The sequence below is a fragment of the Jaculus jaculus genome, chromosome 5 (assembly GCF_020740685.1).
Source record: "Jaculus jaculus isolate mJacJac1 chromosome 5, mJacJac1.mat.Y.cur, whole genome shotgun sequence".
NCBI lineage: Eukaryota > Metazoa > Chordata > Mammalia > Rodentia > Dipodidae > Jaculus > Jaculus jaculus.
Genome location: NC_059106.1, coordinates 35,168,505 through 35,312,683, shown reverse-complemented (window position 1 = coordinate 35,312,683; position 144,179 = coordinate 35,168,505). Strand labels below are relative to the sequence as shown.

Below are 144,179 nucleotides of genomic sequence, written 5' to 3'. Positions count from 1 at the left end.
TTATTGAACATGTATTGACTTTTTTTTCTTAATTTTCCTGAACAATACAGTTCAACAACTGTTTGTGTAGTATTTCTATCATAGGTATGATAAGTAGTTTAGAAAGGATTTGAAGCATGCAAGAGTAAGAGTACAGATTACATACACATATTAATGCATTATCTATCACAACTGTGAGCCTCTGTGAAGCTTGGTATTGTAGGGGTTCCTGAGAAAAGTTCCTACAGATACTGCATTAAGAGAAAGTTTGTGGAATGAAAGGTTGCACCCAATATGAAAGAACCTGGAACACACACACACACACACACACACACACACACACACACACACGTATGTATGTATTGCATATGTGTAGAAAGTCCATACCAGTAATTTTACTTGGTACCCAATGTTTTAATCAGGGATGTCTTAACCCATCCCTGTGATAGATGAACTGTTACCTTCAACTTGAATTGTCAGTCTTTTCCTAAACAATGACATCACATAGGTTTTGATGTTAGAAATGAGTCTCCATAATATAAACATTATTAATTTTCAAGTAAATTCTCCTTGACATTTTAAAGATGATTCATTTTTTCATTCACTATTTTATATATTCATTTAATTTGCTATTTTACATTGCCAATGAATCCTGAAAAATCAAAATAAAATTTGAAATGCTAATGTTATTCTGTGTTCCTGATTAAGTAAACCAGAATAATTTTGTATTTATTTGTAATTTATGACAAAAATCTGTATTCATTTTTGCCACTCAGTATTCAGTATAGTTGGTAAACATTCCTATCAATATTGCAGACAAGATGGGACACCTGATTAATCCTAACACCTAAACATAGTTTGCCTGATTTTACATAATTTATCTTGCATGGAAAAAATCAAAAGTAGTTAAGGAATCTGCATACAAAATGTTACCCACCATCTTGTAAATGTCAACCATGTGGGGAGGCATTATTATGTGTGAAAAGTTTGCTTGATTTAAATTTCCCAGTATAATTGAAATGTTTTAATAAGCCTCACATATTAAAAATAATCTGGTTGCGGGAGGACAAGAAAAATTGAATTCATTTGGTAGCATTCTCATTTAAATACTCAGCATAGAGCTTGCACTCAAGTATTTTACCAACTTCTCCAAATCTGCAGTAAAAAAATGAAATTGTGTGGGAAATATTATAATAAAAAGTAGACAACAAATATATATTCTGCATTATAACTAGAGCAAGTCAATAACAAGAGAATGGATAATTTTTTAATAATTTAATGTTACAATTTCAAACTGCTTATGCTGCAGCTATATAAATTTAAGGCTTTGTAACAAGACAAGTATGTTATAGAATGTATCCCTTGCTACCCTTTAAAGGCACAGAATATCAAATGATTTAGTGTAGTTTAATTAAAGAAAAGATAATCTCAATGGAAAACATGGATTCAATATAATTCCCATTCTTCCTATTGTTGCTCCTCATGAGGTATGTAATAATATTTTCATTCTGTCTCACTTTACCACATAATAACATGTAACACATGGTCTAGAACACAAACTTCAAGGAGCCCCTGACTGGTGACATATGAATAAACAATGAGTAAGTGAAGAACTGAAGTTGATAACCATTTCCTTATAGGAAGCTGTTAAAATCTTTTTTAGTGTCTTGTGAGTTGATGTTAGATTACTAACAGTAAATGACAATTCTCCTTAAGGCTTTGGACACAGAAGATTGGGGATGAATACTTGTCACTCAAATGGACAGATTTTCTTTTTTTTTAAATTTTTTTGGTTTATTTTACTTATTTATTTGAGAGTCACAGAGAGAGAAAGAGGCACATAGAGAGAGAATGGGTGCGCCAGGGCTTCCAGCCACTGCAAACGAACTCCAGACCCATGCGCCCCCTTGTGAGTCTGGCTAACGTGGGTCCTGGGGAATCAAGCCTCGAACCGGGGTCCTTAGGCTTCACAGACAAGCGCTTAGCTGCTAAGCCATCTCTCCAGCCCCCAGTGCAGACTTTCTTATGTGGCTTTGTGTAAGTAGACCCTTTGGTCATTTGGGATGCCTTCCAATCTCACCAATGCTGAGTGCCCACCTGCATCCCTCTTGGTTGTGCTGTGGACTCTGTTAGGCTGCTTGGTCACTGGATCTGGTGTTCCAATCATCTGTGCTGGATGCTGCGGCACAGGCAGTTGGGGGATGGGAGGCTGTGAGGGAGCCTGGAGTTGTACCAGAGCTGCTCAGCTGGTCCCATTTGTGTTCTTATGCAGTGGCTGCTCAGATGGTCCCCACTGTCTTCCCTTCAGGTTTCCTGACTTTTCAAGGAGGCTGATGTGAGTGGAAAATCGCTCACTTAGTTTCTGCTCCTACAGCTCTGGGATGGATAGGCCAGTGGGTGCCATGCAGATCAGGACTACTGGTGCCTCAGCAGAATTCTGGCCAGTCTCCTTCTTTCTAGAAGCTATGAGTCTCTCCTACCTCTTTGCTAAGGTTGAAAATAACTTATATACCTTCACTTCTCAGTAGAAGAGTGTATTTTACTGTTTTTCTGCTTATTTTCCTCCCTAGGCTGCTTTGGTGTGGCTACCATGCCACCACCTTACCCAGAAGTCTTATCCCCAATCTTGACACAGGCTAGACATATGATTTTCTTTGGCCAACAAGATGGAGAATGATGCATGAGATATTTTCTTTGGAGAGACACAGACCCATCTATTCAACACAGATAGGGCTCAGATCAACAGAGATTAGGAACAAGGTAGCCTTTTTTTGTAGATGGTTAGTTAGGGACACTGGCCAAAAGAACATGGCAAGACTAAAAGAATTCCAGTCTAAACCTAAATGTGAGTCATCAAGATTTTGATCAGGGACATCCCTGTTTTATTGTTTTCAATTATTATTATTATCATCATCTATTTTATTCACAAATTCCTTTTCTATGAGCCTTTTTTTGCCACCTGTGGGCTCTTTCTGAGTCTGTTCCAAATGCAGGGACTTACTATGAAAATATAATTAAGTTACAGGCACCGACCTGGGGTCATAGCTGAACTGGAGAATTCCTTGATTTTGAGAACCCACACATTTGGTTCAGAGGTGTTCTATGTAGGAAAATCACACAGTGAGGTAAGTGACCATGTGGTGAACATTTCACCATGGTGGACTGTATACATGATGCCCAGGCCTTTCATAGAGTGGTTCGAGTTCCTGTTCTGTAACTGAAATCTCATCTGTGACATGACTGACAATGCTGTCCATGTTACTACATAATTTTGAAAATAATGGGCAATGTGCATGTGAAAATCTTTTGAAGAAATAAGTTATTCTATCCAGGTAGGTTCTTGTGTCTCTCACATGAGGAAAGAGCAGCTCAGTTCTAATTGTTCCTGAGGAGTCACCAGAGCATAAACAGAGGAAAGAAAACATGTTCACACACACATCCTGAGTGGAAGAAAAGGAGAGTGAAGTAAATATGATTTAAACTGAATACTCCTAAATGCACATTTTGTAAGATCAAATAGAAAAATGACTCATGTAAATCCTTTGCTTCTTAAAATCTATAGCTGGAAATGTACCTATTATTTACTCTAACCCTTGCCCCTTTACACTCAAATTTACTCCATCATACGGGGACCAGGATTTTGACAGCTGTGGGAATAAAATATGAAAATGAACTATATAAAAAATGTGAGAAGAGTTCTTATGGACCTTCCAAATAACTTTTCTGAGAATATTGCCGTGACACTTTTCCTGCTAAATTCCTGTCTTATAACTTGACCTGAAGTTATTCATACAACCATGTGATCAGACTTTTTAGAGTAAAGTGACCAGACTTCCTCTGCCTTCATTTACCTTTGCTCACAACAGCACAGGTGATCATATATCACACATGCTCACATTATATGCATACAAACAAAAAATACCAAAAAAAAACTCCATGAAACTACACTCTGAAGACCCCCATCCAAATTTGAATGATGGTGAGGTGAGTTTAAGCCAAAGGAAGCTCTGGGAGTTGAAAGAGGTTGAGAAGTGCCTACAAATAAGTCCAATTCATATAAGTGAGTCCAGGGCCTCCAGCCACTGCAAATGAACTCCAGACACATGAGTCACCTTGTGCATCTGGCTTACATGGTTGCTGAGGATTTGAACCTGGGTCCTTACGCTTTGAAGGCAAGCATATTAGCTGCTAAGCCACCTCTCCAGGTCATCAGCATATTTTTTTTAAGACATAGAATTATGGATATCCCCCTATGTGACCAACACTGGTTCCCCTCTTGCTATTTGTTTGACTTTAGACAAGTTATATTGGTGATATGTAAAAAACACTGAAAACAGTTTCAAGCACATGTGAATATTCAGAGGCTAAGGGCCATTATGGTGTTTCATCAGAGTAGACACTTTCAGCCATGTGAATCAATATTGGGGGACACAAGGCTAAATGGGGATGGTCAGAAAGGGTAATCTGCTTAAGTATGTCCTGAGCAGAGTCACCAAGTGCTGCTGAACATACGCAGAAAAAGGAAACTGGGCTGGGTCTCTGCATCCATAGTGTATCTACCCACTTCTCTTTTATGAGGCAGAGTACTTCTGCCCTCATATCACACACATTTATGGACATGGCAAGTCTTGAACATGACTGATACCTAAAAAGTGTGTTAAATACTCTAGAATACATGTGTGGGCATTTTTGTTACAGGGCACAATCAACACACAGGCAGGACTTTCCCAGCTCCCACATCTGAGGCATGGACTCCATGAAGTTTTCCTCCTTCCATTTTCATCCTTAGTATTGCTTTCCATGCTGTTTCATACTCTGCTTATTCACTACACCAGTTCAATTTTTTGACTTCTTACAAGCCAACTGTATCTTACTAAATCAAGAGGCTACCTTCAGGCCTTAGATAAAATCTGTTTTCTCCAGAAGTACTCTGTTATGGCTGTTTTTATCCCCAGGATGATTTCTTTTTAATGTGATGCAAACATGTATGTAAATGGGTTCTTATTTCAGTTCTTGTGACTCACCACCTGATTCATATAGCATGATATCCTTCTTGTCATGCCAGGTTACTACAATGGCTGGTTCAAGGAGATGAATGAAGCCAAATCTCTCCTGTTTCTGAGGTAAGGCAACTGGACACTGCATTGATAAAACAACAGTAACCAGCTAGAGTCTAATTTCACATTTCAGCACTAGCTTGTTATACAACATGTATAATATGAAACCAGAGTCTCCTATCATTAGGAGATGGATGCCCCTCAAAACATTCCACAGGTGAATGCATCCGGACACCATAGTTGTGGCTCCCAAACCACAACCCAGGGCTCTCCTGCCTTGTAGTAGAAGCACCAATTCAATGTACGGTATCTTTTAGAGGGTCAAAGAATTGAGATTCACTCTTTAAAATTAAAACATATTTGATACCTAGAGATAGTTCAGTCAGTAAAGTGCTTGCCACATAAGCATGAGTGCCTGAAGTCAATTCCCAGAACCCACATGAGAAAGAGGTTGAATGTAATAGTGTGCACCTGTAATTCTGGCACTAGAGAGGCAGAGCAAGCAGATCCCTGGGACTACCCAGCCACAAACAGTATAATTTTAAGACATGTGTTCTGGATAACTTATTTCTCCTCGGTAATGGGGGATAGGAGTTAAGAAGGACTATGATGAGTCTCTGTCATAGGAAAGAAACAAGGATCCTCCAGTGGGGCTGCTTGCTTTGTGCAGCAGGTCACATCATGGTTTTCCCTGAGTATTCCTGATAGAAAACTTTCACATATTCTTAACAGAACAGGAAGAAATTTTTTTTTAAAATATGGTTGCAATCCAGGTGTGGTGGTGTATACCTTTAATCCCAGCACTTGGAAGGTAGAGGTAGGAGGATCGCTGTGAGTTCAAGGCCACCCTGAGGCTACATACTGAATTCCAAGTCAGCGTGGGCTAGAGTGAAACCTCACCTCAAAAAGGGGGGGGGCTGGAGAGATGGCTTAGTGATTAAGTGCTTGCCTGTGAAGCCTAAGGACCACAGTTCAAGGCTCGATTCCCCAGGACCCACGTTAGCCAGATGCACAAGGGGGCGCACACGTCTGGAGTTCATTTGCAGTGGCTGGAAGCCCTGGTGCACCCAATCTCTCGGTCTGCCTTCTTATTTCTGTATATCTCTCTCTCAAATAAATAAATAGAAACAAAATATTTTTTTTAAAAAAAATCTGGTGCAGGGCACACTCAAAGTAGTCATCTGCCATGTCATGCCTAGCCAATGTGATTAGCCAAATAGTTCTATTAATTAGAGTAAACATGTTCATAATGTTATGATTATTCATTAGTTAGGCAACCACTTACTTAATTAGATATTCATTGTAAATTTAAAACTCACTTAATATTAGCAGTTAAAACTGAGACCTCACTTCCAGATTGCAGTATCCCCATCAGCAAGCTAATAGAGTCCAGTCCCACATTTCATTTGACTGCTGATAGCTCTGGTTGGCACAGAACAAGAAAATAAAAGACTTATTTGACAGAGAGATCAAAGAGCTGAGCAGCCAATCCCAGGAGAAGTTACTGACATAAGAGGAGGGCCTTGGATCCCACAGAGCATGTGTCTAGAGAAAAGCATTTGTGAAAGAGTGGGAAGAGGTTCAGGTAGGTACCGGTCATAATGGGATCGGTTAGTTCAAAAGCCCAGCTAATGCCTAATTAGCATGTAGTGACATCACGGTTGAGCAGGAAAGGGTCACGAGGTCTAAGTAGTGGTGGAGAAAGGTTATAGGGTACGGGTCACATGGGGATTGGCTGCGCTAAGGCTGCTGGCTGATACCTCATTAACATACAGGGACTTACCGGGTAAGAGGTCACAAGGCTATGGAGAAAGTGACATTTAAGTCTTATCAGGATGTCCAGGTGTCCCGGGCTGGGGGAGGGAGCGACCTCACTCCTGCTGGCCTCCAGCCGGAGTTATGGGATCCAGGCTCTCTGCATCCTCAGAGAGGGAGAGGCCCCACTCCAGCCCTTGGGACCTGAAGTTATCGGAGTCTGGGCCAGCTGCGACCTCCTGTGGCCCAGGGTTCTTAGCTGTGCCTGGCAGCTTTAACCCTCAGTGGCCTGGGACCCTTACCTATGACCAACAATGAAGCAGCTTCAGGGCTAGAAGGATTATTTTGGCTTACAGTTCCCAGGGATATCATAACAAAGAACACATAGCATAGGGAGCAGTGGTAAGTTAGTTGCATTAGGTCCATAGTCAGGAAAATCAGCAGAGAGACTAACCAGGAAGTAGGACTGGGCTATTTAATCACAAAGACTTCCCTCAGTGATGTGCTTCCTTCAGCAAGGCTCTACTTCCTAAAGGCTCCACAACCTTTCCACACAGCACCACCAGCTGGGGAGCAAGTGTTCAAATTCATGATCATATGGGGACACTTCACATTTAAACCATAAGACTTCAATTACATAAAAGAAAATACCAAGCCTCTTCCAGCCAGGGGGCTGGAGATCCAAGTTAAAAGTTTTAATAAAACACCTGAGTCCATGGGAGTCACACATTCAAACCACCACAACCACAATTACACTGAGAGTAAAAAAGACAATAAAGGGGCTGGAGAGATGGCTTAGCAGTTAAGGCCTTTGCCTGCAAAGCCAAATGATCCCAGTTCAACTCTCCAGGACCCACGTTAATCCAGATGCATAAGGGGGCACATGCTTCTGGAGTTTGTTTGTGGTGGCTGTAGGCCATGGTGAGCCCTTTCTCTCCTCCCCCACCCCCCATCTGCCTCTTTCTCTCTCTCAAATAAATAAATAAAATATATTTTTTAAAAAAAAAGACAATAAAGGGCTGGGGAAATAGCTTAGCAGTTAAAGTGTTTGCCTGTGAAGCCTAAGGACCCCAGTTCAATTCCCCAGGACCCACATAAGCCAAATGCACAAGGGGGCACATGCATTTGGAATTTGTTTGCAGTGGCTGGAGGCCTTGGCACACCCATTCTCTTTCTCTCAGCCTCTTCCTCTCTCTCTTTCTCTCTCAAATAAATAAATAAAATACTTTTTAAAGGGGCAATAAAGGGACACAGCTTTAATAGATATTATAATATACTATGCTATGTATTATACTACAAATACTCAATAATTTTAAGATGTACTTGGCAAATGAAACCAAACAAGTGAAAAAAATTCTCTAGAAATAAGTCCAAATGTTATAAAACTTTACATAATGCATGAGGTATACCAAGCCATAACAGAAAATAATTTGACTACATATAAATGAACAGTTTTAGGTACATTTCCTACCAATATTTCAGTTTTACCCTGAGTAACACTTTTTTTTTATTTATTTTTATTTATTATTTGAGAGTTACAGAGAGAGAGAGAAAGAGGCAGAGAGAAAGAGAGAGAGAGGAGAGTGGGCGTGCCAGGGCATCCAGCCACTGCAAACAAACTCCAGACGCATACGCCCCCTTGTGCATCTGGCTAACGTGGATCCTGAGGAATCGAGCCTTGAACCGGGGTCCTTGGGCTTCACAGGCAAGTGCTTAACAGCTAAGCCACCTCTCCAGCCCCTGAGTAACATTTTTACCATTATATCAAATCGTCCTTGAGGCAATAAGTTGGATCTTGTTAGACTCGGCTCAATGCAAACAGTGGAATTTTATGCAGTAAGGGATTAATGTACCTAAATAGGAAGGTTTGTTGAATATTTTTTGTGTTTTCTAAATATAATGAATGTTTTATTTATCTGCCTATATTTATAAACTCTTTGGTTCTTTAATACTTTTTTCTTTTTATTGAGAATTTTCATATATAAATCATCATCCTCAATTACCTTCTTTTGTTTTTCTTACATCACCTCCATTCCAATGATCCCCTCATTCTTTTCAACTAGTTCTTCTATTTTGATGTCTTTTTACCACCCCATGTTAAAATATTGATGTGCTCAATACCGTACCTACTGTGAGGTCATGAATTCAATGATTACTTCATGTCTGCAGGATAGGGTCCCAAAGTACTCCTTCCCACCCACTGAATCTTACTTTCTTTCTACCCCTCTCATCAGCAGCGTTCCCTAAGCACCAGAGGGAGTGTTAGACATGTATCATGTAGCACTGAGCACTCAATAGCCTCCTATTCCAGCTGTTTAGCAAGTTTTGAGTCTCCCCACTGTGTACTGCCTTTTGCAATAAGGCTTTTTCCCTGACCAACAGTGAGAGGAACACTCCTCTATAGGCCTATCATAATATAAATCTTTAGGGGGTGCTTTGATGAGCTTGCCATATCCATTTAGTCAAACAAGGGTAGTAGCTTACTTCCACCACCCCACCTTCTCAGCCATAGGTGTTTAACTAAGTTTTCAGTACGAGGCATAGATTCCTTCCTGTGGGGTGCATCTCAAATTCAACCAGAGAGCTATTGGTTACCCAAATAAGAGTCATGCCACTATTGACCACACCTTACTGGTAACTTGCCTAACAACCCGGGAAGACCTATAGTTGGATAAGTCTGTTGATGATAATTTCAGCCTTTACAGCACTTTTTCATACCATAACAGCCAGTCAGCAGGGAGGAGGCTTCCAGCTCGTTTCCAGTTTGATTGTTCATTATCCTGCAGTGATACATGTGGTGTCTGCAACAATAGGCTTTTACTATTTCATTCTCATTGGCAACTGTATTAGTTAGGGTTCTCTGAAGAAATAAAACTGATGAAATCAATATACATTTTTAAAGGGGGGGGTGAATTTATTAAATCAGCTCACAAGATGCAGGCTGGGCAGTCCTACCACAGCTATCCACAGATTGGACAACTGAAAAACCTAGCATCTGCTCTGTCCACAAGTCTGGATGCAGACTGAAGAGTCACGGGACCTATAGCTAAACAGTCCCCGAGGCAGGGTGCAAGAGAGGTCAAAGAAATAAGCAGCTGCTCCTCAGTCCAGGAGGCGAATCATGTGGGGGGGGGGGGTACGTGGGGGGTCTCCTCTTGTCTCAGCCCAGCTGGGCTAAGATGAGAGAAGACTGGAACCTGGAAGTTCAGGAGCCAGCCAAGAGAGCTTGTCTTGCTAGTAAAAATCTATTTATAACCTTATCATGGCTTCACCTTCGGACTCAGGTAAGCCTGAGTAAGGGCTGATTGGTCCGGGCTAGAGGCTGGTTCAAAGGCCTCTTCAGAAAAGGGGTGGTAGGGGAGGGAAGTATGTGTTGTTTACACACTAAATATGTCCATATGTAATAAAAAAAATAAAAATAAAAGAAGAGGCCAGTCATGATTCCAAGCTTTGAGTTAACCCAACATAATGTCAGGATCAGGGTCATATTTAAGTTGTAGACAAGGGAAACTCCCTCCCAGGGAGAGGCTCAAATTGCTTATGGAAAAACAAACCTAGGGAACTCTTTTAGGAAGAGATAAGAAGAAACCAGATTCTTCTCTGTTTTCTAGCAACGTGGAGACTGCAAGGATAAGCTCAAAGACATTGCTGCCTCAGAAGCAAAGCCCTAGCCATTCTCCTGGAGCATCCTTATAAACAGCCCCCCAGCAGAAAGGCCTTCCCCTGGGGAGGAAGGACTTCCTCATTCAGTTATCCTTGCCTGCAAACGCCCTCACAGACTCTTCCTTACCTCATTCCTGATCTGATCAAGTGGACAAAATCAACCACCATAACAACAAAGAGGCTTAATTGAATGACCTAAGGTTGAGATCTGTACATATTTGGTGCTTTTGGATAAACAGTATCATATGGAAAGTTGTTTACATTTGCATAAATTAATAGTAGACAGCAACACCTTGCCTTTGTTCACTGCTGGGCTTTTTAGTACTGATCCTGTCTAGGTTTTCTGCCCTTAACTCCTGACAGTCATATTCATCCTTTCTGTCTCCCTCTCTATTTATATTTTTCTGGAGAAGCCCATAGTTTCTGTGGCTAACTGCTCTCCTCATCTTGCCCCAAACTTAATTTATTCTTATCACAAAATCTGTAATTGTCCATTTCCCCCAAATTGGCTTGAAAATGCAAAGATAGTTTGGTTCCTGTTGTGTTTCTTTCACTTACCAAAGCAAAAGAGAATAAGAGGTTAAATAAATTCAACTAAGGATTACTATACATTAGCAATACAATGTAAATCAATTATGAGCTTATGAAAAGCCACATCCTAGCATCCCTGTGGCAGAGGAGTGATCTAAAGGGTTACCTTAATGCTTCCATTCACTTCCTACATCATCCTTCCACAATAAATTAGCCATACTTGGCATATTTGCTGTTTGTTGTTTTTTGTAAAGATCTAATCTTGTTAAAGGAATGAGACCAGAGTTAATGTTTAGAAAAAGTACATTAAGACTGTCAAGATTTGCATATAAAATAACTGTTTTCCCTAACTAATGAAGTACTATGGAGTATACTCATTTAAAGTGAGAAAATAATGACCATTTATTAGGCAGAAGCAACATTCCAGGAACTTTGCCAACATTTTCCATAGGTTATCTGTCCAAATTAGAACACTGCTGCCAGAGAGAAAGAAAAAGAGTTTTCTAGTCAGAATAACAAGCTGGCTGACAGGTGAAGAATTTGTGTTTTTCTATTCTTCCAGTAAACAATCACTGTTCTGATTTATTTCCAACACAGCCATTGCTGTTTCTTAACTTGATTCATCTTAAACTCCAAGTGTGTCCTGCTGAAGTTTAAACCCTCAGAAGCCACCAAACTAGGAAAAGTTGATGATGGGAAATTAAAACTAATCTGATCCTGAATACACTCTAATTGCCTCGCCTGTATTAGTTAAATCAAAGTAGTTATAGGGATTCTAGACATTTTGTTCCTCCAGACTGTACTCCCAAGATTTAGAAACGACAGGAATATCAGTGTGCCTGCACCTTCAACATCATTACTGAAACAAATACGTAAATAAATAGGGCTGGGCAGGCGCTCAGTGGTGCAGCACTTCTCTAGCATTCAAGAAACCCTGAGTTTGATGTCCCGTGCCATCAAGTAATAATTGTACTGATACTTTTTATACTACTAATAATACTATTTCTCCAACCTGGACAGGTTCACCCCTCCTTAGGCAGCATGGTGGTCTTTGCTCCTGGAAGGTCACTGTATTGATGCCAGCTCAGTGAAGAGACCCAATTAGCACAGCACAAGATAACTCAGCACTCATGGACACAAGTGATTCTCCTGCTTCAGCCTCTTGAGTAGCTGGGACTACAGGTGTGTGTGTGCCACCATACCTGACAATAATACTATTTCTTTCTACCATAGCCCTCAGGTGGCACTGAATTAGGAATGGCTGCTGTTAATGGGTCATCCAGAGGGGTTTTTTTTTTGTAGTATTTCCTCTTATTTTTAGGCTTTTGAAATGCTTTACAAAGGTTTTTTTCTGGGCTGAAGAGATGGCTTAGCAGTTAAACGCTTGCCTGTGAAGCCTAAGGACCCCGGTTTGAGGCTCGATTCCCCAGGACCCAAGTTAGCCAGATTCATAAGGGGGCGCACACGTCTGGAGTTCGTTTGCAGTGGCTGGAGGCCCTGATGCACCTATTCTGTCTCTCTCTCTCTATTTGCCTCTTTCTCTCGCTGTCTGTCACTTTCAAATAAATAAAAATAAACAAACAAACAAAAAGAACAAATTGTTGTTGAGGTAGTAAAAGAAAATGTTTAAAAAAATTTAAAAAATAAAAATAAAAGTTTTTTCTATTTAGTTGTTTTAAGAGGTTCTCAACATCTGTGGCATAAATGACTGCAGAAGGTGTCTGTATTAGACTGGGCTGAAATCAGTTCTTATGGTCCATCTCATGTTCCCCAGGGGCCTCATAAGAACCACATCTCCTATTAGTATATGTTCAGGTCTTCTTTCATAAGAACAAAAATGGATTCCTCCTATGCCTTTGAATACAGCCTTAATCCATTTATTGAGACCTTTGGCTCAAAGCTAGTGATCATGTATATTACTGTGTCCTTCATATTACTCATGGTTTCTGTTTCCATCTCAATAGCTTACTTGCTGTGCACTTTGTTATACCAATGATGGTGCATAGATACTCCATTTGCTTCCTTAACTCTCCATTTATCCTTTATTTATTTATTGAGAGACAGAGAGTTACTAAATTGCCCAGGTGGGACTTTAACTAACTTCTCTCCTGCCTCAGGGAGTGCACAACCACACTCATACTAAGCTAGCTATTTTTTCTCAATTCTTTTGTCTTGTGTCCTTCATTATTTATTTCTCTTTTATGCATTCATGTTCTTTTAAATTCCTCAATATTGAGGTGTCTTTATTTACTATTTCTGGCATTTTGGTCAGGGTAATTATCTAATGTGGGTGGGTGTTTGGAGAGAAGTATGTCCTGATAGGAATTAGGACTAAATCAACACTATTTTATAGGTAGGTAGTCAGGGTAACAGGCCCCAAAAGAATATCACTAATGATAATTCCAGAGAACAGAGTCTCAGTGCTGAACTCCAAAAGAAGCTCTGACTCACCAAGGTGTTTGCTAACCACCAACCCTTGAGTCTTTGTTCCAGCTTTTAAAATTAAGAGTCCCCTCCCCCCATACACACTCAAAATAACCAATCTAGTCCACCCTGACTTGATGCTTAATTTTCAACCCCTAGGGTGGAACCATCATACACACTCAAAGTAAACAATCTAATCCATGCTGACCTGATGGATAATTTACATCCCTGAAGGTATAAGAATCCATTGTCCCAGTCACTAAGAAGGTACCTGCTTGAAGCCCCTCCCAGCTTGGAGCTTTCTGCTTTACTCTCTAAAATAAAACTGCTTAACTTGACATCTACTTTGCTTATACCTGTCAATTCTTTGCAGGTTGTAAGACAACAGACTGGAGAGAGCCACTGGCTTGCAGACCTCTACTAATTGCTGAGTGTCCAGTACTCTAATCCCTAAGTTTAGCCCAACCAGAGCTGGGAAAGGCTCCATCACTCTCAAATCCTGCAGCACTATATATTATAGGATAGTTAACAGCATTACTAGCCTCTAGATACCAGACACAAAGAGCACTTTCCAAGTTTTCCCTACAAGTGTGGCATCCAAAATTGTGTCCCAACGTTGATCTAAAAAAAAAAAAAAAAAAACCTATGGAGCTGAAAACACCATAAGAATGCAATTTGGGGCTGGAGAGATGGATTAGCGGTTAAGCGCTTGCCTGTGAAGCCTAAGGACCCCGGTTCAAGGCTCGGTTCCCCAGGTCCCACGTTAGCCAGATGCACAAGGGGGCGCACACGTCTGGAGTTCATTTGCAGAGGCTGGAAGCCCTGGCGCACCCATTCTCTCTCTCTCCCTCTATCTGTCTTTCTCTCTGTATCTGTCGCTCTCAAATAAATTTAAAAAAAAATTAAAAAAAAAAGAATGCAATTTGCATCAATTGTGCTGTCCTAGATATTTCACGTATTTCATGCATGCTTTTTTTTTTTTCTCCTTTGGTTTTGCTGTTTTTCTTTTCAGAGGTTCCATTATGCTATTACTATATTTGATTTTTGTGACTTTGTTCATATTTCGTATGACTTGAGTCCTGCTATAGTTCATGTGTTTTTCCCACTCAATGAGAATCATCTTGCCAAAAACTCTCAACATTAAAGATGTTGACTACAGATAGCATTACAGTTAGACAAGGGGCTACATCAGGACCAAAATGTATTTTCACAAACAGCAACTAAAGGAATGAACCTGGTGTGTGAGGTGAGGAAAAGATATAAATAGACAATGCTATGTTTCATGGACTTTCCTGTGATGGTGAGGGAAAACAATGGTGTCACTTCAAAAGACATTCTGAGAACTCCTAGGGAAAGATGTTTTAGACTACAGGACCTACAACTGCAGTTTCCCAGTACAACATCACTGAGAAATCCAGCATGTCTGAAAACAGCACAGCCAGCTGAAGACAGCCATGAAATGCCTGGTCACAAAGGCTATGTTCCTCCCTTAAGGCCCCTCTCCCCGCCTGGGAGGATCAGATGTGAGTTACACAGAAGGAACAAGTTGTGGAAGCTTTAGACTCCAGGCCTGTCTCAAAAGCCAACAAGAAAGAGGGTGGGAGGGAGGGATTGAAGAGTATTACCTGACAGGAATATGATCAGCAGGTAATATGTTCATAATAATAAAGATAATTGTCCTTTAAAAAGCCTACAAGGAGTCCCTAAGTAACAGCTAATAAAGCCCCATGTATCTATTTTCAAGCCTCCAGTCTGTTCTGTGATTAAGATGTCCTTTCACTGCTCCTTCCTAATGGAGTGGAAGAATGAGGAAAGACATCAGGAGACATCATAACATTTCCATAGGCGTAGAGCCCTGCCTATTGCACAAGGGTTAGCTTGGCTCATAACTGTCTCCCCAGGGTAAAGGGCATCTTACAAGCACAGGCTCTACATCCTGCTCACCTTGGAATCTGCCACCTGATAGATGCCCACTTTATGATGAATTGAAACATTTTCCTAATGTTCTGGCCAAAATTGAGACATCTGCGCTCTCTCTTTAGAATGCATGCTGAATGTTTTGACTGCTTTACCAGGAAGACACCACAACAATTCCAACATGTCAAAATGGCACAAAGGAGGCCCGAGGACTATGACATCTGGGGGTCAGGAAACTGCTTCACTAGCCTGTACCTAAGACATTTGATCTTTTTGAAAGAAGCATTAAGGTTTTTTTTTTTTTTTTTTTTTATCTTAAGTTAAAACTCATTGCAATTGGAAAGAATAAATTCCTATTCCTAAAGGCTGGGAGATGGTTCACTGGTTAACATGTCACTTGACATGAGAACCCAAGTTCAGTTCCCATCAACCACACAGAAGCTGGGCGTAGAAACATGTGCCTGTAACCCCAGCACTGTAGAGGTGGAAGCAAGAGTATTCCTAAGGGTTACTGAGTATCTACTATAGTGTGTGAGCTCTAGGTCCAACAAGAGACACTGTTTCAAAAATTAAAATAGAGACTGATTAGGAAAGACATCCAATATCTGTATCTGGCCTACAAACATATGTATATGCATATACACACACATGCATACACACACACACACACCAGAAAGAGAGAGAGAGAGTACGACTGACTAAAGTATAGTCCCCCAAAGGAAAAAGATAAACAAATTCTTTGAAGCAATCTACATGAAATAGTTGTGTTTTTTTTTTTTTTTTTTTGTCCATTCAGATTTCTTAGTTTACTTCTCATAATACAAAGGGTAGAGCAGAGATTACTCTCTCTTATCCTTCCCCTTGAATTGCTGGGGGAATTCCCCACTGCAATCCTTACTCTGGGTCCTGACCTTATCAGGTTCCAAAGCTGCTGCATCTGTGCGGTTATGTAACTGCTGAAAACAGACAGCTCAGGTTTCCAGAAGCTGCTATCACTCTGACAGCAAAGGCTATGTGGGTAGGGGAAACAAGGAACCTGCTCTTTAATGGAGATAAATAAATGGCCTCATTCCACAGGGTTGCAGAGTGAACTACAAATGAGAAGTGATTTTGAAAGGCCAGAAGGTATTTCCTGACCAAAACTCTCTCTTCTCCAAGCATCACAGGTGGCAAGCATCAGGGAGAATACAGATAGTCAGTGAAAAGACCTGTACATGCTTGGTAGCTCTACCATTTACTAGCTGTGTAACATGGGAAAATTCCATATGCTTTTGTGTGTTTATCTCCTTGACTATAAAAATAGAAGCAGTTAATAGCTATTTCAAGTGACTTGTAAAAATTCAGAGAATTTTAGAAAGACCAGTCTCAGAGAAGCCATCCATTGAGCTAGAGTCTTTGCCTTTGAGGATGCACTCAGACCCTTTCCTGAGGGATTCTCAACATAGAACTTTGTCAATGCTGCTGATAGACTCCCTAGGCACCGCTTACAGTTCAGATCTTTTGTATATGACATATAGTGTCTATATACTTTCATTTGTCACTCAAATTCACAAAAATGTGTGGAAGAGAAAAATTTCAGTAGTTACCTGGCAAATCAAGAGGGTCAATAGTTTCATGTCACTAGAATAATATATGTGCCAAGAGTGTGTGCTTTCATTATCATGTGTGTTTTCTTCTATTCAGAATTCCTTTGCAGTGCACTTGAAACCCAAGCTTTCAATTCTGTTCTTTATGACTAGACTCCAGAGGTCTGGGAATGTGGTTCAGTTGGTAGAATACTCCATTCACATATATGGAACCCTGGATTCAATCCACAGCACCACCTAAACCAGGTGTGGTGGCGCACATACCTGTTATCCTAGCATTAGAGAAATGTAGAGGCAGGAAAATCAGAAGTTCAAGGTCATATTTGTATACACAGATAGTTTGAAGCAAGCCTGAGGTACACAAGAGATGGCTAGACCCAACATTAGCTTCCAGTCTCTCTCTCTCTCTTTGTCACTCTCACATCTTCACCATCCCATCCTGTCACTTTGTAGAACTTTGTATTTGCTTTGCCCTATTTCTGGACAACTCTTTCCAGGACCTTCATAATTGCATCTTTCTCAGCATTCAGTGCCTGTCTTCAATTCCCACATCTTGATGACATCCCAAAACATCCAATTCACACTAAACCTGACTCTCCATCTTGGCATTGGTGAACACTTCTTGTTCGTTTGTTGTTTTATTTCTTTAGTTTCCGTCCTTTCTTTTACTTAAAAAGATTGGCATATTATGTTACAAGAACAAGGTAGTCTCTCAGAAAAAAAGGTATTTTATCATTAGCTCCAAATTTCCATGAACTTCTAACCTCACAAGACATATGAAAATATATTTGCTTAATATTCTATAGGAGGATGCTGGATATTGGAAGTATGAGAACAGTGAGAGAGTAGTAAAATAAGTATAAAGACAACTTTCTTATTCAGTAGTGTAAAGAACTGCAGTAGCAGAAAGTCACTAAAAATTATGGAGTGGGTGGGGGCTGGAGAGATGACTCAGCAGTTAAGGTGCTTGACTGAAAAGCCTAAGGACCCAGGTTTGATCTCCTAATACCCATGTAAAGCCAGATGCCCAAAGTGGTGCATGTATTTGGAGTTTGTTTGCAGTGGCTAGAGGCCCTAGAATAACCATTCTCATTCTCTCTCTAACTCTGCACAAATAAATAGAATTAAAAATCAATTATGGATTGTGTAAGGCAGAACAGATAATGAAAAGAGTACTATGGTTGCTCAGGTGGTAAAAAGTCACAAACATATAACTACAATATACGTGAGGAAGACAAACAAAAATCTCATTTTGAGCAAATGGGGGATGAAAATGAAACCTTCCATAGAACTTGGATGGCATCAAAAACAAGCATAGGAGGCCAGTGCAGGTGAGGCAATTACTCCCAAGCTGAGTCACAAGAGGCATTCTTTGCCTGGGGTGGGGAATAAAAAATGAAAACAATGGTAGATTCGCACATCCTACAGCTGTCCTTGGCTAACTAAATTCATTCTCACAGAGACAACTGACACCCCTTGGCTCTGGCTTTCTTTCATGTGTGTTTCCTGTAGGTGTTATTCAGAACCTCTACCTTTCTTGCTTGCTTTCTTTCTTTATTTCTTTCTTTTTTTTGTTTGTTTGCTTTGTTTTTGAGGTAGGATCTCACTCTAGCCCAGGCTGACCTGGAATTCACTATGTAGTCTCAGGGTGGCCTCGAACTCACAGCAATCCTCCTACCTCTGCTGGGATTAAAGGCATGTGCCACCACACCCGGCTACCTTTCTTTTCTTTGCTTCATTCTTTATTTGTTTATTTTGCCTTTTGTAGACAGTGTCTCATGGAGCCCAAGCTGACCTCAAACTTACTTTATATTGGAGGCTGGCCTTGAGCTCCTGATAACCCTGCCTCCACCTCCCAAGTGCAAAGATTATAATCATGTACTACGGCACTAGAACATCTCATCTGACTCAAAATGAGCACTCCAAGAGAGGGAAAATTGTTTCCACTGGATAAATGAAAACTGTTACCATTGCTCTAAGATAAAAGGAAGGTGGGAAAAAATATAATGAAGGAATATCCTAGGAAAATAAAACTTAAAGATGACAAGAAGCACTTAACTGTAAAGAAATTTATAAAATGTGAACAGCAGAACTAAGAAAAATATTTAAAGAATAATAAAACAATAAAGCCAGTGTAAAATAGAGATAATTTTTAAAACAGAGTAAGATTAAATAAATGCTACAAAAAATCAAATAGTGTTATATGGAGTATTGCTTTAAGCAAAAGTTAAAAACCTGTCTGAAGATTTCAGGATGAAATAATAGTATTATATGTTATTGATATAATAGTTCTAGAAGACAGACTCATTTAATGATTACTTCTGAAGAAAAGTCATTGCTTCTAGGTAGGATAAAAGAAATAAAGAAAAATAGAGTACAGTTCAATATTTCCCAGATAGAAAACTTGATTTTGGATATTGAAGAACAGATTGACTCCTGGGAAATAATTGACACTACCCTGAAACAAGTCTTAATAAGGTTACTGAATGTGACATCAAATAATCTCCCAAGAAAGCCTTTGAGCACATCTGGAAAACAGCAGGTGAAAGCCTAAGTTCCTAAATAAGCAAAAATGTTCCAAGAATGATATACTTGTCATAAAAGGATTGAAGAATGAAGATTACAGATAAACTTCAGTTAGAACTTTGAAGAGCAGATAAAGATGTTTCCAATGATACTTTCTGAAAGAAACTGATGTGATGAACTTGATACAAAGGAGAGAGGACTAAGAAACTTCTGAGAAGGGCTGATGCTATATATGAGTTGCATTTGACTCAAAAATAAAGGCTAAAGCAATAGTAGGTCTAGGATTTTAGACACTAATGGATGGGGAAATTGCTCAGCTGTTTAGGGGCACTCACTTGCTTTTGAGTTTGGATTCTGATAAAGAAGAGAACATGGCATAGGAGCTGTGCATGCAAAAGAAGTGACATGGTTTAAAATGTCTTCATGTTTCAGAGGGGGTCACAAGACCCCTGAGTGCTGGAGAGACAGCACAGTGGGTAAAACACTCTCCACACAATTGTGAGGACCTCTGTTTGGACCCCAGCACCCATGAAAAGACTGCAATAATGTGCATCTGTAATTCCAGCCCTGAGGATGTGGAGACAAGAGGTTCCCTGGGGCTTCCTGGCCAGCTAGTCAAGCTGAATCAGTAAACTCTAGGTTCAGTGAGAGAGCCTGTATGAAAAAAGGGGGATATGGCTGGAGATATGGCTCAGCCATTGGGGCACTAGCCTGAAAAGCCTATACCTGAGTTCAATTTCCCATGTAAAAGCCAGATGTACCAAGTGGCACATGTGTTTGGAGTTCATTTGCAGTGGCTTGAGGCCTTAGCATGCCCATTCTCCCCACCCCACCTCTCTGCTTGCAAATAAAAATAGTTGGTGAGCATTTGAAGTAGACATGTAACCTCAACCTCTGGCCTCCACACCCACAGGTATACGCATGCATAGAAACATGCCTACCACCATCAAGTACACACTCAAAATGAAGCTTTTGATGGAGACAAATGAATCTCCATTTTTTAAAGACACAAACTGTAATCATCTAAAATTTAAAGATGATAAAAAAGAATTAGCTGGCTGTGGTAAGAAGCACCTATGATCCTGGCATTAAGGAGGCTGAGGCAGGGAAATTGTGGGCTAGAAGCCAGCCTGGACTACATAAGGATTCCAAGGCCAATTGCAACAAGAGAGTTTAAGGAAAAATACCTGGCTTCACCAGCCCCAACAGACTAGACTCACCTGAATATGGCAAAGAAAGAGAAAAGGAATAGTGAAAAGCAGAGAAAAGAAATTTTTTCAATGTCTCCACATTGGGAACAGGAATGGATGAAGATGTCCAGCGGCCACAAGCCCATCTTCAAGGTGCTGACAGCAACTTTAGATTTAAGTAGAGAAAAAAAATGGGGTCAACAGGTGAGAGATATGCATAATTAAGCAGTCCTGGTCAAAACGTGGTTCAAAGAAAACTTTCTACTTGAGGGATGACTGAGTTCTCATAGATGATCACTTCTGCAGCAGGGTATAGCCTCATGACCACCGTAGATAACTGCTCTCCTCGAGGGAGGAAGACCATTGCCCTCTGAGGTTCTAGAGTACCAGGGCTCAAAGAAAAGGAGAGAGACGGGCACAAAATGAAGGCAGAGCTTGTCAGGCTTTCACCCTGCTTTTAGTTAGCCTGGGGACGCAAGTGAGGAGTCAGCGCTTTCCTTAGTGAAAGCAGGTCCCAGAGCCAGTTAGACAGCCCGAGCTACGTGGTCAGAGCCCGTCTCAAGAAAACCCAGAGATGTAACTCACAGGCCTGGCATGTGCAAGGTACTGGATTACATCACAGCCTTAAAAAAATGAGTGATATAGGCAGGCTACATGGAATCATGCATTTTCTACTATCTACAATGACAACATATTAGAAAAGGTTTATAGAAAGAGATAATATTCAACATAAACTTATTTTTGTAAACCTAGTAAGTACCTAGCTCAAAAATAGAAGAAACATGAGTAAAGCCTAGAGCCATCATGGACAGCACTGCGAAAAGTAAGGAAAAATAAAAGCTAGGTTATCAAAAAAAAAAAAAAAAAACCACTTTAGATAATATATATTGCAGTGAAGCTGATTTTAAAAGGGAAATGAAGGTCTGAGAGAGCATGGCTTGGTTGGCAATGCCCTGCTGCAAAAGCATGAGGACCTGAGTTGGGATGCCCCAGCACACACATAAAACTCAGGCTTGGTACACGCCTTCAATCTCAACACTCAGGAGGATCACTGTCAACTTCAGGCCAGACTGGAACTACAGAGTGAGTTCCAGATCAGCGTGGGCTGAATAAGACCCTATCTTGGGGCAAAAAGCAAACAAACAAAAAAAAACAAACTCAGGCTTGGTGACATATGGAAGTTGGCTTGCTAGGGTTTGCTGGCTAACTAGATTGGCAGGATTGTTGAGCTTCAAGTTTAGTGGCCAACTCTGCCTCAAAATAGGAGAAGGCGACTGAAAGGCACCCAATATCAACATCTAGCTTCTAACTACATGCACACATGTACCCACACAATTAGGAACATTATGCACACACCACACACATACACATATGCAAAAAAACAATGAAATTTATTTATAACCTGGAAATCAGACTAACAAACCAACAAAATTTCTTTTGTAAATGGCTTTCTCTTAGAAAAAAAAAATCAGTATTGAAAATCAATAAATATAGAAATCTATGGCTGTGACATAGGACACATCCATGTCATAGTACACTTCCAGGTCACAGTACACATCCAAAGCCTGTGAATTAGACTAATCAAAGTGATTACAAACAGAAACTATGTGTTAGTCTCAGAGATCCCTACCCAACCTTTCTCTCCCCTACCACGTAGCCAAAACTCAACAAGGATCTAGCCAACCTGGTTCCTTCCTTGAGTACCAGCCCACAGCTCCAGAGGTACCCCCCTCACTGAGGAGTCACCACTGCCCAAGGCATAAAGCCCCCAGGTGCCAGGCTCTCTCTCAAGTAAGGTATGTGTGTGTTCTCTATCTCTACCTATTCTATACCTCTGTATCTCTTCCCAACTTCTCATCTGCCTTTCCCCCTACACACACCTCTTTCTCTGCCTCCCTCCTCTTTCTGTCTCTTCTCAGTCTCTCTCCTCTCACTTACCTGCTCAGATCTGGCTGCCCCCTTCTTTCTTCCCCAGTCTACCACAGGATTTGCTGCACTTGCCCGCCCTGCGCAGCTGTGGTCAGAGTTTCTGCTCTCCCTCTCTCCTTGACCTGCCCTTCCCCTCTTGAAGCTCCGCTCTGAGCGCTAATAAATGAACTCTCTCTATTCTAAATCAAGGATACAGAGACCTCTAACATGTGGTGCTTTTGCGCAGTTATCAGAGGTATTTCTGGGATGGCATACTTCCTGGGCTGCTTCTCTCCATTCTTCGTTCCTGCGACTGCCAATACTTCTCACCCCATCATGTACACATGGTTCTCCCATAGCAAATAGGCAAGATCCTCCAGACACCTGTGCTCCTCTTATTCCTGAAAATCTCACTAGAGTCAGGTGATATTTTCCCACAGGTAAGGTCCAAGACCTCCTTGTCCAAAACCCTGGTGGCGTACAAAGATATTCAATCTGATCCCATTCATATGGCTCCTATGTGACTCAGGAACACAGTTTGGGGGCGGGTCTAAGTAATTTTGGGAATGCCCACTAGTCTTGTCTCTCATCTAGCTGACTTGTCATAGTGAATTCCCTCAGATATCTTTCCATACCAGGACCCTGGGACACTCCCCACACAATGCAATGGCAACATGGTGATCTCTCCCCGTTTCAAGCCCTCCTTACGGTCCCTGCTCACATTTCACAGCATTCTATTCCGAAGCAGACTACCCAGTTCAAAGCTAAAGCCTTTGCTCTGAGCTAGTGCCAAACTGATGCTGGGACACTCAGCTGCAAGCCACAGCCCACATCAAGACTGGCGGGTGAGTCGGCTGGTGGCAGCACATCTGCCCTGGCCACTTCCTCCCGCCAGGCTGTGGGCTGACCCAGGGGCAGATAAATAACCACTGCCTCACCCTATCGAAATAAATGAATGATAACTGGAGATTTAGCTCGACGTCCCATGGAGAAATGATCAGCAGCTTCTGCCCCCTACTGTCAGACTGCTAATGCCTGCTTGTAAAGCCACAAGAACTTAAAGAGCACGTGTATTTATTTACATTGGCCAATAACTGAGTACGCACGTCATTAATGATAGTAAAATTCCTTTCTATTTAAAATCAAGAATTTGGAATTCTGTCATTATGTAATATGCTCCATGCCCTATCCTGGTCACCTGTCCTTTGTCCTTCATGTTTATGGTCAAGGTGGCCAGCCGCCATGTTCATATTTGGTCTATAATCTTTTGTGTTTCCTGTTCAGGGGCCACTTGACTAAATCTGACCATTGGGTGTTCTGGTATTCGAGTATGCACCTAGATGTATTTTGAAGTACTACTTAGTTATAAGAGCAATTCTGCATTCCTTAAATTGCATTACAGATTTGATTAAAAGGTTGAGATTTTCAGATGTTTCCTAAAATGCGAATTTTTGGGCTTATTAATTGAACAATCTCAAATGCTTATTACTGAAGGGTTAATAGCCTTTCCTGAAAACTAAAGGGGACTAAAGAGTTAATAGCTATCCCTAACGCTTGCAGGCAATAAAGAAGTTTGGCACCCTTCCCTGATTGATATATTCCCGGTAGCCTAGATGGCCTTGAAGGATCAGAGACTATCTGAGTATCCTCTCTTACCCATTCCTGGCTGAAGAAGCCTATTCTGAACAAGGACACAAACAGCTACAATTTTCTTATCAACTGCACCTGGTCCAGTCTATTTTTCTTAGGATCCTCCTTATAAACTTACACCCTAGCCTGGCTCAATGCTTCAGCCTTCATTCCGTGGGAAAGCTGAGGCCCCTCACTGTTTTCTTTCAATAAAACAGTCTTGTGTGTAGAGATCAAATTTGTTCTCTTTTGCTTTTCTCTTACACTTTCCATGCAATTGCATAACAAACAATTTTAATTTAATAATTAGATGGGTTTTGAATGTCTTAATTTTTAATAGTTAATTTGTGTTATTAATGATACACAGGACACTTTTAAAAATATTTTTATTGACAACTTGCATACATATGGACATCATGATCATAGCCCCCTCCCACCAACCTCTCTTTTCCCTTCCCAAATCCAACCTCCACTGAATCCCTTCTTTCCAGCTAGTCTCTCAAATTTTGATGTCATCATTTCTTCCTCCTATTATGCAAGGCTTATGTAGGTAGTGTCAGTCACTGGGAGGTCATGAATACCATGTCCCTTTTGTGTCTGAATTATAAGCATTGCAAGTAGTCCTCCTCTTTCTTTGGCTCATACATTCTTTCTGGAACCTCTGCCTCAGTGGGCCCTGAGCCTTGTTGGGTATGATAGTATGGTAGAAAAGAAGCTAAAAGTTGAACTGATTCACTGTTTTGCTAAGGAGCCAAAACTTTTTTGTCAGCAGATGGAAAATGCCAAAGAAAGAATTGTCCAGAAAGGGCCCAAAGGGATGATAAGAAGGAAAGATGGTTTAGGCTAAAACAAAGTAAGATGGAGTTCATTTTTAGGCTGGCCTGGCTACAGAAATGATTGATATGTAAATTACCACATCTTGTTTGTTCATTTAACCCTCCCATTGGCTATGAAAACTATAAAATGGAAATAAAATGTCTGCTTGGAGCCAAATCTTCTTTGGAAGGTACCTCAACCTTTTTGGCCTCCAGGTAATAAACTCCTCTACTTTCTTTCATTCTGGTGTTGGAGTGATCTTTCCAGAGAATTTCTACAACAATAAGCATGTTTCATTAATGATAAACACTGTACTGTCACCCCTCACCAAAGGCACAAAGCACCCAGATGGCATTTTCTCCCCCCCCCCTTTTTTTAGTCCCATTACCTGAAGGAAGGTGTATGCTCTCCATCTCTGATTGTTCTTTCTCTCTCTCTACTTTGTCTTAGCCTCTCATCTGCCTCACCCCTGCACACATACTGCTTTCTGTCTCTTCTTTCTCTCTCTCCTCTCCCACTTCCTTGCTCAGACCCAGCCCCCTTCCCCTTCTCCTTTCCTCCCCAGCCCAAGGATTTGCTATACCTGCCCATGCTGCAGCAACAGGAATGGCAGTGACAGCCTCTCCCACACTATCCATAACCTGCTCCTACCCTTTTTAACCACATCATTCTGAGCCATCAAAATGAAGAAGGTTGTCAAAGGTACTTCTGTCAAAGAATAATCTAAGAAAAGCAAACAGGAGGGGTTTCACCAGCCTTTCACCAGTGGATGACTTTGACCTGCTAAGTTCTCAAGAATCTACTCTCCCAAAATAACCGACACAATCTGTGATAAAAAAGAAGCTAAAAGTTGAACTGATTCACTGAGTTACTGTAAGAGTTAAGTGCTGAGGAGTTAAACTCATCTTGGTTAGCAGATGGAAAATTCCCAAAGAGTTCTGTCCAGAAAGAACCCAAAGGGACAATAAGAAGGAAAGAAAGTTCAGGCTTAAACAAAGTAAAATGGAGTTCATTATTAGAGTGGCCTGACAACAGAAATGATTGATATGCAAACTGCTACATCTTGTCTTTTCACGTACCCCTTCCCTCAGCTATGAAAACTATAAAATGGAAATAAAATCTCACTGATGGCAAGAGCTTCTTTAGAGGGTACCTCAACCTCATTGCCCCTGGGTAAATAAACTCTACTTTCACTCATACTGGCACTGGAGTGATCTTTCCAGAGAATGTCTGTAACAATTCCAATGTGTTTATTTTCTTCTGTGGTGCCATGCTTACTTAGGAAATATTTTTTTCTAATAATTTTTGTGAGGTTGGCAAAATAATCACACCAAAATCTTCTTAGGTGTCATCATAAACAAACTTAGTCAATTTCCCATCTAAATTATAATTTTAAGAATCCTTAAAGAGGGCTGGAAAGACTGCTTAGCAGTTAAGGCACTTGCCTGCAACGCTAAAGGATCTCAGTTTGATTCCCTAGGACCTATGTAAGCCAGATGCAGAAGGTGGTATGTGCATCTGGAGTTTGTTTGCAGTGGCTTGAAGCCCTGGCATGCCCATTTTCTGTCTCTCTGTCTCTGTCTCTGTCTCTCTCTCTTTCTGTGTGCCTCTTTCCATCTCTCAAATAAAAAACAATTTAAATCCTTAAAGAAAATAGTTGCAAACTCTGATGCCTCACTTAAAACAAGTGTAAGATTGATCCATAAAAAGTGTGAAACACTACTAGAAAATATGTCTCCCAGATGTGACTATTGATCAAAAGGTAAAGCTATATTGAAAGCCTCAGCAAACCGCTGTCTTTTTATAGCACCATTCTCAATAACCAAGACTTGGAAATAACCTCAATGTCTATCAGGTGGTGAATGCTAAATAAAACATGGCATGCCATTGTGTAGTAGAGTCTTCAGAATTGAAAAGAGAAAAGAAGCTCTGGGGATTTAGAAGTCAAGTCTGGGAGACCCGAATCTTAAAGTTCACACAATCATTCCCCAAGGTTACGGTAGCTAGAATCTGAAACATCCCTTCTTGAGATGGAAGGCAAGAAGGAAATTTCAGAGACTCCAGAAGTTAACAAGTCTGGGAAAGGGTTACAAGTCCCCACCATAAGTCAACAGAAAGGGAACCAAGTGCGTGGGGAAGAGAACTCTCCCATGGGGCCATCTGCAAGTGTTGGAGAGTGCTTGAGACTCTGATGTGTTAGAGATTCTCCAGTGGAGCCGCCTGAAAGCAGTCCACTGTGCTTGAGACTCTTCCATGATGCTGCCTGCCAGTGATGTGTGCTCCGGAGATGTGGCTTCCGTGAGTCCTCACCTGTGGTGCCAGGTAGGCTTTCTGGTGATGCAGCGGTGGTTGATTTGAAGCAGCGATGGGGAGGTCATTGTCATCCAGAATGGCATGGAGGACACTTCTCATGTTGCGGTTGCATTAGAGTCATGTATTGCTCCTGTATGCAACCCTCATGCTCCTGTGTGCTTGCAGAACTCCAGGATAAATTTATTCCCATGAGATGTTCACACAGTGGAATACTGTTAAGCCACAGCAGGATAATTTTGTCACTTTCAACAATAGAGATGGTGAACTGATATGTTAAGTCAAGTAATTCAAGCAGAGAAAGTTAAATACTCCATGGCATTACTCATAAATGAAATCAGAAAAAAATGGTGTCATAGAAGGTGAGGCTGGAATTGTCATTACCACAGGCTAGGAAAAGAAGGGCAAAGGGAGGGATGAAGAATGTTGGGCCAATGTATATTTATTAACAGATGGGACATAGTCTAAGTGCTGTTGTTCCACTGCACAGTGGAGTATTTATAGATAATAAAAAGCATACTAAAAGTATATCAAACAAGCTAGAAGAAAGAATTCTGAACTCTTGCATCATGGAAAAATTCAAATGTATAAGGACTTGGAGTCTATTATAAAGACTACATAGTGGAAATGTGCACCAGGTGTTTACATGCCAGCTCCGTGTGTGTGTGTGTATCTATGTGTGTGTGTGTATGCACCCACATATGGGGGGGTGGCTTGCAAGTGTTCATGCGTGTGCATGTGGAGACCAGAGATCAGTATCTTTGTTCTTCCTCAGTTTGTTTCCACAGTATTCTTTGAGACAAGGTCTCTTACTGAACCCAGAGGTCACAGATTCAGATAACCAGATAGCCAGTGATTCCTAGGGATCCTCTATCTCACCTCTCCGGCACTAGGATTACAAGCAAGAACAAGCATGCCCTGTGGGTTCCGGAGATTTGAACTCAGGTCCTCATGCTCATGTAGCAAGCAAGCCTTTGACTGAACCATCTCCCCAGCCCCTTATTTGCAAATGTTAAAAGCTCAGCAAAAGCTTTTTATAAATATTAACACTCATACTTGAATGGAATATGCCTTAATATTGCTACATATTAGTGGCTTACCTATAGTGAGTTCAATATTCCGAGCACCATTCCAACTGCTTTGTGTATATAACTCAAACATTTATGGCTGCAATTTTACAGAGGAAGGAACATCTGGGTACCTACTGCATTTCAGCATATAAATCCATCATTGGAAAGAATTTATTATGAGCCAGGCTCCATTGTGAATGCTTTCTATACATCATGTAATTTAATCTTTGCCACAATCCATGAGGTGGGCATTACTATCCTATTTTACCCACATGCACATGAGTTGTCTAAACACACTTACTTATCAAATTTAAAAGCCCTCCCCAGGCTTCAGGAAAATGGCACAAAGTCTTCCCATTGGAAAGAGGAAGAAGACACGAGCTTCTATTATAACCACTATTATCTCACCTGCCAGTGTCATTCAGGCAAACAGTATCACACAAATAAATATGAAAATTGGGGCTAAAGAGATTATTCAGTGGTTGCCTACAAAGCCTAAAGGACCCAATTACTAAAGACCCCACATATTTGGGCTGCAAGGTCACTGGGAAATCCTGCCACAGCTGAGCTGAAAACCTCCTCCATGTAGACCAGCTGACAGAAAGCTGGAAAAAGCCATGCTGCATGCAGTTCAATGGAAGAGAGAAAAATCACCAGTGAAGATACTCAACAGTGGACACTGCAAGCTTTATAATTGGCCAGCCCAGCCAAATGAGCCAACAGGTGAAATAGTGGCACATCTGTTATGGGGGAAATCAACCGCCCTCTAATTTGACTGGAGGCCCACTCCGTGGAAGGGAATACATCCCTGATACTGAAAACTTACAACAGGGGTAGTCATGAGCCCCATGGGTATAACATCTGCTTCTATCTGGCTAAATGTATATACTATGCTCACAATCTGCCCAGTAAACACTTCTCTTAATGTTCATACCCACATATTAATGCTACTCTCACTTTTGGTTAGAGAACCTCTTTTCAGATGGTAGTGACCTTTGGATGACTCAGAAGGCACCATAGTGCTGAGAAGAAGTGGCAGAGGAGTGCTCAGCACTGAAGTATCTCAATCACACCTTCCATGGCTCAGGGTCCATTGCAGAAGAGGCGCGGAAGGGGATATGATGGAGAGTTGCATTTCAAAGGGGAAAGTGGGGGGTGGCAGGGAATTGCCATGAGATATTGTTTACAATAATGGAAGTTGCTAATTATAAAAAATTAAAAATTGGGGCTGGAGAGATGGCTTAGCAGTTAAGAGATTACCTGTGGAAGCCTAAGGACCCAGGTTTGAGGCTCGGTTCCCCAGGACCCATGTTAGCCAGATGTGCAAGGGGGCGCACGAATCTGGAGTATATTTGCAGTGGCTGGAAGCCCTGGTGCACCCATTCTCTCTCTCTTTCTCTCTCTCTCCCTCCCTTCCTCCCTTTTTCTCTCTGTCACTCTCAAATAAATAACAATGAACAAAAAAAATTTAATTAAAAATTTTTTAAAAAGGATGTAAGAGCCAAAGGAAGGGTAGGACTCCTTAAAATGTGTTCCTCCAGACACAAAATGGTCTGGATATTCATGACCTCACAGTGCCTTATACTATCTGCACAAGACCATCATAATAGGAAGAAAAGATTATCACATGAAAATAAAAGAGAGACTGATTGATAGGGGGAGGGGATATGATGAAGAGTATAGTTTCAAATGGGAAAGTGGAGAGAGGGAGGAAATTGCCATGGGATATTGTTTACAATTATGAAGTTGTCAATAAAAAAAAAGTCTAAAAGACCTGGATTCAATTTTCCAGTACCCATGCAAAGCCAGGTGCACAAGGTGATGCATGCTGTATGGAGTTCATTTGTAGTGGCTAGAGGCCCTAGCAGGCCAATTCTCTCTCTCTCTCTCTCTCTCTCTCTCCTCTTTCTCCTCCCTCTTTCTCTCAAAAACAAATAAAGAAGTATGACAATCAGGAAGGCTATTGCATTGAAATTATGTGATCTTATACATGAAATACAAGTTCAATTCAGTTGAGAAACAGTACCATAACCAAAGAGTACAGGAGCATCATATGCATTTATTATATGCAAATTAATAGCTTGGCTCTTAATTGGCTAGAAGAAATAATACAAGAGCACACCTGTGCTGCCACTAACACAGACAGAGAGCTTATGAGGAACTAGATATAAACTAGCTACAGATTGGGCTAGTTACTTTTCTATTGCTGTGATGATGATAATGATGATGATGATGATAATGATGATTATCACTATGTTCTCTGCATTGGGAGCCTGAATACATGCTCCTTAATAGGCAAAAGTTCAAGAATATTTGGACTAATGGTGAACCCTATGAAACTATAAATATCTATCTTAGTATCATTGCTATGGGAGAAAAATAATGAAAGCAATCTTCTCTAAAAGCCTCCACTTTTTATATGGGTATGCATGTGTGTTGCACATGCATGTGTATGTTTGTATGCATGTGGAGCATCACAGATGGTCGTTACCTTTCCCCTGTGGACTTTTCAACTTTAGGCTACTTAAACCACTGTGTACTTTCCTACATCTCATACACATACTGAAATTGAATTCTGAGTAAAATAGCCTTCCACAAAGAATGCTCTGGGGAGGAAGTAACAGAGAAAAGAGAACTATAGACCCATGTCTACCTGTATTATAGCCATCACTGTTATGCCCATTCTTATTCTAAAGAGTGCATTTTCACTTCTTTGCTTGCTAAAATTAAACTATGCTTGCTTTAATCACTAGGTCCCATTTAAATTCATTGCATTGGGAACACAAGAAACAAGAAGGCTGCTGGTGTTGTTGAGACTAGAGGAGACTGGAGAACTCCCTGATGAAGGTTTGAATACAAATATACGTCCCCTATAGTCCAAGGTATTTTTAAAAAAATATTTGATTTATTTGCAAGCAGAGAGAGAGAATGAATGAGCATGCCAGGGCCTCTAGCCACTTCAAGTAAACTCCAGACACATGTGCCACTTTGTGCAACTGGTCTTATGTATGGGCACTGGGGAATCGAACCCTGGTCATTAGGCTTTGTAGGCAAGTGTCATAACTGCTGAGCCATCTCTCCAGCCCCATTAGGGTTGTAACTTAAGACTCCAACAGCTTGCTAGAGGACGTGTCACTGGGGGGAGATCTTTTAGCCCAGCTCTAAGGTGTGTAGTAAGCCAGTTTGAGCTCTGGCTGATCACATTTGCTGGTTATTTTGTGGTGCATCTCTGCTATGGATATATGAAAGTGAGGATCCCATAAGCCTGAAATAAACTTTTTTCTCCCATAAATTCTGGCTGGTTGGATGTTTGTCCCAATGATGAGAAGCAACTGCAGCATCTTCTTTTCTCAGAATAATAACCTTCCCCTTCTAAGTTTCAATGGAGCCAATTTCAAAAGTAGTAGAAATGTGTCTAGAACTAGAGGTGGCCAGTTTAGTGGTTTTTACTGGGTCACCGGCTTGAGATTGATGGGAGATGATGTGTGAGCAAGAGTGAGTCAAGCAGTGGGTCCCCAAACACAGGTAAAGGAATGACTAAACTAAGAAGACTTCCTGCCACAAGTTCTTGTCTGGGTTCTCCAAGAAAATTAAAGACTTCAGACTAGAGGGCAGGGGTGAGGGAAAGCTATTTCAGTGAGTAAAGTGTTTGCTGTGCAATCATGAAGACCTGAGTTTAGAGTCTCAGCTCCGCAGCACCCATGTAAAATTCTGGGTGTATTGGCACATAGCTGTTATCTCCTGCACTGGGTAGGTGGGGACTGGAGGATCTCTGGCTCAGTGGCTAGCTAGCTTGGTTAAGCCAGTAATCTCTACTTTCAGTGAATATTCAGACAATATGGTGGAGAGTGTTTGAGGAAAATACCTCACATCAACCTCTGACCTCTACACATATGTATGCATGTACATGAGTACCCACACTCATACAGACACACAAATGTGTATACACTACCACACACACACATACATACACAAAAATAAGCTTCAAACTGACAGATTATCCACTCCTGGTTTGGTCAAAGGCTGAGCAATTTTAGGCACCTTTGGTCTCCTGGTCAGATTTGACTACTAGAGGGAGGTGGATTTGATTTTTTTTTTATTTAGTTAATTCATTTGTGTGTGAGAGTACATATTTGCCTCTGCAACTGTACATTAGATGCATACTCCATCTTGTGTCCAAATTTACACGAGTGCTGTGGAATCAAACTTAGAAAGGCTATCTTTACAAGCAAGTGTCTTTAACTACTTAGCCATCTTCCCAGTGCCAAGGCAAGTTTAAAAGATGTAAAACCTTACCTACATCTGTATAAGTGGGGTATGTTTTCACTTTGTGTGAGTCCTTGATCTGTATTCATGTCCTTGTTTGGGTTTGCTGTGAAAGCACAAAGCAGGTATGAGCCCTGTTTGCCCCTTCCTGACATCAGATCATCTCATCATATTTCTGGGTGGTCCCCAAGAGTTCCAAAAGCAGGCTGGTGATTAGATCAGGCCTGCAGGGGCTCCCCCAGGATCTAATTCTCATCTCAGGATCCTTGCCTTCTGTGTCCAAAACTCTTTGTCCAGGCAAAGTGATATGCTCACAGGGTTCCTGGTATTTAGGAGCCATTATGTAACCCCCCAAAGCAAACTGGATACTAGAGTTCAGGTTTTTCCTCTTTGTTCGAATTGTACTTGATAATGAAGGGGAAATATAATTAGATTAGCAACTGCTCTTTAATTGGATCCAGGAAGAAAAACTAAATAAGTACCACTTAATTTTATTTCAGCCTTACTGCCTGTGAGATGCTTGTTAAAATGTTAAAACAGGGGCTTGAAAGATGGCTTAATGGTTAAGGCACTTGCTGGCAAAGCCAAAGGACCCAAGTTTGATTACCTAGTACCCATGTAAAGCCAGATGCACGAGGTGGAGTTTATTTGCCTTGGCTAGAGGCCCTGGTGCACCCATTCCCAATCTCTGTCTCTCTCTCTCTCTCTCTCTGTCAAATAAATAAATATTTTTAAATTTTAAAATTAATATGGTGATTTGACAATTAAAATTTAGCCAAATAACATTAAAGGAAACAATGGCAGAAAGGCATTTTTTAATATGTACCTCAAACCATTATTCATTGATTTCAAAATACAACCACCTCAAATATAACCTTTTATTAAAATCCTTCATTCCATTTGTAACACACAGAAAGTAAAGTACAGTTAGCCATCCTTTGAATTGAAAAGTAGGGCCATGTTTTTATGCACATAATCCTATGGACTGTTTTTGTTGGTGGTGATGGTGGTTTTTTTTTTTTTTTTTTTGAGTTTGTAGGACAGAGATTTAAGAAGCACCAAAAGTGGTAAGTGCCCCCACAGAATGAGGAAAATGACTCACAAGGAGAAGTTCTGGGAACATAGGTGCACTTCCCAGCTTTGCCTAAGGCCATCCCTAAGGTTCTTTTTTTTTTTTTTTAATGGAAAACCAAAATGATTTAATGCAAAGACCTAGAAAAAGAAACTCCCCCCACCCCACATTTTACTCAGTGGAAAAGACTGAACTACTTCCAGTGATTGAAGCATGCAACACAGAACTGTAAATGGAAAACACAGAGAAGTTGGCTGTTGCTTTCCTTGACAAGCCACCTAAGGGACATGTTTGGAGTTGTTATCTATATCCGCTTAGCACCTCCCAGTCCTGCATTCTGATGACAAGTAACTGTGGATCTGGTGTGAAGCTGGCTTTAGGGAACAATACAGGAGACCTTGGTCTAAGGGCAGTTCTATAACTTAAATAGATAGACAACATAGTTCACCTATCAGAGTTAAAGAACAAAGTTGAAATAACATAGGACCATATATTACAGATTAAAGTTGAATTTAGAAAATACTGCTGCTTTTGAGGAACCTACTAAGGCTCTTTTAGCTTCTATTACTTTTTATTGTGTGTGTGTGTGGGGGGGTGTTGTCCAGAGGACAACATAGTGTATCACCTGTAGGAATACCATCTACTATTTTTACAACATGGGTCTCACATTGGCCTGAAACTCACCAGTTAGACTAGAACAACCAGCCAATGAGCCCCAGGTACCCACCTGTCTCTGTGACCTGGTGTTGGAATGACAAGTGTAAGCCACTATACTTGGCATTTTTATATGGTTCCTGGGGATCAACATAATTACTTTATCAACTGAGATATATCCCCAGCCCCTAAGCTTCTATTTATTTTATAGTGAATATTAAGTTTGATTTGAAAAATGGGTGAAATAACACATGTGAATCCCTGATTGGTAGTAGTGAAATCTAGTTTCTCAGTTGTACGTGAGGCTAGGGTATCTTTTTGATTCTGAGAATTTTCAGTCATTCCTTCCACTTCCCAACATATCATGATGCCTGGTCTGGTTGTTAATAAGATGATAACTATGAACAATCTCAGATTTAACAATAATTTAATGAGGTAAGTCTCAGCTCATTGGCTTGAATGACTAGGAATGTGTTCATTCCCTCCATGGCCTCTTAATGCTGATATAATTCCAACTGCTGCTCCATAATTTCCTATCTAGTGAGGCCAGGACCTTGAGGGCACCTTGATGCTAAATGAGTTATGAGGTTCTCTCTGGGCCACACTCCAGCATCTCCCATCTCAGATGTAGGTATCAATTATTAGCTGATTGACTTTAAAATCCAAACTGGTCTTCATCTTCCCATTCCAGTGGGAAATTGATATCATCTGCTCTCTCTCCCAGATTTTACATGCATTCAGTGTGTTTCTGCAATCACACCTGTTGTGATTTATAACTTACATATGCTGTGTCCTTTTAAATATGATATTTTGCATAATGGCTGAAAAATATATAAAATAAATATGTATTTAGTGGTATTTTATACACACAGTTAAGTTGCCTTCAATTGGACACATTACTCAGGGAAAAGAAACAAGTGTAACAAGGGACTTACTGGGTATCTTTGTCAAAACACAGGAAAACCAATGGGCCAAACCTGTCCCTGTAGAAAGAGAACACAGCCCTGCATCTGCTCCCATAACTCTTTTTTATTCAGATTTTCCAGAATGCAATTAATGAAGCACCTTTAAAAATGGACACTCTGCCATCTCCATAGAGAAACTTTCCTGTCTAGCAGTAAGAGCAGCACTCACATTCATTCCACCACTTCTCTGCAATATTCCATGAATCATTCTGTGCTAAGTACTGGATTTTTTTTCTTGTTATGTTCATGAGTCTTGGGTTGCTCCAGTATTTACCATCATCTATAAAAAGAGGTTTCTCTACACTAAAAGTGTGGATACTGTTAAACTATGTAAACATATTAACTTACTCAATGAGGACACTCAAAATAAGACTCTGCTGAGAACTCAACACTACAAGAGATACACCTAACATGACTCACAAAGGTCAGTGAACAGTTCAGAGGGGGAGCAGGAAGACTGCAAAGTCATAGGATGGGAAAGAGGCTATTGGGCCACTGCAATCCTGACATGAATATACTGATACATTCAAGACCCCATAGTAGTTACTGATGTCTCTACAAGGCCTACACTGTTCTGAGACCATCCACATTTTGATATGGATGATGGAGGAGAACATAAGGAATGAGACAGCAAACAGAGAAAGGAGTACCTTAAAAGGGTAGAGTCCTCAGTGATGGAGGATGGAGAAGGGGGAAAGGAATATAAGAGAATGGGAGCATGATCAAATCTCAGTATGTTCACACATTAGTCCTCAGCACTTTAAAAAAAAGGAGGCCTAAGTAATTTTTTTTAAGCCTCTGTATATAACTCTTTGAAATTTTACTTCATGTTTCCCCCAAGTCTCATTTTTCTTCTTACCTCCAAGGTACCACCAGGGCTATTAAACAAGTTGATAAGTCACTGGCTTAAATTGTGGCACTGTCATACTGCCTGACCCTCTCAGCCCTACACTGTGACACTGTCATACCCCATGACAACTCTCAGCCCTGTTTGGTGACACTGTCATACTCCACGACCCCTCTCAACCCAGCTTTGCAACACTGTCTTACTCTCAGACCATCTCAGCCCTGCTGTGTGAGACTGTCACACTACATGACCACTCTCAGCCATGCTTTGTAACACTGTCATACACCATGACAACTCTCAGCCCTGCTCTGTGACGCTGTCATACCCCATGACAACTCTCAGCCCTGCTCTGTGACACTGTCATACACCATGACAACTCTCAGCCCTGCTCTGTGACACTGTCATACTCCATGACAACTCTCAGCCCTGCTCTGTGACGCTGTCATACACCATGACAACTCTCAGCCCTGCTCTGTGACGCTGTCATACACCATGACAACTCTCAGCCCTGCTCTGTGACGCTGTCATACTCCATGACAACTCTCAGCCCTGTTCTGTGACACTGTCATACACCATGACAACTCTCAGCCCTGCTCTGTGACGCTGTCATACACCATGACAACTCTCAGCCCTGCTCTGTGACGCTGTCATACACCATGACAACTCTCAGCCCTGCTCTGTGACGCTGTCATACACCATGACAACTCTCAGCCCTGCTCTGTGACGCTGTCATACACCATGATAACTCTCAGCCCTGCTCTGTGACGCTGTCATACTCCATGACAACTCTCATCCCTGCTCTGTGACGCTGTCATACTCCATGACAACTCTCACCCCTGCTCTGTGACGCTGTCATACACCATGACAACTCTCAGCCCTGCTCTGTGACACTGTCATACTCCATGACAACTCTCAGCCCTGCTCTGTGACGCTGTCATACTCCATGACAACTCTCAGCCCTGCTCTGTGACGCTGTCATACACCATGACAACTCTCAGCCCTGCTCTGTGACACTGTCATACACCATGACAACTCTCAGCCCTGCATTGTGACACTGTCATACTCCATGACAACTCTCAGCCCTGCTCTGTGACACTGTCATACCCCATGACAACTCTCAGCCCTGCTCTGTGACACTGTCATGCCCCATGACAACTCTCAAGCCCTGCTCTGTGACACTGTCATACACCATGACAACTCTCAGCCCTGCTCTGTGACGCTGTCATACACCATGACAACTCTCAGCCCTGCTCTGTGACGCTGTCATACACCATGACAACTCTCAGCCCTGCTCTGTGACACTGTCATACAACATGACAACTCTCAGCCCTGCTCTGTGACACTGTCATACACCATGACAACTCTCAGCCCTGCTCTGTGACACTGTCATACACCATGACAACTCTCAGCCCTGCTCTGTGACACTGTCATACTCCCTGACACCCTCAGCACTACTCTGTGACACTGTCATACACCATGAGAATTCTCAGCCCTGCTCTGTGACACTGTCATACACCATGACAACTCTCAGCCCTGCTCTGTGACACTGTCATACACCATGACAACTCTCAGCCCTGCTCTGTGACACTGTCATACACCATGACAACTCTCAGCCCTGCTCTGTGACACTGTCATACACCATGACAACTCTCAGCCCTGCTCTGTGACACTGTCATACTCCCTGACACCCTCAGCACTACTCTGTGACACTGTCATACACCATGAGAATTCTCAGCCCTGCATTGTGACACTGTTATACTCCATAACCCACAAAGCCCTTCTTTGGGACACAGCCATACACCAAGACAACTCTCAGGCCCGAGTTATGACACCATCATACTCCCTGGCACTCTCAGCCCTACTTTGTGACACTGTCATACACTATGACAACTGCCAGTCCTGCTTTGTGACACTGCCATACTCCACGACCTCTCTCTGTCCTGCATTGTGACATTGTCATACTCCCTGACCCCCTCAGCCCTACTATGTGGCAATGTCATACACCATGACAGCCCTAACCCCTGCATTGTGACACTGTCATACCCAATGACCCTCTCGGCCCCATTTTGTGACACTGTCATATGAAATGACAACTCTCAGCCCTGCTTTGTGACACTCTCATACACCATGACAACTCTCTGCCCTTCCTTCTGACACTGCCACACTCCATGACCTCTCTCTGCCCTGCTTTGTGACACTGTAATACTCTGTGGCCCTCTCAGCCCTACTTTGTGACAATGTCATACACTATGACAACCCTAGCCCAGCATTGTGACACAATCATATTCCATGATGCTCTCAGCCCTATTTCATGACACTGTTATACACCATGACAACCCTCTGGCCTGCTTTATGACACTCTCATACTCCCTGATGCTCTCAGTTCTAATTTATGACACTGTCATACCCCATGACAACTGTCAGCCCTTCTTTGTGACACTGCCACACTCCATGACCTCTATCAGCATGCATTGTGACACTGTCATACTCCTTGACCCTTTCAGCCCTACTTTGTGACAATGTCATACACTATGACAACTCTCACCCCTACGTTGTGACACTGTCATACTCCATGACACTCTAAGCCTTAATTTGTAACACTGTCATACATGGTGACAACTCTCTGCCCTGATTGGTGACAGTCATATTCCATGACACTTGCAGCCCTACTTTGTGACATTGTCATACACCATGACACCTCTCAGCCCTGCTTTGTGACACTGTCATAGTCCTTAGCACTCTCTACCCTAATTTGTGACACTGCTCTCTACTATGACAACTATTCCCTGACTTATGACACTGGCATCCTTCATGTCGACTCTCACCCCTGCTTGGTGACACTGTCATACTCCATTAGCCACTCAGCCCTAATTTATGACATTGTCATACTCCATGACCCGCTCAGTCTTACTCTGTGTCATGGTCATACACCATGACACTCTCAGCCCTATGTTGTGACACTGTCATAAACCATGACAACTCTCAGCCTGTGTTGTAACACTACCATACTCCATGCAACTCTCAGCTCTGTTTTGTGCCATGTCATACACCATGACAACTGTCAGCCCTGGATTGTGACACTGTCATAGTCCAGGACACTCTCAGGCCTAATGTGTGACACTATCGTACCCTATGACAACTCTTTGCCCTGCACTGTGACACTGTGACCTTCTCATACCTGATCTGCGATACTTTCATACACCATGACAAATCTTAGCCCTGTTTTGTGACACGGTCATACTCTATGACCAACTCAGCCTTGTTTTTGACACTGTCATTCTCCCAGACTCTCTCAGCCCTACATTCTGACACTGTCATACAATATGAAAACTCCTGCATGACACACTCAGCCCTAACTTGTGAGACTGTCATACGCTGTGACAACTCTCAACCCAGATTTGTGGTACTGTCATACTCCATGACACTCCAGGCCACACTTTGAGACAGGATCATACTCCCTGACTCTCTCAGCCCTACATTCTGACACTGTCATACACCATGACAACTCTCGTCCCTGCACTGTGACGCTGTCATACTCTGAAACCTCTCTCGGCCCTGCTTTATGACAGTCATTCTCTGGGACCCTCTCGGCCCTGCTATATGATACTGTCATTCTCCCTGACACTCACAGCTATGCTTTGTGACTCTGTCATATTCCATGACACTCTCAGCCTAAATTGTGACACAGTCATACACTGTGACAACTTACTTCCCTGACTGGTGACACTGTTATACTCCATGTCAACTCTCAGCCCTTGATTGGTGACGCTGTCATATTCAATGATCCACTCAGCCCAGCTCTGCGACACCGTCACTCTCCGTGACCCTCTCACCCTACTTTGTGCCATGTCATACACCACGTCAACTCTCAGCCCTGCATTGCGACACTGTCATACTCCATGGTCTCTCTTGGCCCTGCTTTGTGACACTGTCATTCTCCGTGACCCTCTTGGCCCTACTTTGTGCCATGTCATACACCATGACAACTCTCAGCCCTGCATTGCGACACTGTCATGCTCCATGATATCTTGGCCCTGAATTGTGACACTGTCATACACCATGACAACTCAGCCCTGCACTGTGACGCTGTCATGCTCCATGATATCTTGGCCCTGAATTGTGACACTGTCATACAGCATGACAACTCTCACCCTTCCGTTGTGACACTATCATACTCCACGACCCTCTCGGCCCTGCTTTGTGACACTGTCATACATCATAACTCTCAGCCCTGCACTGTGACACTGTTATACTACATGATCTCTCTTCGCCCTGCTTTGTGACACTGTCATTCTCCATGACCCTTTAAGGCCTGCTATGTGACACTGTCATACAGCATGACAACTCTCGTCCTTGCACTGTGACACTATCATACTCCATGATCTCTCTCAGCCCCGTTTTGTGTCATTTTCTGTGACCCTCTCAGCTCTTCAATATGACACTGTCATACTTCCTGATACTCTTAAGACCGGCTTTGTGACACTGTCATTCTCCATGACCCTCTCAGCCCTAATTTGTGACACCATCATACACTGTGACAACTCTCTGCCCTGACTTGTGACACTGTCATACTCTGTGTCAACTCTCAGCCCTGCTTGGTGACACTACCATACTCCATGACCATCTCAGCCCTACTTTGTGACACTATTATATACCATGACACCTCTCATCCCTGTTTGTGACATTGTCGTACTCGTCATACTCCCTGACACTCTCAGCCCTGTGTTGTGACACTGTATACATCATGACAATGATCAGCCTTGCTTTGTGACACTACCACTGTCGGCCATGCTTTGTGACACTGTTATATTACCTGACCCTCTCTGTCCTATTTTGTGATGCTGTCATACACCATGACAACTCTAAGCCCTGGTTTGTGACACTCTCATACTCCATGGCACTCTCTACCCTGATTTGTAACACTGTCATTCTCCATGTCAACTCTTAGCCCTGCTTGGTGACACTCTCATAGTCCATGAGCCACTCAGCCTTAATTTACGACACTGTCATACTCCCTGACCCTCTCAGTCCTATTTTGTGACACTGTCATAAGCCATGACAACTCTCAGCCCTTCTTTGTGACATTGTCATACTCCATGAGACTCTCAGCCCTGCTTTGTGACACTATCACACATAATGACAACTCTCAGCCATGTGTTGTGACACTGTCATAGTCCAGGAAACTCTCAGCCCTAATGTGTGACACTGTCATACACCGTGACAACTCTCAGCCCTCATTTGTCACACTCATTTTCTATGTCAACTCTTAGCCCTGCTTGGTTTCATACACCATGACATCTCTCTGCCCTGGTTTGTGACACTGTCAAAGTCCATGACAATCTCACCCCAACTTTGTGACACTGTTGTATTAACCAGGGTTCTCTAGAGGAACATAGCTGCTAGAATGAATTTTTTAAAAGGGAATTTATTGGATTAGCTTATGGTAGTCCAATAGCACTTGCAGGCCCAAGAATAAAATAACCTGGTAGCTGATCAGTCCAATAGTAGTTGCAGGCCCAAGAATAAAATAACCTGATAGCTGCTCAGTCTGCATGAGGCCAGATGCCTCAGTAGTCCCAATCCGGCACTGAAGACCTGGAGGCTTCCTGAAGAGTCACTGAGTTTTGAACCACATGGGTCTTCAGTTGATGCTGGTCTTCAGTAAGCGCTGGTCTTCAATCCATGCTGAAAGGCAGCAATGGCTCAGCAGTTAAAGCAGTTGCCTGCAATGCCTAAACACACAGGTTTGATTCCCAGTATCCACTTAAAGCCAGATGACCAAAGTAGTCACTACATCATCCACATAGTTGGGACTTTTTTAGACAAATGAACGTCTCAGCATGTTTTCACCACTTTCATTATCAAGAAGGTCTAAGAAGGATTTTTCAGGAAAAATTAACACACTGCTAAATCACTATTGCCATGTACTGAAGTGGTGGAAAGTGTGCAGAGAATTTCCTCCATGTTCTCCCTCCCTCTCTCTCTCTCTCTCTCCTCAGTGGAAGCCCAGGGTCTCACAGGGACATGAATTCATGGCCTATGGGGCCTACCTGGGGCTATCCAGTGTTACCATTATATTCACTGGGGTAGGATGATATAGTGAATTACCTGTCGACTGCTGCTCAGAATGTAACTACGATGTGCTCTGCATCTTCTTGTCCATCATGCCAATGGTTACCACTATCAGGAAGGTGATGGACCTGATCATGGAAAGGTGGGTGCCCAAGTCCAAGCCCAGAGGAGCTCGCCGCCTCCTGTTTCTTCTCATTATTCTTTTTACATTTTCAAGGTAGGGTCTCACCCAAGTCAAGGTTGACCTAGAACTCACTCTGTAGCTCCAGGCCAGCCTCAAATTCATAGTGAAACTCATACCTCAGCCTCCTGAGTGCTGTAATAAAAGGTGTGGGCTACAATGCCTATCCTGGTTTTTTTTTTTAAGAAAATATTTATTTATCTATTTAAGAGAGAAAGAGAGATTGGACATTGTGGTAGTTTGAATAGATGGCCCCAATATAACTGTGTGAGCTTGTACTTTCAAGTGTGTGCATGTTTGACATGCACCCTGTGTGAGCTTGCACATACAAGTGTGTGTGTGCATGTATGCTGTGTTGTCTGAGCTTGTACATACAAGTGTGTGCATGTATGCCATGTTACCTGTGTGAGCTTGCACATACAAGTGTGTGCATGTGTGCCATGTTACCTGTGTGAGCTTGCACATGCAAGTGTGTGTATGTGTGCTGTGCTGTCTGAGCTTGTACATACAAGTGTGTGCATGTGTGCCGTGTTACCTGTGTGAGCTTGTACATACAAGTGTGTGCATGCTTTCCTTATTCTGCCTTTGCCTCAAGTCATATACCCTGGGACTTCCCAGGTAACATGGGTTTTTATAGTTATATACAGCTTTACCTTTTAGGAAGTAGAAGCTGAAATGATCTCTGTGAGCAGGGAGTGAGAAGAGAAAGGTGGTGTGATTTGTCTAGAATGGCAAATTTCTCCAAGAGGGAATGGATGGAAACCTATATGTGCCTTTTCATAGCTGAGGAATTGCCTGATGACAGGCTTCCTAGGAAAGTTTGTGGGGAATGAGGGGAGTGAACCATATTGCTGTTACTGTGTTCTATTGTCCCTGGACCACCATTAAGATTTTTCTGAGGAACAAACTCAGATAAGAAGAAAGGAGGAATGATATCACTTGATTTGTAAGAGTCGACAAAACTTGATACCATGGCAACCATGTAGTCACAATGGAAAGTCACCCACAAATGACTCTGATGTCCAGAGACCCTGACTCACTTACCAGAGAGCCTGGACAGGGCCATATGTGTTTATTCTTTTGCTTCATCTCTTTAGGCTCATGCCTCAGAAATGCCTGGAAAAGGAGCCTTTGCTGAATCTGGAGACACAGTGTGCACTGTCGTGCCAAATGTTTCTGCCCACATACCCCAAGGAATGTAATAGTAACATGGGATAGCCCTAGCAGGCCCCACAGGCTGTGAAATCTCTCTTACCCTGGGCTTCCACCCAGCACAGAGAGAAAGAGAGAGAGAGAGAGAGAGAGAGAGAGAGAGAGAGAGAGAGAGAGAACATGGAGGAAATTCTCTCTGCACACTTTTCACCACTTCAGTTCATGGCAATAGTGATTTAGCAGTGTGTTAATGTTTCCTGAACAATACTTAAGTCCTTATTCATGATGAAAATGGTAAAATCATGCCAAGACATTCATTTGACTGCAAAAGTCCCAACTATATGAGCAAAGTGGTGAATTACCTGTCGACTGCTGTTCAGAATGGCAACTACGATGTGCTCTGCATCTTCTTGCTCATCATGCCAATGGTTACCACTGTGGGGAAGGTGATGGACCTGATCATGGAAAGGTGGGCACCCAACGGCAAGCACAGAGGAGCTCACCCCCTTCTGTTTCTTCTCCTTATTTGTTTCTTGTGTTTTTTTTTTTTTTTCTTTTTTGAGGTAGGGTCTCCCTCAAGTCAAAGTTGACCTAGAACTCACTCTGTAGCTCCAGGCTGGCCTCAAATTCACAGTGAAGCTCATACCTCAGCCACCTGACTGCTGTAGTAAAAGGTGTGGGCTGCCATGCATATCCTGGTTTATTTTTTGTTTTAAGGAAATATTTATCTATTTAAGTAAGAGGGAAAGAGAGAATGGATATATAAGGGATGCATATGAACTCTGGATGCATGTACCACTTTTGAGCCTTAGGCTTTATGTGAGTACTGAGGGATTGAACCTAGGCTGGTAGGATTTTAAAGAGCCTTTATCTTCTGAGCCATCTCCCCTCCCGTTCCTACCCCTTCATGCTTTGATCTTGGGAGACTTCTGCTCTCTTTGAGACTGTTTGGTCTAGGACTGTTAGGACTAAGCGACATTGCACCCAGATGGTGTTTGAACAGGATCTTAAAGATGGGGGGGGGGTTTCCAGTAGATGACATTCACTTAAGTCTCTTCCCCTATCTATGCCACAAAAAGCACTGTCCAGAACCACTCTTTCTTAGACTTCAGGCAAAGTCCTTTTCACATTTGTAAAGGAGCTTCCCTGTGCCATCTAGCATACTTAGCATAAATAGCACATGACCAAAGAGTCCACAAAGGGCACCCCAAGGACCTCTGTGCCCATGGGGATGTCTGGAAGGCAGCTTCTTGGGTTTACTCACTTAGCATGCAACTCAGACAGCAGCCAACACTCCACATCCTAGCCGCCCTCCCTCTGGGATGTTATTCGATGCTCCAGATGGCCTGACAGGTAAGGGACAAAGATCTAAGGACTAACACCCTCCTGAGACCCTCCAGGTACCCATGTTTCCAGCCCAGGAGTGAGGAGGATGAGAAAGAAAAGAAGTGAGTGGGCTTTGGGTGAAGAGGGAGGGAAGCACACCTCGTCAGGGTGGGATATTTGGGAGCCTTCACCGGCGGGCTGGGCAATGGCCATCACCGTCTTCTGGTGATTTCCACTAGAGGACTGATGACTGGGGCTGCACTGACACCTGACAAAACAGATCTGCATGTAGAGTCATGATGTTGGGGAGCAGAGAGATGATGGCGACTAAAATCAGAACCCCATAAAAGTCCATGTCCACCATAGCTCCACCCAGGCCTGTTTGCACAGTGCTGTCCTCCATTCAGGGCCTTGGCATTGGGTGTCAGAACTCCCTGTCCACATGGGCCCCACTCCCATGTTCACCATGCCCAGCTGCACATGAGCTGGGTGACCCTCTACCAGCAGGGACCATGGCAGTGCTGAACAAGGAGAGGGCAGGCATGATTTACTCTCTGTCCACCTTCCTGCAGTGCCATAGGTTTATTCTTTGCAATGTGGATGAAGAACGTGCCACAAGATTTTTATAGGGATCCAGACATGGCCACTCTGGACAGGCTGATAGCCTACCTGAATGACAACATGCCATCTTCAAATCTAGCTGCTCACGTTCAGTTTCTCATGTCACAGGAGAATCAAAACAAAAACACAAATGCTTTGCATGAAGTCACCAGTGGTAGGTGCCTGAGAATGTGAGAGATGTTTCAGTAATGGGTACCACTAGGTAGACTCTAGAAGCTGGCATTTTCCTGGAACCAGAGGTGGACCTCAGGCTGGTGAGGTGTCCTATTATGGGGACAGGGACTGGACATTCCATAGCAGGAAGGGGACAGTAATGGTTTTAGAAAGAGTAGGGGAAACGCACACATCTTGAGGAAGTTCTTCTCACACTGGACCTTCTATACCATCTTGACTTCCAGTGCTAACTCCACCTAAAGTGAGTCTCTTCCTCATCTTAGCTTCACCAGGTGCCACATCAGGGATGGCAGAAACACTGGCATCAGCTTCTGAAGCCATGCGCCAGGGAGGGCTGGCCCCACGCAAATACCTTATTCCACCTATGGTCATGGATCCAACGCCAGCAGCTCTCCTGGTGATGGCTGAAGCGGAGCAGGCTATGTCCACATCAGCGCCTGCTCCATCGAAGGGCGCAGACTCACCAGCCACTGGGAAGGTGCATGAAACTACCACAGGATTATTAGATCCAGATCCTCTGTGGAGCATGTCTGATGTGAGCATTTAATAAGATCAGGCCACTGAACGTCACACAGCTCTGGTACCTCAGCTGAAATTCCTTCTCCAGGGACAATATCCATTTATTTTTTCTAGTTCATTTGTATTTTAATTATTATGTTTTCTTTCAGTTGTTTTGTTAAATAAATTTTATTGTTCATTTTATTTTAATGGCTCAAGGGCATGAAATGACTCCCATGGTATAATGTCTAGCAATGTCTTCCTTTAGATGCAGCCCCTAGACTAGCTCTTGGTTCAGGGACAGAGGACATTTGGAGGCCATCATCAGGCATTATAGGAAATGGGTATTATACAAGAATGTGTCTTGGGCCTCAATGGCATGCAGACACCATCAGCAGGGGCACACTGCCATGCAATGTATAACTGTTAGTGACATGGGATGTGGGGTCAGGCGGGCCAGGATTTATGGACAGAGGTTTCCAATTTAGTGCAGGCTTCCGTTTTCCTCTTCTGCCCTGGATCTTCCTTGTCAGGTTAATTTTCTATAACTACATTTTCCAAACTGTCATGCAACCCCAGTTCAATCCCTCCCTCTTCAGGAAAAACATAAAAATCTCTCACAAGTATTGTATATATTGAAAGTGTTAATGCCAAAAAAACATAAATAAGAGTTAATTTGGTATTACATATACTAAAACTAGATATGGAGTACAGCCCTATGTGATTAAAAAAAAAATCTGAAAGTTGGGTATCATGGATCATGCCTGTAATTCTACCACTTGGGAAGCTGAGGCACGAGGATCACCATGAGTTCTAGGCCATAGTGAGTTTCAGTTCAGTCTGTACTTGAATGAAACCCTTCCTCAAAAAAAAAAAAATGCACAAAGTGGCACATCCATCTGAACTTCATTGCAGTAATAAGAATCACTGGCATACCTATACACTCTCTTTTTCTTCTTTCTCTCAAAATAAACAAAAACATTTTTAAAAATTCTTAGCTTCTGAGCTGGAAGGATGGCTTTGTGGTTAGGGAGCTTGCCTGCAAAGCCAGAGGACTCAGGTTCAATTCCACAGGACCCACATAGGCCAGATGCACAAGGTGGCATATGTGTCTGGGGTTTGTTTGCAGCAGCTGAAGGCCCTGGTGTACCCATTTTTTTCTCTTTCTCTCCATATACATGCATGCATATGTGTACATGTATATATGTGTGTGTGTTGTACATACAAATAAAAATATTGTCAAAAATTCTTAGTTTTAAAGTGTGCATATTGTATAATCTAAAGTAATTTTTAAAATGAAACTTATAGAAAATATTGATATGGAAGGTGTCAAAGTTAAATGGTATTAAGTATTAATAATTTTTAAAAGTATAAATATCATTGTTTAAAATCTTCAGAATGAGTAGGTTTAGGTGCCTCTTCAAAGAGTAATGTCCACCCTGGGGATATTTTACCTCTGCTGCTTCCGAGATGATTATATTCTCTATAAACCCCTGTAAGTGCCTACAATTCATGTCATTAGTGATAGACCCAGACAGAAGCAATGTAGTGTCTGAGGAAATTACACTATTTCCTCTATAGTACATAATAGTAATGTAAATTTATTTTGTAGTTTATTCTAATAAAATTGTAAAAACAATATATCTCCTAGGTTTTGATTTTCTCATTAACAATCCATTTTATTGGGCTGGGGAGATGGCTTAGCGGTTAAGCGCTTGCCTGTGTAGCCTAAGGACCCCGGTTCAAGGCTCGATTCCCCAGGAACCACGTTAGCCAGATGCACAAGGGGGCACACACATCTGGAATTCATCTGCAGTGGCTGGAAGCCCTGGCACACACATTCGCTCTCGCTCTCTCTGCCTCTTTCTCTGTCTGTCACTCTCAAATAAATAAATAAAAATAAACCAAAAAAAATTATTAAAAAACAATCCATTTTATTGATGAATATTTTTCTTCATTACTCAATCTAAATTACCCTTTCCTTCCCTATGACTGTTAGATAGGTTGTAGTGGGCATGTGAACTATCCCCCTTTCCAGGATCATGAATTTCAACACTTATTCTCTAATTGGTCTGTTTGGGGAGGTTGTAGAATTAAGTGGTATTTTCTGATGGTCAGAAGTAGGCAAGTAGGGTTGGATTTGGGGTTTCAACCCCAACCTTATGTGCCCTGGATTCCACTTGGCCACAGGAATGCAGCCACTTGCAAGTTTCCATGCCTCAGGCCAGCACCCCAAGCTGCCATGCCTTGCCCACTGAGGAGATAACTGTGCATGGGGTGGCTCCTTCTTCCATGGGTTGTTCTTGTCATGTGTTTGGTCAATATTGATAGGGATTTTTACATGTTCATTTAACACCCACAGGAGTACCTATGTTCAATTTTTTTTTGTTTCATTGTCTCTATTTCCTGTGCACATGTGGACACAACAGAAGGGATCTTACTGCTTAGTTTAGTTATGAATAAAACGTGTTAACTAAAGAGCACATGGAATGTTGAGGTGACTAAAATGCTTGTTGAATGAAGGATTCTGATGAAGAAATGAGCAAGTAAATATAGTATCTAATAGTCGAGTTTTTGGAGGAAGAGCAGAAATGCATTAATAACCTTGCCTTTTCTGTATATTTTTGTGACTCATAAAAAAAAAAAAACCCAAGTGTCCCTGAGATCAAAAGTCCCAACAAAAATATTTAGAAACAAATAGGTTGGGTGTACAATATTGAAAATAGAACACCAAGAAATGTTTACATTTTCATACGCTCTGTGAGATTAAAAGCAGTAAAACCCTTAGGACAGGCTAACAAGCTATGTGATGTGAAAAATATAAGCTATTAAAATCCATTATTTAGTCAGCTATTTGTCACTAACTCATTTCCTAAGTGAAAATCAATTGTTAAACAAAAATAGTGCAGAAGAATGTACTTTATTGTACACAGTGCCCTGTGTCTGCTTACGTGGGATCTCTTACTTTGCTTTCCATCTGTTCTCTGAAGGCTAGGAGACTTCCAAAGTATTTCAGAAATTCCATTAGGATCTGAGAAGTAAGCCAAAATGAAGGATAGTGAGTAATTGTGTGTATGTGCTTAATAGTTTGAATTTTTATTATATTTAATAGTATTTATAATAAAATGCTTATTGTCAAGTGTGCCAAACCAATCAAATGGTAGCCAACTATTTCATGTCATAGTTTTCTATATTGTCCTTAGATTCCAAATAAATTACTCATTTTCCCCTGACTCTGTAAAGATTCTAAACACTCTTCTATGCTTCAAGACAAGGTTGTTAGCCACATGGAAAATCCTTTCTTCATAAATACCCTATAAAATCCAACCCAACTCCTTCTGAAATTAAATGCCACATAATTCTCAGTGGAGCCAAAAACAATGTTTCCAACATTTGATGCCTAGAATTAATTTGCATTACTGTAAGCAACCATGTAAGGAAAGGAGTTTTTGATGCTGGGCTCAGGTTTGCTATTTTCATCATTTAGTTATACAAACTGATAAAGTTATGAAAAAATAGAAAAATATTTCTAAGAATGTTTCACCTTTCACTAACTGATCTTTGGTTTGGGAAGTTGAGACCTGTAGTAAAGATAAATATAAAATTAAATTATCTATATAAAATGTTATATTGAGTCATTGAGAAAAATATTCAAGATTTTTAAAATTTATTTGAGAGCAACAGACAGAGAGAAAGAGGTAGAGAGAGAGAGAGAGAAAGAGAATGGGTACACCAGGGCCTCCAGCCACTGCAAACGAACTCCAGAGGCATGCACCCCCTTGTGCATCTGGCTAACGTGGGTCCTGGGGAATTGAGCCTTGATCCGGAGTCCTTAGGCTTCACAGGCAAGTGCTTAACCACTAAGCCATCTCTCCAACCCTCAAGATTATTTTTATTATGTACACAATGTATATAGTCATGTTGGTACCATCAGTAGCCTCGTCCCTGTCCTCCCCCCCACATCCATAGGGACCTTCCTCATTGGGGTATATGGGTCGTGCATTGTGAGGTTAGCCATCAGTTATGGGTAAGAGGCAATGTCTCTGTGCATAATGACCCAACATGTCATTCTAATTTCTTAATATGACAATTATATAAGACTAGCATGTCAAAAGGCTAAGAAATTATACTATTTGGGAATGGAAAAGACATTACAGAAGAACTGCTCCTAAGTTTATATTTATACTTTCCATTAGAGCAATAGAGGGCTTCATACTTTTAGTAGATGAAATTAATTTTAATTAATTAACAATCTTATTCTTTGAAATATTCCCTTTATAGTTTATACAGCTAATGCATATATTATATATACTAAATAAAAATGCTTTTAGAAAACTTTTCAATTTATATTGAGAATGCATATTAAAATGCTTTTTGATGTGTTAGATGCAAATAAGTCCTGTGGCCTATCAAGCCTGACTTTATTAATTGATTATCTCTTGCGAACAGTAGCAGACAGTTTCCTGTATCATAAATGCTGCCTCTACTCAGATCTGCATTCTACCCAACTGTGCTTCTTTCTTGTAAATGTGAGCTGACTTCATCTTTACCAGCCTGCAACATAGTTATTTGGGTAGCCACCAGACTCATTTGACTTTCTTCTTAGGAACATTGCTAATCGATATTTTTAAATTCACCTACAGATAATGTGGAAAGTAGAATGTGGGAGAAAGTATGTGGACCACATTGCTGGGGTGAACTTTCAGACAGACATAGTTTATGGGAAGAACAGGATTTATTCCAGGCTTATAGGTCCAGGGGAAGCAGCATAATGGTAGAAGATCCATGCAGAGAGAAACCACCAAGCAACCAGCACCACAGAAAGAGCAAAAGTGAGCAGCAAAACATACGTGAGCCCGCCAGAACTCACACTGCTCTATTCCACCTTAGGGCTGGAATTCAGATCTTCCCCAAATATATCTTAGGGCTGACCCTCAGGATCCTCCCCCAGTGATACCTCTCCCAGTCAGGCACATTGAAATCCAAGTTACAAGTAATAATAATAATAATAATAATAAAGACTGACTCCATGAGCAGGGGTACACATTCAAGCTATCACAACCATTTTCGGTCTGGGAAGTGAAAGTTCCTTATTGTCTTCCCTCTGTCTTCTTTTCTTTCTTTTTTTTTTTTATTTATTTATTTGAGAGCGACAGACACAGAGAGAAAGACAGATAGAGGGAGAGAAAGAGAATGGGTGCGCCAGGGCTTCCAGCCTCTGCAAACGAACTCCAGACACGTGCGCCCCCTTGTGCATCTGGCTAACGTGGGACCTGGGGAACCGAGCCTCAAACTGGGGTCCTTAGGCTTCAAAGGCAAGCGCTTAACTGCTAAGCCATCTCTCCAGCCCTGTCTTCTTTTCTAATAGTTGGATTCTGGCACTTAGCATAGAAACCAGGAAGGCCTGATGCAACAGTGAGGATTCCATGAGCCAAGATACATGATTTTGTAGAAAACTATCACTAAAAGTGACTCTGAACTACCCTGAACTATTGACATGAGAAAATAAACTACTGTGCTAGAGTCAGTATAAAGTTTGGGTCTCTATGTCACATGAATCAGCCTGTGTACTAACATATCACATGAGATTTTCATACAATCATGGAGACAAGGAGGACAGAGGTAAAAAAAAAATCTTGCAACATAAATTTACATAAAACTCACAACATGCAACAGATAAACATTATTTCATCCTCACTATATCTTAATATGTATGTGTGTATGTGCATATGCACAAGTGTGAACGTGTTAGTGTGTGGAGGTGTGCATGTATGTGTGTGCACATGTATGGGCATGTGGAGGAGAAAGGACACCTAGGTGTTATCAACAGGAGTGCTGTGTACTTCCTTTGAGACAGGGTCTCTTACTGTCCTGGAGCTCACCAAGTAGGACAGACGGACTTTCCAGCTAGTTCTGAGGATCGGCCTCTGTCTCTGCCTCCCCTGTGCTACGCTGCAGCCATGCGACAGTGTGTCTGGCATTGCACATGGGTTCTGGTGACAAACTCAGGTCTTGTACTTGTGAGGGAAGTACTTTACTGACTGAGCTCTCTCCTCAAATCTTTCACTGTAGTCCTCAATTGTGACCAGTTCCCATCGACTAAGGATTAGAGGATAATTATATCCAATTCCTGACTGAGATGATAGTAATTCTTGTACCTCCCTGTAATTTAATAAAGACTGCAGCCTTTTCTCCAACCTAGTGTTCAGGAGCAGAGATGGAAATATTTTCCTTTACTGCTTTCAGATTTTAGGTTTCTATTTCCAGTGTCACAAGGTGACAACATGCCATCTTTGTGAAGCCCATTTACAAGAATACTGGTAATTATCACATCATATGAAAAAGCTGAACCTTCAATGTCCTGTGCTCCAGCCAATAATGGTACTACAATACCAGGAGAGCTACAGTGACAAAAATATGAAGTAAATATAATATGAACAAAAGAGCTTTTAAACTATGGGATCAATACCAGAGAATAATATATGTGCCTCACCAATGCACAATTTACTTTCTTTAAAGACATAGACCTTACAGGTTATTCATTTGCTTAAAATTTTCTCTGTAGCTCTTACCCTTCTGAATATTGAAAACCAACTTGCTGGATTTCACACTAGATTTGCGTCTTCAGTCTCACATCGGGATACTTCTGGTATGTAGCCCCTAGGAGGGCAGTCAGAGATCTGTGCCTGCTGGCCATGCCAGTAATTTATGTATTCTCCTCCTACAAGAAGTCTGATTCTAACCAATATTACTATTAGACGATAAGGATCTTCTAATGAACGAGATTTTACTCATAGCAGAATATCTTTTTCTTTGGTACCCTATTTCCTTCAGGTTTACAAATCTTAGATGCTGAAAAGAACATTCGAAATTAATATATACTCAAGTTATGGCTTTGTATTCAAGATGACCATGAATTCACATATCTAGGAGATAAAGTAACAAGTTCAAACCTATAAAAAGAATAATGGAAGCCAGGCATGGTGGTGCACACCTTTAATCAAGGCCACCCTGAGACTACATGGTGAATTCCAGGTCAGCCTGGGCCAGAGTGAGACCCTACCTCAAAAACAAAAAAAAAAAAAAAAAAAAAAAAAGAATAAGAATGGGTCCAAATGAAGTAAAGAATAATGCACAAGGTCAGTTTATCACAGAGCACATGCTAAATGACTTTTTTTTTACTTCCTTACTTGAGTATGTTCTTGTGTTTTAGTGACTTCCTTACCGGAGTTTGTTCTTAGGAGGTTTTCGTGAATTCCTTGCCTATAAAGGTCCTCAGGAGGCGTTAGTGGCTTCCTTACCTCAGTATGTTATTTCTTCTTCTTCTTCTTCTCATTTTTCTTTTGTCCACCAAGATTTGAGATGGAAGTAGTCTTTGGCTGTCTTCCCGATGGCATGCTTTCTGAATCTTCATGGGCAACTTCTTCTTTGCTGGAATCTATTTCCATTTTTGTCTCCTGTTTTGAAGAAAGTGGTTTGTCAGGCATTGCCATCTGTGCCATTTTATCTTTGCTTTGTTCACAAGTGTGTATGTAGCATGTGTGGTATGGTATGTGTGTGGTGTATGCACATGTGTAAACAGATGTGCACACCCCACGCATGTGCATGTAGAGACCAGCGGAGAGCTTGCGAGCATGCTTCCTTGAGATGGATTCTCTTTATGAACCCAGAGTGGCTGGGTTACGGGTGTACATGACCACATCTAGCTGTTTACAAAGTGCCACCTCACACTTTCTTGGCAAGTACTCTGATCTCCTGAGCATTTCCCCCGCCCCTTCTTTGTCTTTTTCATGTCAAAGTTACAAACTTCAGGAATCTGTACATATGTACACCCAAATTCTCTCCCCACTCTTATTTCCCAGAACACATTTGCATGAGCAAGGTCTTCCACTTTTATTATACTAACATCTAAGAATTATTCAATCAGCTGCTTTAATGCTATTATTGGCGATGAACAGAGAAAATAGGGAAAATTATTTCTTGTGTATTGAAAGCTTCATTTAAATGTAATTTTTGGAATTTTTATTACATAGAATATAAAGATAAAGAAAAGTCATTTTAAAAACTCAACACAGAAAAATCACTCAATTTTTATGCATATCCTTTTAATTTCTAAGTACAACTGGCATAGCTGTGTGTACACACTTGAACTGTGATGCGTACTGTGTCACACCGCAAACAGCAGAGCTGTGTGTACACACTTGAACTGTGATGCGTACTGTGTCACACCGCACACACTCACTGTAGCTCTGCTCATGAAATAATGTCGAATATGTTTACGTAACAAAAATACATTTACTACAGGAGGTTACAGAAGCATGTTTTCAATGACTGGCATAATTTATTTCTTATTGGTGTACATTTTGGTCATTTCTATAGTTTTAGAAGTGTTCAGAAGTATACTGTTGAATGTAATGGCTTTATATCTCAAGACTTTTACTGTGTTCATTCTTCCTGAAAGTTACCAATTCATATCAATAATAGAAGTGTGTGAGAGAGTGTCCATTTTGGCAACTATCAACAGATTTTTTTTTCTGTCCCAGTAAGTTTTTAGCAAAAGGATATATTAAAGAATCTATCCCACTGGTGAATTGCAATAATTCAATAGTTAGTGAGGTTGATTGTATATTTGCATGCAGGTATCAGGCATGTGTCTTTTGGAATCATGACTAGCCTATTTGTGTCATTTGTGTATTTTAGAAAAGAGCTATCTATCTTTCCTACAGGTTTGTTAAATATATTCATGTAAAGTATTTGAGGGCTGGAGACATATCTCAGTGGGTAAGGCACTTGCCTACAAAGCCTAATGACCTGAGTTTGATTTCCCTGTACCCACGTAAAGCCAGATGCACAAGTTGGCACATGCAACTGGATTTCATGTGAAGTGACTGGATGACCAGACATGCCTATTCTCTCTTTCTGTCTCTCTTCTCTCTATCTCTCTCTGCTTACAAATAAATAAAAATATTTTTAAAATAAAAGGTGCTGCTTTATACTTATATTCATATCTTATTTGCTCACCACAGTTTTTTTTCGTTCTTGTTTTTTGGGGTAGAGTTTCACTCTAGTACAGCTGACCTGTAATTTGTCTCAGGGTGGGCTTAAACTCAAAAAAAAAAAAAAATTCCTACCTCTGCATAACAAGTGCTGGGATTAAAGGGTGTGCCACCATGGCAGTCTACAGAATGTTTTAAGATTAATAAAGCCAAATTTGCATACATATTCCTGTGGGGTATAATGTACATGAAGGTTTGCCCTTCAGAGGATGCCCAGCCTTTTGATGCTATGACCTGATGTTGTCATCTACTAGTATTTAGGGCTGAAATCATAGCTTTGCTAGGATACATGCTGCCTGGGAGCCACAGGCTGGATATGCCTATGGCTAGTTGATAACATTGTGATCTTATTCAATGTTCATTTATTACACTTGGGTACCCTAAATTACCTATAAATTTTCTTGTTGTATCTCATGAAAGAGAAACCTTACTATTTTCTCTAAATGTTTATTTTGTGTACTTATCTTACCTTCTCTGACAACTTTTAGTACTAAAAATTTATCAAATGCTAAATTACTATATTCATTTGTCTAGGTCCTGGAACTTTCATTCAAGAACAGGACAGAACCTCAGTGCTTTAATCACTGAATAGTTTTAATCACTGAAATTTTACATTATATATTGATTTATTATAATAGTTTCATCATGTTCAAAAATAATTTCATGGCCTGGGGACATGGCTCAGCAGATAAGAGTACTTGCTGTGTAAGAATGAAGGAATGCTTCTCCCTCAGTTTGATCCCTAGCACCCACCTGAACAGCTGTGTTGGCCATACCCACTTGTAACTCTAGTCTTATGAGAAACTGGGGCTGGAGAATCCATGGGGCTCACTGGTCAGCCAGTCTGTCCATAAAAATAGCAGTTCGGGAATCGATGACAGACACCATCTCAAGGAAACACATGGATGGGCAATGGACAGAGGAGAACACTTGCATTGTACTCTGGTCTGTGTATGCACCCACACAGAGCATGCTTACTGCACAGACATGTGCATATATCACACACACAACACCAAACATACCATACTAATACACCAAACATAAGCACATACACAATTGTTTTGTATCTAAATACAAGTGACTTCAAATTTATTTATTAATCTGGAAAACATGGTGAATGGAAATACTGAGCATATTGCACCTTCTAAACAAAGCATTTCTATTTTTTCACTCTTTATCTATGACCCTTCATGAAGTACTATAATTTCTTCATATAAAACTCTATTTTGTTGTCAACCTAATATTCAAGAATAATTTTTGTATTATATATTCTAAATGACCTAATTGTATAATTTGGAATAAAGCTATTGCTTTATTTTTTATTCTATTCTAAAACCCATTCTTTATTTTTTTTTTATTTTAGAGAGAAAGGGAATTGTCCTACTAAGGCCTCAGCCATTGCAATCGAACTCCAGATGCCTGTGCCACTTAGTGGGCATGTGCAACTTTGTGCTTGCCTTGCCTTTGTGCATAGAGCTTACATGAGATCTGGAGAGTCAAACATGGGTCCTTAGCCTTCACAGGTGAGCTCCTTAACCACTAAGCCATCTCTCCAGCCTCTAAAATCTAGTCTTTTGTCTGTAGCAACCTTTGAAAATTATGCAAAGATTCATTCTTTTATGTTGCATTTTTCATATATCATATTGTACAAAATAATCTATCTTGTCTATTCTATTTATGGCATATTCAAATTTAATTTGCTTTTTATTCTAGTCTCTCCTCTTATCTTCCTTCATGTGTCCCCTAATTCTCTCCCCCCACATGTTTCCTCCTTCTTTTTACATGTCACAGGTGTCTTTTTACCCATCCCTACCCCATCTTCGAGTTCATCTCTTCTTACACACTTTTGGAAGTTGTTCTATATTTATAAGACATATCCACATTTGCCCCACTATAAACATGCCTAGTTGTGTTCACTTTTGAAAATGTATATGTCTTGTTTCATCTTTTGTTGTTTAGCTAGAATTTGAAAATGAGAGAGGCTGAGACAACTTACTCATTTAGCTGATTTTAATTGGAATTCCTGTAACATTTTCCTTTTAAGAACATTGCCTAACAGTTTGAGAATCACAGTAGTTGTGGCAATATGGCTCTCCTGTCTGAGGCTCTAGCTCAAATAAGAACAGGCAAAACAATGGAGCAGGACACCAGATGGTCTGCTCCTGCCACCACAGGTGAGCATGCTCTGTCAGAGGTGAGCACAAGGGGCCACAGGGGCACTGCATGTGCATACATCACATACATAACAACACACACACCACGTGCATGCATGCAAAAACACAAATCAAAAACAACTGAACAAATGAAGGAAGATAATACTAGACATGAATGGAAAGTTCAATAAAGACATAATTTTTTTAAAACAAAAAGAATCTTCAGGTCTTGGGAATGATAGAAAATGATTTTTTAATGTTTTTATTTATTTGTTTGCAAGCAGAGAGAGAAGAGAGACAGAGAGAATGGGCATGCCAAGGCCTCCAGCCACCACAAATGAATTCCAGATGTTTACAGATCCTGAGCCCTTTAATTGAAGAGGTTGCCGGGTCCCTTTGAGGAAGAACCCTCCCACAATCCCCAAAAGTTTCAGAGTTAAGCTTAGTCCTATCCTTCCTCAGAGGAACCTGTGGCCCTTTGCTAAGGTAACTGTACGCTGAGGAAAAGCAAATAACCAGACCTTTCAGAGTCTACTGGACACTAGCTCTGAACTGACGTTGATTCCAGAAGACCCCAAACAGCACCATGGCCCTTCAGTTAAAGTAGGTGCTTACAGATGTCAGGTGATCAATGGAATTTTGGCAAATGTTAGACTGAAAGTGGGCCCAGTGGGACCCAGAATTCACCTTGTGGTTATTTCCCCAGTCCCAGAATGCATAATTGGGATAGATATACTTAGGAGTTGGCAGAACCCCCACATTGGTTCCCTGACTTGTAGAGTGAGGGCTATTATGGTTGGAAAGGCCAAATGGAAGCCAGGGAAAATAGTGAACCAAAAACAGTACTGCATCCCTGAAGGGACTGTAGAAAGTAATGTCACTATAAAGGACTTGATGCAGGGGTGGTGGTTCCCACCAAATCTCCCTTTAACTCTCCTATTTGGCATGTTCAGAAGACAGATGAATCCTGGAGAATGACAGTGGATTATCAGAAACTTAATCATTATATCGATGACATTATGCTGATTGGATCAAATGAGCAAGAGTTGGCAGCCACTCTGAAGTTGCTGGGACAGCATATGCGCATCAGGGATGGGAAATAAATCCATCCACAATTCAAGAACCTTCCACCTTGGAGAAATTTCTAGGAGTTCAGTGGTGTGGGGCATGCAGGGATATTCCTTCTAAGGTGTAGGATAAGATGTTGTATTTGGCCCCTACCACTAAGAAAGAAGCACAATGTCTACTGGGCCTATTTGGATTTTGGAGACAGCACATTCCTCACTTGAGTGTCTTACTCTGTGCCATATACCAACTGATTCAGAAAGCTACTACTTTTCAGTGGGGCCCAGAACAAGAGAAGGCTCTTCAACAGGCCCAGGCTGCTGTGCAGGCTGCTGTGCCCTTTGGGCCATATGAGCCAGCAGATCTGATGGTACTTGAGGTGTCAGTGGTGCACAGGGATGCTGCTTGGAGCCTTTGGCAGATCCCCATAGGTGAATCACAGTGGAGGCCCTTGGGATTCTGGAACAAGGACCTGCCATCATCTGCAGACAATTATTCTCCCTTTGGGAGAGAGCTCTTGGCCTGCAATTGGGTCTTAATAGAAACTGAACAGTTGACAATGGGCCATTAAGTTACTATGCGGCCAGAGCTCCCCATTATGAGCTGAGTATTATCTGACCCGCCAGGCCATAAAGTTGGACGTGCACAGCAGCGTTCCATCACTAAGTGGAAGTGGTATAGCCATGATCGGGCTCAAGCAGGCCCTGAAAGTACAAGTAAGTTACATGAGACAGTTGCCCAAATGCCTATGGTTGCTACTCCTGTTACAGTGCCTTCTGCCTGTAAGCATGCACCTATGGCATCATGATGTGTGCCTTGTGATCAACTGACTGAAGAACAGAAGACTAGGGCATGGTTTACAGATGGCTCAGCTCGTAATGCGGGCACCTCCCAGAAGTGGGACAGCTGCAGCATCACAGGCCATTTTTGTGAAAACTTTGAAGGACTGTGGTGAAGGAAAGTCTTCATAATGGGCAGAACTATGAGTAGAACACATGGTTGTTTTTTTTGCTTGGAAGGAAAAAGGGCTAGATATGCACTTATACACTGATTCATGGGTTGTGGCCAATGGTTTGGCTGGTCCAGGACTTGGAAGGTGCACAATTAGGAAACTGGTGAGGATATTTGGGGAAGGTGCATGTGGATAGAACTCTCTGAATGGGCAAAGGATATAAAGATACTTGAGTCCCATGTTAATGCTCATCAGAAGGTGACCTCATCAGAGGATGACTTTAATACTCAAGTAGATAAGCTGACCTGTTCTGTGGATAGTGGTCAACCTCTTTCCTCAGCCACCCCTGTCATTTTATTCTCATCATTTTAGCTTTTCTCCACAGTCATACCTTTGGTCTACTTAGAAAACTATGTGTTGGATAATTTTAGATTTAAAGAACCTGTTTAAAAGGCATGTATAATGACCTTCATTTGTCATTGGTAAAGATGTGAATCAGCATGGACAGAAAGAATTGCACATCTGGATTTCTTACCCAGGTGATTCTTCTTTTTTTATCTCTGTTCTTAAAGCTTTCTTTGGGAATTCATCATTGCTTGTAGATTTTGCATTCTGTATAATTTTATGTAAACCAGAAATAAGTCATTAAGGATATCACAAGTTAAACAGCATGTATGATTATATATATATATATATATATTATATATATATATATATATATATATATATATATATATATATATGTGTGTGTGTGTGTGTGTGTACATATATATACATACACATACAGATATGTATATATGTGTGTGTGTAACAGAATCCTATGGAGCCCAAGATTATGGTCTCCCAATGACAAGCTCCCTCTAGTCTTTTGCTAAAAGAGGGGCTTATCTCCATCAAAAGCTCCCTAAATCAATAATGCTTATCCCATTTAACCAATGCTGACTTCATTCTCCATTGGAGAATTTGTTTTTATTTTTCAGAAGCTAGTGGGACTGGAGGAGATAAACCAGCCCTCACACTTCAGCCAAGACCCAGGTGAAACCACAAAGGAACTGTGAGCAAGAGTGCTGTTTCCATAGTAAGCCCGACAATCAGCACCAGGGTGAAGGAGACAGATCCTGTGGGTACTCAACACATACCAAAGCAGAAATCCAGAGGCTACTGAGAGCTTACCACTGAAGTAGACTTAAAACCCACCACAGCTCAGAGAATTTTGCAGAAGAAGGGGCAGAAGGATTGTAAGAGCCACAAGTTGGGACATCATACCCAGAGGCATTGCCCACCTCCAATAACTGACTGCTGCTCTCACAACACATGACTCACAACCCCATGGAGAATCCCAGCAACCCCACTGAGGAGAGCCTTCAGTGGAATGGTGGCAGGGAGGAGGGAAAAGATAGTACCAACATATGAAGTAGCCATACAAAGTATGTTCTTGATTTAAAAAGAAAGAGAAAAAAGAAAAAAAATCCATCTTATTTTGAGAGTCGCTATGCTATGTTTCAAGAAAAATTAAACAGCAGCAAAACAAAATTAATCATGGGCCATTTGTGTTCAGTATTGTTCTATATGTAAATTATACATAATTTAATATACAATGCAGTAACTACAGCCTGTAACAGACCAGTCACTTCTGCAACGATGCAGTCTATGAGTCCTGAAAGCCACCTCACTGTTGCAAACACTTGTAGTAGTGCCTACAGGATGTAGGGAATTGGTAAGAAAGACATAATGCAAAAAAAAGAAAGAAAGAAAGAAAGAAAGAAAGAAAGAAAGAAAGAAAGAAAGAAAGAAAGAAAGAAAGAAAGGAAAGAAAGAAAGAGAGAGAGAGAGAAAGGGAAAAAACCGGCCAGTGATCCATTTAAAGATTAGGTTGAGGGCTAGAGAGATGGCTTTGTGATAAAGGAGCTTCCCTACGAAGCTTAAGGTCCTAGGTTCAACTCCACAAAAGCCATGTAAGCAAGACACACAAGGTGACACATGCACACAAGATCACACATGTACACAAGGTGGCACACATGTCTGGAATTCAATTGCAGTGGCTAGAGACCTTGGAGCATCAGTTCTCTTTCATTCTGTTTCTCTCCCTCTCTCATAAAAAAATTAATCAAAAAAATACATTGTGGGCTAGAGAAATGGCTTAGAATTTAAAGCGTCTGGCTGTGAAGCCTAAGGACCCAGATTTGATTTCCCAGGACCCACGCAAGCCAGATGCACAAGGTGGCACATGCATCTGGAGTTTGCAGTGGCTGGAGGGCTTGGCGAGCCTATTCTTTCTCTCCATCTGCCTTTCTATCTCTCCCTCAAACAAACAAATTAATTTTTTAATATGTTGAATTAATTATAACATGTAAATCTCACAAGAAAACACAGCCTGTTCCTTTGAGAAGGCCTGAACATTGGTGTGTGGATATAAACATGGGACACATTAATTTCAGAGAATGCCATAAAACACATGCTAAAGAAATTTGAAAATCTTAATTGACTGATAATTTTGAAAATCAAATTTTGGCCTTAAACATGTTTTTCAAAAATTTTAAATGGCATGTGTGCTTGTGTTGCATCCTTATGGGTTTGACAGATGACCTCATAATCCCGAAGAAAACATTCACTTAGGTTTTTCCAGTCCAGCATAAACAGATTGGGATTAACTGTGTGATGTCCTCAGACACTAAGACTTGACTAACCTTGGAAACTTTCAAATTTTGTACTTCATTTTCCAATGTAAACTTCTCCTCTGACAACAGCTCAAAATCACTTTGCATCTGTTTGTATTTCTAAAAGCAAATATAACTTTAAAAATAATGTAAAAAAATAATGAAATACAAATATCTCAATATGAAAAGTTTAGTTGAATACTTAGTGTTTAAGAGAAAAAATTCTTCATTAACTCATGAAAATAATATTATCAAACAAATAATTGTATCAACCTTGATAGTACAGTGATTTTGGAGGCTGACAGAAGTCAATTAACAGAATGATTTAGGTCACTGAAGAATATTATTATTTAATATTTCAGCAGTGAATTTTTATGAGTGACAATAAAGTCTAGAATGGTAAAATAAACATGCACAACTTTCTAACTCTTATGTTCATTGAGATCTCCCAATTGGTTAAATGAACACCAAACAAGTGGCACTTCCTACAGGTACTAAGAACTCAAGGACAATGTGTAATTTTAAATGAAGAAGGGTGTACTTACAGCCTCCAACAATCTTTGATCATTTAACGCTCTGAAAAATAGACCACAAGTTAGATATATAATATATATGATGTACTATAATGATACATATACTTTTTAATGAATTTCACTTACACAGATATGTGATGTTCTAGAGATTGCTGAGTTGGTAAATTGTTTGTATGCAAACTTGAAGACTTGAATTCAATATCCAAATCTCACATGCAAAAAAAAGCAGGTGTGATGGCAAGAACTTGTTATCACAGAGACAAACAATGTCTCAAAAAAGGCGAATAATGTCTGAAAAATGACACCAGACGTTTTCCTCTGGCCTGCACAGAAATCACACACAACTGCACCCCACATCAAACAATAACAGTTCTGAGATTATTTGTGTCAGCAACCTACATCTTATTGTTTTAACAGTATTTAGTATCCAACAGCACTTGTTTATATATAATATATAATATAAATATATTATATTTTTATATAATATATATTATTTATATATTTATGAATATAAAATATATTATATATAAATATAATATATAATATATATTGGCAGCCATTTTTGTTATAGTCATGTAGCAAATATTGTAGATTCTGGATGCCAGATGGTCTCTGTTCCAAGTAATCAAGTTTGCAAAGTCAAGCGCATTTGAAAGATCAATGTTGAATGTGTGGTGTCTCATGCTTGCAATTCCAGCTCATGGAAGGCTCAGCCAAGAGGATTGCTACTTGTTTAAAGGTCAGCCTTAGCTACTTTGTGAGTTTCAGGCCAGCCTGGAATGCAAAGTGAAACCCTCTCCCAAAAATAATAGTAATGATGAATGTAACTGTGTCATACAACCTCATTTACAATGAAGCTGCAAGCCAGGTTTGGCTTATGTGCCACAGTGTGTACACACACCTGTTCCCATGCTATGGATGTAATGTTTTTCACTATAGGCATTATGCTATATGGTAGCTCTCTAGAACTTATCTATTTTGCCCAGCTAAAGGTGTGTGCATTTTAACCTGCAGCCCCTCTGTCTACCTCCCCCTGCATTCTTGTCATCACAATTCTCACTTTTGCTTCTGTGAGTTTATTTTTCATTCCCCATATGAACAAATATGTTTAGTGTTTTTGTGTTCTGTCTAGCTTCTTTAACTTAGCAAGATGGCCTCCTGCTCCATCTAGCTTGTGGGCAATGAATGCATTTCCTTCTTTAAAGCTTTAGTAAAATCCCACTGTATGCATGTAGGATGATTTTTAATCTACTTCTCAACTGTACCTTACCTACTGTAAATAACGTTGTAGTGAATAGGAGTGCACTTATCTCTCCAACATACTGATATCCATACCTCTGGAATTACACTTCAATAACATCAATGGGTCATATGGTAGCTTTATTTCAATACTTAGGTGCCTACATACTGCCTTCCATATTGATTGATACAATTTATATGCCCACCAACAATGTAGAAGCAGTTCCTTTATGTCACATCCTTATCAAAATTAATGTGTGTGTTTCTGATATTTTTACAGTAAATATATATTGAATTTTATACTTGAAAAGAAGCAGTATTTTAATAGCTTACCTCTCTAACTTATTTGTCTGGTTTTCAAATATTTTCATCATCACATTAAATCTGTTACACACTGAATAAGGAGAATCTGTTAAAAAAAATCCACAAAGGCATTATTAATAGCTGAATTAACTCATTGCTATAAATATGAAAAGTAACCTACTATGAAGAGATAGGAAGGTGACATGCATAGTAAATAACAAAATACTTATGAGTTGGAATAACTAGCATTGACTAAATAGCTCTCTTATATGATGTCATGCTGCTTTTCATTCTCCTAATCCTTCAAATAGTTCTGAGGAGAAGAAATCCACTATTTTCATATTTAGAAAAACATACACACAATGAAATTTTATATAGTTGCAAATAAATGAATGAAATACCAAAAATTTTAGGAAAATGAATGGAATTGCAAGATGTACTGAGTGAGGTAACTCGGGCCCAGAAGGACAAATGCCATATTTCTCTCTCATATGCAGACCCTAGCTTTTAGATTTAGATTTGTGTGTGTACGTTGGAGCAAGTGCTGTTAGAAGTCAAGAAGCTAGAAAAGGTCCGTGGGAGGCAGGGGAGGAGGTTTTGTGGTAATGCTGGAACACATGTGATAGGAAAATGAATTGGGAATCGTGGGACATGAAATGATTTAAGTAGGAATAAGGGTGAGGGACAAGGAAAGGAGTGGGTGAAAGGGAGGCTACATGAAATGTTAAAAATGACAAAAAAGCCATTATAAACTTACTTGTTTGTAGCTGAGTAAAAATGTAATTGAGTTGGTAGGCTGAGGTAGGAGGATTTCTGTGAGCTCGAGGCTAGCCTGGACTACATAGTGAATTACATGTCAGCATAGGCTACATTGAGACATTACCCGAAAAAAAAAAAAAAGAGAGAGAGAGAACAAAATTTAATTGAGACAAAATTGGATCATAAGTATGCATTTGACCAGTGACAAAACTTGATACAGGTCCTGTACATGTGACATGCTTATAACCCAGCATACCACAGGGCTCCACAATGTTAACAGTGGACTGCTTTGCTTGCTGCTGTACAGACCATAGGAATACTGTAGCTTACTGTGAAAGTTTCCAGCTGTATTAAATAATATGAAAGGAAGGCTGGGATCTTATTAAAAGAAACCAACATAAGAGTAAGTTTCCATAATAATCAACAAACTCTGAGAGAAGTCATATTTTCCACTTTGTGACATAAATGGTAGAAGGTAGAAGGCAAAGAAGTAGATAAAAAAGACAAGTAAAAAGCAAATGTGAAATAAATTGGAAACCTATGACAGTTCCAAACAATTATGCCTTCTATTCCACATTCAAAAACTATGGCCAAGAAAAAATAATATAAGAGTACCAAGATCTAAATAAACTATGCTTTAAAGGATAGATTCCATTGGAAAGTATAAATTAGAGGGAGAGGATTCTAAGAGAATGAAGGGAGGGAGGAGGAGAAATCCTAATGTACAGTTTTATCCCTAGGGCAGAAAGAGACTAGCTGAAGATCAAGGTATCTTTATACTCCTCCACGCCAAACACTTTTCTTGGATCAGAAACCTCTATAAGACTTTTGAGAACTTTAAAATGTTCAGCTGTGGATGGATTAAACACAGTAATGCTAAATGCTAATGTTGAACCTATAGTACCAGCAACTCTTCCAACCAAACCTTACTGCCAATTGGTGACCTGTAATTTCATCATGCACCTTACATTAATTATGCCTCCATTGCTCTAGAAGTAAATTATAAACTTATTTCTGCCTCCTGTTCCTAGCAGTCAGAAACTTGTCATACAATTTAATCTCAATTTAATTTTCGGTTTTATTCTTTTTGTATGTGTGTTTGGAGTGTACGCATTTGTTTGTTAAGGCCAAAGGTTGACATCGGGTATCTTCCTGGATCACTCCCTATCTTTTTTTTTTTAATTTTTGGCATTTAGATGCATAGTATATGCACAGGTGTGTGCACATATATGTGTGTGAGCAGATTGTTTCAGGCCATGGAGTCTAAAGATGAAACTTAAGTGGCCCTTGAATTTTCCTCATCCCCCTATATCTGAGACAGTATATCTCACTCAACCCAGAGCTGCTCTTTTAGCTGTTGCTTTGTCCTGCAAACCCCAGCAATTCCCTGGTGTCAGCCTACCAATTACAGACATGCGTGGCCACACACATCTGCTTACATGAATATTGAGTGACTGACCTCTGACAGTCACAAGCCCTCAGCTTCTAAGTGCTCTTAACTGCTGAGCCATCTCCTCAGCTCCTCTATCTTATTTTTCAAGACAGGGTCTCACTGAGCCCTGAGGTCATTACTTGGTTATTCTAACCAGCCAGTGAGTGAGGTGAGGTCTCCTGTCTATGCTGCTTTGGTTCTCAGATTACAAACATACACAACCACATCTGGCTTGTATGAAGGTTCTGGGTATCTCAATTCAAATCCCCATTTTTGTGTCAAGCACTTTACCAAGTGAGCTAGTTACCCAGCCCTGTTTTTGGTTGATAAAACAGAGTTTTTGTAGGCCAGGATGACCTCAAATTCACAATGTAGCTAGGAATAACCTAGGTTAGGCAGGCACTCAGCCCTCTGAGCTACATTTCTAGCCCCGGATCTGCATTTTGTATTCTTCAACTGCCAAGTGTTCAGCAGCAGTCAAAGCATGAGTATCTTTGAAACATTTAGCCATATTATCTAAATCTATAGCTTGGAGATCGAGTGAGGATGATCAAGCTGTCAAGGTGATCCTTGGCTAAATACCCAGTTCATAGATGTCCTGGGCTATATGAGACTTTGTCTAATAAACAAGACCTGTTGCATTGCAGTGTTATGTTACAAAAGCCCAAAACCTTTATTTCAGGGAAGAGCGCAGTCCTCCTAATAGAATAGTGTGCTCTTTCAACACAGCCATAACTAGGAATCCCAGTGTCTTCTGCTTGACTGCCAGCTGAACTATGTGGCTCCAAATTTCAAAGAATCTGTGTTACTGCACTAACCCTTGCCATTTTAAATTACAAAAGTGACCCAGTCCCCATACCTTATCAACACAAGGATGCTTAGATGAATGGCTCTAACAATTGCTATGTTAAATTATAGAAATGAAGCAGTCTCCTTTATTTCATCAACACAGTGATGCTGATACGAAAGGCCACTTACCTGTGTCAGAAGCAGGAACACTTTCAGAGTGTTCAGCTGAGTGGGCTTTTATGAATTCTGAAACAAGGAACCACATCTGGCATTGCAAGTTTCATGTATCAATTGTATGAACAGTTCAAAGGGAAAAATTTAAAAATATAATAGCTTCAATACTGGATACTCCCAACCAGGTAAATGGACTGAAGTATCTGAAAGAACACGTGTGATGGCTGACTTTGTCCAATGCTGGAACCTCATGACTAGGCAGACTGACTGAGGTGTCTGAGAGAACATGTGTGATGGCTGACTATTAATTCATCATTTTCAGTATACATGTTGTTCCTCTTTTTTTCATGGTTCTGGTGATGAAACCTAGGGCTTACTACATGCAAGAAAATGCTTTACAAGTGTGCTACACCCCTTATTCTTGATCCTATTATTCATTTCAGTTGAAAATAACATTAGTAGAATAAATGGCATTTCTTTCATATCCAATCATCAATATTAGAAATTATATAAAATAAAACTTGCTCTACCTGTCCACTTCCTTCTCTTGTGTTCTAATGGTATTTTATCACATATATAAAATACACTGAAATTTCCCTTTCATAATCTCAGCCCCCAAATCTAGCTTCTAAAGTGTGGTCAAAATCATTGATCCATATTAAAGCTAGCAATGTCACTTCACTACAAAAGACCTTTAAAAATTCCTTGCTACATATGAAAAATGCAAAAAGGTGTTAGTAAAGCATCTAGATCATCTATAAATACTAATGTATGTGTTATTCTGTACTTACATTTTCTTAATTGCTATCATCTTAAAGTGACCTGCAATTTCCTCTTTCACTCAACAAATTCTATTCATCATTTAACTTAGAACAAAAGTTCCTAATATCTTGAGACTGAACAAATCACTGCTTTCTGTGTATTCATGCTTTACACCAAGGAAAATAATTCATAATGTGCAAGTGTACTGGAAATTTGTGGATTTCATAAGAGCAGCAACCACATTCTACAGTATTCAATGTGTATCCTTCCAGAATCAAGATCATAATGAAACTTGTATTTAAATATTAAACTTGCTACTAAATATTTTTTTCTTTGCCATTGTATATTTTTATCTGTAAATATTTAAACTGCATGTTTCAAAGTACTGGCTTATGGAAAGAAAGTTATAAATTTAAACATGTATAAAATTTCACCACCTTCAATTTTCTTCTCTAGAGCTTCATAATTTTTCACTGCTCCTGGTAGATTGTCTTTATCCCTGTTCCAAGTGTAAATAAATCAAAAATATTTTAATATATTATGTAGTAAAACTATAAATTACATCCTATAAGAATGACAAGGTACAGGGCTGGAGAGATGGCTTAGCTGTTAAGTGCTTGCCTGTGAAGCCTAAGGACCCCCATTCGAGGCTAGATTCCCCAGGACCCACGTTAGCCAGATGCGCAAGGGGGGGGCATTCATCTGGAGTTTGTTTGCAGTGGCTGGAAGCCCTGGCACGCCCACACTCTCTCTCGCTCTCTGTCTCTCTGTCTGTCTGTCTCTCTCTCTCTCTCTCTCTCTCTCTCTATTACTCTCAAATAAATAAAAATAAACAAAACAAATTTTAAAAAGAATAAGGTACGGGCAAAACACATGAACTTTATGGAGGAAAAGTTCACATATCATTTAAACTTCATAGTTACTAAAGTAAATTATTTCTAATGAACTTTCCAAAGTACATAAATTCTATTTCTTAATAGCATATTTCGTTGAGCATGGTGATACATGCCTTTAACCCCAGCACTTGGGAAGCAGAGGCAGAAGGGTTACTATGAGTTCTAGGCCACCCTGACACTAAATAGTGAATTCCAGGTGTGCCTGAGCTAGAGTGAAACCCTACCTCAAAAAGAAAAAAAATTAAAGCATGTATTTAAGCATACCAAGAGCATTAACAATAAAAATAACCAAACAACTCATTATAAATATGAGATTATGAGATTTGGGGCAGGAGAGATGTCTTATCAGTTAAGGCACTCACCTGCAAAGCCTGAGGACTCAGGTTTGATTACTCAGTGCCCACGTAAGCCAGATGCACAAGGAGGCATATGCAGCTGGAGTTCATTTGCAGAGAACTAAAGGCCCTGACATTCCCATCCCCTCTCTCTCTCACTCAATCTCTCTCAAATAAATCAATTAATTAAATATTTTAAAAGAAATATGAGAGTTGTTCATTTTGCTGATGCATGATCATTAGCACAATAGTTAAGTATACAAGTCTCAGAGATAACCTGGTCCAAACCACTTTTATCCACCTTCCTACTGTGTAGCTTAGAGTGAGTTGCATTAGATCTGTGAGCTTCAGTTTATCTGTCTAATAAAAGTGAAGTATCATGGTACCTTCTCATAAAGTAGTTATGAGGCTCACAGATGATATATGTAAAGTTACTAGAAAAATTCATAGAACAAAGCCAATGCTTAAATCTCAAATATGAATATTAATAAATTTCCTGAAATTATTCAAACCTAATAGGACAAATGGCTATACCTAATCCTCCTCATAGAACTGACTCTTTTCACTGATTCTTCTTATTCTTCTTATTATTCCATCTAAATATCACCCTGTTCCAACTATGAGTGCCTTCTTTAATGTTTTAAAATGTTGGCTGTGTGTGGGGGAGGGAGGGGTTGTTCATGAACCATGACAGATATGTAGAAGTCAGAGAACATTCTTGGGTGTTGACTCTCACTTAACACATCTTTTGAGGCAAAGTTCCTCACTGTTTACCAATGCTCTCATCGGGCTATCTTGCCTGCAGGTTTCCAAGGAAATGCTACTGTTCTTGCCTTCCATCTTGCTGTACGTGCACTGATATCACTGATGCACTTGCTTCGGTGTCTGGCTAGGTATGGGTTATGGGGACAGGAACTTAGGTACTCAGGTTTGTGCACTAGCAATCCCTTTATCCACTGAGCAGGCTCCCTAGTCCCAAGGAGTACCGTATGTACTGCTAATGCAAAACCAATAACTGTAAGGCTATAAATATGAGTCTATAAAAAACATGTTGCTAGAAGAGAGAGAAAGCCTAGGGAAATGAGAGGGGAGATACTTGACAAGAAAGTGGAGGGACAGAATATGGGAGGCAGAAGAGTCTTGAGGGAGGACTGAGATAATAGAAAGCAGGAGGGGGAATGTGCACAAAACTATTGATAGCAATAATCAGTACCTTAGACACCTTTATTATGGTTAGCTAATCACAAGATATAACTCTTAATAAGGGGTGGGCAAGGAATAGTCTGGTTGGAATTATCCTGCAGGTTGTGAAGAAAGCTTAACACTAAAACTACAGGCTCTTACTGGTAAATTCCACACCAGTGCTGGGTTATCCACCACTGTGAGCTAATGGTGAGGGTGGCCCATAATGTCCCCAAAACAATGCAGGCCATTGCTAAAGAAGTTGTTTGCCCACAAGATCTAAATGGTAAGACCCTATTGCTAAAGACACCACAGGATGTTCAAAGTTGTAGGATATCAAGAGATCAGGCTGGAACTGAGATGGAAGCCAGCTCCCTGTTGGCTAGCTGTCATAGTTCTATAAAGTGCTATAGGAGCTGCTGGGGAATAATGCTCACCAATAAAGTGGATGAGCAGGGGATCCTGCAAGCTACAAAATCAACAGCCAGGCAAGTTGTATACATTTGTGCAACAGTGGCCCACAAGCTATGTGTGGTCATTTGAATGGATATCGCCCAATAGATTTGGTTTTATTAAAGCTACTTAGATCTCTCGCCACTGGCAGGAGGATGCACCACTGTGGATGGGTCTTGGGGTCCAGCGCTAACATGTGTTGGTGGTGAATCTGGAATTCCAGCATGAGATATGTAGAGTGCTGAAGCTCTGCCCAGGATTCCTGGAGTGTGGTGCTGCCAATGCTATTTCTCTGCATGGACCTGTGAAAGCAGGCTAGCTTCTTCCACCATTATGGCACTTCCCCTGGATTTCTAAGCTTCAATAAATCTTCTTCTTCCCATATACTTCGCCTGGTTTGGAAGTTCATCCCAGCAACCTGAAGCTGACTTTGACACTATGAGATGATCTACTGAGGTCCACTCAGTGGACGGAAATTCACACCCAGTACTGAGAACCAAGTCCTGAGCCTATGGCTTCAAAGGTCATAGACCCTAGAGGGAAGCTGCCACTGTTGGTTTTTTTTTATATATATATATAAAGTAAGAATGTATACCTGTCAAAAAACTCTTCTGAATGTCTATGTATATTCCCTTCAATACATGCTGCTCTCACTCTCAGTCAGAGAATCTGCTTTTTTACAGATGGCAGAAAATACCCAAACCTATCAGTTCAACAAGAAAAGAAAGCCAACTGCCTACCACAAGCTGAGTCATCACTGTCACATTTTCCTGGGCCAAGGACACTGCAGAGGGAGTGGTGGATTAAATATGACTGCTGCCCTCACTGCTAACTGCATTGTTTTTTTGGATAGCCCTCGTGGTTAGTGGTCACTTCACTGGATAATGCCATATCAGGATATTAATATTTTTAACCAGAAAGGGCAACTAAACATAATGATTTGATTTAGAAGCTCTCTGCACAGCAATAACACCAAACCTTCGGTGCTAATTATATGCTCCTTATTGATTTTAATTCAACAATTCTTACATTTCACTTACATGGGTTTACGTATCATGGATTCTTTAGTCTTCTGTTTAAGGCGATTTCTCAGTTCTCTGAATCTATCTATCAGCCTTACTATCTGTGCAATGCTTAAATGGATGTTTTTATCAGGAGTTGGAAGATCCTCTTCTACAACAGTGTGATCTTTACTTATCTAAGATAACAAAATTAACCAATTACTTAGAAATTCCCACTTTTCTCCCATACTTCAAAATCATGTCATTATTCCCTTCTAAAATCTGAACACTTAATAATATATTACTTTAATGGATAGCTATAATTAAACATTAATAAACAATTTTTATGTGTAACCAAGTACATTACTTAATGATTAATACAACAGCAGCTCAGTGAGGACCTTGTATGTCAAAAAGGATGTCAAAACTTTTTTTCCATCTAGATACTAAAAATTTTAGCCAGTCTAACAACAATAAAAGCAAGTGAAACTATTTACAAGCATAATTATACATTAATTATTTTACACAATTTTTTAAAAATCCTACTGTCATAATTTATAGAAAAGATAACAATTTTCTGTAAAGTCCAGGATCCTCCACTATTCAATGCCAGAAGAGATCATATCTGTGAAGCTGCCTACAATCTACAGAATCAGCCAGCTAGGCAAGATGTACATATCTGTGCAATCGTGGAACAAGGTCTATGTGGGTAATCAACTGTCTGATGATTAGACATGAGGCCTATTGCAATCAGGTTCACATTGCTGGTAGAAATCACCCAACCAAGAGCAGATTATGAGGGAAAAGAGAGGTTTATTTTGGCTTACAGGCTCAAGGGGAGCCTCCATGATGACAGGGGAAAACAGAGGCATGAACAGAGAGAGGACATCACCCCCTGGCCCACATAAGGTGGACAATAGTAATAGGAGAGTGTGACAAGCACTGGCATGGGGAAACTGGCTATAACACCCATAAGCCTGCCCCCAACAATCCACTGCCTCCAGAAGGCGTTAATTCCCAAATATCTATCAGCTGGGCATCTAGCATTCAGAACAACGAAGTTTATTGGGGACACCTGAATCAAACCACCACATTCTGATGCTGATCCCCATAAACTGATACATGATATAATAAAATACAGTGCATTCAGTATGACTTTAAGAATCCCCATAGTTTTTAACCAATTCCAATGATGTTCATACATCCCCATAATCTAAGGGCTTTTAACTGAGCCATAATACCAAAAAATCCCTCCCCAAAAAAACATAATGGCACAGAATAAACATTCACACTGCAGAAGATGGAATTGGGCATAGCAAAGAAATATTCAGCCAATACAAGATTTAAAACAACCAGGGCAAACATCAAACTTTGTAGCTTCAAGTCCAACAACTCTAGTCAGTGACAAATCTCCAAGTCCAATAATTCTAAACAGCAACAAGTCTCTGTAGTTCCAATTCTGCCCCTCCAGCTAGGCTACTCACAGTACTAGAAACTTCATTGGAGCTGGCAGCTCTCCTTAACAGCCATCTCGTGGTCCTGGCATCTCCACTGGGTCTCCACTGCAATCCATGGGTTCATCCTCATAGCCCCATGGGCATTTACAAAACACAAGACAGTATTGCAAACTCAATACTGTGTGCATTCCTGCATTTCTTATACTCCAAAATACCAGGTAGGGTGCCAATTTGTTAATCAAGGGGGAAATAAAGTAGACTTTGAAGAACAGGACACTTCTTGAGCATTCAGGCCCCTTCAAAAGAGTCTACATTCTTCCTGTTATGCCAATGCAGGTCAGATAACCCAATATCAATAGTTGTTATCTCTCAAACAATTTTCAGGTGAGTGGGTAGCAGTTTAGGCCCAAAGAATTTTTTTTTTTTCTGTGCCATATTCCTCTGCTCACACCAGTTCATTTTTATGTAAAGCAACCCTGCACAACTTCTCAGAACACAGGTATAACAGTAAGCCTCATACAAACTGCTAGCCCAGGCCAGGCAAAGCTTTTTCTCACCTTCATAAGACAAACCTCACAGTCCATAGTTCTTACTTATTCAGATCTTGCAGCTCTGACCAGAATAGTCCATCAAGCTGTACTTATACCACTGCAAGGCATCTCTTAGGCTAAGGTTTCAAATCCTTCCACATCCTCTGGAAAATCAGCTCCAAAAGGCCAAAGCCACACAGGCAGGTGTCTAGCAGCAACCCCACTCTCAGTACCACTTTACTGTTGCAGTCAGGTTCTCATTGCTAGTAGAAATCACTCAACCAAGAGCAGCTGGTGAGAAAAAAAAAAGAGGTTTATTTTGGCTTACAGGCTCGAGGGGGAACCTCCATGATGGCAGGGGAAAACAGAGGCATAAGCAGAAGGTGGACATCACCCCTTGGCTCACATAAGGTAGACAACAGTAACAGGAGAGTATGCCAAACACTGGCATGGGGAAATTGGCTATAACACCCATAAGCCTGCCCCCAACAATACACTGCCTCCAGAAGGCATTAATTCCCAAATCTCCATCAGCTGTGAAGCTAGCATTCAGAACAAACCACCACAAAGACATTTCAGGGGGAGGAAATTCATACTAATACTGAGAACAAAGTCAGATTCCTATGGATTGAAGGCCATAGATTCAACACAGAAGCTCCCTCTGTTCTTTGGCTTATAAGAGAGGATATAACCATTAAAAAGTCTCTTAAATATATGTGCTTATCCCATTTAAAACATGCTCCTCTCAGTCTTAGTTGGAGAATTTGCTTTTTGTTTTACAGATGGCAGTGAATACTGGGCTGAACCAATATCTATCAACATAAGAAGAAAAGATAGCTGACTGCCTAGCACAAGATGAATCACCACTATCACATCTGCCAACACACAGGAGACATTATAGAGGCAATGGCAATTTAAATGCCATACTACTCTCACTGACAGATGAACATCCTCCTTCAAGCAGATGGGAGTAGACCATGGCCATCTAAAAACATGTTTTTATTTGGGCTGGAGGGATTGCTCTGTGGTTAAGGGCACTTGTTTATAAAGCCTGATGGCATGAGTTCCATTCTCCAGTACCCACATAAAACCAAATGCACAAAGTGGCATAGGCATCTGGAGTTTGTTTGCAGTTGTACCCACCAAGCCTTTCTCAAATAAATATTTTTTTTAAATTATTTATTTATATATTTACATATGAGTGTGTGTGTGTGTGTGTGTGTGTGTGTGAGTGTGTGTGCGTGTGTGCGTGTGTGTGTGTGTGTGTGTGTGTGTGTGTGTGTGTATGCATGGCAGAGACTCTTGCCACTGCAAAGGAACACCAGACATTTGGTCCACTTTTGGGGTGGCATTGGAACTGAACCTGGGCCAATAGGCTTTGTAAGCAAGTACCTTTAACTGCTGAGGCATATTCCCAATCCCTCTATACAAACTCTTGAGCCTGGGGATGTGGTTCAGTTGGTAGAGTGCTTGGTTAGCATGCATTAAGCCCTGGGTTTGACCATGCCTACAAGCAAAAATCAAAGAAGCATCAGGCATGGTGACTCATGCCTTAAGTTCCAGAAAAAAATAACATATTAAATCTAGAGAAAATATATATGCAATTTCTCTCCATACTCACATTATATTTAAATGTAAAGTCACTTTTAATTAATAGATAATTTACAATTAAATATTGTAATAAAAATAATAATTTTTGTTATGCCACTTTCAAATAAAGAATATTTCAGTACATATTGGATCTTACTAGGCTTATGGTGGAAAATAAGTATATGAATCATTGTCAGATATTTTTGCTACCTACTAATTCTTCTTCAGCCTAAATCAAAATATTACTTATAACCAGTAGTTAGTCAAAAAATTAAGCTGGGCATGGTGGCACATGCCTGTAATTCCAACATTTGAGAGGCAGAGTTCAAAGAGTTCAAAGGCTACTTCAGAATACAGAATGAGGACCAGGTCAGCTGGGCTAAAATGAGACCCACCATCAAAAATAACAAAAAAAAAAGCCAGGTGTGGTGGTACACCCCTTTGATCCCAGCCCTTGGGAGGCAGAGGAAGGAGGATAGCTGTGAGTTTGAGGACAACCTAAGACTACATAGTGAATTCCAGGTCAGCCTGAGCTAGAGTACGACCCTATCTTGAAAAACAAAAAACAAACAAACAAAAAATAATCATCCATACCTCAAATTGGTTTTCAAGTGACTCAAAATATGTATAGATTTTTATTAACAGTCAATGAATTAATTTTACCTCCTCTATTTGATTGACTTGTTGCTGAAACCACTGCATGAAAAAGAACAAACAAGACAGAGTTAATGCACTGAAGTAAATGGTCTCATCCATGTGTCTGTGAACCTCCAACTGTGAGTATTAGTCATCACCTCAGGGCTCAGAATGGGACTAGTTTAATATGCAACTGCAAATGTGAATTGGGAGTTCCTTAGTGTCCTCAAAATATAGGAATCTCATTGACATATATGCCTCCCTTGGTTTTTGGTAAATTTAAGCAAGCCTTGAACATACCTTAAAAAGAGAATCCAGAATCTGGAAAATAAAGTTTTAATTAGTATATTTAAAAATAGACTATTTCAATGTATGATATATTGCTTGAATCTTACAATTTACAAACACAAAGGTGGACTAATTGCTAAAATACAACTATAAATCTGAGGAAGTCTGGGCAGTTAACTACTGTTGGGGAAGTGGAAGTCGTTTTCTTGAGTGATGTAGCCACTGGTATGTTACTGATGCTCCAGTAAATAATCCAATCACACACATACACCACATGTTCATGCATGCAACTGTAACCAATTGCAGTGAGCAACAACAAAAAGAAAGACATGGAAATAGTGATACTTGGGAAAGAAGGCATGTTCAGTGGAAGAGGGAGGGAGATAAGGCAAGGAAATATGGAACATGTGATCAAAATACATTACTTACATATACAAAATTGTCAATAAATATTTTCTAAATTTTTAAATGTTTGTTCTTAGCTTTTATTTATTTATTTGAAAGAAAGAGAATCAGAGAGAGAGAGAGATTGAGAGAGAAAGAGAGAGAATGGGCATGCTAGGGCCTCTAGACATTGCAAATGAACTCCAGACGCATGTGCCACCAGGTGCATCTGGCTTACGTAGCTCCTGGGGAATTGAACGTGGGTCTTTAGGCTTTGCAGGCAAGTACCTTAACCACTAAGACATCTCTCCAACTCTATTTTCTAAAATTTTGATAAAAATAACTGGAAGGTTTTAGACGCACACATGTTGACCTAGCAAAACAAAAAGTAATGCCTGTTTTCAGGTGTGTTAGCACACATCTTTAATTCCAGCACTCATAAGGCAGAGGTAAGAGGATTGCTGTGACTTCAAGGCCAGCTGAGAGTACATAGTGATTCCAGGTCAGCCTGGGCTAGAGCAAGACCTTAACACCCTCCCCCACAAAAAGTAATGCCTATAAAGTGACAATGAAAAAAAAAACTATAAACAAAATAATGAGCAAATAATTTACTTAAGACTGTTGATAATGGAACATGACTTTACTATTACTATTATGGAAATATTACTAAAGAGTAGACAACACAATGTTTAAACTAAAATTTATTAATATTGACAATCTGAACTTTGTGTTTCAGATAAGCATGCTGTATGTAAGCCCTGGGATGTTTTTCAAAGCACAGTGTGTCTGGAGAGGGACATAAATGCATCCAATGCCTACAGAAAATGTATTATCAATGGAAGGATCTAGAAAACACTGCTAACAAATCATCCAACATTTTATTTTATTTTAAATTTTTGTTTTTAAAAAACATTTTTATTTATGTATTTGTAAGGAGGGAAGCAGGGAGAGAGAAAAAGAGAGAGTCTTGAAAACACTGCTTACAAGCCACCCAACATTTGATTTTATATAATTTTAATCTTTGGTTTAAAAAAATTCCTTACATATTTGCAAGGAGGAATGGAGAGAGTAACAGTGAGCAAGAGAGAGACAGACAGACAGACAGACAGAGAGAATAGGCACAACAGGGCTGCAAATAAACTCCAGATACATGTGCTATCTGCACATATCTCTCCTCCACGTGGCTTTGCAAGGAATTGCCTTTGACCACTGAGCCATCTCCAAGCCCTTTATTTTTGTTTATTAATTTAGCATGCTCTAGTAACATACTCTGGATAGTAGATATTGCTAAATTACCTGGAAGATAGAATATATTTTGATATATTGATGAACTTTTTATTTGAAATTGATCTATCTTTTGTCTAATGATACATAGACATCATAATAATGATCATATTCTGTCAGCTATAAAATGATCCACATACACATACAACAGGTTATTTGAAATTTTTTATATAATAGACTCAGGTTTTAATTTTAATACAGTTGATTTTATCAATCTTGTTATGGTTTCTAGTTTGTTTTGTAAGTGTTCTTTTCTCTAGGTCATGGAGAAAGTCTTCCATATTTGCTTCTAAATATCTGTTTTATCTTATACTTAGAGTTTAATCTGTCCCAAAATAACTTTACATCTGCTGTCGTAATATATATAGCCAAATTACTTTGAGGCCTTCCATGAAACCAGGAGTCTCATAGTGATTCATTGTGCGACAGGCTACTCAGGGAAAATAGAGAGACAAACAGCCAGCTTTAAACATATGCATGAGAATTTCCAGTGGACATTGCCTTGCACTCAGGACACAATGAATATACAAGGATGTCATGTCCTGATCATAGCTTTATGCTGTCATGAATTAAACTACAAACCCACTAGCTGACTTCCCAGTTGTTGCTGAGAGCCTGACTTCTAATTGGCAAGCCTCTGGGAGCTAATGGGATTGATGTATAGTATAGGTTCCTGGGTCCTTACATGGGCAGGTGGGCACTTTTCTCATTTAGATGCAGAGGTGGCCTCTGACAGTTCAAGTGACCTGGCATTTCCTGTACACTGTGGGGATAAAGAGCAAAGCAGAGCTGAAAGCAGGCATCTGAGTAAGAGGGCAGGGATTTTTCATAGACTCTCTCCCTGCTTTACACAAGTAAGACACACGGGTCCCAGCATGTCCCTAAGGAAAGAAAGGAGGAACTGGACCACTATTCAGCACCCAAAATTTCACAGCTTCTTCTTGACAAAGCTACTTCTACATTGCTTATTTCAGGATATTGATATGGATTGACACACTAATAACCTGGAGAAGATGGAAACACAAATATCAGTTTGAAAAATCATATGGTTTGACAAAAACCTCACATGAGGGCTATCAGACAAGACTAAAAGCAGTTTTCACTTTATGTCATTTGTAAAACTCAACAAAGACAGTCGAGGAAAATGAACTGACGGAAAACATGTTATAAATGAAAAAACAAGAAAAGTCATGAGAAACTTACTCTAGTGAAGTGAAGATAAGTAACTTACCTGACAAAGAACTCAGGTGACAATAATATATGCCTACTAAAATCAGAAAAGACCAGTGATTTTAACAAATGCATATGCATGAATCTAAATGCAGCTGGTTTCAACAAAGGTGCCAAGAATACAAGCCTCTCTCATATGTAATTAATCAGATAAAAATGGACAAATTACTTCATTAGACAGTTCTCAAGACATGCACAGAAGGCAAGAGGTGTGTGAAAAATGCTCAGCATCTTATCACCATGGAAATGCAAATTAAAACCACAAGGAGGTATCACCTCACTCCATTTAGAAAGTCTGCTACAAAAAAAGAGTAAACTAATGGTAGTGAAGCCATGGGGCAAATGAACACTTGCATGTGGCTTGGGGAAGATAAATTGGTGGAGCCATCAAATAAATCTTACGGAAGTAGCTCAAGAAACTGAACTTGCATATGATCCAACAATCCTACTCTGGTTACATATCCACAGGACATGAAATAAGTATGTTTGGGAGATGTTTGCACATTCAGATTAATTGCCACAGAATTCACAAAAGCCAATAGGTAAGACTAACCAAAATGTCCATCGACATACAAGTGGATAAAGAAAAATGCAGCAGTCATACTCAAGGGTTTATTCTCCACTACAATTAATAAGGAAATCATGTCACTTTAAAGTAGGTATATCATAGAAACTGGAGGACCCCATGTGGAGCCACAGCTGGATAGAAAAGCACAACTTGATTTTACTTGTATGGTGCATCTAGAAATCTCAATTTAATTGAAATGGAGTGGTAGTTGTCATAGGCATGGTTAAAAAGTGTGGGAAAAGGCTGGTCAATGATGCAAAATTACCACTAGGAGGACAAATACATTCTAGCTGTATGTGAACATAGCAAACTTCAAGATAATTATAACAAATGACTTTCAATGTTCTTATCATAAGAAAATGGTATTTTAGGAGATGGATATGATAATTATCACAGCTTCACGCACTTTATTCTCAGTGGCTGCTCATAAGAGTCCTTACTCACCACAAATGCCTGGCTTTTCAGACCTCCTTTTAAAATCTGGAGGGATCCCTCTAGGACCCTGTGATTCCTGCCAGCACAAATAGTCATGAAAAAATAGAACAGATTCTCCAAACGAAAATGAGAACACTTTGAATAAAAGTAGATAAGCCTAGACATTAGAAAGATATGTTGATGAGTGGCTCCATTCTTCTTTACTTAAAGAGCAGTGGAGAGTCTCTCTAGAGCCTAATGCTGTCCTGTTCTAGGGAAACTGGCTTGATTCTCACAGCCAAGATATGAGTTCACCTGCACTGAGCAGGTTTCATATCAAAACTCTGAGCAGTTGGTTACCTACATTGACTGTGTGCCACTATTGCACAAATGTATACTTGTTGCTTTGCTCATTAACTTTGTAACTAGCAGGATCTACTGTTTAATCAATCTATGGGCAACTGTTATTCTCTAGACATTCTCATCAGGAGAGAACAAGAATGCATCAATACATCAAGAAGTGAAAGTCGGGCTGGAGAGATGGCTTAGCAGTTAAGCGCTTGCCTGTGAAGCCTAAGGACCCTGGTTCGAGGCTCGGTTCCCCAGGTCCCACGTTAGCCAGATGCACAAGGGGGTGCACGCATCTGGAGTTCGTTTGCAGAGGCTGGAAGCCCTGGCACACCCATTATCTCTCTCTCCCTCTATCTGTCTTTCTCTCTGTGTCTGTCACTCTCAAATAAATAAATAAATAATTTAAAAAAAAAACACAAAAGAAGTGAGAGTCAACTGTCAACCAGGAGATGATCACCTCCACCTCATCTATCTAAGCCAAAAAGTTATTACAAAAGATGCAGTTACAGGAATACTGCTCTCATGGATAGACTGAAAACCAGCACCAGGAAAATGACAACAGATGCTATGGTCACTCAAACCTCATAAAAACAAAAATCCTGATGCTACAGAGAAGACCACACTAAATCAGATCTCTCTATTGCCCACCAATGCTCAAGGGATATCATGGATGAAGAGGAGGAAATACTGTAAAAGCCTCAGGGTGGGTGGGAATAGCCTGAGGCACCATATGTCTCCTAGCCCAGCAGAGACTGACTGAGCCCTCTTGGTCCCCACATTGAATGCCGGTAACACCAAAAAAAAAACCCTCAACAGAAATGGAGCAGGGGAGAGGGAATCTATGCATGCAAACTTTTTTATAAAAATATCAATTCATTAAAGAAAAAGTTGGTCATGTGCCAACTTGATGCCAAGGTCAACCAATGACTTAAACAAAATTCTGAAATTTGCACTAAAATGAATGTAACTGGAAAAAATTTTACTAAGTGAGGTAACCTAAGCTCAGAAAGGCAAAAGTCACATGTTCTTCATCATGTGTGTATCCAAACTTTTCATGTTTGTGTGTATGTAAATAAATTTTGAGGAGGATGTAAAAAAATTAGAACCTAAGTGCACTGCTGATGAAAATACAAAATGAAGCAGCCATTCCATGAAACACTTTTGAATGTCCTCCAAAACATTCAAAACAGAATGACAGATGATTCAGTGATCCAAGTTTTGAATGTATATTCAAAAGATCAAAGCTGGATAGCTTAAATATTGGCATTAGTAGGTTTATCACAGCACACTTCAAACAGCCAGGAAATGAAAGCAACCCAAATGGCCCATGTGAATTGACAGATGAACATGACAAAGAAAAAGTGCCTAGACATTTTCTAATAAGATCACACCCTTAACATGTAATGCCAACCTCAAAAGAACAGTCAGTGTGAAAGAACAACAAAAACCCTCTCATTCTGTTTATTGTTTTAGGCTTGAATTTATCAAAGTAATTATGTATTACCTTTGAGAGTAATAGTAATATCTACTTTAGACATTTTATCTTTAAAGTCTTCATAGTAGCCTGGTGTGGTAGCACACATCTTTAATCCGAACACTTGGAAGGCAGAGGTAGAGGATTGCTGTGAGTTCAAGGCCACCCTGAGACTGCATAGTGAGTTCAAGGTCAGCTTAAACTAGAGTGATATCCTACCTTGTAAAAAACAAATAAACAGGCCAGGCATGGTGGCACACGCCTTTAATCCCAGCACTCAGAGGCAGAGGTAATGAGTTCAGGGCCACCCTGAGACTACAGAGTTGATTCCAGGTCAGCCTGGACCAGAGTAAGACCCTACCTTGAAAAAATAAATAAATAAAACAAATAAACAAACACAGGTATTGATAGGGCTGGAGAGCAGAGAGATGGTTTAGTGGTTAAGGTGCTTGCCTACCAACTCTAAAGACAGGGGCACTGTTCGCCAGTACCCACATAAACCAGATGCACAAGGAAGGGGATGTGTCTGGAGTTCATTTGCAGTGTCTAGAGGCCCTGTTATGCCCATTCTCTCTATCTTCCTCATTCTCTCTCCCTCTCTCAATAACTAAATAAGTAAATAAAGTCAGCAAAATAAAAATTTGATAAAATAGAAGAAAACAGGGACTAGAACTAGAGAAAAGGCTCAGTGGTTAAGGCACTTGCCTGTTAAGCTTAATAAGCCAGGTTCGATTCCCCAATACCCAGGAAAAGCCAGTTGCACAAAGTGGCACATGCATCTGGAATTCATTTGGAGTGGCTAGAAATCCTGGTGTGCCCATTCTCTCTCTTCCTCTCCCTCTCTCTCTCTCTCTCTCTCTCTCTCTCTCTCTTTCATTCTGTCTCCCTCTCTCTGCTTGAAAATAAATAAATAAAAATATGTTTTAAAAGATAAGGGGAAAAAAAGCAATGGCCATTTGAAAATTTAAAAAATGAAACCATATAGAAGAACTTGACCAGAAAACCAGATCAAGATCATTCATATGGAAAACATGTGTCATTACAAAAGAAAGTTCCTAGACAGATAGATGCTAACATTTGTTTCAATAATCAAGTTATATGTTTTTAATGAGGAATGAATGAAAAACAATGTCAGTAACACTTACCATGAGAAATAATTAATAGTTAAACAGAAACAAAATGTAGTAAGCACACTTATACCAAAAACTGTAACACTGAAAACAAGAGTTAGTAATGGAGATTAAACAGTAATAAGGAATTGTGATACAGAAAGACATGAAAATAAAGAGGCTTAGTTTCTCTAAATTGAAGACAAGAGATATCTTTTTATATGATATTATGAATTAAGTTGGACATATGTGTGTTACAATGGCTGACATATAAATAATGAATCTATGTTCGAAGTAGGATAAGAATAGTTAAGTAAAATCATCAGCTTCAGCCGGGTATGTTGGCGCACACCTTTAATCCCAGCACTCAGGAGGCAGAGGTACAAGGATAGCCATGAGTTAGAGGCCACCCAGAGACTTTGTAGTGAATTCCAGGTCAACCTGGGCTAGAACAAAACTCTACCTTGAAAAACCAAAAAAAAAAATTGAAAATGAAAAATTACTACATATTTTCAGAGTCAAAAGTGTGTTGCTTAGTGAGAATTGTCTCATCCATTTAAAGGAAATAAAATATGTGATGAGGGAAAACAGGAACCCAAGCTAAATGAGTCAAAACTATCTTCTAGCTCTGGGAAATATTATGGTAGTTCAAATTGTCTTCTTTTCATCATCTTTATATTTAAACTGTCACTAATTATAACATTACTTGTATGATACAAATATACTTTCAAAAAGGTAGATAATCACATTTTCCAGGGTCCATAAACCTTTACAGAGGAGGTGGTAGATTAAATATGAGCACTGCTCTCACAACTAGCCAGAGAACCTTCTATACAGGGTGATGACAGACACTAATAAGACTCTAAACTTGACAGAGGGATGGAAACTATACATAGAAAAAATAGTAGAAAATGAAAACCTAATTGAACAAGCCCAAATCTCCTTACAGGCTCTCAAGAATAGAGTCAGCCCTGTGGAGGATAGAAACTCAGATCTGGAACAGAAGAAATAGTTCAAGAGTGCAAAAATTTCAATAAGTTCAAAAATTTCTATGAACAGAACATGAGGGAACATGAGGGAAATGTCCTAACATTCAGATCATGGGAATAGCAGAAGGGGAAGAAATTCAGAGCAAAGGCATGGAGAAGTTATTTAACAAATTAATTGAAGAAAACTTTCCCACTCTCTCAAAAGAAAGCCCCATCAAGATACAAGAAGATAACAGAACTGCAAACACATTGGACCAAAGGAGAAACTCTCCAAGACATACTGTCATTAAGACTCTAAACATTGACATCAAAGAGAAAGTCCTAAAAGCAGCTAGGGAAAAACAACTCATCACATTTAAAGGTAACCCCATCAGAATCACTTCAGACTCCTCAATGGAAACCCTGAAAGCCAGAAGGACCTGGAATGGAACACTACAAACTCTAAGAACCTATGGCTTCAACCCAAACTACTCTACCCAGCAAAAGTATCCCTCATAATAGATGGTGAAAGAAAAACCTTCCATGACAACACTCATCTTTACCACCATATGAACACAAAACCAAACCTACACAGAGTATTTTAGGAAATTAGGAAATTCTCCACACAGAAGAAGCAAATAACCAATCTCAAGTGCCTACAAGAAGCTGATCACAATAACCTAACTCAGAGAAGGTACAAAAACTTCAAAGTCCATGAAAATACCAAACCACATAAACCAACATAATATGGCAGGGATCAAATCAAACCTCACATTCATTACCCTAAATATCAATGGCCTTAATTCACCCATCAAGAAACACAAGCTAACAAGGTAGATCAGAAAATTAGACCCTTCAGTCTATTGTCTTCAAGAAACCATCTCACCACAAAAGACAGACACCTCCTCAGGGTGAAAGGGTTGAAAACGATATTCCAAGCACATGGGAATAAGAAACAAGCAGGTGTAGCTATACTAATATTGGATAAAGTAGCCTTCAAACCAAAAATAATCAAAAAAGCCCAAGAAGGCCACTTCTTACTGATCAAGGGAACAATCCAGCAAGAGGGTATCACAATCAACAATCTTTATGCACCAAACACAGGTGCACCACAGTTCATAAAACAAAACCTACTCAACAATAAAACAGAAATAACCACCAACACCATCATACTTGGAGACTTCAATACACCATTATCAGCAATAGATAGATCATCCAAACAGAAACTCAACAGGGAAGTGAGAGAGCTCAACAAAACCATAGAACATTTAGACCTAAAAGACATCTATAGAACATTCCACCCCAAATCCTTAGACTATACATTCTTCTCAACTGCCCATGGAACCTTCTCTAAAATAGATCACATACTGGGTCACAAGCCTGCTTCCACATATTTAGGAAGATTGACATAATCCCGTGCATGTTACCAGATCACAATGCTATGTTGCTAGAAATTAACAACAAAACACCCACCAAAATCCCACTGGCTCCTAGAAACTGAACAGCACACTTTTAGACAACAAATGGGTAGTGGATTAAATAAAAAAGGAAATTCAGAAATTTCTAAAAATGAATGACAACGAGAACACATCGTACCAAAACTTATGGGACACAATGAAGGTGGTCCTCAGGAGCAAATTCATAGCAATAAATGCCTTCATAACAAAGACAGAGAGATCCCAAATCAATAACTTAACTATCCACCTAAAGGCACTGGAAAAACAAGAAGAATCCAACCCAAAAAGCTCCACACATAAAAAATAATTAAGATCACAGCAAAAATTAATGAGTTGGAAACTAAGAAAACAATTAAGAAAATTGATGAAATAAAGACTTGCCTCTTTGAAAAAGTAAACAAGATTGATAAACCCCTGGCTAATTTGATCAAGCAAAAAATTGAGGCACTTGAAGTTAACAAAATTGGAAATTAAAGACCCTACCTCAAAGCCGGGCGTGGTGGCGCATGCCTTTAATCCCAGCACTTGGGAGGCAGAGGTAGGAGGATCACCATGAGTTCGAGGCCACTCTGAGACTACATAGTGAATTCCAGGTCAGCTTGAGCCAGAGTGAGACCCTACCTCGTAAAACAAAAACAACAACAACAAAAAAGACCCTACCTCAAAAAACTGAAGAAAAAAAAAAAAAGGTTTTTGCCAGGCGTGGTGGCGCACGCCTTTAATCCCAGCACTTGGGAGGCAGAGGTAGGAGGATCGCTGTGAGTTCAAGGCCACCCTGAGACTCCATAGTGAATTCCAGGTCAGCCTGGTCTAGAATGAGACCCTACCTTGAAAAACCAAAAAAAACAACAACAAAAAAAAAATTGGAAATTAAAAAGGAGAGATCACAACAGACATAAATAAATTTGGGAGAATCGTCAGGTCTTACTTCAAAAATCTCTACTCCACAAAATTGCAAAATATGGAGGAAATGAATAAATTCCTAGACACATACCATCTACCAAAGCTAAACTCAGAGCAGATTAATCTCCTAAACAAACCTATCACACCCATTGAAATTGAAAAGGTAATAAAAAAAAATTCTTCCCAAAAAGAAGAGTCCAGGAGCAGATGGCTTCTCAGCTGAATTCTATCAAACCTTCATGGAATAATTGAAACTTGTCCTTGTCAAACTATGCCACACAATCAGAGAACAGGGAAAGCTCCCCAACTCGTTCTATGAAGTTACTATCACCCTAATACCAAAACCAGGCAGAGATGCCTCAAGAAAAGAAATCTACAGATCTATTTTCCTAATGAACTTAGATGCAAAGATTCTGAACAAAATCCTTGCAAACCAAATTCAACAACACATCAAATCCATTATCCACCTTGATCAAGTAGGCTTCATCCCAGGAATGCAGGGGTGGTTCAACATACAGAAACCTGTCAATGTAATACATCACAAACAAGGCTAAACACAAAAACTACATGACCATTTCAAAAGATGCAGAAAAGGCCTTTAACAAAATACAACATCATTTCATGGTCAAAACATTGGAGAGAATCAGCATGGTCGGTTCATATCTTAAAACAATAAAGTCTACATACAAAGCTCCTAAAGCCCAAATAATACTTAATGGAGAGAGACTAAAAGAATTCCCACTGAGATCCGGAACAATGCAGGGGTGTCCACTCTCACCTCAGCTCTTCAATATAGTACTGGAAGTCCTAGCTCAAGCAATAGAACAGGAGAAAGAAATAAAGTGGATACAATTTGGAAAGGAAGAAGTTAAGTTAGCACTATTTGTAGACAACATGATTCTATATGTAACAGACCCAAGAGCCTCCATTCCAAAACTCTTAAAGGTGATAAACTCCTTCAGCAAAGTAGCAGGATACAAAATCAATGCACAAAAATCAGCAGCCTTTCTTTATGCAAATGACAAAGATACAGAGAAAGAAATAAGTGACATTGTCCCATTTTCAATAGCAACAAAAAAATAAAATACCTTGGAATAACATTAACCAAGGAAGTAAAAGATCTATACAATGAAAACATTAAAACATTCAAAAAAGAAATTGAGAAGGACTTAAGAAAATGGAAAGACCTCCCATGCTCCTAGATAGGCAGAATTAACATTGTGAAAATAGCAATCTTTCCAAAGGCAATCTACAGATTTAATGCAGTTCCCATCAAAATCCTAACATCTTTCTTCACAGAGATAGAAAAAATGATATCAAAATTCATATGGAAAAGCAGAAGCCCTCAGATATCCAAGCATATCCTCAGCAAAAGAAATACCTCTGGTGGCATCACCATACCTGATCTAAAGCTATATTCAAAACCATAGTAATAAAAACAGCATGGTACTGGCATAAAACAGGAGTATAAACCAATGGAATAGAATTGAAGACCCAGACTTTTGGTCAAGTAACTACAGCTACTTGATATTTGACAAAGGCCCTAACAGTATAGGCTGGAGAAAAGCCAGCATCTTCAACAAATGGTGCTGGACAAACTGGCTGACCATATCAGGAAATTGAAACTTGATCCACACATCTTGCCATGCACAAAATCAAGTACAAATGGATCAAAGACCTCAATATAATACCAGAAACTCAGCTACTACTGGAAGAAAAGTTAGGAGGAACACTCCATGATTTAGGAATGGGAAAAGACTTCCTGAAGAAAACCCCAGTAGTACAGGATCTTAAATAATCACCTAACCAATGGGATCTTATGAAGCTGAAAAGTTTCTTCACAAACATACAATAAGCAATGCCCATAGATTACCCACAGAATGGGATAAAATACTTGCTGAACATCCAACTGACAAAGGTGTAATTTCTAGAATCTACCAAAAACTCAAACACCTAAAGAATAAAAAGTCAAACAACCCACTCACAAAATGGGGCAAGGCACTGGAGAGACAGTTCACAGAGGAAGAAATACAAATGGCAAACAGACACCTAAGGAAATGTTCATCATTCCTAACCATCAGGGAAATGCAAATTGAAACTACTATGAGATTCCAGTAAGGATAGCAAACATGACAAAATCAAATGCAAACAAATGCTGGTGAGGATGTGGAGGAATAGGAACCCTCATCCACTGTTGGTGGGAATGTAAGATGGTACAACCACTTTGGAAAGCAATATGGAGACTCCTAAAATAACTGACTATAGAGTTACCAACAGACCCAGTTATTCCCTTACTGGGCATGTACCCTAAAAGCTCCATGCCTCAGCTCAGAGAGATTTGCTCAACCATCTTTATAGCTGCTTAATTCATAATAGCCAAAAGCTATCAACCCAGATGTCCATCGTTAGATGAATAGATAACTAAGATGTGGTATATCTACACAATGGAATTCTACACAGCAGTAAGGAAAAACGACACAATGAAATTTGAAGAAAAATGGTTGAACCTGAACAGCTCATTCTCAGTGAACTCACCCAATCACAGAAAGATAATTGCCACATAGTCTCACTCATCTACAGTTCCTAACCTGAATCTACCTAAGTTGCCAACACACCTACCAAGCATCTCGAGGACCAGACAATAAGGAGAGTGTGGAGGGAGGGGAAGATAAGGGAGGGGATGGGGAACACAAAACTGGACCCAAAAGGCAATGATACCATAAAACTCTACATTTTAAAAGATAAACTAAATGGTTGAACCTTCACCAGGCCCTTAGAGGAAACACTGGATTCACAAGGCCCTGGAGAGGGTATGACAAAAACTGACCATTATTTCCTCCTGTTTCTGTTTCTGTTTCTCTCTCTTTTCTCTCTCATCTCTCTATCTCTTTTATATCGCTTATCCTTTTCTTTATTTCTTCTTGGGCACTGACCTGTAACTCCTGGTACCAGCAGGTGGTTATCATCCACAATGAGCTTTTGACCACAGAGACCTACAAGGTCTCCCAAAAGAAGAAAGATTTTTGCCAGAGCACTTGATGACCCACCATAGGTTAGTGGTAAGACCCTACTGCTGAAGACACCATACACTGTTGGCACTTATCATGGAGCTACATGGCTGGAAGCTGGAAGAGTAAGTCCCCAGACAGTTAGCATATCTAGTGCTGGAAGGTACTACATGAGCAACTGGGGGATAATGACCAATATCTGTCCAAGCAATGCATAGTCTAACCTGCTTAGCAGCAAACATCCTGACATGATGCTCATACAAGTGCAATAGTGGTGCAAAGCCATGGTGGGAAACAAACTGCTCTCAATATAGCTAACTGATATGCTCAGTAGAATGGAATCCAGCTAGAGCTAGGAAACAAGTCAGAACCATATCAAAAAATGAGCCCGTTGCCCATTAAACTCTCTCTAAAAAACAATGGTTATCACATTTACTTGGTGCTAACTTCACTCTCCATTGGAGAATCTGCTTCTCTTTTTCAGGTAGACGCAGATCCTAAGGAGAGAACCACCCCATCATACCTCAAAAGGGCCCCAGCTGAAACTAAGAGTAATTGGGGAAACATACAAGAATGCTGTTTTCTTGGTGAACCAGGAACCAGCACAACAGTGATGGAGATAAACAAAGAGAAAAATCAACCCCACCAAACCAGATATCCAGAGTCACAGAGGCTTCCTAGATCTCAACACAGAAGCAGACCTAATATGAACCCAACATGGCTCAGGCAAATTTGCAGAGGAGTGGGAGGAAAGAATGTCAGAGCTACATGTTGGGTCATGACATGGAGACATTTCCTCCTACCCAAAACTAAAGGATAACCCCACAATGCATGATCCATATACCCCAATAAGAAGGGTCCCTGTGGAGCGGGTAGGACAGGGAGGAGGCTAACAATGGTCCAACTTGACCATATGCACTGACTACAAAAAAAAAAAAAAAAATTAAAGGACAAAAAAAAGACAAATTCATAGATGGCCCAAATGCCTACATTAAGATAAATAAATATAATAAGAATCTCTAGTGATGTCTACAAGTGCATAAGGATTGAATCAAGGCTAATATTTCTGACTGGATTTCACATGCAAGTTTCTATAACCAATATAGTCATTAATATTCCATGTTATGCAAAGGACACAGAGTACTCACATTATATTCTTCCTTTGAGGCTTCTTGTAGCTGAACTGCAAATTGTGAACAGCAATTCAAGAAGGAGTGAATATTATTACCAAGCTTCAAAGAGAGAACAAAGTAGCATGTTACTTGTTTTAGAATCAACTTGTCTGCCAGTCTAGTTCTTAGCCCATTCACCCTCTTTGAAAGTATTTTAGCTTCTGTGGAATTTATGCACCTTCAAACATGTAATGCAAGACATCATGCTTCAAATGCTATCCTAGCAAACACTCTTAGAAACAAAAGATGGAAGAAGTACCTTCTGAGTCTCGTGACAAACAGGCAGCTACATCTCTCTTCTCACTCCCCTCTGCACAACTGTTTCCAAGCAGTGCAAACTCACACTGCCAAAGACTGCTGGTGTGTAGGGCAGCAGCGGCCACATAAGGAAGCCACTGAGAACATAACTTGCTTGTGTTACAAAAATAAAGTAGAGCAGGGATGCAGAGAAGGGTCAGGTTACTTTCCAGAATACACAAAGCCCTGTGAACCATATCCAATATCACAAAAATATGAAAGACACAAAGACAGACAGGGGGAAGAAAGGAAAGGAGATGAAAGGAAAGGTATTGAGGTTAAGAAGTAAGAAGTGTGGGCTGGAGAGATGGCTTAGCGGTTAAGCGCTTGCCTGTGAAGCCTAAGGACCCTGGTTCGAGGCTCGGTTCCCCAGGTCCCACATTGGCCAGATGCACAAGGTGGCGCACACGTCTGGAGTTTGTTTGCAGAGGCTGGAAGCCCTGGCGCACCCATTCTCTCTCTCTCTCCCTCTATCTGTCTTTCTGTGTGTCGCTCTCAAATAAATAAATAAATAAATTTTTTTAAAAAAAGAAGAAGTGAAACTGACCTTTGAAGAGCACATGATTGTTCATTCAAGCAAGAGACCCTGTCTCAAGCATGGGGCAAGGAGAGAACAAACACCTCAAAGCTGCCATGAGACCTCTAGCAGTGCACAGTGGCTTCCATACGTGTGCACATGTGGACACACACACACAAAATATCAAAAAGTAGACTCAAGATACAGATTTGTCTCAAATATATCTGAAGGTGATCTTGGCTGATCAATACACTCAATACACTGCTAATTTCCCTGGGGATCATTCACAGAGAAGGAATTCATTCTCACAGCACATGTGCACTCACACAACAAGGCTTAACCCTCTTTAGGACCCAATTTCTCTCCAATGCTGTTGTGAGCACATACAGATAGAGATAAATCTTGCTCTTCAGTGGTCACTCCTACTTCTCCACCCTCAGTGACAGGTCCATAAGCATCTTCCAAGCTAGCAACAGCCTGTGCAAAAATAAAAAGTTAATTGAACATTTGCAGTTTAAACTTATGATAAAATGAAATGTAAATACACAGTGAACCATTCCACAACTTCTTGGCAGTCAAATTTATTTCTGCCAGTAGCATAAGTGTAAGCTTTCCACACCTTGCTCCTCCCTGTATTATTAAGATTTCCTAACAATAGTCAATGATTCTTGAGCCTACTCCATAGCAAAGGAGAGATGTTCCAGGACTCTAACCACTGTGTAGAGAGGAATCTAGAGGAGGAAATGCATGTCTATGACATACAAGACAATAAGACAATATAAGTAGAGTTTTTCTGAAAGTGTGACTGCCTTCATTCTCTTCTGAAGAAAGTAGGAAAACAGGCATGTGGCAACTAGAAACAATACATTGGTGAAGAACACTCTGAGCTAACAAGCTTAGAACAAATTTGCATTTTAGCACTTCAATTAGCTTTCAAAACATTATTTGGAGTTAGAGAGATGGCTCACCCATTAAGGGTACTTGCAAAGCCTGATGGTTGGGTTTGATTCCCTAATGTCCATATGAAGACAAGTATGAAGGTGGCACATGCATCTGGAGTATGTTTGCAGTGTCATGGAACCCTGATGTCCCCATACTCTCCCTCTGCCACCCCCTCACCACCCCCCGTCTTTCTATCTCTCTGCTTGCAAATAAATAAATTACAAGAGTATTTGACTAATCTTTTTATATTTAATCTATATTTTCCTCATCCTCAATACTTGGTATATTTACAAATCAAGTGTCAAAATCACCATGTAGAGCCAGGCATTGTGGCGCATGCCTTAATCCCAGCACTTAATCCCAGGGAGGCAGAGGTAGTTCAAGGCTACCCTGAGACTACAGAGAAAATTCTAGGTCAGTCTGAGCTAGAGTGAGATTCTATCTAAAATAGCCACAAAATAAATAAAAATCATTACGTAAAAAGAATCTCAGAGAAAGATATTTTTCCAATATTAAGTGCTATCTTTTCAGAACTTCAGATGAGAGTTCACCTGTGTGAACATCCCCCAGGACAATTTGGCAAACATATAGTGCCATGGTTCATTGCCAGAGTGACCATCCATGCCCTGTGATTCCAATGGAAGAACCATCTTGTATGTGGAGTCCTCCTCATCTCCCTCCACATTCTGGAAGCAATACATTCTCCCAAATGTATACCTATAGGATAAGTCCATTACAACTACAGCTGACTCTTAAGATTGCTGCTAGCAAATTCCCAAACCAATGACCATCTTGGGGACTCCTTGAATATGGAGTGCCTTACCGTCTGCAGGTGTTTGGTGATCCTCCTGACCATTTCACCTGCTAATGATTCTTTTGTCTTACTCGATGGAATTGGCAAGGCATACCGCATAACAGATTCTCCTGTGGGAGGAGACCTTAGGACCATTGGTTCAATTTTATCAGGTACTGATTTTGCACCCAATTTTTCTTTTTGTTTAGGAGAGAGTGGTGACATAAGTTGTCCTTTCTTATGGGGCAAGTCTGGAACATTTGACAATTTCTTAGTAATGGCTGCCAGATGCTTTGCAGATTGCATTTTGTGATTGATTAATGTTCCAAATTATACATGAAAAATCTAATTTGGCCCTGTGGATAAAACATTAAGACATTCAAAGAAAGATACCATCCATTTAATTAATTAACAAAGCTAAATTATTCTAACCTAATTCAAATATTGAATCTATTTCTATTGTTCTGTTACATCAGATATCTGCTCAAAGTACATTGCTACAATGTAGATATGAAATGTACTATACAGGCTCATGTGTTAAATGATTGGTCATTGGATGGTGGCATTGTTTTGTGAGTGGCAACTTTGGTAGGTGGTAGCTAGCTGGAGAGGGTAGGTAAGAGGATACTGACTTTAAGACGACACCCAACCCATTCTCCTCCTCTCTGCTTCCTGTCTACCCTGAGGTGAAAAACCTCATTCTCCAACTGCTCCTCAGGCATGATGTTCAGTTTTACCATGGGTATAGATACACAGCCACATCACCATAGATATAACCCTCTTAACTTGTGAACCAAACAGATACTTCCTGCCTTTATGTATTCATGGCAGGTAATTTGCCACAGAAACACAAACACCAAGAACTTCTGAGAGTTACCTTTATACTTTGGTCTATTTTGCACTGTGATTACATTAAAAAATTAAAATTGGGCTGGAGAGATGGCTTTCTGGTTAATGCACTTGCCTGTAAAGCAAAGGGTCCAGGTTCAATTCCCTAGGACTCACATAAACCAGGGGCACAAGGCAGTGTATTGTCTGGAGTTGATTTGCAGTGGTTAAAGGCCCTGGCATGCTATTCTCTCTCTCTCTCTCCCTCTCTCTCTCAAATAAAAAAAAATAAATTATAAAAAAATAAAATTGGGCTGAAGAGATGGCTTAGCAGTTAAGGTGCTTGCATACAAAACCTAAGGACTCAGATTCAATTTCCCAGAACCCATGTAAGCCAGGTGCACATGGTGGTGCATGTATCTGGAACTCATTTACAGTGGCTATAGGCCCTGGTGTACCCATTCCATTTCTCTCTGTCTCTCTTTATTTTTCATAAATATAAATAAGATATATAAAAATTTAAAATTGTACCAATAACTTAGCTGAAGATATGTACGATAACCATAGCAATAATAGATTCATTTCTTTAAAATAAAATACACATCATTACATGTATTAAATTGATCTCTGAAAAGTCAACACTGTGACACCTCATAAAGCTACTAAGAGTTACATTATATAATGAGACATTCTATCAGAAAGAGAAGCAATGAAGGGAAAAGTTGAGAAATGAATGACAAAATTAACAGGTATGTAGAACTATTTAAATTCCAGTATCCAGATAATGGAGGATGTAGAAGTGAAAAGTATAATGAACAGAAGGAAATCTTTGAAGAAATGCTGAAGATAATATTCATTATCTTCAGAAATATAGAGTAGTGGAACCTACAAGTCAGGACTATTCACAAAATATGATGCTGGAGAGAGAGCTCAGCAGATAAGGTGCTTGTTGCAAAGCCTGATGACCCAAATTCAGTTCCCCAGCAACCACGCAAAACCAGATGCACAGAAACTGGGTGAACATGCATCTGGAGTTCTTTCGCAGTGGCTATAGGCCATGCTATGCCCATTCTCTCTGTATCTCTCTGCTTGCAAATAAATAAAATAAAAACTATTTTAAACTATTCACAAAATATTAAAATTAAACAAATAAAAATACACCACTATGCATATTATAATAAAATGTAAGATACCCATAAACGACAAAATGAAAATCGTTTGAAAACAACATAAACCAAAAAGGAGGATAAATGATGACATCCTTTAAGAATATTTGTTCTTAAAGGCTTGTTTATTTTTTAAGTATAAATAATGATCAATTCTATAGTAAATGAGAAAATAGAAGCCTACATTTGTTGAGATGATATTAAGAATGACTGAAGTTTTGAAGAAGCACTATGCAGTATTCAGATGGTCATGCAATACATTTTAATAGCCTGGCAACACGATTTATTTTTAAACAGAAAAAGGTCCCAGTCACATACCCATACAAAATATCCACACCAGATAATGTAGCAGACTATTTAGTGACTAAGATATAAAATCAAATCATTACCAGTAATGTTATAAAATGAATCACTCTGAACTGGGGTTGGGGCTGAGGCTTATCATCCAGCTCTTAGCTGGCTGAGGCACAAGGATCTTCATAAATTTCAGTCTATCCTGGGTTACAAAGTGAGTTCTAAACCATCCTAGGATTGAGTGAAATTCGTTCTCAAAAGAAAGTAGGTAATTATATAAAAATAAATAAGTAAAACTTTGATTACTATGAAAAAGGTTTTAAAAACCTAGTTACTGCCAGTTATGTTTAACATAATACCTAGTATAACCAGGCAATAGCAACTGATATGACTGTGGATTATAAAATACCAATAGACTTACAGGTGAATCTTGAATAAGATTTTCAACAATAAAAGCACTGTTGGTGAAATATCATACATATATTGAAGGGACTACCTACAAAAAAATTAATAACACACAACTCAGAGACAGGGATATTTGCCTCAAATATGTAGAAAAGTGTGGAAGTCATTCATCTGTGACCTGAAGGACAGCAACAATTTCAATCAAGTGGATAGACGAAAACTTCCATGACTTCAATACCAAACAAAACTATCAGAAAGAAGTGGCAGGAATATGAATGGAAATTTTGCTAAGAGTAAGTAAGTAAATAATGTATTACCAGAAAAGGACATATGACCAAGAGGAAGGGTTTTAGATGAGAAAAGTTGACAAGCTTACATGTTGCTTGATCTTATTTCTGTTTGTCATAAAATTATGTACAGAACCTGTGAGTGCAACCTTGCTAGGAACTAGGATGTCTGCACATACCACCAAGGTAAGCTAATGCCAGACTAGGGTGGATCCTGGTCCCATGGCCATGATATACAAAGTAAGGACACAGAGAGATACAGAGAAGAAGATGCCACTGTATAGCAAGAAAGCACTGGAGTGATGAGTCTGTAAGCCAAAAGATATCCACGACTGCCAACTACCACAGAAACTTGGAGCAAGGTACACATTCTTGCTCCAAAAGGAACCTGCTGTGCCACATCTTGATTTTAACCTTCTAGCCTCCAGAACTGTAACACCAACTTGTGTTTCAAGTTACTGTAAAGACAGAAAAATGTTATGCTTCCCTACATTTCTTTGTACCTAGCCTAGAGAAATACAGAAGTCACTTCCTTATAGGATGCTCTGCTGATGGCAGGCAAACAGGAGGCTCTGTTAATAGCAAGTAAACAAGACGCTCTGTTGGGATGAATGGCATTTACTCGGGCCTGCATTGTTGAGCAAACTCCTTAAGATAAGTGACACTCCTGGTCACAGGCCTACCTCGGCCCCTCAGGTGATGCTTCCTGTAACTAACCAACAGATCTGTTCACAAGTAACTTTTCTTTTTTTACTTTTATGGCTGTAACTGTCATATGTAAACTGTGATTCAAGGTTTACCTCCCATCCTGTTTTCGTTCTAACATCATGTAGTTATTTTATTAAAAGCTGACACTCTGTACAGTTCACAGCTACTGTCCCCAAGACTCCCTCTGGGGAGCAGACCTGGTATAACAGGCCTTTTTTTCTTTTCTTTCATTTTTTTTACCCAGTAAAACTTTGTCTCACATTCCGTGAGTCGATGGTCTTAGTTGTGCCACACCGGACCCCATAAAATTACCAAATTTACCCAGGAAATACATGAACATGCTGAGGGAAATAACCCGGGGGCAATCAAAAGGTCCGACTGAGAAAGATTGAGTCTATGGAACATTATCTTTGAGTAAGCAAGAAAGGGTTGTTAAAAATATGGTAGTTTGCTTTAGATATGCTCACAAACTTTATTTATAGTAACAGGCAGAAAGGCAAAGATGTGGATTCCTTCACAAACCAGTTAACGATACAACAACCACATGATGCTAAAAAAAAAAAAAAAAAAAAAAAAAAACACTGCCTACAAAACAGCACTCTGAAGGTTCACATGAACTAAGAAATAACATGTGCAGAAAACATTTCTCTATCCATAGGGCAATAGCAAAGAAAATTCCACATTTACATTAACCCATGAAACAAGCCTAGGAGGTAGATTTTATATCACCATTAATTTTACCATATTTGACACTTTATGCCATTATGACAAGTGTTCTGTAGTGTTGCTGTTCATGATTATCTTGATATTAATATCAACACTCTAATGATATGTACAGAAAATAAGGGGAAACAAGGGAAATGGAGTGGTCTTGGGGGTTTTGGGAAAGCAATGAAGTGCCTGAGGTACCACATCCAGAGAAGCTCGTCCTCCTCGGAGGCAGAAGCAGCAGAGACCTGGAGATCAGCCAGGGCGCTTTCCAGGCAGCACTGAGCGCCGCGCTCCCCAGGGCCCCTCCAGCCGGCCCTGGTGTTTACCTGCAGCCTGGGGGGAGTTGGCTTTCGGGGTGGCCTGGCTTTATGGAGGCGGGCCCTAAGGTAAAGTTACAAATTCCAAGTTTCCTAGACCGCCTGCAAGGAAGACAGCGAACTGTTCAGATGCCAGCCCCTCCTCTGTACTGAATGACATTGGCGCTGACAGGGGAAAGCGGGCCTTGGTGCCCAGGGCGGTAGCAACGACAGCGCGGCGCGTGCCAACGGGTCCGCCCTGAGCCTTCCTGCCCTCATTAGCCACAGGAACTGCAGGGCGGGCACTGTCCGCTCCACTCTACCCGGGCGCCCAGGAGCCCAGAGTGTGGTTCACCCTGCATCTGCATAGTAGGGACTTTTTGTGACAGTGTGTGTGTGTGTGTGTGTGTGTTTTCCCAGTGTGGAGAATGGACCAGGACACTGAGGTGTGGTAGCCAAGTAACTGCCACTCACTTACATTCCAAGCCTGACCATCTACAGAAAAAAATCTTTGTATGGGTGCGGGCTATGCCTGAGTATGTGCGCGCACGTGCGTGTGCGTGTGTGTCTGTGTGTTTGTATGCATGTGTCTGTGTGTGTCTGTGTGTTTGTGTGCGTGTGTGTGTGTGTGTGTGTGTGCGCGCGCGCTCGTTCCACCTGGTGTGACGTTTGCCTTGAGCATCGACCAGCAAAGGTGCACATGGGGCCTGGAACAAGGTCAGGACTCAAGGCAGGTGGGCACAGGAAGGCAGCACCATGCCTGGGCACTTACCCGTAGGAGCTCAGAGCCATCCCCGGACCTCAGCTGCAGAGCATCCTGAGTCCAGGGACCATGGTGTCGCGGTCAGGGCCTCTAAGCTCCTCTCCGCAGGCCACGGACAGTCTCCCCGCGGAGACCCACACAGGTCCCGAGGGCCACCAGGTTCCAGCTCGCAAGTCCCATTGCATCTCGGGAGACCAGAGAGGCGACTCTGGGTGAGAGAAGCGCTGCAAGAGAAGAGCAGCAGCCGCTCGGACCACGTCCAGCAAGAGGCTGCCCTCAACGGCGCCCCAGGGAGCCAGGCTGGTTCAGACAGGAGCAGCAGCGCTGTGCGCATGTGCCGCCAACTGTCCAGGGCCCAGGCTCCTCTAGCCACTGGCCTGGTAGACGCCTGCTGCCTGCTACAGGGAGCCTTGAGGAGTCGACCAGGGCCGCCAGGCCTCAGGCCTCACACAGGAGCCCAGTGCACTTTCCAGCTCAGTAGATCTTTCTCCTGCTCCTCTTCTTCCTGCCTAGACGTCCAGTTCTGCTCGCCCAGAGGATCCCAACTCAATGGAAATTGTACGTTTGCCTATTTCTCTCAGCAGGTCTCCCGAGTTTTTCTTTATACATTTAGTGCTGTAAAATTTGAATTTTTAAAAAAGATTTCATTTATTTAAGGTCTGGAGAGTTGGCTTAGTGGTTAAGGTGCTTGCTGGTACCAAGCCAAAGGACCCAGGTTCAATTGCCCAGTATCCATGTAAAGCCAGATGCACAAGCTGGCACATGGGTCTGCAGTTCCTTTGCAGTGGCAAGAGGCCCTGGCACACCCATTATCTCATCTCTCTCTCTCTCTCTCAAATGAACAAATAACATATTTAAGAAAATATTTTATTTATTTGAGAGAGAACTGTGTGAGTATATGTATATATGTATGTGTGCTTGCTTGCCATGTTACCTGTGTGAGCTTATATATACAGGTGTGTTCATGTTTGCTGTTACCTGTGTGAGCATGTACATACAAGAGTGTGCATGTGTGCTGTGTTACCTGTGTGAGCTTATATATACAAGTGTGTGCACATTTGCCGTGTTACCCATGTCAGCACATACATACAAGTGCGTGCATGTTTGCCGTGTTACTTGTGTGAGCATGTACATACAGGTGTGTGCATGTTTTCCATGTTACCTGTGTGAGCATGTACATACATGTGTGTGCATGTTTGCCATATTACCTGTGTGATCTTATATATATACAGGTGTTTGTATGTGTGCCGTGTTACCTGTGTCAGCACGTACATACATGTGTGTGCAGTTTTTCATGTGACAGTACGTACATACAAGTATGTGCATGTGTGCCATGTTACCTGTGTAAGCACGTACATTCAAGTGTGTACATGTTGGTCTTACTATGCCTTTGCCTCTGGTCACACAACACTGGGATTTCCCAGGTAACCCCGGGTACTAACAATCTTGATGATTTACTAGAAAATAGATGCTAGAAAGATCTCTGGGAGCAGTTGGTGAACTGAACATTTGGCTGAACCCAAGCTTCCCAGGACAGTGTGCTGGGATGAATCATGTTGCTGTGTCGATGTCCTGTTGTCCCTGAACCAAAGAGAGCGGGAGACGTCTGCAGCTCAAGGGGCCATTAATAAAAGTCTTTTCTGGGCTGGAGAGATGCCTCAGAGGTTAAGGTGCTTGCTTACTTTCAATTGCCCAGTGCACATGGAACCACATGAGCAAGGTGGCACATGCATCTGGAGTTCATTTGCAGCTGCTAGAGGCCCTGGTGTACCCATTCTATTCATTCTCTCTCTTTGCTTAGAAATAAATAAAAAAGGTCTTTTCTGAGCAAGAGACTCAGATAAGAGGAAGACAAGAGTGATTTCACTTGACTGACAGGAGCCAATAGAACTTGATACCATGGTGACCATGTAGTCACAATGGAGAGGCAGCCTCAACCGACTCCATATCCAGAGATCCTGATTCACTTGTCCAGAGAGCCTGAAAAGGGCAGGATGTGTTTACTTGCCTGCTTGATCTATGTAGGCTCATGCCTCAAATATGCATGGAAAAGTGACCTTCGCCGAATATGGACACGCAGTGTGCACTGTTGTGCCAAATGTTTCTGCCCACCTGCCCCAAGGAATATAATGGTAACACCAGATAGCCCGTAGGAGGCCCCCATAGGTCATGAAATCCCTTTGAGCCCCTGGACTTCCATCCAGCACAGTGTGTATGTGTGTGTACATAGAGAAAATATTTTTTGCACACTTTTCACCACTTCAGTTCATGGCAATAGTGATTTAGCAGTGTGTTAATGTTTCCTGAACGATACTTAGGTCCTTCTTCATGATGAAAATGGTGAAAACATGCTGAGACATTCATTTGACTACAAGAGTCCCAACTATGTGGATGAAGTGGTGAATTACCTGTCGACCGCTGTTCAGAATGGCAATTACGATGTGCTCTGCATCTTCTTGTCCGTCATGCCAATGGTTACCACCGTCTGGAAGGTGATGGACCTGATCATGGAAAGGTGGGTGTCCAAGTCCAAGCCTAGAGGAGCTCACTGCCTCCTGTTTCTTCTCTTCATTCATTGTTTTTCTTTTTCAAGGTAGGGTCTCAAGTCAAAGTTGACCTAGAACTCACCCTGTAGCTTCAGGCTGGCTTTAAATTCACAGTGAATCTCCTACCTCAGCCTCCTGAGTGCTGTAATAAAAGGTGTGGCCTACCAAGCCTATCCTTATTTATTTTTTGTTTCAAAAAAATATTTATTTATGTAAATAAGAGGGAAAGAGAGAATGGACATATGAGAGATGCATATTCACTCTGGATACATGTACCACTTTTCAGCCTCTGGCTTTATGTGGGTACTGAGGGATTGAACCTAGGCTGGTAGATTTTAAAGAGGCTTTATATTCTGAGGCATCTCCCCTCCACATCCTACCCCTTCATGTTGCAATCTTGGGTGGCTTCTGCTATCTCTGAGACTGTTCTTCTACATTGTTGTTAGGACTAAGTGAGATTTCACGATAGTGGTGTTGGCTCAGGGTCTTAAGGATGTGAGGGACTCTAGTTGATGACATTCACTTAGCTCCCTCCCTTCACCAAAATGCACTGTCCAACTCTACTCTTTCTCAGGCTGCAGGCAAAGTCCTTTTCACATTTGTAAAGGAGCTTCCCTGTGCTATCTAGCATACGTACTATAAATGGCACATGGCCAAAAACAGCAGCATGGGCACCCTAAGAACCTCTGTGGCTATGGAGATGAATGGTAATAGGCTTCTTGGGTACTCATAGCATAAGAACACACCATCACCTACAAATGTTAGTTTCCTAGGCACTTGGCATGCAACTCAGACAGCAGCCAACACTCCACATCCTAGCTGCCTTTCCTCTGGGCTGTCATTCTGGGCTCCAGATGTCCTGACAGGTAAGGGGCAAGGATCTAAGGACTGACACCCTTCTGACATCCTCCAGGTACCCATGTTTCCAGCCCAGGAGTGAGGAGGATGAGAAAGAAAAGAAGTGAGTTAGCTTTGGGTGAAGAGGGAGGGAAGCGCCCCTCGTCAGGGTGGGATATTTGGGAGCCTTCACCGGCAGGCTGGGCAATGGCCATCACTGTCTTCTGGTGATTTCCACTAGAGGACTGATGACTGGGGCTGCACTGACACCTGACAAAACAGACCTGTGCGTGGAGTCATGGTACTGGGGATCAGAGGGAGGATGGCAGCTAAAAGCAGAACCCCGTAAAAGTCCATGTCCACCATAGCCCCACCCAGGCCTGTTTACACAGTGCTGTCCTCCATTCAGGGCCTTGGCATTGGGTGTCAGAACCCCCTGTACACATGGGCCCCACTCCCATGCTCACCATGCCCAGATGCACATGAGCTGGGTGACCCTGTACTAGCAGGGACCATGGCAATGCTGAACAAGGAGAGGGCAGGCATGATTTACTCCCTGTCCACCTTCCTGCAGTGCCATAGGTTTATTCTTTGCAATGTGGATGAAGAATGTGCCACAAGATTTTTACAGGGATCCAGACGTGGCCACTCTGGACAGGCTGATAGCCTACCTGAATGACAACATGCCATCTTCAAATCTAGCTGCTCATGTCAAGTTTCTCATGTCACGGGAGAATCAAAACAAAAACACAAATGCCTCGCATGAAGTCACCAGTGGTAGGTGCCTGAGAATGTGAGAGATGTTTCAGTGATGGGTACCACCAGGTAGGCTCTAGAAGCTGGCATTTGTCCTGGAACCAGAGGTGGACCTCAGGCCAGTGAGGTGTCCTGTCCTGGGGACAGGGACTGGACATTCTCTAGCAGGTTGGTGTCAGTTGTGGCTTTAGAAAGAGTTGGGGAAACACATCTTGAGGAAGCTTTCTCACACTGAACCTTGTACACCATCTTGACTTCCAGTGCTGACCCCACCTAAAGTGAGCCTCTTCCTCTCCTTTGCTTCGCCAAGTGACACATCAGGGATGGCAGAAGCTCTGGCATCATCTTCTGAAGCCATGCACCAGGGAGGGCTGACCCCACCCGAATACCCTGTTCCACCTGAGGTCAAGGAGCCAAGGCCAGCAGCTCTCCTGGTGATGGCTGAGCCTGAGCAGCCTGTGCCCACATCAGCGCCTGCTCCATCGCAGGGCACAGACTCACCTGTCACTGGGAAGGCACATGAAACTACCACAGGACTATTAGCCCCAGATCCTCTGGGAAGCATGTCTGATGTGAGCACTTAATATTAGGCCCTGATCGTCACACAGCTCTGGCACCTCAGCAAAAATTACCTCTCCAGGGAAAATATCCATTTACTTTTTCTAGTTCATTTATATTTTTAATTGTTGTGTTTTGTATTTAGTCACTGTGTTAAATAAAACTTTATTGTTGTTTTAATTGCATAGCTCAAGGGCATGAAGTGACTCTGATGGTATAATCTCTAGCACTGCCTGCCTTTGGACTGAAGCGCCAAGACAAGCACTTCTTTTATGGAAGGAGATCACTAGAAGGCTATCATTAGGCATTACAGGAAATGGGTGAATGCAGGAAAGCATCCTGTGCCTTGAAGGAATGCAGATGCCATCAGCATGGGCACATTGCCCCGGGCTGGAGCAGTGCACGTAATGGAGCGTGTGATCGGGCTGACCAGCAGTCATTGGCAGAGATTTCTGATTTAGTCGAGGGCTCCTGCTCTGTCAAATTGGACAGCAACCCCACCTAGGTTGGTGTGATATACTCAAAGTAACGTTTTATGGATTTCTCTAGGGATATGGACCCCAAAGCTGTGCACACATTTACCACTTCACTACTCTTAGATTTTTATGATGTTGAATTTGAAGATGGGGAGATAATGTATTGGTAGAGAGTTTATTCCATTGGATATTTAAACTGATGGTTTTCTTCTAGTCCTTTTGTTTCATTGTTTTCGAGGTAGGGCCTAACTTTAGCCCAGGCTGACCTGAAATTTTCTACATACTCTCACAGTGGTCTCAAACTCACATGATCCTCCTTCCTCTACCTCCAAAGTGTTGGCACTAAAGGCGTGTGACACCACACCCAGGTCTTTTTTTAATTTGAGGCAGGGTCTCAGTGTAGCCCAGGCTGACCTGGAACTCAATCTGTAGGTCCGCGCTGCCTTGAATCACGACTCTCTTCCTCCGTCAGCTCCTGAGTGTTGGGACCAAAGGCGCAGCAGCACCACACTGGGCTCTGACGATGATGTTCTTAAGGGAATGCCGGGCTTGGCTGCAATCGTGGGGTTGATCATGAAATGACCATAGCGTCCATGGAAATGCGTGTATGTGAGATGGCCTGGATGCGATGGCACTCTTCCCCATGCACAGGCAGCCGTCAGCAGACAAGGTCAGCAGTCACGATCAGAAAGGGATCATCGCAGCCAGGTGAGGTGGCTCACACCTGAAATCCCGGCGCTCAGGAGGCTGAGGGAGGAGGACCCTTGTCAATCTGAGGCCAGCCTATACTTTCTAGTGAATTCACAATGAGTATGGATAAGAGACATAGAACCTCCCTCATAAACACCACCAAACCCACCACCCCAACGCTCTTCTGCACACTTGCGATGCTGTCCACTAGGAGAGGACAGTGAGTGGGAGCAGGGCACCTTGGGTGGAGGGCAGCTCATTTTCACCATCTGGTGAAGGGAGACCCCAGCACTGGTCACAAGACATTAGACCTGGGACCACGTTCTGCATGTCTGGATGCTCTTGGCACAGAGTCCATAATCTGCACAGTCGATGTGGCAGTGCATGGAGGTGAGCCACGCATCTCATCCAGTTCCCAGAGGTAGGTGGTCTGAAGCATCTGAGGGCTGGAGACAGGCCTGCAGAGGCCCAACTGAAGAAAGTCTCACCCAGGTTGGCAGTTAGGGACAGGCTTCCCATGGAACTTGAAAATAGTGGGAGTCAGGCTTATCCAACAGAGGGAACACAGTCAGCACTGGTCAAAAGTGGTGGTGGCAGTGGGGAGAAATCAGCAGGAAAATAAAGAGATTAAAGGCATCCATATCCAGAAGTAAGCACACTATACACTCATACCACACAGATTACCAGTCAGAATATGCAGACAATGTTGCAGAATCAATGGTATACTTTTACTGCTAGTCAACAAATGCAACAAAATCACAAAGAAAATACCAATATAAAAAACCCATCATATATATGTTGGAATGAGCACTCTGAAGAATGAAATTAAGAAAATCAACTTGAAATGCACCTACGAATACACAGGAACAGAAGGTTCTTGTTCTGTCAGAGCCTTGCACAGTGCTTTACTAGTAGTGAAAAATTTTAAGGGAACTCCCAATAAAAGCAAAGAAATACCTGGTTCATGGTTTGAACAACATAAGAGTCTTTAAGTTGGTAATAATATGTGAATCAATCCATGTTCAACATGATTCCTATGGACTGTGACAGCTTAGAGCTTCACACACACGGAACACTCACTGATACATATAAAATGCCACCCAACTCAGATAGCATGTAGCCATGATATAATTGACATAAAGAACAAGAAAAGATAAATAAGAAAATCTGTCTAAGCATTGAGAAATTAAATGTAACACTATATTTACAAATATAGTGGAGCCTGTTCTGGTGATACATGCCTTTAGTCCTATTCACTAGGGAGGCTGAGGTAGATGAATTACTGAGAGTTTGAGATCAGTTTGGGCTAGATACCATGCCTTGAAAAAAAAAAATAGTGTGTCTTAGCTGGGCGAGGTGGCACATGCCTTTGATCCCAGCACATGGGAGGCAGAGGTAGGAGGATTGTTGTGAGTTCAAGGCCACCCTGAGACTACACAGTGAATTCCAGCCTGGGCTAGAGTGAAACCCTACCTTGAAAAAAAAATAATAGAGTGTCTTAGAGGAAACTTTAAGGAAAATGTAACAACATTGTATTTAATGAAAAGGAATATACTACATATGAATATTTTCAGGTACAGATAAGGCAGTTATGACAAAACACAGCTGGAAACATTTGCTTTAAAAAACAATGCCTATATTTATATCCCATCAATAGCCTGAGCTTCCACTTCCAGAAACTGCAAAGGAAAGAAAACCCAAACCAGGAAGAAGTGAAGGTTATTATCAACTTGGAAATTCAATAGAAATATATAAGATAACAAAGTCAAATCCTAAAGATTGTTCCTTCAAGAGAACAAGAAAATCAATAAACCTGTAGCATTTTTTAGTAATAAAAAGAAAGAAGGGCTGGAGAGATGACTTAGCAGTTAAGCGCTTGCCTATGAAGCCTAAGCACCCTGGCTCATGGCTCAATTCCCCAGGACCCACATTAGCCAGATGCATAAAGGGGCACACACATATGGTGTTTGTTTGCAGTGGCTGGAGGCCCTGGCTTGCCCATTCTCTCTCTCTCTCTCTCTCTCTCTCTCGCTCTCGCTCTCGCTCTCTGCCTCTTTCACTCTCTGTCGCTCTCAAATAAATAAACAAAAAAATTTAAAGAAAGAAATTAATTAATAATATAAATAGGCTACAACTATGGACCTTGAACTTTTAAAGGATAATGTGGAATGCCTATGAACAAGAATATACATACAAATTGACAAATGAGATATAACCTATCAACTCACTGGAAACTACAAACTATCAAAATCTACCAAATGTTAAGTAGAAAGTATTAACTGTAACAAATTAATGAATTTTTTTTGTTTTAAACTTTTTTCAATCATTCATTTATTTGCAGGTGTGTGTGTGTGTGTGTGTGTGTGTGTGTGTGTGTGTGTGTGTGTGTGTGTTATGTGTCTACCAGGCTCTCTTACTGCTACAAAAGAATGCCTGTCTGGCTTTGTGTGGGTGGCTGGGTAACTGAACGTGGGCCTGCAGGCTTTTAACAGCTGAGCCATCTCCCTAGTCCCAAAATCAAATTTTTGTTTAAAACTTCTGCAAAGGAAAACATTCCTATGTACTTTTCTGGCAAGCTCCATCCAAGTAGACAACTGCAATTCTACACAATTTCATCCAGAAATAAAGCAGACAAGTACATACTTCCCAATGCAACTCAGTTTAATAGAGAAGGAGAAAGAAAAAGACATAGAAAAAGAAAGGAAATAAGAAAGGCCAATGTCTTTCATGACCAGAGAGACAAAACTGCCCAACAAATGAGTTAACAAACTGAGTATTTGATTAGCCAATACCAGTTTTGTGTCCAACAGTTCAGATCATTTCTAAGACTGACTATCCAAGGTCAGAGTCAGACTCATGACAAGGGCTCAGTGTCACAACTACCTTCAATTCAGACACCAGTCACAAATCCCCAAACGGCCCTCATTGCTATCTCTCTCACAAGACAAAACTCACAACACACTTGGTTTTTGATAACCCAGTCAGAAAGGAAGACCTGAAGGTCCAACAAGCTTTTGAGCTACTTTGTCCCTTCCTGCATTCTCTGAGAGGTGTTGAGACTCATTATTTCTACTTCTGTGTTCCCAGCTCTTGGCCAGCATCTCTACTATTCATTCATTCAACCTGGAGTAATCTGTGCTTAACAGAGTGCTGGCGCGTATCAGAGTGAACAATTAAATATGATTGTTGTCATTGGCAACCAGTAGTTCCTGCTAAAAATGTCCCAAGCAGGAATGTGAACATGGATGTGTTTATGATAAATAAAGGAGTTTAAATGAAGTCTTCCAGGGAGTGAAAATTAAATGCTAGCATTCAAGTGGCATGGTGCTTCTTCTGAACAATGCAAACACTAGCAGAGTTTCTTTTTCTTTCATACTGGCACAGGGGTTAGCTGTTTATCATGGTCAGGCTTTTGATTGAAGGTGTAATCTGCAATTACTTCTAAACTGGGATGAAGGTATAGCAGTCATTACTGAATGGAGCAAGAAAAGGATATAACCTTGATCCACACCAAAATGATGACCTTTAAGTCAGAACAGAGAGAATAAAAGAAAAATCACGTTTTGAATATTGAGAAAATAAAATAATAGTTAGTCCGAGCTACAATGTGAGAAAATTCCTTTTATAAATGTCCTCCTCTTGTTGAAACTACATACCTATACTACACAAGAAAGCTATCAGGTCTCACAGTCGTTTGTTGCCCTTGTGCAGATTTGCATCCATGTGTGCACGAATGCACCTGTGGAATGAAGGAGAGGAAACATGCATCCCCAGCTACTGGAAGAAGGATGTGTCCTCTGTGGAAATCCCTGAATCTCTTATGTGTCCCTTTGGGCTCCTAACTTCTTCAATAAGTCTAGTGGAATGTCCCAGTGTAAAGACAGAAATGTTTCAGAATGGAGACCTAACAAGAGGGAATTCTGTGGGGTAAGTAAGCACCTCACTGTGTCCAGAAAAAAGAAGCTGCTGCAAGGTGCTTGAGGCTTCATGGAGGCTGTGTAGATGGCTGCTCAGTGGCAAACCACAACCGTAGCGGGACACAGAAGTACACTGAGGGCCAATGAGTTGGCAGAGACCTGTACAGAGGGTAAAAGGGATAAAGTGACTTCCTGTTCCCACTGTCACAGATCCTTAACGAGACAAAATGTTATACTAGTGGGATCTGGGTCCTAGAAGGGAGTTTCCTCCAGCCGAAAGCTCTGATATGTCTGAGATTTTACCTAGTGTCCAATAAAATAATAGGAGGCTACTGTTTCATGCTAGGCTACTGTACTTGGCCCCAAAAGACAAGTTTCAGAAATCATAATGGAGGCCGGGGGAAATGGCTGAGCAGTTAAGAATGCTTGTAGCTTAAGTATAAGGGCCTCTAGTACTAGATCAAGCCAAGTCCAACTCTCAAGAGTTCATGTAAAAAGTTAGGTGCAGCCATGCATTTTTGTAAGGTGGTGGGGTTCCAAAAGCAGTGTTTGGCCTGGAAGGAGGGTGTGGGCAGGGAATATAGGCTTTCCAAAAACTGCTTTGCCTGGAAAAACTTAGTAGGTGATAAACTGGATAATACTGTGATCAAGACCTCCAATCAGGGCATATCAGTACAGGCCATAAAGGCAGCCACATGAGAAGAAGCTGTTGCTGAGGGGCACTCTGTGCATGGGTGTAGGACAGGAGCGGGGTGAGGGAAGGTCTTGCAGGATGCACATGACAGGAAGCTCTTGTTAAAGGAACCTCTCCTCATGGATGTGTGACAGTAGGCAAGGGCGGGGCCCACATGCCCGGAGGCTCTTCTAAGGGAGTCAAGACCAGCATGCAAAAGAAGCCAGTTGGCAGAAACCGGAAACCCTTTCCCACCTGGACTACATGTAACAACACAGATATATGTGAGTAAAAAGAAACCCCCCTGCTCTCTGAACATGCATGAAAGCAGATACTGTGTGAATGACCTACAATGATCAGGACCATCATAGATGAAGGTTTTATAGTTCTAGCCCAGCTCTCTAGCTCTGCTCCATTTTTAGGAGTGCTTTGCTTTCTTCTTTTTGAATAAACTGCTTCTATTTCAATCAAAATCCATATGTCCCTGGTCTAATATTTTTTCCTATGACACAAGTATCTGGAAGTCTGAGCAGGTGCCCTCCAGACTCAGACCCACACCCATCACAGGTAGGAGGATGGAAGGAACTTGCTAACCTGAAATTGTTTTTATAGCAGTTTCATAGCAGCCAACATATTCTGAATAGATTTGCATTAAATTTATCTCGATATGCAAGGCTATGCAATTCAATTGTAGGTAAGAGCTACGAGAGCTAGAAATGAATAGCAATGTGTGCATCAGGCAGAACAGCAATACTAACACCACACATGCTCAACTGGAATTTTTCAAAGATATTTCTTAACAAAAAGTTCATTTTCTACAACTTGGAAAGACTTAGGAATTCACAAGTATGTAGATACCTAGTATGATAGTTTTATTGCCTTAATGGGATTTAGAATCATCACAAACACAAATCTCTGTGGATTTCAATGAGGGAGTTCCAGATTGGATTAAAGTGGGAAGACTCACTTTACCTGTGAGTGGCACCATCCCATGGGCTCATCTTTTAAGGAGAAAACTGCTGAGGATGGTGGCACATGCCTTTAGTGGGAGGATCACTGTGAATTCACGGCCAGCCAGCCTGGAGCTACAGAGTGAGTACCACGTCAGCTTGGGCTATAGTGAGACCCTACCTCAAATAAATAAATAAATAAATAATAAATAAGGAGAAAACTCCCTGAGCACCAGCGCTCATCATTCTCTGCTTCCTGATGGTGATTCTACATGAGCAGCTGCGTCAAACTCCTACTGACGCGCCATTCCCTCCATGACGGACTATATTACCAGCAACTGCAAGCTGAAATAATCCCTTCTACCTAAAGTTGTTTGTCAGGCATTTTGAAATGGCAACAAAAAACTAATATACCTGGGAACTAGTAATGTGGTGAAGTGAAGCTTTTTCTACACCTAAGCCTTTTGAAAGCAAGAGAAGAATAATATCAGGTACTGGTGAAAGGCCACTCTTAATGCCACAGTGCAAGGGTCTGCCAATGACAGAACCAGAAAGGCATTCAACATAGGAGTGGGTAGGAACAGATCATCCCTTGTCTTACCCTCTGGTCTCTTCCTGACCCTTCCCACCAGCCTAGCAGAACCACAGGCAGAAATCAAGAGATTACCTGCTGAACTGCCCTCTCTAATGTTCAGTTTCCTAGGAGACAGTAACATCCAGAATGGGGAGAGTAAAAATGCTAATTCCCCAGCTCCATAGCAGGGGATGCCTTTATCTAATTATAAAACATAAAGACTACTTGAGTTATTCTTAAGTATGAGCAGTTTTTCTGCTGAGGAACAGGTTGAGACCTAAATTTAAGTTTTATGCCTGCCCTTGGTTTACTGACCACAGCCTCCACTATGGAAGGTGGAGAACGATTCATGATTGGCCCCTGAGATGATCTATAATTTTCCATGCTTGAGCACATTCTAGCATTTTACATACTGTGATGGTTTGAAATGAAATGTCCTCCACAGGCTCACATATTGAGAACTTCTTGAGAAGTTCTGGAAACTTTAGGAGGTTAGTCCTAGCTTCATAAAGTGGATCATGGAAGGTATGCACTTGTAGGGTCCTGGGCCTTGTCCTACTCTGCTTCCTATTTTCTATGAAGTGAACAGCACCTTTCACACATTGGAACTACCATGATGGTAGTGCTAAGAACTCTAGAGCTCAGAGACTAGGGCCAAGTAACTGTGGGCTGAACCTTCTGGAATCATGAGCCATGAACAAGTGCTTTTCCTCTTAAGGTGTTCATGGCAGGTATTTTGTCTCCGCAATGAAAAGTGTGATGTCAAGCATATATATAGTATAAATTCAGAATTACTTAATGGCCCTTGGCATGTGAAGAGAAAAGCACTTTAAGTACTATGGAAACTTTTGTATGCTTCAGGCCACGAACTTCATGAATTTGATTTTGAGCACTTTGGAAATTTCACAACTAACTCAATGTTGAGCCTTTGAGAAATGAAGGACTGGGTTGGGGTTTGGAGCTATGTCCTATTTTCAACACACACAGTAATGGAGCCTTCTGAAATGCTTCCCATTTCCCAATAATATTCAAAGGGTAATTTGGGTTGAAGCTATGATTTGTCAAATACAGCAGTGTTCCCTTTCATGTGGTTTTCTGTTCTGTATGAATGCTGTCTGTCTGCAATTTGCCTTTGGAAAATGCATGCAATTTGCTTTGATAAACTGAGAATTCCAGCTTCATGCTGCTTCTCAAGAGGGAAGTATGAGGGTCCTATAAGATCTGGTCACCAGAGCTGCAACTTGTCAAAGGTATTGACATTTATTCTCAGTGAACTTACCCAATCACAGAAAAAAAAATCGCCACATAGTCTCACTCATCTACAGCAACTAACCTTAATCGATGCAAGATACCTTACATACCCAGCAAGCATCTCATGGACTGGACACTAGGATGGATGGGGAGGGAAGGGAGGGCAGCGAAGGGTGGAAAACACTAATCTAGACCCAAATGGCAATGGAACCATAAAATTCTACTTCCTAAAAGGCAGACCAAATGGTTGAACCTTCACCAGGCCCTTACAGGAAACACCTGAACCACAAGACACTGGAGAGGGTAGGTTCAAGTCTAACCTAAACCTTCTACATCTATGATCATAGCAAAAGAGACCACATGGTTCTTAAACAGCAGGTGGATGTCCCCAAGAAAGCACAGAATGACATGAGGAGAATGAGAATGGTATGAATGTTTTCCTTCCCTTCTCTGACTTTGTTTCAGGTTTCTCTCATTTGGAACTTTTCCTTTAAAAATCATGCAGAGCTGGGCATATTGGTGCATACCTTTAATCCCAGTACTTACACTCAAGATGCAGAGGTAGGAGGATCACTGTGAGTTCGAGGCCAACCTGAGAATGCAGACTGAATTCCAGGTCATCCTGTGCTAGAATGAGACCCTACCTCAAAAAAAAAAAAAAAAAAAAACCATGCAGAGTTTGAGTACATTTTACTAATATTAGATTACTGAATAGTAACATTTTCACTTAAGCTTTTGAGATACTTTTTCCTGAGTATTGCTATCTATATAGTAAGGAGGGTTTATTTACTTATTTTTTGCTACAAATAGCACAGAAATAATATATAGAAGCTTTAGGAATAAAATAAAAGACATAAAACAATTGGAACTGGGGAGATGTCACGTCAGCAAAGTGCTTGCTGTGCCAGCATGAGGACCTGAGCTTGGATGCCCAGCACAGACACAGAGACCAGGCACAGCTGCCCACACCTCTGACGCTGGGAAGTCAGAGACAGAAGAATTCCAGAGGATTATAGACATGGTATCTAGTCAGTGAGCTCCAGATTATTTGAGAGATATTGTCTCCAAAAAACAAGTCAGAGGACAATTGAGGAAGACACTCAACATCAACCTATGGCCTCTACATACATATGACCACACAAGTACCTATACACAAATGATTATGTATACAAACATGAATGTACACTACTTATACATAGGATAGAAAACATAAAAATAGAAGAGATAAATGTTTATATTAAATCTGGGCCCCCATGAACTTCACAAGTAGAGAATATATGGTTAAAGAACACTGACGTAGGCTTCTTTTTGCTTTGCCTCTCAACCTATGAAAGTTGTCAAAGTTTATCCTAATAGCAGCAAAAGAGAAAGAAGAAAGAGCCATCTACATCCCGGCCAGGATGGGAAGATTATTTGCCAAATCCAGTGGTGCTGGGGACAAGTGAGGGTGTGAGGTTGTGACCAATGCAGACAGTGACTCAGACCTTGGGCAGGATGCAGGTCTGTCTAAAAGGGCAAATCTTGGTGCTCATGTAGCATGCATGTAGGAATGTAATGGGTTTTAAGGGAAATTGGGGCATATGCCAATGTGTCCAGTGCATGACTAACAGTGCATGACTAGCAAGTATGGATGAAGAATTAGGTCTGTATTCTGGTCTCCTCAGCCTCCTTTATGCCTGAGAAACTGTTAGAAATGAAGTTGGAAAGAGCAGAAATGTAAGGAAGAACAGAAACCATGAGATTCCAATACAGAGAAAATGTTTCTTCAGAGAATGCTGTTATGAGCTACACACACCCAGTGGATACAGAACTTGCATGCCCCTGGTCAGAGGACAGCTGCTCTTTTCAATAGTCAGGCATGGGTCTCTGTGGATGACTATCTGTTCTTCTATCAGTTTGGTTCCCTGTCTTGGCATCCACCTGTTCAATCTGTTTAACAAACATTAACATTCATAAGCACCCTTCATTGGATTAGGATTCCTGCCTGCTTGTAGGTTTAATCTTGAGGATTTTGAATTGTTTAAGTTTTTATGCATAAATCAATCACTTAAAAAATATAATGGTAAATATATTACTAGGCAATTCAGGTTTTAAGATAAATAATGAGTTAATTACTTAAAGAAAACAAAATTGTTGATGATATAAACCATTCTTTTAAAACACACTTTCGGGCTGGAAAGATGGCTTAGGGGTTAAGCACTTGCCTGTGAAGCCTAAGGACCCCAATTCGAGGCTCGATTCCCCAGGACCCATGTTAGCCAGATGAACAAGGGGGCACACACGTCTGGAGTTCATTTGCAGTGGCTGGAAGCCCTGGCACACCCATTCTCTCTCTCTCTCCCCCCCTCTTTGTTTGTCACTCTCAAAAAAATAAATAATAAACAAAAAGAATAGACTTTTGTGGTTTTTAACTCTACTTAATATAATCATATGTATATGTGCATACATGTGCATACTCATACAGAAAATGACAGCAGGGCTTCTCCTTCTGTGGGCAACCAGCCAGTACTGAAGGATACATATATATACTCACACTACATGGATTTTCCTCTTGCTCAAAATTCTGTTATTTATGCTTTACCCAGAAATGTCGCCTGTCACATCTACACCTCTCAGTACTAATCATCACAATGATTGCTTAAGCTTGGACAGTTGTATGTTTTGCTTTCCAGGAAGAATCAAGCATCAAAAATGGGGCTCTGATCTTACAGGCTAAACTGGCATTCCCTTAGTAGCATTTTAGCCATCTCCTGTCAAGAGTAAGAGTACTGACTGTCCAGATTAGCACCAACTCAAATCCAGAACTGAGGAAACAGCGTCATCACTCCCAAGATGGCTGTGCCTATGTCACACCTGCCTGCATTTCCTCATAGCCATGAAACTGAAATGAAAGAAAGGAATGGAAGGGTAAGTATTATTTTACATGCACATGTTTAACCATGGCACATTCCTCCTTCCACTTGCTATTAAAACACAGTCTTTTTGAGACAGGGACTATTGTACACATTTCCTGAATGAGATATTCAAGGCATAAATGGTTTAATAACTTGCAAAGAAGTCTTTACTACATAGGGCTAACCCAGGATTATAAGCATGATCACAGGCCATGAAATCTTGCTGCATCCACAAACCTGTTCTGCTGTAGTCAAGAGTATATCATCTCTGTACATTGCATGTTGTGAATCTGGAAACCAGGGAGGACACAGGCCTTACACATGGCTAGCTAGGTCTGACCATGAACAAGGTCCCCTAAGTCTTGTTCTAGAACTTTCTCATGTGCCAGGTTGTCTTCTTCCCCAAAAAGATACAATCAGAGGCAGCCCCTAAGCTTACTCACCATAGAATAAGCACTGTTCCAGAGCCAGGAGACATCCAGGGGCTGGCATCTCACCCACACCTCAGGAATTGCTATTCTATCTTCTTGGGTCTTTGAATCTCCCTCATTCTTCTCTATCTGCACAATTCCTGAGTATGGAGGTCATGCACAACTTCTAGGTTCATTTTGAGGTGTGACGCAATGGCAGAAGGCAAGTGAGACTTATCACTCTCTGTAATAAGTACTTTTCTGGTCACTGTGACCAAATTCCTGACAAGACACAAATGTGGGAGGAAGGGTTTATTTTGGTTTATACTCCATCATGATGAGGAAGGTGGAGAATCAGGAGCAGGAAGTAGCTAGTCATGTTACACCTGCAGTCAGGAAACAGTGATGAAAGCTAGTGCTCCGCTCACTGTTTCTTTTTCTTTAAACTAGGATCTAAGCTCATGGAATGAAGCTGCCCACATTTTCTTCCCACGTCACTTAACCCAATCTCGAGATACATTCACAGACATGCTCAAGGGTTTGATTCCAACGTGATGTTAAGTCCTATCAAGTTGGCAGTGAAACTATTACACTCTCCTAACCTAGATTCCAGAAAATTATAAAATCAAACCCCACTACAACTTCTGATACATAAACAACATTTATTCTTTCTTTCTTTCTTTTTGGTTTTACGAGGTAGAGTCTCACTTTAGCTCAGGCTGACCTGGAATTCTCTATGCAGTCTCAGGGTGGCCTCGAACTCACAGTGATCCTCCTACCTCTGCCTCCCGAGTGCTGGGATTAAAGGCGTGCGCCACCACGCCCGGCTCATAAACAACATTTATGAGCAATTACTGAGTTTACCTCCATAGATCCTGTCCTATTCATTTACCCTCAAGTACCTCTAAACCACATCCTCAGAGACCCTGACTTGGTAGTTACTCCTCTATCCTCTCACATCCAACTTCCTGGTAAATAAATTGTTCCTCATTTGCAAGCCATTGTTCAGTGATTGTCATGTTGCTTGTCATGCATTATGGACCGTTTAGCAACAACTTCCCATGATTAAAAGGAGGTATTTGTGACCCATAATTTGAGCTTCTCCCACTTTATTCATGCTTTAGGAGAAGTGGTAATCCCAAAGTACACTTCCATTTAAAGTAGCTAAGCAAAGGCTAGAGAGATGGATTCGCAGTTAAGGCACAGATCACATGTAAGACAGATGCCCAAAGGTGAGGCATGTACAAGGTTGCACATTCCCACTAGGTGGCACAAGCATCCAGAGTTCAATATCAGTGTCTGAGGCCCTGGTGTGCCAATCCCCCCCCCCCCCCAATCTCTCTCTCTGTCTCTCTCTCTCTCTGAAATAAAATTATATATATATATGTGGTATTTAAGCAAGCAAGGTCATAGGCACTTAAGGAATAATGAGATTTAAACAGTAATATCTCTTTTCCCCTGATGCCTTTAGCAGTCATTATTCATACATACTTATTTTACTCAAGAGTTTTTGGACTATCTACTTTGTTCTTTATTTGCTCATTAGAAATTAACAGCAAAAAGATGGAGATGTGGAGTGCTTATATATTGTGGAATCATAGAGTACCTGCAAAGATGAGGAAAGGTAACTGTATTCAGCCTCCTTTCCCACATATACACCCCCTACCCTCATCTCCCGTCCCAGTGAGTGCTGGTTGACTGAGTCTACCCACGCATTCCCCATGAAGATTTGACACCATGGTTACTGCCTCCCTTTCCCAACTCCACCCACACTGCCAACCTGCTCCTCAAAGTGACTGCTAAACTTTCAGGGTTCTGGATAAAGTAATCAGCTCCAGACTGAGTCTTTTCATGTCTAGGCCAGATAAACTGTGTCTTTTTCTAGAAGTACTAAACACTCAGTGTGTATTAAACTGTTTGGTTTCTTGTTACACAGTGAGTTATGAAAAGCAAAGATTGTACTATATCATTATTTTTGTGTGTTTATTTTCAACTTGAGAGGTAGTAATGGTTCCCTAGAACATCCGCAGGCTCACGCTAGTGCATGTTGAAAAAACAAAGGAATGAATCATTAAAGATCACATGCCCTAATCCTATAAGGACAGAAACACATGGACAAAAAATATAGTATGATAAACTCTGTGGCTATCTATGCAGAGTCACCCACTCACAGCTGCAGAGAGGACTCTACTTCCCATGTCTTCATTTCCATTTGTCCCAGGGGAACTGCTCAATACCAGCCCTCAAAAACAGTCTTGGAATTAGCTTCTGCCCAACATGAAATTAAATATAAGCCAGAATATAGGGAGAGAATCACATGATAGAAGGAACTATAGAGTGAGATTAGAAAATTTTTACAGGGATTTCAGTTCAATCTGGGAGACCACATATACCTTTAAGGTGAAGATGTGGTGAGGAAGAAAGCTGGGGTATACTGGAGAGGTTGACAGAGCAAAGGTTGCGTGTGGCAGAGGGAAACCTGGGGAGAACGTGCCCTGAGAAGGAGCACTAGGAAGGTCCTCGCCATCCCTGGCAGTTTTCTCCTGCTTAATTCCAATGGAAAGGTTTACCACAGGGCTACCCAGTCTCTTTTCTACAAGAACCACCTGACTTTCTCCCATGGTTCCATGCCTGTGGAAGATAACCTGTAGGTGGAGGTTCGAGGCAGGGTGGTTGTTGAGTCTCAGTGTTAAAATACTCCTGTAAAGCAGTTTGAAGAATGTAGCAATTACATTTTTGTTGCTGGGACAAAACACCAGACAAGAAGAAGCCTACTGGAGGAAAGAATTTAATTCAGGTTTACATTTTTGAGGGGAAGTTTTAACATGGCGAAGCTGTCAACTGGATCACTTCTTCATATGTCAGCAGCAGGGAAGGAGCAACTAGAATGAGCTAACTGAATACCCAAAGATGTTGACTAATAAACCTCAAGCCCCTACTCAAGTGACACGCCTCCTCCACAAGGCCCCACCTTCAAAAGGTTCCGTGAGCTGGTGATTCAGTACGAAGCTTACTTACAAACTCTGGACGTCATGGGGGGATATTTCACATTCAAACCACACAAAGGAAGAATAACCTATTTTGTATTATTGTGTCAGAGAGTTTATCCATGGTGAGGAGTGCATGAAGGAGTGAACATTTCACATTATGGCAGCCAGAAAGCAAAAAAAAAAAGAAGAGGATTTAGGAAAGTACCAAGATGAGATATAACTCCCACAGACATTTCCCCAATGAACTTCTTCCTCCACTTGGACCCCAACCTCTACATTTCACCATCTCCAAATACCACCATGTTGAGAATCCATCAAGGAATTATCTCATGATTAGCTCAGAGTGCCCATAGTCTACTTGTTTGTGGAAAGATCATTGTAGACATATCAGAGGTGTACATTACTAATCTCCTAGGCATTTCTCCACCCAATCAAGCTGACAAGGAATATTTACCATCACACCCACCTTTTTCTGAAGTTGCTATAGGAAACCATCTCTCAGTTCATAGGAAATACATTACTCATAGGAAATACATTCCACTCCACTTTGCCTTATTACCATGACACAGCAGCAGGTCTCCAGTAATGTTTTGTTACAAAGGATTATCTTCCAATGGGAACCATGCCACTACTCTTGCACTAGAAAAGAACATATATTTTCCATTCTTTCTTCACTATAGACACAAATATAGCATTTATATGCTTCCCTAGAGATAACTGATTTCAAGACGTATCTCCACAAAAACTGTCACACCATCAAGAATGATCTTCTACCAAGAGACTCATGGCCACTGATGAGAGCCAAACCTGCCCGTGATCTTTACTGGAAACCCCTGCCTCACTGAGGCTGTTCCCACAGTTTAGAGCCACATGTTTACCAAGTCTTCTGTGTTTCAGCTATGGCTAACCAAACCCAACTGCAGTTGGGTAAAAGAATTAGAAGATCAAATAAAAATAATCCAGCATTTCTCTAGTCATATGTTACATGATCAGGTTCCTTCCAAAGAGAGTCATTTAATTTTTAAAATGTTTTTTGATAATAAATATTTAACCTCATTTTGATTGTGGTAACTAGAATTCATGTAAGTTTATAGTTTGTCCAAGGTCAGAGAACTCTTAAAGCAAGAAAAGAGACTTGACATTAACTTAAGATTGATCAACTCTACATTCAGTGATTTCAACAATTCCCTTTTTTTTTTACCAGCAAGTTATATAACTCATAGAGACCTACTATGTCAGACAGCTTAGGTTTGCTTTAACCCAGGGCCCTGCCTATGTCCAAGAGGAAATGTTAGAGAACTGTTTTGAAAGCCATTTAACTTAAAATGGTACATATTTCATAGGTTTATCAATTTTTTTCATAATACATTGGTTTGGAGTCCCATTACCTGGTTAAAAAGTTTTGTCTAAAGTACTTGGTGAAGTTTATATTATATATTATATATATTATAGTACAAGGCAAGGCACTATTATTACTAACCTTAAGGTTTAATGGTTGTTATATAAGAATATTTTAGCTGGGTGTGGTGGTACATGTCTTTAATTCCAGCACTTGAGGGGCAGAGTTAGGAGGATCACTGTGAGTTTGAAGCCAGTCTAAGTCTACACAGTGAATTCCAGGTCAGCCTGAGCTACAGCAAGACACTACCTCAAAAACAAACAAACAAGAATATTTTTATTTGTCAGTGATCGCAAAACTGTGATGTTAGGAGAAGAAAATAATATGAACTTTGTGATTATTTCACCCCTATTATGAGAAGTGCTATTCCAAAGCTGATTGCTCAGAGATCTTTTATGCAAACATCCAATCACTACTTATATGATTTACACAGCATTCACTCTGCAGAAAATGTAGTAAAAATGGAACAATAATCTAGCTATAGTTCAAGAATACTAAATATTCATTGGTGGTATAAATATGCAACTTAATATGTATGAAAGCACATTTAAGACATTAAAATTAAGAATTGTTCAGATGACTAGTAAAATTATAGTAGTTATTTAAATGCGAGAGGTTGTGAAATAATACTACCTGCAAATTAGTGATTATATTTTATGTGCTGTACTAGATGTTCACTCCATGACATCCCTCTGCATTGTTTTAAGTAACTCTCAAAGGTTGGACATGGGAACATAATAATTATAAAATCATTACATTATATTCCTCTAATTTTTTAAAAAAATATGTACATTCCAAGCCACTGAAATAGAAGCTGTAGGATGATATGATTTCTGTCCATCCATATCTGAATTTCATAACCACAGAGCTATATGGTTAGGTAAGAGAGGGGGCTGATGCCATTAGTGCACTATCACTCATGATGAGGAATATGGATCTTCTTTCTGTGTTTCCACCAGACTTTCTTATAGCAACACTTATGATAACCCCCTCAGCAAATGTGTTGTAATAAAAAACCTTAATGGATTCAATGAAGCACTTTACAGAAATTAACAGCTCTGGACAAGCACAGCCTGCATTTTATGTGGTGCTAATATGGAGCTAACTAATGTGAGCCACACAGACATCTGGCCCCATTGAACAGCTGGGAAATCACAGCTATTCTTTTTTTGAACATTTATGAACATTTCTACAGATGCTGAACACCATGGTGGACTTTGAAATGCCTCCAAAATGGTCCAACAGCCTTTTCCCTTTAATAGTAGGGAGGTAACATCTGGTTTAGGTTACTCTAATTATGCCATTTGGTCTACTTTCCATTACATTTAAACTCATCAGATTTAGGCAGATAAAAGTTTTATAGATACAAGCATTATGTCATACCTATAGCAGAAGAAGCACTGGTTTAACTACTAGGACACCTGTGTGCATATTTGTGTGTATGCACAGGTGTGCTGCATGTGTTTGTGGAATTCCTGAGTCATAACACTCAGGACTGTACTTTGGTCTCTGTCATAGTAAGCTCCACATATCCGGGATGAACTTATAAACCAGACACAGTTTGTGGGAGGAACAGGATTTAATTCAGTCTTATAGATCCAGAGGAAGTTCCATAATGGCAGAAGAAAATGGCTTCCTTTCACATATCCAAGCAGAGAGACACAACCACACATCCAGCACCATAAGCAAGCAAGTAGAAAGGGGCAGCAAAACAGTAGGGGACCAGCAGCAAGCAGTCAGAGCTCCTGGTGCTCTGCATACCTTTGGGCTAGAAATCACACCTCTTTTAGACAGGTGGCTGGAAATAAGGTTTTCAATTAAAACACCTGAGTCTATTGGGGACATACAAACTACCATGGCCTCTAATGTACATGAAAACATGCATACACACTCAGATGCACATACACATATGTAAAAAAAAAAAAACAGTTATCACCATCAATTTATATTTTTTTCTTATTTGCTTGTAAAATAGGGGGACGAATTTTATCAAAGCTTATTGCCAAAATACAGTTAGTTTTCTCCAGCTGAATTAAAATAGCTTCAGGGGCTGGATAGATGGCTTAGTGGCTAAGCGCTTGCCTGTGAAGCCTAAGGACCCCGGTTCAAAGGCTCGGTTCCCCAGGTCCCACGTTAGCCAGACGCACAAGGGGGCGCACGCGTCTGGAATTCGTTTGCAGAGGCTGGAGGCCCTGGCGCACCCATTCTCTCTCTCTCCCTCTACCTGTCTTTCTCTCTGCGTCTGTCTCTCTCAAATAAATAAATAAAAACTTTAAAAAAAAAAAATTTTTAAATAGCTTCAGTAAGCACCAACTGTCCCAATTTTTCCTTAATATCTAGACACAAGATCAAGTTCCTCCAGTGGAAAGTTCCTCTGCCCTGTTCTTAGGCTGTCTCTTAGTAGTTGTGAAGGTGACAGTAAAGCTAGCTCATTAGTACTGTGGAGGTACTTGTGTGGGAAGTCTCACTACCCCACTTTGCTGTTTGACAGTTCTCTCTTTAATGTATAATCCACTGAGGGAAGCTAATCCTTGGTCCATCCTGCTCAGTGGACAGTGAAGCTATTGCTAATTTTCTCCTCATGAATCTACAAATACTGGGAAACTTCACATAGGTGTTTGTGTAGAGCATTGAGGTTGTCACCCATGACAGTATCTCTACAGATAACTGCCTCATGTTTGCACCAGGAATGAGACTTGAAGGCAGAGAAACATTCCTCCAAGAGTTGTTCATAAGCATTTTAGGGAAAGCAATGACACATTCACATGGGAGCAAAACTAAAGGAAATTTCTACAAGATGAATTCCCCAAAAGCCAGGTTTGAACATGATATGCCAACATTAAGGACTCTTTAAAGAAAAAGCCATTAAAATGTCCATCTTCCTGGTTGAATCCAGCTCTCAGATAACTTATTCTTAAGCATATTTGGCATTTTCTATAAAATAAACTTGTTGTCAAATTAAAAAAAAAAAAAAAAAACAATTGCGGGCTGCACATAAAAATGCAATCCTTATCATTTACTGCCTTTAAAAAAGGGATCATTCTAACCACATTCTAAATGGCTTCCATTGGGTGGAACACAGGAAATAAGCCTTGTCTAACTTTCCACTCTCCCCACCTGGATCTCTTCTCTGCTTGTCAACCTGAAGCCACTTGGCTATTTCTCTACATTTCAATTGAACTTTGTCGGAGCCAGGAACCCACAGTACTTGATTCAGTAATTAGGTCTTTAGCACTGAAATGTTTCTGGAGACTATTTCCTTAATTTATGCACATACTCAAATCACCTATTATTGATCAATGAACATATTTTTTAAAGATGTTATGCATGTGCCACCATGAGCATCTGGCTTATGTGGGACCTGGATAATTGAACCGGGGTTCTTAGGCTTTGCAGGCATGCACCTTAACCACTAAGCCATCTCTCCAGCCCTCAATGGATATTTTTATACCCAGATCATATGCCATACTAGCTCAATCAAGTTTTTGATAAGGGAGGATATAGCACTCAAGCATGGATTCTTTTTGGCATTTTCTAGGATATGTGAGTGTGCATCTAAGGCTGAGAACCACAGTATCTGTGCATGTCTCACGTTCCTGAAATGAACTTCTATTGCATTGAACTCTGATAATCATGTAACTCCAAGAACAGGAAGGCAGCAGATTGGATGGCACAGATAAAGAAAAGGAAGTATGAGTTGGTGAGGTCAGACATTAACAGTGCTAGTTACATATTAAAAGTAACTCAAGAAAGTGAGACACAAATTGCTACCCTGTACTTACCACTATTATGATTTGATTGATACTTGCTTGGTATTAATTCATCATTATTTGTGCCTAGTTTGTCTATGAAAAATACAGGTTTGAGGGCATGGAGAGATGGTTCAGTCAGTAAAGTACTTGCCACAAAAGCATGAGGTCCTGAGTTTGGATCCCTAGCACCCACATAAAAACAAGGTGTGGTGTCTCATATGCTTATAATCACAGCATTAGGGAGACAGGCACAAGAGGATCTCTGGAGCTTGCTGGTTACCTTGCTTAGTTGAATTAGTGAGCTCCGTGTTCAGTGAAAGAAGGTGTCTCTAAAGATAAGTTGAGAGCAATTGAAGAAAATACCTGATGTTGCCCTTGGGCCTCTGCATACACCAACACACACATGCACATGAATCCTTTCTTATGTATATGGTCTTATGAACATGAATACATAGACATACAAATACTGCTGAATAATTCAGCAATTTTGACTGCCTTTCACTCTTGGATTGTGTCTATGTCTGACCTTCAGCTTCGTGAGCCTTTTAATTACCACAAAGTGTTGTTACATCCCAAATATTAAAGGGTGAGTTTGGAATTGGCAGAACCTACAAAGTCATTGAATTGTCAACCTATATTTAAGTGCTGACCAGATGCTTGTTTTCACCTTGCTTCTGTTCTGTCTCGTGAACCTAACATGAAACTTGGCATCTCACAGTCTCAAGAATGTTTTTGAAATTCAAATGTGGCTAAAGAGATCTACAAGCTTTTGCTTTTGCCTTTAAGTTTTCTGTTACTCTACTCACAATTAAAAGACATCAACATGAAAGTGTATGAATTATATCTTTTTCACTTTTCTGTTTTTTTTCTTTAAGACAGGGTTTCTCTATGTAGTACGAAACTATGCCTGACCAAGAACTGTGGCTAACCTCCTCTTTCAGCCTCCAGAATCCTGGGATTATTGCTGCGAGCCACCATACCCAGTTTAAGCTTCTTAAACCATTTCTCAAATTCCTAAACTGTGGCACTCTCTCACAGTTATTAAACTTCTCAGAATTTTCTTTTAATTATCTTACTATCCAGTACCTATTTTACTATTTCAGGATAACTTTCTGTTTTCTTCAATTCTGAACATCTGGTTCTCTTGGAGGGATCAGAGCTCAGACGAGTGGATATTTTCTTTTCCACTTCAACAGTAGAAAATTCAAGGATCTATGGGCAAATGAGTAAATATGCTGATCAGAAAAACAAACGTAATTGGAGGAGGAAATAAATAAACAGAAAAGCTATTCATATTCAACAACAAAGACAAAAGCAGAAAAGAAACCAACATGAAGACTCCATACACAGCTGACGCGTAAAATGGAATGACATGGCTGGAAGCCAGGAGAGAGTCAGTCCCCAGACAGTCAGCGTGTCTAGTGCCAGAAGGCGCTACATAGGCGACTGGGGAAATGACCAAGATCTGTCCAAGCAACACATTATTTAACCTAATTAGCAACAAATAACCGGATGTGATGCCCACACAAGTGCAATAGTGGTACACAGCCATGGTGAGGAATCAATTGCTCTTGATTTGGCTAACTGATCCACTCAGTGGTACTAGATCCTTAGCTGGAGCTGGGAAACAACTCAGAACCATACCCAAACACAAGCCCACTCTACAATATCAAGCTACCATCAATCACGGGGTATAAGAGGGCCTACACCTATCAAACTGTCTATCAAAAAAGTAAGTGTTATCTCAATTTTCCGGGTGCTAACTTACTCTCCGTTGGAGAATCTGCTTCTCTTTTCCAGATATATGCAGATCCTAAGAAGAGAGCTGCCCCAACATACCTCAAAAGGGGCCCAACTGAAACTAAGGACAACTGGCGAAATAAGCAAGGGTGATGTTTTCCTGTGAACCGGATACCAGCACAAAGGGGAAGGAGATCAACGCAGAGAAAAATCAACTCCTACCAAATCAGAGAGCCAAAGCCTCAGAGGCCCCCAACACCTCAGCACTGAAGCAGACCAAAAATGAACCCAACGTGGTTCAGGGAAATCTTGCGGAAGAGGGGGCGGAAAGAATGTCAGAGTTACATGTTGGGTCATGATTTGCAGAGACATTTATCATACTAATAACTGGGGGCTAACTCCACAATGCACGACCCATTTTCATTAACAAGGAGGGTCTAATGGGAGGGGGTAGATCACAGATGAGCCTAAATAATGGTACCAAACTGCCTGTATTCACTGAAATGAAAACTAATAAATTAAATTAAAAATAAATAAATAAAAAAAAAAGAAACCAACATGAAAACTGACCAAGATGAGGATAGAATCTAATGCAAGGAAGGAATACATTTAGATGTTTAGAATAAACTATAAAAGAGTATGAAGTTCCCATTATAGACATGGAAAGTCCTAGGCCATGGTTTGCACCATGTTCTGTATTAGTAGCACACATGACTTCATAAAACTTTCCCAAATCAACTACTTTTCTTCATAGTTCTACTATGTCATTTGGAAAGGTATTCTAACTGATGTATGTGAATATTTTCAGGCAGAAACAGTTCAGCATTTCCACAGACCCTGTGCTATGGGTAGCTGCATATGGTTTGCTTTATTTTTGTAGACTGAGCTCTGTTTTATGACATTTTGTAAACATCGTATGAAAGTATGAGTCACCAATGCTACATGTCCTTCTCTTTTGGTGTTTTCAAGATAGGGTCTCAGTGTTTTTTAATATCTTGCTACTCCCTTTTTGAGAACTTCAAGCAGCTTCCCTCTCTTTGAAATTGGGAAGACTTACAACTTAGTTGCAACCAGTTAAAAGTAATGAAAGTGATTCAAATTTCTGAGACTAGGAAATGAAAAATTATAGTCTCCACCTTCTTGACTTTGGTGTCCTAGATGCTATGAAAGAAGTAAAAAGACCTGAAGGTCATTGTCTTCTCAGAAATCCCAACATAATCCACACAGAAAGAGAGTGTGTAGAGAAGATGACAAGCAGAGAAAGAGACCCAGCTAACTCCAGGGCTCTAGCACTGTTCATGCAAAATGCATGAGGCCCCCAAGCCAGAACTACCCACCCATGTCTTTCTGCAATTATCACTCTATAGAACCTGTGAGTTAGAATGCAAATATTATTGTGTGAAATCACTACATTATGTAGTGATTTTTCTCAGAAATTACAAGGTAAATATGTTTATGCCACTGTTCACTGAAAGTTGAAAGTCTCCATCAGTGGAGTCCTGGAAAGTATTTAACACTTTTACTCCACTGTCTTCTCACTGGACATTGAAGATCTCACTTTATCAACAGAGTTCTGGTAGGTGTTTAATCACCAGCCCTCTGGGACAAATACTCTAGTTCTAGCATCTGATCAATTGAAGCCTTCTTACCCGAGTAGTCCTCTTCCTCATATCTCCTTCATCTTGAGTCATGGCATTAACTGCTGGGCATCTGTCTGGATATTTCCAGGATCTTGACATCTTATTTTTATTTTTATTTTTTAAGAGAAACAGAGAGAGAGAGAGAATTGGTGTGCCATGGCCTCAGCCACTGCAATCAAACTCCAGAAGCTTGAGCCACCGAGTGGGCATGAACGACCTTGCCCTTATCTCACCTTTGTGTGTCTGGCTTGAGTGGGATCTGAAGAGTAGAGCATGCATCCTTAGGCCTTGCAGACAAGTGCCTTAAACACTAAGCCCTATCTCCACCCCTTGACATCTTGTTTTAAAAAAAAAAAAAAAAAAAACTGAAAAAGAGCCGACATATTGTGAAGTAGAAATTTTTTTCATAAGCAAGAATAACGTACAGACCAAATACGCTGTAAGAGAGCACTGGGCTCTTTGAGCTAGAGTATTGAAGGGCTTCAGTTAATTTCTGGGGGCTTCCTTTTATGGGGGAGGAGCAGGTTAGTTGTTAAGGGCCTGGTGTAGGTGGTTTTCTGTTTGACTGGTAGACTTGGATTATATAATCTTTTATTCACTATTTATGACCTTTCCATGACGCATTGGGTTTTAATCATAGGCACACCCAACCATGCATAGGTATAAGATGGTAAGTAATGGATCTTCTCCTAAACTTTCACCCAAATGACAATTTGCCTTACTGTGCATGCAACCAAAGCCCGTCCAGGCTGGATGGGCCCCACTGCCTCTAGTTCTTGGATATGTCATGAAACATGTGTGAATGGATAACAACCATAAAAGAGGAGTTACCAAAAAGGGGTGCTAAGGAGATGCAGACTCGTTGTATTAGTGGTGTGTATGTACGGCTTGATGTAGGTAAGTGATCCTAGGTGGCTAAGTGTATTGTGAGGAAAGAATGTGTGTGTATGTGTGTGTGTGTGTGTGTAACTCAAGCCAAGCAAAGTCTGAGGCTGTTAAGTGCCCTTGTGCTTGCATACCTCAGCAGGTATCTCCAGCATCTCTCCACCATGAATGCGCCACCCAGGGAAGGCAGAAACACACCTGTGGGGCACACACTCAATTCAGATTGCGTACTTAGCCTGACATATAGCCTGAACTGGCCCAGTATCTGCACTGCTTGTGGAACTGCGTTACAGCTTCCCCACGGGTCATTTAAGAGCTTTTATCCTTCGTGCCTTTTCTCTTCAGCTGATCCAACTGACAGACTTAAATTTTTTTTTAAAATTTTTTATTTATTTATTTGAGAGCGACAGACACAGAGAGAAAGACAAATAGAGAGAGAGAGAATGGGCGTGCCAGGGCTTCCAGCCTCTGCAAATGAACTCCAGACACATGCGCCCCCTTGTGCATCTGGCTAATGTGGGACCTGAGGAACCGAGCCTCGAACCGGAGTCCTTAGGCTTCACAGGCAAGCGCCTAACCGCTAAGCCATCTCTCCAGCCCCAGACTTAAATTTATTGAGATATTTCCTATGGTTCAGAGATTTGCCTTGTTTTTTTTTTTTTTTTAACCTCAGTTATACCACAGATTAGAGCTATAAAAATACAACTAAGGTATTTAATTTAATGTTCCAAGCTGATATTCCCTAGGGGGTTGTGTTACTTTGATTAATCTTAATTTATACAAACAACCATCTGGGTTGATTTCTGTGGACATCAGTTTAAAAAAATAATTAAGTCAATTTACTTGTACTTCTCCCCTGAGTGCCAGTGCCAGAATTTTGTTAAAGTGACAGTAGCAAGCTAAGTAAAAATATATTGGATTTTTACTTATCCTAATTTATACACTCTTCTAATTTTAATCCTCAAGTATTTAGGCTTAGCATGAGTTGCTAGAATGAATAAAAGTTCACTTAAACTTTTCAAAGATGAAAGAGTTAAATAATCTGAAATAGGTTTTATCTGAGATTTTCATTTTTCAATAGCACTTCAAAAATTATGTCCGTATGCTACAGGAAGAGGTAAATGAAAGCAGCATTGGAGATCTCAACAACTGATGATGCTTATAAGAGATTGTGTAGATGATTGTAGATGAAGGGAAAGGTTTGTCATCAAAATCTATGTCTTCTTGGGCATGTTTTCTCAATATAATCTCATATGCTCACCCAAAAAATAAAAAAGTCTTAGAAGTGATATGAAATTGCACAGTAAGATCTCCATGTTCCTGATTTGCATATAGATGGTTCTTCAGTTCTTTATGATCTGGCTCAATAGAGACAGTGTTATAAGAGCCAGTTCCATGTATCCTCCTGACTATTGCTTGGTCCTTGTCAACTACATCCAAGTGTTGTCACCCTCCCATTTGTCAAAGGAACAGGTGCCATAAGCAGAGCATTACGATCTCACCTCAAAGAGAAAACAGACTTTCCACAAAGCTGACAAGGGATTCCTTGCTATGCCACTTTGTTTCTATTATGTCTTATATAGGATCAGACAGATCCTGAGCTTCTGGGAGAAAAGCTTGAAGAATATACTGACATTTTCATGGTGCCATACAGTTCCAGGAATATTCATTTATTCATTTCTTTATTTATCCATTCTTGTCCTCAAAAAGCCTTGACTTCTGTAGTGTTTGAAATACATTGAGTAATTGTTCCATGTCATGACCATGTTAGGTTCTGACTATACAAGAGGTGCTTATGCTTGGCAATTGGTAGACAACAGACATTGTCACTTTCAGGATGCTATGTTCTAGAAGAAACCATAACTCAAATAATTTTCATGTGCCAATATGTTTTTTTTTCCAGTTCCATCATTAGCATGTAAACAAGAACAGCAAATTCTAAACTTAGTAGAAAAAATCTTCCTCTATAAATAAGGCTCTAAGTCATATGGAAACCTACGTTTTTGGACAATGGAACACACAGGAGACATAGATTGTTATTAGAAAAATTTCAGTGCCAGGTAAGATATGTTACAGTGAGTGGTTGGCCAGAGAGGTCCCTGATACCCCCCTCCAAACATTACAGGCCATTGCTGAGGTCCTTGGTTTCCCACCAGGAATAGATGGCAAGACCCTATTGCTAAAGACTCCACATACTTGGGCTGCAAGGTCATTGAGAAACCCTGCTGGAGCTGAGCAGAAAGCCTCATCCATGTAGACTAGGTGACAGAAAGCTTGAAAAAACCATACTGCATGCAGTTCAATAGGAAAGAGAAGTGAAGATACCCAACAGTTGGTGGGAATGCAATCTGGTCTAGCCATTGTGGAAATCAGTGTGGAGGTTCCTAAGACAGCCAAAATTTGATCTACCATATGACCCAGCTATAGCACTCCTAGGCATATATCCTAAGGACTCATCTCATTACCTTAGAGATACTTACTCAACCATGTTTATTGCTGCTCAATTCACAATAGCTGGGAAATAGAACCAGCCTAGATGTCCCTCAACTGATGAGTGGATAATGAAGGTACGGCATATTTATAAATGGAGTTCTACTCAGCAGTAAAGAAAAATGAAGTTATGAAATTTGCAGGAAAATGGATGGATCTGGAAAGGATTATACTAGGTGAAGTAACCCAGACTCTGAAAGCCAAGTGTTGCATGTTCTCTCTCATATGTGGCCCCTAGCTTCAGATGACTGGGCTTCTGTGTAAGAAGGAAAAAACTCAGTACCAGAGGCCAGTAAGCTAGAAAAGAGATATAAAGGGAAGACAAAGGAAAGGAGGGGGGTATTGTATATATGTAAGTAGAAGAATAGATTAATGGGGGTGAAAAGGCCCAAAATGAGGTCTGGGGAAGAGATTGAGTAATGGAAAGGTGGAGGGAGGGCTAATCAAAATCTAAGATGATATAAATAAGTCATATGGAATCCTACTTTTTTTGGACAATGGAACACTCAGAAGCCATAGATTGTTGCTAGAAAATGTTCAGTGCCAGGGATGGGATACCTCCAGTGAGTTGTTGGCCAGGGAGGTCCCTGATGCCCCCAAAACATTATAGGCCATTGCTGAGGCCCTTGGTTTCCCACCAGGTATATATGGTAAGACCCTATTGCTGAAGACTCCACATACTTGGACTGCAAGGCCACTGAGAAATTCTGCTGTAACTGAGCTGATAACCTCCTCCATGTAAACCAGCTGACAGAAAGCTGGAAGAAGCCATTCTGCATGCAGTTCAATGGGAGAAAGATAAATCATCACTGAAGATACTCAATAGTGGACACTGCAAACCTTGTATTTGGTCAGCCAGGCCAAATGAGCCAACGGGTGCAATAGTGGCATGTCTGTTATGGGGGAAACCAACTGCCCTCTAATTGGACTGGAGGCCCACTCCATGGGAGGGAATACATCCCTGATACAGAAAATTTAAAATAGGGTTAGTCATGAGCCCTAGGGGTATAACGTCTGCTGTTGCCTGGCTAAATGTATATACTATGCTTATCAAACTGCCCAGTAAGCACTTCTGTTAATGTTCATGCACTTATATTAATGCTACTCTCACTTTTGGTAGAGAATCTTCTCTTTTCAGATGGCAGTGACCTTGGAACAACTCAGAAGGTATCTTGGTGATAGAAAGAAATGACCACAGTGTTCAGTACCGTAATATCTCTATCACACCTTCCAAGGCTCAGGGTCTAATGCAGAAGAGGTGGCAGAAGGAATGTAAGAGCCAAAGGAAGGATAGGACTCCATACAACGTGCTCCCTCCAGACACAAAATGGCCTCACAATGCCTGATACTACCTGCACAAGACCACCACAAGAGGAGGAAAAGATCATTACATCAAAATTAAAAGAGAGGATGATTGAGATGGGGAGGGGATAAGATGTACAATGGAGTTTTCAAAGGGAAAAGTGCAGGGAGGGAGGGTATTACCATAGGGTATTTTTTGTGTAAATTTATTTTTTTTTTTTATTAATTAGTTTTGTATCCAGCAAATACAGTCAGTTTGGTACCATTATTAGGTTCATCTGTGACTTACCCCCTCCCCTTGGCCCCTCCTTGTTGAGGTATATGGGTCATGCATTGTGGAGTTAGCTCTCAGTTATGGGTAGAATAAATGTCTCTGCATATCATGACCCAACATGTGGCTCTGACATTCTTTGGCAAAATTTCCCTGAGCCATGTTGGGTTCATTTTTGGTCTGCTTCAGTGATGAGGTGTTGAGGGCCTCTGGGTCTCTGGCTCTCTGATTTGGTAGGAGTTGATTTTTCCCTGTGTTGATCTCCTTCACCCTTGTGCTGGCATCCAGTTCACCAGGAAAACAGTACCCTTGCTACCATAGGGTATTTTTTATAATCATAGAAGTTGTTAATAAAAATTTGGAAGAAAAAAAAAGATACCCAACAGTGGACACTGCAAGCCTTATATTTGGCCAGTCAGGCCAAATGAGCCAATGGGTGCAATAGTGGCATATCTGTTATGGGGGAAACCAACTGCTCTATAATTGGTGATTAAGGCATTTGCCTACAAAGCCAAAGGATCCCAGTTCTATTCTCCAGGACACATGTAAGCCAGATGCATAAGGGTGCACATGCATTTGGAGTTTGTTTGCAGTGGCTAGAGGCCCTGACGTGCCCATTCTCTCTCTCTCTCTCTTTCCCCCCACCCTCTCTCTCTCTCCCTTCCTCCCTTTTTCTCACTCTCAAATAAATAAATAAAATATATTTTTAAAAAATAAGAAAGTTGCATCACAGAAAATCCAACCTCAAAATAAGTGATAAATCACACTGCATCTCTGGAACACTCTGTGTGACTTGACAACACAGATGATTGAAGTCTCCCTCACAGCTGTTGTTTATTCTTATTGTATATAACCTCATGGAGGAGTCTTGCAACATTTTAAGGTTCAGCTTTCTCAGGCTTATTGACCTCCTGAACCATAGTCCACTCCCACCCCTAGTAGGAAATGTTTCAGTTCAGAGAAAATTACTGTACTATACTTATCAAAGTCTGTCCCCCCCCCCAATGTTTGTTCCTCTATAAACTTGGGGAGTGGTCCTATTTCAGCTCCCACAGATTTGATCTCCTGGGGCTCTGTCTTCCCTTCAGGAGGGAGTATTTCAATTTTCTATGTAATAGAATGCCATGTGTAGTGAGTGATTTGAATGTGATCTCCCCCACGCACACACACACACCCACTCCCATAAGCTCACATGTTTAAATGCTTAATCTCTGGGTGGTGGGGTGGTTGGAGGAAGTGTGTCACTGGGAGCAGGTCTTGAAGCCTCCCACGAGGTTTTCTGTCTCTACCTCTACCCAGCAGATGTGGTAATGTGAAACTGGCTTCCTGCTCCTGCCGTGCTATCCCTCATGATGAGCTTCACCTCAAAACTGTGAGCCTCACATAAAACCTTTCCTTCCATACATTGCTTCTGTACAGGTATATTGTCCCAGAAATGGCACAGTGACTGATAAGATATGTGGATAAAATACTACCCAAAGCCTTTTCTCAAAGATGATTTTTAATTGTACAGGAGAAAAAGTGCTAGACTTGGAGCCATAAACCTCTTATTGTGGTTTAAAATGTATTACACTACATCAGGTAGACCTGTCCTCTTCCTTTCTCTCTTTTTTGTTTTTGTTTGTTTGTTTTTATTTTTCAAGGTAGAGTCTCACTCTAGTCCAGGCTGACCTGGAATTCACTATGTGGTCTCAGGCTGGCCTTGAACTCACAGTGATCCTCCTACCTCTGCCTCCTGAGTGCTGGGATTAAAGGTGTGCACCACCATGCCCAGCTAGAACTGTATTGTCATCATGAATTATTGTCTATGAAAGTGAGCATATGGGAAGCCCCTTTTCTGAAAAATGCATTTCATCAATGTTTTTGTAGCTTACCAGAAAGAAAAAGTAGACCTCACATAGGAAGATTTATGAAAAGACTTTGGCTCACACATGTAACAGGAATTTTGAGGCATTTTATTTTTGTGCTACAAAATTAAAACCATTATTTTGAGCATTTTTGCATGCTTTTGTGTGTATGTACATATGAATATTTGTATGTGTATGTACAGGCATGCATTCACATGTGTGCACACAGATATACAAAGTGGGGCACAGAACTGAGCAGGGAGTTCTCAGAGAAAGAAATACAAATGAAAAATACACACTTAAGAAAATTTTCAGTAACTCTAACCATCATGGAAATACAAATTAAAACAACCATGAGATTCCATCTTACCCCAGTAAGGTTAGAAAACATTAAAAAATGAAATGAAAACAAATGCTGGGGAGGATGTAGAGAAATAGGAATCCTCATTCACTGTTTGTGGGAATGTAAGATGGTACAACCACTATGGAAAGCAATATGGAGACTCCTACAAAGGTTGACTATAGAGGTACCAACAGTCCCAGTTGTTCCCTTACTGGGCATTGACCCTAAAAGCTCCAAGCCTCAGTTCAAAGATATTTGGTCAACCATGTTTATAGCTGCTCAATTCATAATAGCTAAGCACTGGAATCAACCCAGATGTCCATCGTTGGATGAGTGTATTACCAAAATGGGGTATATCTACACAATGGAATTCTGCTCAGCAGTTAGAAAAAACTGACAATGAAATTTCTAGAAAAATTGTCAACTTGGAACAGATCATTTTCAGTGAACTCATCCAATCACAGAAAGACAATCATCACATAGCCTCACGCATCTAGGACTCCTAACCTGGATCAGCCCAAGATGCTGACATACCTAATAGGCATCTAGGACTGGACAGCAGGGACGGTGGGGCTGGAGGTAAGGGTGGCAGGGGGACACAAAACTGGACCCAAGTGGAAATGGTACCATAAAACCCTATATCCTGGAAGACAGACTAAAAGGTTGAACTCTAATCAGGACTTAAAGGAAACACTTGAATTAAAGCGTCCTGGAGAGGGTAAGATGGAGCCTGACCTTAATTTTCTCATGTTTCACTCTCTGTCTTTTTCTTTCTCTTTTATATTACCTGTCTTTTTCTTCCTTCTTTTCCTTTGGCACTGGCCAAAGTAACAGGATGCAGTTAACATCCACAGTGAGCTGTTGATCAGAGAGACCTACAAGATTTCCCAAAAGAAGACAGACTTCTGTCAGAGCACTTCATTACCCACTAAAGATATTATGCATATGGTAAGACTCTACTGCCAAAGACACCATATGTTGTCGGTATGGAACATGGAGACATGTGGCTGGAATCTGGAAGAGAGCCAGTCCCCAGACAGTTAGCTCATCTAGTGCCAGAAGGTGCTACATGAGCTACTGGGGGAACATGACCAACATCTGTCCAAGCAACTTGAGGCCTAAGCTACTCAGCAGTAAACAACCTGATGTAATGCTCACAACAAGAACAATAGTGGCTCACAGCCATGGTGGGTAACCAACTGCTCTTGGATTGGCTAACAAACCTGCTCAGTAGAAAGGAACCCATATCTGGAACCGGAAAACAAGTCAGAATCATATCCAAATAACAAGTTTGCTCTCCAATATCAAGCTCCGACTAATCTTGGGCTAAAAGAGGGTCTACACCTATTAAATTCTCTCTAAACTAACAATGGTTATATATTTTCACTGGTGCTGACTTCACTCTCCATTGGATAATCTGCTTCTCTTTTTAGATGGACATAGAACCTTTGGAGGGAGGGACAGGGATGAGCGTAAGGATGGTACCAACATAATGCTATTTATACACTGAATATATCCATAGCTAATTTAAAATAAGTAAATAAATAATTAAAAAGATCAAATTGCATTATGTTCATGTAAGAAAATTGTCAATAAAAAGTTGGGTTTTGATTTGTTTGTTGGTTGGTTTGTTTGTTTGTTTGTTTTTTGAGGTAGGGTCTCACTCTAGCCCAGGATGACCTGTAATTCACTATGTAACCTCAGAGTGACCTCAAACTCATGGCAATCCACCTACCTCTGCTTCCCATGTGCTGGGATCAAAGGTGTGAACCGCCATGCCTGGCAAAAGTTTTTTGTTTTTAATAAAAGAAAATAGGGACTAGAGAAATAGCTTAGTAGTTAAGGTGCTTGCCTACAAAGACTAAGGACCTCAGTTTGATTCCCCAGTACCGACATAAGCCAAATGCACAAGGTAGTGTGTACATCTGGAGTTCATTTGCAGTGGCTAGAAGCCCTGGTGCTCCCAATCTCTTCTCTCCTCTCTCTCTCTTTCTCTTTCTCTCTTTCTACCTGCCTCTTTTACTACCTGCCTTTCTCTCTAATAAATAAATAAAATAAAGTATTTAAAAATATTTAAAATGTCTAAAAGTGTTCTTGTCATTTTCTTCAAATCGAGAGGTAAGCATTCTTAATATTCTTAATATTATGTGCCTACATTCTAATTAATTAGTCAAGAATTATATCATTTTGTGTAGGAATAGCAATATCCAAGAAAAAATACTGGTATTAGTTCATAAATAATAATTATATTCTCATCTTCAGTAATAAGAAAAATAGTTTGAATAGATGGATGGTTTTCCACAGTTGAATAGAAATCAAAATAATTAGCAGACAACTAATTAGACATAAGACAAGCTATTTTAGGATGATCTCCCTGAAAATATCTTAAGGGATTCTATACAACATAAAAAAAAAAAAATAAAAGGGGAAAGAAAACTTCAACAAACAGTTCTAACTGCTTGTTCTGAATGAGAGTAAAAGATGCTTGGCCTTGGACAAAGTCAGAAATACATGAAAATGTCAGCCAAGCTACAGTATACACAAAAATGTATTAGCAAAACCCACAAACTACAAACCATGTCTTGAACAGCAGGGATTCCCTAAGCCTACAACACATCAAGAAGATCTGGCTAATTAAAAAAAAATAATAATGATACAGAAATTGCCTTTCAACAACTTGAAAAAAAAAAACTAAGTAAAATCTGTTGTCACAGAAAGGACAGAGTTCATTTATTTTCTATCTCCTGGACATAGAAATCAATTGACTGCAAACAGGACATCTAAGCTAAAAGATTTATTTTTTAACTATTGCTACTCAGCAATAGCTTAGCATCATTAAACAGAGTAACAAGGCATTAAACTCAGAGCTAAATTAGTCATGTAAATAGTTTTTTTCTAGATAGTGACTCAATATTCCTCAAACAAAAGTAGAACCTTGAACCCACACATGAAGTATCATTTAAAAAATATATATATCATCATGAACCAATCAGAAATTAGGATGAACAATATTTGAATAGCAGATCTAATGCTTGCATTTATTTTGAACTAATTGCACATTTTAACATTTTATCATAAAATGCACTTATGGTAGAGAGCCTTTCCAAATACAAAATTATGATTTTGTTTTTGTAGAAAGTTCTGGAATCTATAGATAGTTGAAATGTTTGCTGCATAGCTCTCTTTATGTGCCTGCATGCATCTCAGTTGAACTTACTCTTTTTTAAGCCTTTTCCATTTTCTATAACTAAAATAATAAAACAAAATATTTTCAACCAGAAAAAAATCTGGGTAACACAATGAACATTCCCTCTCCTCTCTCTCCAAGGGTCAAATATCTGGTAAAAACAAAAAATGAAAGATTCTTAATTTTCATGAAATACAATTTCTATGTTTTTGGCTATAGTGAAAAAATTGATCCTCCCACAAAGAATTTCCACAACACAAGAAGTACTTACACATGTGGTCCAGAGGAGAGGGGCAAGGGAAGTAGCTCAAGTTGTTGGCAGGCTACACATTGTCGGCCTGAGGTGGCCACAGCCAGGGAGCAGAGGTGTGCAGAGAGTCGGGAAGAAGCAGGGAACTTGCAGCCTCAACTTCTGCCTCCTAAGGTCTCTAATTACATTCAAGGAGAGTCTGACAATTTGGGGACCTTTGAGCTACTGGGTTACTAGCACAGTTGTTCAGAAATATCTGAGCACCATTTGAAAATGTCTACCCTCTCCTAGGGATGGTGCTGGCTCTTCTCCATTGTAGGTGTCATGTAGTGAAAGGAACCCTGGCTTTCAGTGGTGCTAAATCCTGCTTCACTTCTGTCAGCCACTGAGTTCTAGGTGCTTCCATTGAGTGCTAAGCCTCATCAGCAAAGCAAGGCTAGGCCTCACTCCTCATGGGAGTTTGTTCCAACAGGAGCTACAATGTACAAGGCACCCAGCAAATATAAAACTTTATTATTTCCTACCAATTGTGAATATGACTAATGCTAAATTAGAAGGCTGAATGCACATGCAATGTTGTGTGATCACACCGAAGCTGACACCAAAGGTAAATTGGGCATGCTATGACATCAGAATCCTCATAAACATGGCTCAGAGACATGTTGTCACTCACAGTATGTGAAATAAGAGGGAAATATTCATTCATTCATTTATTGTGAGGCTAGGGGTCAAAACTAGGGTCTCCTATTGCTGAAGACTTCACATGCTTGGGCTGCAAATCACTGAGAAATCTTGCTAGAGCTTAGCTGAAAGCTTACTCTATATAGACCAGCTGATGGAAAACTGAAAAAAGCTATGCTGCATTGCAGCTCCATGGGAGAAAGAGAAGTCAGCAGTGGAGATAAATAGCAGTGGACCCTGCAAGCCTTAAATTGGGCCAGTAAGGCCAAATGAGCAAAGAGGTGCAATAGTGGAATGTCTGCTATGGGGGAAGCCAACTGTTCTCTAACTGGGCTAGACACCTGATCCACAGAAGGGAATACATGCCTGATACTGAAAAACCTATGATGGGGGAAGTCATGAGCCCTAGGAGTGTAACGCTAGCTGGTGTCTAGCTAAATGCATATATCATGCTCTCCAAACTGCCTGGTAAGCACTTTTTAAATGTTCATCCCATATACTAATGCTACTCTCACTTTTGGTTAGAGAAGCTTCTCTTTTCAGATGGTGGTAACCTCTGAGATGACTCAAAAGCCATCATCATGCTAAGAAGAAGTGACAGAGGAGTGCTTAGCACTAAAATCTCTCTATCACACCTTCCAAGGCTCAGGGTCCATTGTGAAAGAGGTGGCAGAAAGAATGTAAGAGCCAAATGAAGTGTAGGACTCCTTACAATGTACTCCTCCAGACACAAAATGGCCTGGATGTCCATGACTTCACAGTGCCTGACACTACCCACACAAGACCATCATAATAGGAGGAAAAGAAAATGACATGAAAATAAAAAAAGAGAAACTGATTGAGAGGGGGAAGGGATATGATGGAGAGTGGAGTTGTGAAGAGAAAAGTGGGGGAGGGAATTGTCATGGTTAATTGCCTATAATTATGGAAGTTGACAATAATAATAATAAAAACTAGGGTCTCATGCATGGTAAGTAAGGACCCAGCACTGTGCTACCTCCCCAGCTCAAGAAAAATGTTTTACCTCTCTGTGTCTTTTCTTCTTCTCTTTCTTTCATTTTCCTTCACTTTTCAGGTTAATGGAAAAATTATATTCCCATTTGTAACTCAATTAAATGTTGCAGCACATGATCAATGGTTTTAGCTCTTTCTTTTAAACATCAAAACTATTCACAAGTAGATTTCCACTTGCAATTTAAATTGACATCTTTTGAAGCCCTTGTAGCAAGCAAAATTATTTTATGTATGTGTGACCAGCAGTAAATAATATGCACCTTTGATTCATTTGATTGAACTCCTGCTTTTCTCAAATATAATTAAATTTATCAAAGTTCAAAGTAACAGTAAGTATCTAGGTGCAGAGGAAAATACTGATGATACACATTGATGTTTCCATCCACATGTTGCAGATTTTTTTTTGAAAATAATTCTGCACTCTTGTAGAAAGCAAAATGTGTACAATGCCAGAGACATTTTAATTACCTAGACCTATTCATATAAAGACATAGCCTTTAAATTATCATTTTCTACACACAAGTTTCTCAAAACAGTCAAAACTGTGCATGATTTGTATCAACCAGAAGACTCATATTCAGCTAAAGACGATCCATAAATAGGACAGGAGTTTAGTTTGGAGATAGAAAATCTCTCAGTGCCTCACTTTCATCACTCTCAGATTTGTCTTCAAATCAGAGGGTAAAAGTTAGGAGTCACAGCCAAGGCAGTTATAGAACAGGTGCCAGAGAAATGTGAACATTTGGTTGTGGAACCAGCTAAGTCACTCAGAACTCGATTTGCCTAAGTTACCTGTTGTACTTCATGTGCTTCAGTCATCAGGAAAGCTACTACCCCACCAACCCTATAAGGGCATTAGAGAGACCATGGAAAAATGGATAGAAAATTTTCCACGTGTTTGGAGAATCAGGACAAGAACTTTGATCTTCTTTCTGTAAAATGTGTTGACTGAGAATAAAATTCACCTAACATAGGACAAATCAAATTGCATCGATTTGTAACTAGTGAGAATTCAAATCTAAGACAGCTCAGATTCCAGCAGTCTTGCACATGTGCTCCAAGGTTAACAGAATGGAGGCTGTATTTACAGTTGTAAAGCACAGGCAGGGATGGCAGGAAAGGGTACCACTAGGGAGGAATGATGATTGCTGCTTGCATGGGTAAGCTGTCTTGTGAGAAAGCCCAGCTTGGTTCCATTCTCGGGGTACTTTCATGCGTGTAATGGTCCATTGCACAGGTCAGCAGGGTTGCTAATGTTTCAGGAAACTTCAGTTTAAATGACTTATTTCAAAGGTTCAGCTGCAGGTATCTATGAGGCTGATGAACAGTGCCCTTTGTACTCCAACTAAAGTGCCTGAAACTAATACTCTATTTTGACTTTTTTCCTTGCTCATCAGAAAGCAATAATATTTTTGCAGAATAAAAGTATTAATTGAAATACTCAATGGAGTTAAAATATACTTAATAAAACCTGAAAAAGGCTCAACAGTGATATTAATAGACATTTTCTCTTAAAAAAAACTTATTGTTTTGTTGGTGGTAATAATTGGGGCTTTTTGTTTCTTTATTTTGGATTTTTCCTGGGTTTTCTTTGCTTATATATATGCATGTGGTGTGGTGTGTGGGGGGTGTGTGTGTGTGTGTGTGTGTGTGTGTGTGTGTTATGCATGCATTTGTGTATGCATGCTAATACATATGTGCACCTGTGTATATGCAGGTGCACATACATGTGGAGCCTAGAGGTCAACATCAGGCATCTTCCCCAGTCACTCTCCACCTTATTTTTATTTTTTTTCCATTTTTGACATTATCATGCACATGTTTTCTATTGTTTTGTACTTTTTTCTATTTTATTTATTAATTAGAGAAAGAGGAAGAGGCAGAGAGAGAGAAAGAGAATGGGCACGCCATGGTCCCTAGCCACTGCTAATGAATTCCAAATATATGTGCCACCTTGTGCATCTAGCTTACATGGGTCCTGGGGAAGAGAATCTGGGCCCTTAGCCTTCACAGGGAAGTTCCTTAACCACTAAGCCGTCTCTCAGCCCATATAATATATTTTAATCTTATTCTCCCAGTTACCTTCTCTTATCCTGTCCCCTCACATTATCACCCTTGTTCTTCCCTCCCTAGTCCCCATTTTGCTTCCAAGCCTTTTCTTTAATAGGGTTGCTTGCATTCTCTTGCTTTTATATTCTTTCTTCCTCCTGTTCAGGAAAAAGATTTCTTTGAGGAGTGGTTCAGATGTTCTGTTTGAGGCTGAATACACAGTAGCCATTTATTCTCAGCAGTTTTGCCTGCTGGGCATCTCTGTATTAACCACATCCCATTGTGGTAAGAAACTTCTGTGATGAAGGCTTCAAGCACACTAATCTATGGGAACCAACGTGGAAACTTAGAAGGCAGTTTCACATGCTTTCTCTTGAGCTCAGTCACTAGCAGCTTCCTTCCTAGGCCCTATGTCCCTAGCCATAGGCTTTGGGCCAGTTTTATAATACCAGGCAAGAAAGACCTTCTGTGGAGCAGGACTCATTTCCAAATCAGAAACGTGTTGGTGACTACTATAACATTCATGTCACAGTGCACCAGTGGGCATATGTCTAGCAGGTCAATTGTGAAATACACAGGATCTATCGCTGGGTAGGAGGTTGAAGCTTTTCTCCTCCGGCAACTCACCTAGGGTCTTCTAGTATAAAGAAACATAGCCAACATTTATTTTTAATCCTGTGGAAATTTTCTTAATCTTTTAGTTCTTTATTTACCCACACAAAATATTTCAAATTTTCTCTTATTTATTCTCAGCAAAAGGTCTGTGCTTACTTTCTTGGTAGTACTTTAACACAAGCACCTCTCTCCCATCTGTAGGCAAAATGTTTCCCTTTAACATACAAGCAAATGTCCATCTCTAACCTCAAGCTGCTTATGCCTCATGTAACATTCAAGAGTGGTTAGCTCAGATTCTAAAGCTTCCAATGAAAAGCATTTCTTGGTGTATGTACAACCAACCAGGGTAGGGATGGCAATCACAACTGGTACCACAGGGCATTCCATGTGCATTCCAAGGCAAGCCTTGTCTTCTTTTTTGTTATCTTGGAAAGTTCTGCCAAACTCCTTTCCTCCTTGACTTGTTGTCAGAGAAGACCTATGTCCCAAGAAAATAGTCCTTCCGCTTTTGAGGAAGTAAACAGAAAGCACATGAAATATTGTATGTATATGCACATACACAGCTCCACACACAATATATCCAACTCTGCATGGGTACTACTATGCTAATAACTACAATTTGTGTGGACATGGAAAGCAATTGGATTCTCAGTTTCAATCGCATATCTCTAAATCATTGGTACCCCTAATTTATCCATTTTCAGGACAATTCATTTTAAAAAAAATATTCATTTATTTGCAAACAGAGAGAGAATATGCAAATGAGTGTTCCAGAGCCTTCTGACACTACAAATGAACTCCAGATGCATGCACCACTTTGTGCTGGATATGAGTACTAGGGAATCAAATGCAAGCCTTCAGGTTTTGCAAGCAACAACCTTTGACAGCTGAACCATCTCTCTACCCCAAGAGGTTGTCATTCTAAGACAAATACTCTGTGGCTCCTAGGCAATTACCAAATGACAGCATTTCAATAAATTCCAAAACTTCATACAGTTCATTTTATGTCATGACAGTAGTGAAAAAATTATGAAATCCACTCAGCAATGCCTATCAGGAATTTACTGCATAGCATAATGTACTGTTTTCTTATCTAGAGACAAAACAAAGGTGTTCACAGTCTAAATTCTGGCCTTATAGTCTATTAGAGTAAGTCAGAAAGAAACACAGGTAGTAGAAGTTCAAAGGATAAATTATCATTGCAGATGTTTAAATATTACAAATGTTCAAAGGAGAAGTAAATCATCTAGTTTAGAAAGTCAGAAAATATTTAATAAAAGCACTCAATTTAAATGTTGATTTGTAGACATGATGATGTAAAAGTAGAAATAATATATTCCAGGTTGAAAATCCAACAGGATCAAAGTGTGAAGATAGGGAAACATATGAGATGAATAACATATACATAAATTAAGTTGTCAGTTCCTGGTAAAAATCAATTTTAAAAGACATAAAACACCCCTGGCATTAAGTATCCTGTATGAATTCTTAAAATGCTATTTTGTTGCCTTGTTTAGAAATAATTTCATTTTATCCCTTAAAACACAGGTAGGTGGTAATATTTCTACCTTCTGTAGAAAACAACAAAAAGTAATTCCAGCACTTGGGATGTGGAGACTGAAGAATCCCTGGGATCCACTTACTTGCTAAATATATAGTTCAATCCCTGAGTTCTAGGTTCAGCAAGAGATCTTGTCTCAAATATTAAGCTGTAGAGCAACTGAGCAGATCCTACCATTGACCTCTGGTCTTCAAATGCATGGACACTCAAGCATGATACCCTCACATGTGCACCTGCATACATACAAACACATATACACACATGTGTACATGCACCACACACACACACACACGCACACACACGTGCACATACGCATGCACAGAGCAAAACAAAAAGGAAGGAGGCAGCACAGGGAAGAGCTGGTCTCTTTGAGACAAGCAGCCTTTAGGTTCCTGTTACACTACTGTAGCAGTGGGCAAGTCCAGACAGGGGAAATTCAAAACCTCCTCAAGCCTGAGCTCTTCACCAAAATGTTTGCTGTTGTTTCTAATTAATAAGAATATTTGCATTCAACATTGATTTTTATAACACAGCTGAGGCACTTCATCAGCTCAGCTCAACTCAGCATGGCTATTAAAGGAAGCAGACACTTGAGATATACCCCACAGGTGGAAAACATTTTGAATTAGAATTGGGAATGGACTTCTTCCTAGCAAAGCTTCCAACTCCATAGTTTTGAAGACACAAGTAGTTCAGTGGAGCCATAGTGAAATCAAGATTTAGAACAAGGATGTTTTTCTGTATTGACAGGATGGAGGAGAAGTAGTTTGTGACCTCTGATTCTGGCCCCATGTGCTTCATTTCACTGTGCCCATTTTGAGTGCTGTGACCAGAGATATGACTGGATGATTTTGTTTTTAATTTAGACATT

The 144,179-nt window shown here is 40.6% G+C and overlaps 1 protein-coding gene across 1 annotated transcript; it reads right to left on the bottom strand.

Annotated features, from left to right (window-relative positions):
• Nucleotides 1–53,499: 53,499 nt before the first annotated feature.
• On the bottom strand, nucleotides 53,500–93,608 carry Ccdc7 (coiled-coil domain containing 7). Its single transcript, XM_004659679.1, has 14 exons — nucleotides 93,333–93,608; nucleotides 91,955–92,044; nucleotides 90,730–90,813; nucleotides 76,444–76,464; nucleotides 76,171–76,203; nucleotides 71,970–72,127; nucleotides 68,498–68,562; nucleotides 67,317–67,373; nucleotides 64,178–64,253; nucleotides 62,618–62,648; nucleotides 62,103–62,192; nucleotides 59,951–60,027; nucleotides 59,083–59,167; nucleotides 53,500–53,646 (listed from the first exon to the last, which is right to left on the bottom strand). The coding sequence occupies exons 1-14, from the start codon at nucleotides 93,606–93,608 to the stop codon at nucleotides 53,500–53,502; spliced, it is 1,290 nt and encodes a 429-aa protein (XP_004659736.1).
• Nucleotides 93,609–144,179: the final 50,571 nt, after the last annotated feature.

Bases quoted from the DNA above. Each gene is read 5' to 3' on its own strand.
- Ccdc7 (XM_004659679.1), bottom strand. From the start codon at position 93,608: ATGCAATCTGCAAAGCATCTGGCAGCCATTACTAAGAAATTGTCAAAT. The intron at 62,649-64,177 runs GTAAGCTATTAA...TCTATTTTTCAG, and splicing joins CAGACAAATAAGTTAGAGAG to AGCGTTAAATGATCAAAGAT. The intron at 62,193-62,617 runs GTAAGTACACCC...ATTTGCTTTTAG, and splicing joins ATCAAAGATTGTTGGAGGCT to AAATACAAACAGATGCAAAG.